Source organism: Oncorhynchus tshawytscha, linkage group LG05 (genome assembly GCF_018296145.1).
Source record: "Oncorhynchus tshawytscha isolate Ot180627B linkage group LG05, Otsh_v2.0, whole genome shotgun sequence".
NCBI lineage: Eukaryota > Metazoa > Chordata > Actinopteri > Salmoniformes > Salmonidae > Oncorhynchus > Oncorhynchus tshawytscha.
In genome coordinates this window covers 32,120,012-32,264,190 of record NC_056433.1, presented here as the reverse complement: position 1 = coordinate 32,264,190, position 144,179 = coordinate 32,120,012, and positions in this window count along the sequence as shown.

Sequence of the window (144,179 nt, the reverse complement as noted above, 5' to 3'; positions counted from 1 at the left end):
ACCACAGACCGCGTGTATGGCGTCATGTGGGCGAGTGCTGATGCTGATGTCAACGTTGTGAACAGAGTGCACCATGGTGGTAGTGGGTTTATTTTATGGGCAGGCATAAGCTACGGACAACGAACACATTTCCATTTTATCGATAGCAATTTGAATGCAGAGAGATACATCAAACAGGTACATAAAAAATTATAATAAAATGTTTTCTCATTGGGTAAATCCATTTGAATTGGACCTGAATGCCAAAACACTCATGAGACAAAAGTGTCAGAGTTGACCCATTTTGCATACCCCACCATACCATGAGACATCCATGTCTTTATCACTGAAGAAGAGAAACGGTTGAGATTGATATAATTTAGAAGCTTACATACAGGGTTGTCAGACCATTTTATACTCTCAAACCTTTAATGTAAATGATCTAAAAACATACGTTTTGTGTTGTGCTCGCTATCGGTTGAGACATAACATGCTCTTGAATGCAGGGTGGGTATCCTGTTTTGGCTAATAAAATGGTAATCAAATAGAAATGTCAACTTTCAAATGACATCACAAAGATGGTTGGTGGTCCACACATCAATGTTGATTTGAATGGGAATATCTATTGTTTTTAAATTATACTGTCAATCCTCCATAGGACACATATTAAAATCATATAAATAAATAGATAATAGAATAGACATGACCATTTAAGTTGACATTCGAAGGTGGGTGGACCGGCGGTCTTTGTGGTAGTAATTAGAAGTTAACACTTCAATGGTGTACCAGCTAAACTGCAGTGGTCTGAAGGGATAGGTCCAATCTATTGTCGTGTCTTTACTATCATTGAATTGAAGACTTATAGATTTTATCAAAGATTCTCTGTAATTAGTATTACGCGATCAACTGATTAATCATGTAACTGTAATGCTTGTCTTTGGAAGAGTATCAATGTCGGCGTGATAGGCATACAGTACATATACAGTACATAAAACAGGGCTGAAAAGTGACTGGTAGCAGGAATAAATAAATACTTACTGTAATATATAGTAATCAATAGATATAAATGTAAACAGGAGTAATAGTGACCACTAGCAGGATAAATATACTGAACAAAAATATAAACGCAAGATGAAACAATTTCAAAGATTTTTCTAAGTTACAGTTCATATAAGGAAATCAGTCAATTTAAATGAATTCATTAGGTCCTAATCGATGGATTCCACATGACTGGGAATACAGATATGCATCTGTTGGTCAAAGATACCTTTAACAATATGGGCCTCACAATTGGTCTCAGGATCTCGTCACTGTATCTTTCTGCATTCAAATGGCTTGACAACAGCTCTGTTGGACATTGCAGTCACTATGCGAATTGCATGCTTCCTCGAAACTTGAGACATCTGTGGGATTGTGTTGTGTTACAAAACTGCACATTTTAGAGTGCCATTTTATTGCACCTGTGTAATGTTAATGCTGTTTAATCAGCTTCTTGATTTGTCACACCTGTCAGGTTGATTAATTTTTTTGTCAAGTAGCAAAGCTCACTAACAGAGATGTAAACATTTGAAAATTTGAGGTACATATAATGGTAGTAGTAAGTGGTAGTAATTGGTAGTCATTTTGGCAGGATGCCTTACAGTTTTTGTGAATGGGAATGATGGTAGTCAGCTTGAAATGTGGGAAATATAGACTGGGACAAGGACAGGATGAAAATGTCAGTGAAGACAGCTGCCAGCTTCCAGCTGGTCTGCACATGCCCTGCGGACACACCCTGGAATACTGACTGACCCTGACGCCTTGTGTGTTGTCCCATTTAAAAACAGTCCTCACGTCAGCCTCGGGGAGAAAGATCAACCAGTCCTCCAGATTAGAAGAGGCCCACATGCAGGTATATGTGTTGTTTTTGTAGAAGGATGAATAAAAGGCATTGAGATCATCTGGTAGAGAGGCATCGTTGGGCAGATCACCGCTAGGGCTTCCTTTGTTGTCCATAATGGACTTGCTTAGTCCCCTCCTGTACTCTCTGTTCACCCACAACAGCATTGCCAAGCACGACTCCAACACCACCATTAAGTTTGATGACCAACAACGATGAGAAAGCCTATAGGGAGGAGGTCAGAGACCTGGCATTGTGGTGCCAGAACAACCACTTCTCCCTCAATGTGAGCAAGACAAAGGATTTGATCATGGACTACAGGAAAAGGAGGACCAAATAGGTCCCTATTCACATCTACAGGGGTGTAGTGGAGTGTTTCAAGTTCCTTGGTGTCCACATCACCAACAAACTATCATGTTCCAAACACACCAAGACAGTCATGAAGAGGCCACGCCAGGCTCGCCTGCCTCAGCCAGGCTCGCCAAGCTTTCAATCCTCAGCCGGATTGCCAGACTCCTCTGCCTCAGCTGGCTCGTCAGGCTCTCATGCCTCAGTCGGATCGCCAGGCTCACCTGCCTCAGCCAGGCTCGTCAAGCTTTCAATCCTCAGCCGGATTGCCAGGCTCCCCTGCCTCAGCCGGCTCGTCAGGCGTTCATGCCTCAGCCAGATTGCTAGGTTCCCCTGCCTCAACCGATCTGTCAGGTTCCTGCACCCCAGCTGACTCGACAGCTTCCCGTGCCTCAGCTGGCGTGACAGGTTCTCGCGCATCAGCAGGGGTGTCCGGTCCACTCCTGATCCCCGAGTTCGTCCCCTTTGACGCCGTCCTGCGGCTGGAGCTGCGTGTCGGGTATTGTCACATATACTCCCTCTCTGGCCTCTAGGTCATCAGGCTGCTGATTATCCTGCACACCTGTCACCAGCGTCTCGCGCACCTGCGCCTCATGACACTCACCTGGACTCCATCACCTCCTTGATTATCTTCCCCATATCCGTCACTCCCCTTGGTCCTTTCCTTAGGTGTTACTCTGTTTTCGTCGGTGCGTTGTTTGTATTTCATGTTCATTGTTTCTTTTATTTATTAAAACACTCCCTCCCTGAACTCGGTTCTTGTCTCTCAGCGCACTCGTTACAAGCAAAAGAGTATATTTGGGATTTTCACCCTCCAGACATTATTTCCTAAAGGTCTTAATGATGAAATGCCTATGTATGTTGTAAATGTGAACATGAAGGGATAGGGGGCAGTTTTCGGAAGTTTGGATGAATGAGGTACCCAAAGTAAACTGCCTGTTACTCAGGCCCAGAAGCTAGGATATGCATATACATAACATAACTGATATGGCAGGCGAAAACTTGAGGACAATCCATCCAGAATTTTATTTTTCAGCTCACCTCTGATTACTATCGCTGTCAATGGGAATATAAAATGGATACCTCCAAGATTGCAGTTCCTAGGGCTTCCACTAGATGTCAACAGTCTTTAGAAAGAGTTCGAGGCTTGTTTTTTTTAAATGAGCTAGAATTTGTAGTTTTTGTAAGTGTTTGTAGCGCATTCCGGAGAGTGCGCTTACTTCGTTATTTATCTCCGGTAATGACAATACTATTCTTGGTCTTAAATTGTATAGTTTATTTACATATTAGGGTACCTGAGGTTTGATTAGAAACGTTGTTTGACTTGTTTGGAGAAGTTTATTGGTAACTTACGGGATTAATTTGTATGCATTTTGAACAAGGGAAACCGGTGGATTACTGAGTCAAGCGTGCCAATGAAACATACTTTTTAGGGATATGAAAGAAGGACTTTATTGAACAAAAGGACCATTGGTTATGTAGCTGGGGCCCTTGTTATTACAACCAGATGAAGATCTTCAAAAGGTAAGTGATTTCTTTTATCGCTATTTCTGACTTTCGTGACGCCTCTACTTGGTTGGAAATGTATGTAATGCTTTTGTGTGCGGGGCGCTGTCCTCAGATAATCGCATGGTGTGCTTTCGCCGTAAAGCCTTTTTGAAATCTGACAAAGCGACTGGATTAACAAGAAGTCAAACTTTTAACTGATGTATGACACTTGCATTTTCATGAATGTTTAATGTTACGATTTCTGTCATTTGAATTTCACGCTCTGCAATTTCACCGGATGTTGTCAAATCGATCCCGGTAACAGGATCCGGGCCGTAAGATGTTTTTAATACCCCTATTTCAGATAACTCTGACGTTTTTCATGCGCTGTACTTGATGGGTCAATATCCTCATGCATTCTCATTTCGACCCGTGGCCAAAGAGCTCTATTTTCCTTTCATCTGAATCAAGTTCCAATCCAAGTGCCAATGCTGTTTCGCCAACTGCAGGTATTTGCATTTTTTGGATGACATAACAATAGAGCTCTTTGGCCACAAATACCAGTGGTGGGTTTGACATCGAAATGAGAATGCAAGAGCAGAATATATCTCCATACCTACTGTACAATATGGGGGTGGATCTTTGATGTTATGTGGCTGTTTTGCTTCCACTGGTCCTGGGGACCTTGTTAAGGTCAACGGCATTATGAATTTTATCCAGTACCAAAAAAAGCCTGTTGTTCCCGAATGATAAGATATAATACAAGGCAACAAAACCCCTTCGCTCATTACTTCTTTTAAAAATGTATATAAATCAATGATACTTTGATGCCAATGTAATGCTAGTCTAATGACTGCATCCGTGTTGAGAATACATTTAAATATGATACTTAATATTGCAAAGGTATTAATTTATGGTTCAAATGATGAGTGCACAGATAGTTGATGAGGTTTTACTGCAATGAGACATGAAAATTTTTGCATCTGTGCAATAAACACTATATACATGTTTATATACTGAAATAACCATTTTGATTTAAGGTTTAAAAAAAATGTCAGAAATGTCAGTCCGAAAATAGAAATCTGACACACTGTGGACTCAAAAGCCAACCATTTGTGGCCATAGAATATACAATTTAGCTCAACCCATCGAATAAAAATGCACATCTGCAACTCAATGACACAATAAAAAACTGAATTTATATCAAATATCACAGTCAAACGAAATGTTATGCAAACTTCATTGCCGACTTCCTTCACATCCCTCTTCCAACTGTTAGGAGACAGGGATGACAGTTGGGTTCATAGCATTGACACATTGCTGGTGAAGGAATCATTCAAACTACTTACTTGTCTTTTTACTGTTCATAAGAGCTGCCAGCTGCCATCACTGTATGATGAATGATGGCAGTTTAATTGACAGGGCAACCGCTACTCTTCTAAGTTAAACTTGACAGATGTGAGTGAAGCCCACTTATGTCTATGCGACCAAGTTTTCACCCTCTGTGTGGCACTTTTGTTTCAAAGGAGATGATCAAAATGATCAATTTATTCATCAAAATATTTTATATCAATCATTTGGATAAGTAGCAGGTGCTGAAAAGCTCTTGGTTTTTGTACCAATATTATATTGCACAATGCGAAGGAATAACCTTATTAAATAAAACTCTGATAACTAAGATTCATTGTCTTACAATGCTAGCGCTGCATTAGCTTCTGATGACTGAATAAGTGAGTGACAAGAACAGTGGATTATATTACATAATTGCAATCTTCCAGATTTTTGGCACTCTGCAATGTTATCTTGTATCGTCCTCACGTATGACTGCGCAAACACTCATAGAGTGAGTAACGAGGTACAGAGCCGAAAAGAACAGCCAAATGGAACAATTACTAAACAATTACAATTAACTCAAATGTTAAAAGCTGGCTCCTTATCATGTGCTAATGAGATGATGAATAGAATTCCGTGCAGCGGAGTGCTGGGCACCTCTCGGGCTACTGTACCGCGAAACGCCAGACGCCCCTCCTCCCGAGGCTGAACTTTTCAACCTTCCACAGGCTAATCTCCCTTGCAGGTCGAGGGAGGTTAGAATAATCCTACAAAACACACTGGCCCCAGGTGCAGGATTATCTTCAGCACTTTGCTTTAATCCCACCCAAACAGACTTCAGAAAGAACTGGGGTTTTCACACTGGTGGTTACCTGTGTCAAAACGGGCGCGATTGTGTGGGCATGCACACGCCGACTAGCACAATCAAGCAGTTGCAAGCACTAACACACACGCACATACACACACGCTGTGTAGAGAGGCCAAATTTTGCCTCCTTTGAGAGGACTTTCTCACATTGGACTAGATTTGAGATATCGATTTTTACAGTAGAGCACCTAGACTGATTGGCGCTGGCTGAAACTCAAAAGAAAACTGCAATGTCTTGTTACTGTTCTCATAAAATGAGAACCTGTCCTCTCCAAATTCTTGTGGATGACTGACCGTAATAATTTTGTTTGTTTGACTGTTTGCATTGTCTAACAGTGTATCACCATAACGCTTTCATCAAACAGAACGCTGCTTTACATACTCACAGAAGAGTCGCTCTGTGCTACAACTAATGGTACAGTACAGACATATGCTGCTGTGGGGATTATGAGTCATGCTAGCTGACTCCAGACCTGTCAGAGCTCTGGGCTCTCTTTCACCCATTGTGGGGGCACACTGCAAATATACTAAACACCGGCTCCGCACAATATACTATACACTCATGTTTGGTTTGGAAATCGAGGCCATGACGTATTATAAAGGCCTACTTGCAAAAATACTACTACTACTTGCAATCTAATGTTCAGTGCAACATAAAGGGAGTGCTCCAGTGGTGAATGTTCACATCTCTGTTAATACCTCTGCCAAATATTACATCATATAACTGCAAGGAATTCAGTTTTGGCTGTCGTTAAGTCCATTATCGCAATGAAAAATATTGGGCCTACTTTTCATCCACAAACACAAGGTATGTATAATTAGTTAATTACTTGATCATAGCTTTCCCATCACTGTCAGGGAGAGGTCGATTTTTACACAATAGTTAACCGGACGAAAATGGGGGAGATGCTTTTTCAATTTCAGTCAGGGCGAGGGTGTAGTATTTTTTAAATGTATTCCAGGGGAGGGTCATGTAATGTGTAATCAATGAAATGTCATATTGCTCAGGGTTTGATAATGAGTTGCTTTTTAGAGTATGTCATGTGTGCCCAATGATGCCCCTCATCCCTGATTCTCTGCTGGGCCAGCAATATGAAGTGCGCCTTGTGTGGTCTAAATATAATTATCCATAGCCTATACCAGCCTTTCTCAAACCCCAGTGTGAAGCCTATTTGTCTTGAATAAATACTTGCCATAGGCCTACTTGTGCAATGCACTGAACTATGCATGACGCAGTAAACAAATTGTTTTTCCATGACTAAGTATAGCTACACTAAACACACACACACACACACACACACACAAGCTAGCCCTGCTGTGCAGCCTGCTCGCTCTCTCTCGCTGCCTAGATTTGTTTCAAATAACAGCTGCCCACCAAAACCTGTCCGTGTGATATGTCAGACTTGCCTCAGCATCGATGCCATGAAGCCGTTGAAAATGTGCAGACATTTAGAAACAAGGCGTACACATCTCAAGGATAAATCAGAATATATTGTTTTACAAAAAAAGAGATGACCAACCAAACAAAAATGCTGCACAATAATTTCACAGACAACAAGAATTTACTGAAGGCTTCATGTTTACTCTCTCATAACATTTACAAGTGCCAGGCTACTTTCACTGCAGTTTAAAAGCTGGTAATGCACCCAGTCGTGGATTCTTGCCTAAAGGTTTTAGGCCCAAGTGCTGCTACCAAGATCAGTAAAATCCTACTTTCCAATGACACTCTCACACACAGAATCCTGAATATAGCAGACGATATTGAATCACATGAAGGTTTTAGACCGAGCCCGCACATCAAATTGGTTTGCAATCCAATTAGACGAGATGACTGACATTTTAAAATTGCTCTACTTCTTGTACATATTCGCTACATTTATGAAGAATGTCTGATGCAAAGAGTTTCCTCAGAATATAATGGCAGGTGAATATTCTGTGTTCTGAACGAGTGCATACTGCAATGGGACATGGATTAGGATGTAGGCCTACTAACAAGGATGCTTGCTCAACATATCCATGCAGGGATGTCCAAGTGACATTTTCAAAGCAAAAAAATTAAATTGCGGATTTCAAGAAAAAGCTGGACATCTGGAGAGACCGAGTGGATAGAGGCATTTTCGATATGTTCCCCCTATTCTCAACTGTGGCTGACGTGGGTGACGTAGGCATGGACCACGTGAATACATTGATGGGGTCACTTTTGAGCCAAACTCTGCTCAAATTAGAGGAATACTTCCCCTCGCAATCTGATCCATACCAGGGAAAGCAGTGGAGGCATAATCCGTTCACCACCACCGAAGAGACTCACAAATTGTCACCGGTTCTTGATGATAAACTATTAGTGCTGTCCTGTGACCAAGGCCTGCGCGCTCGTTTCAACAATGACGTTTTAATGAGATACGCCTGTCCACATTCTGGCTGTTCAGCAGTGGAGAATACCCGCAACTCTGCGAAATGGCAGTGAAGACTTTAATCCCCTTTCATTCAACCAATTAATGTGACACCATCTCCTCCTCTCTTGCTGCAACAAAATCAAACTATCGCACGACTGGCTGCTGAAAACACCTTGGGGTGTCCCGGGCCCAAAAAGGTTTGAGAAAGGCTGGACTATACTATAGGCTATAGACCTAGACTATACGAAGAGCATGCTCGGAGAAGCACAGGGAAAGGTTATATTTCTAAGAAAATGTACTTCCTTCCTGAGTTTTTGCACTTCTGGGATGGTGGATATAAAACTAGGCTACACTGCATTACACACTGCAATGAATAGGCGTTCCCAATCATGAGCCCCGGCCTGCCTTGCTCTTGCTGATGCAAACCCTTTTGTGCTGCCTAACCAATGACTGTGCTGTGTACGTTGGCACTTCAGGAGGCGAGTCAATTTGTTTGAAAATACGCAATATCTGTGCTCGCGGACTAGGCCTACTGATGTCCTGTTCAGCTTGAGAGGGAGAGCGAGAAGGTAAGCTTGCTATTGCTATAATTGATTTGAATAAAAACGAAATGTTCTGTTGCCCATAATGAAGTTATTTATCAGAGTTATTGACCTTACAATAAGCCATATTCAAGTAATTTACATTACTGTGAAGCGGCAGCTGCAGAGATGGACAGCGCAAGGGTGCTGAAAGTAGGATCATTCGAAAAGACCTAATTCAGTTTAACACTCTTCATTTTAATTTGACTTTAGGAAACTAACAACAAGAGGTTTTTGTGTTGGAGCATATTTCTTCCTATTCAATAAACAAGAGGTAGGTCTACCTGATGTGACGCCGATGCATATGGGAAATATTGGGTTTGTCTCAATGATATTCAGAGGCTGCGATATAACCTTTTATAGCCAAGGACAAGTTTACTTTGCTTGGGAAGTAATGATTCTGTCTCTATCAATTGACGTTCGAACACCTCAACAGGTTATTAAACAACATTCAGTAGTAACTCGAAATCAGTCAGGAGCAGGCCAAGTAGCCTATCAATTATTTAGGCTATATTACTTTTATTATCATTTAAGAAATCAATTGTGAAGCATTTGTGATACGCTACATGCTGGCAGGATCATTCAGTATTTCAACAACAGCACTTCACCAGCACGCGCATACTTTTAGCATTTAGACTGTACAGTATAAAAGGAGAAATAAATACTTAGAATTAAGTAATAATTCAACAACAAATGCCTTTTTAGGCTGTACAGTGCCTTTGAATTCACTTTTAGAAACATGAGTTTGGCCAGTGTTTGGTTTTAAGGATCATGTGGTGAGCTAATAATGCCTACAGTAGTTTGTTAATTTAGCCTAGCAGATGCTTTTATATTCCCATTCCCTAATCACAGTCAACACATCTATTTTGTAACAACAATATCATAGAATTAAATACAAAATTAGAGATTCCAAATGAAGAAAAAAGGTTAGGAGTGCACACCTGATGATATGTGGCTGCTGTGTTAAACAATTCATGTATTTTTCTCTAAATCGTTGCTGATCAGACACTTCAGTTGTACCTGGTTTTGTTGAGCTATTTTTTACTGTTGATAGACAACTTTAGCACTGCTCCTAACTTAGAATATCCTATTTTTTAACAATGGGCCTGTACTGAAATTCATTGTCATGCTCTGTTGTGGTATAAAAAAAAAGATTCTGCTTGTCTCCAGTCAAGTAAAATGAAGTGGAATGGCATGAAAAAGCGTTTCTAAAAGGCTTTTTTTTTTTCTCAGACTGTAAATAAGATGATAGATTCATGCAGTGCTTTTCTTGTAATGGATATCTTTCCACCCTTGTCTGTGAATCCACAACCTTCTGGCTACTTTGCCATGAAATGCTCACAAAATGAAGAACGGATTCTAAAACATCATATCTAAGGCTCTCCTAGGAGTGAGGGTAAATGGTAGACATGTTCTCTGCTATAAACGTTATGTTTTAATCATTATTTTGCCTATAGGGGAGAATCATTTGTTTTTGTTCAAGCGTTCAGGGAGGGTCGGGTAAAAATGTATTTTACTGAAGGGAGGGCCATCCATTTTCATTTCAGAGAGATCTGAATTTCTTCAAGGTATCCCTCGTTATATATAATGTACAGTCAATAACGTGATCGTGGTAACACATTTGTAACACATTGGAATAGAAGAACACTCAGCACCAATTCCCCATCCCCCATTCTCCTCCCCAAACAGAGAGTTTGTTACCATGTCTGTGTCTATCTGTGCAGTGCCGACTCAGGGTGTCGTTGTGTCTGTGATGTTCGCCAGGAGAATGTGTTCTGACAGATAGTGGTCTACATCACTGCCTGTGGAGAATAGACTCTCAATATGTTTTATTCTGTCTGCACTGGATCTGACAACTTGTTTGTGAATAAAAAATATAAATAAATGAACAAATGCGAAGAAACTTTGTCAATATTCCGAATGCTGAAATAAAGATATTTAGAGAAACAAATTATCTCAATACCTCTGGAGTCTCCATATTTTATAGAAGAGCCACAGATGGTTAGGGCTTAAGTGTGTGTGTGTGTGTGTGTGTGTGTGTGTGTGTGTGTGTGTGTGTGTGTGTGTGTGTGTGTGTGTGTGTGCTTAAATATCTCAAAAAACAACACTTCCTCAGTCTGTTACTCATAGTCTGCCTTTATTGAAGAAACAATGAACTGAGGGGAGAATCAGAACTTGGCTCCAGCTATACTTCCAGCCCCTCGAAGAGAGCATTCAACAAGGCACTGTAAAAGCAGACATAATAAAAGGTAAATAAAAAGGTCATGGCCAACAGTTTGATAGTATAAGCATTTCTCTACTCCAGCAATAACATCTGCGAAACGTGTATGTGACCAAAAAAGTATATTTATATTTAAGTATAAATCAACAACACTCATACCCCGAGGTCAGAACTGTCAGAACTCAACAATATTGTTCAAAAGGAACAGTTTTCTCCACATCCACAACAACCCTCTTCCTCTCTTCCAATAATCTTAGTTAACTATTATTATGAAAAGAAAGTACAGTAGCCTTGAGTGTTTCCATCTCATCTCTTCAAAAGCCATGTTAAAACAAAGGAGGCCCATCATCATCATCATTGGAGTGCTCTTACTTACAGTAGGATTAGGATAGTCATCTAATCTTAAGCATCTGCTGTAATATCACTCAACAAGTAGAGTATATTTCTCCATAATCATTTAGATCAGGTATTACAATTTGTGGAGACTGTATATTACTGTATTATTATCATTGAACCCCAACAGGTTGTCTAATGTAATGAACTCTAGTACAATGCCTACTGTATTTGGATAATGGGAAAACTGTGTTTGCATAATGGGGGCACTTACAAGTGAAAATGTCTTGTAGCTGAATCAGGAGTTCAAGAAGGCAAAGCTAAAAATATGGCACTGAGTTAGGATTCAAGATATCCACGGCCCTCTTTTCACTCTCCTGCTCCCCCACAGAGCAAAATAATTCAGCATCAGTGGATGAAAGAGGGCAGAATCCTGCAGGTTTAAAATTCTCTCTCAACCAGACCTAGAGCACAGAGCCAAATCAGGCAAAGAAAGACAGACAATATTTGAATGGAGTGAATCATAAGAGAGCTACATAGCTCTATAATTGAACACATGTATATCTCTCTCCTCCTCTCTTACCCTCTCTGCAGGGATGCTGGGCTGTGACGCAACATGTCTACCAAATACAATCCCTTGCCCTCCCCTCCCTTCCCTAATGCCCATTTTTGGATTTTGTCTAGAACAGACTGTGTGCTAATCCTTGCTCCCACGGAATCAACCTTTTAATGATCTCATTGCATTAGTGTCCCATAATGCAGTGCAGATGGCCCGTTCTGGTCTGGTGCCCAGTGTGTCGCCAATCAAAACAGTCAACCCTCACCTTAATCAGCTGTCCGGTGTTAGTTTGCAAACATCCCAAGGTCTGTGGGTATTTTGCAAAGGCGACACTAGGTGCAATGCCTCCAACAAAAGGTTTTTGCACCTCATTATCGACGACAAGTTCATTCGCCCACCCTGTTCAGTGATGCTCACTCCCAGGGTCCCAAGCACTGAATGAATGGAGCATTGAAAAATAAGGCAATTATTGCAAAACATTTTCACAGGTCTAAGACATTCCACAGGCTTATCTTTTTGATCCACTTGAAAAAAGAACAAGGTCCATCCGTACACAATGTTTTTCTCCGGGATAAAATGCTATCACATGAAGAAAGGGGCATTAGAAGGGAATATTCATCTTATTTTCAGTATGCCTCAGATCCAATAGGCTATTTCATTTGGATTATATTTAGGAGGAATGTTATTAAGATACCTGATTCACTTACAGTACTCATAGTCTCCACAACATCTACAACTGTACAAAGTGAAGATGACATTTAAAGGTTAGCGAGGCTCTTATCAAGGTCTATTAAAGCGAATGGAGTCACGAGTTTCCTCACATCCTTACATTCTGTATTGAAAGTTACTCTAATGTCTGGATCTTGTTAAAAACCTCTATGGGATTGGTGGGCCCCCCACTGGACGGTTGAGCTAACGTAGGCTAATGCGATTAGCATGAGATTGAAAGTAACAGGAACATTTCCCAGGACATAGACATATCTGATATTGGCAGAAGGATTAACAAGAATTTAAGCAAACTGCACTGTCCAATTTACAGCAGCTATTACAGTGAAATAATACCAATGCTATTGTTTGAGGAGAGTGCACAGTTATGAACTTGAAAATCTATTAATTAACCAATTAGGCACATTTGGGCAGTCTTGATACAATATTTTGAACAGAAATGCAATTGTTCATTGGATCAGTCTAAAACTTTGCGCATACACTGCTGCCATCTAGTAGCCAAAATCTAAATTGCGCCAAGGTTGGAATAATGCATTATGGCCTTTCTCTTGCATTTCAAAGATGATGGTACAAAAAAATACAAAGAAACACATTGTTTTTTTCTTTGTATTATCTTTTACCAGATCCAATGTGTTATATTCTCATACATTATTTTCACATTTCCACAAACTTCAAAGTGTTCCCTTTCAAATCTTATCAAGAATATGCATATCCTTGCTTCAGGTCCTGAGCTACAGGCAGTTAGATTTGGCTATGACATTTTAGGCGAAAATTGAAAAAAATGGGTGGATCCTTAAGAGGTTTATTTGATGCTCTTATCTACCATTGAGAGCATGGGGCATATCAGTCACTTTGGATGATTCTGTACGATCCATATCTTTGGGGGGAAATTCAATCAGATTTGTGGGAAAGTATAGCTGGATTATGACATGGTTCCTACATATTATACAGATTGGTTTCAAGTTATGCAAATGTGTCATGTTAGTTTATATAAAAAAGTGAAATGCTGATTGATGATTTGTTACTTATCTGAATATTGGGCCATTTGCGTCTCCCTACTATTTAAAATATATTCCATTTCATCGAGTGCAGAGATTCAGTTATTAACAACATTTGGTCCATATCTGGTGTTTATTAATATCAAGGGACTATTATTGTGGAACCACACCAGTAGAACCTTCCCTGATTATAGATATCATTACATGTTCCTGTGATGACAAAGCCACCAACACAATAGCCACAATAGCCATCAACGCTTGCAGATCATCTGTCAAATACTGGCAAGACAACAACAGCAGCCACTTTTGACTATCTATCTCAATCGCCATCTCATCTACGGTCCCATTGTGGGGTTTGTTTGACAGGTCTTTTTTGTTTTCCGTTCCATTGGTTGCTCTCTATCATCTCTGGTAAGACTCAGTCATTGTTGCCTGTCATGTCTGGAATGTATAGGGACAATATTGATTTGCTTCCAATAGAAAATGTGAAAAGAGATGTTTTGAAGGACGATTTAGAGACTGACTGTAGGCTACTGCCTGCAGTAAACCACTCCAGGCTGCTGGAGTCTCTGTATTGATTGTATGCTATAAGTATTCCCTTGCATCCTTTCATCATTCTGCATTATTTAAATAAAGTATGTCAGTTTTCTCAGGCAGTCATTTCACATCATTCATAGTCAAATCTTGGAACGTAGATATAATTCTTGGAAAATGAAATTGCAGGTATTTATCAATTGACTATGCCTATTTCCTTTTGATTTCACTCCATTTTTGTTCGGTCAGTGCAGAGGCAAAATGAATTCAAATTGAGGTTGGTTCTTTTCTTGTGTGTGGAGGCCTGGAACGCCCTGGGATGATTGCCAAACTCCAACTGCCACCAGAGTAGCTGTAACATTTAACAAAATCTGACATCAAAACAGTCCCTGAACACTGTCCACCTTGGATCAACTGGACACTGCGGTTTGCATCAATGGGCCTTGAAATGTGATTAGAAGCACACCACTGCCATCTGATAGAATACCGCAGTCTGTGGTCTGCGGCTTTACACCCAGTCAGTCCACTAGCCTTATCTCGCTCCCTCACTGCCCCACTGCTATACCTGGACATAGTAGGTAGTCTTAGCGTGGACACACGATCAGCACCAGGATATGTTCTTAGCTCACAGGAAACAAGTTCAAAAAGGTATCACGAAGTCAGTGAACCAAGTCGTCATGGAAAATCAGAGGTCAAAACGGGAGATTTACTTCCCTGTTAATCTCAGTGTTTCTAAACTCCTTCACCTATGATCCTTTAATTTGTAATGAGCTTCAGCCAAAGGACGGACAATAGGCAAATGGATCATCCGGTGATGAACCTCACAAGAAACATGTTTTTCATTTTAGGCGTGTGTCTCTGTAACAGTGCTCCCTGATGTCCCGACAACACTTCATTCATTATTCATTCTCAGAGGCGTCACTCGTCTCTTCTCTCCAACGATGCCGCCACTACGACAATGCTGGTGGCACGCTCACACAAGAATATTCAAACTTTAATTACTTTTCACCATTCGTATTTCACTTCGTAGAAAAAAAACACAATATGTTACATTAGCTGTCATGCACTGGCTATGGGTTTTGTGTCTTCCTCTTAATAAGGCGTCTCGCTAATGGAGAGCCGCAATGACTAATGATGTACCACTCTAGGGTGTATTAACTAGCATTTCACGCTTCGTTTGCAGAAAATGCAAGTGCAAACATTTATTGTGTCTCTCTTCAATTAAAACACAAACTGCATAGCCGTCAATAGATTGCGGAGCCATATATGGGAGGGCACACAAACCAATAAAACGTAGGGTAAGCGCAAAAGCACAATGTTCTTGTTGTCTTGACCTGAGTTGCTATATTTGCCTGCGGCATTATAATCACTTCAGATCTTCCAGACTGGTACCCCATATTGACGCTGAATCTAGAAGGCTGAATACAAATGTGATTGCTCTACTGATTTCCACTGCTTCGGGTTGTGACCCTAACCCCCCTCGCTCTGTGACATGATAAATTACTTTCAGCTGCAGCCACGGTGACGCAAACCACGACGATGGCATTTGAGGAAGCACAAGTCTGTCTTGGGATAGCCGAGGACGGAATAATAACAGCACAGAGTTTTGACGCAAATCAAGAGATAGCTTGTAATGTGTTGACATCAATAAGAGCATCTCCAGTTACAGATGAATCAGTGCCATCAGTGGGGAAGAGCAACAGAAAGGCTGAAAGGAAATGAATACCAACACAAGGTCCAGGTCGAGAATCTACTGATCCACCTAATAGCTGCTCTCAATGTTCTAAAACAGACTGATGAGGAGAGACTGCTGATTTAGAGTTGGCATGACAACACTCCAAGCCATCCTTAGTCTGCTGTCTGAGGAGAACAACAGCAGGTAACAGGAGCAAAGGCTTTCAGACAAAACGATCAGGGGAAGAGATGAATGTGAATATTACAGTAGGTTAGGTAACTCTCTAAAGCGCATTTGGTATCTCTTACCCAAGACAATTCCGTTTGCCAGGAGTATGTAGGAAGGAAACAATAATAAATGTGATATACAGTCCATTCTGAAGGTATTCAGACCCCTTGACTTTTACAACATTTTGTTGTTAGTCATACTATAAAATGGATTTTTACAAAATTGACCTCATTATTCTATACACAATACCCCACAATGACAAAGCAAAAAAACGTTTAAAAAAAAACTTATGTTTGCAAATGTACAAAAAAGCATGATGCTGCCACCACCATGCTTCCCCGTAGGGATGGTGCCAATTTTCTTCCAGATGTAACGCTTCACATTCAGGCCAAATAGTTAAATCTTGGTTTCATCAGTCCTTTAGGTGCTCGTTGGCAAACACCAAGCGGGCTGTCATGTGCCTTTTACTGAGGAGTGGATTCAGTCTGGCCACTCTGCCATAAAGGCCTGATTGGTGGAGTGCTCCAGAGATGGTTGTCCTTCTGGAAGTTTCTCCCATCTCCACAGAGGAACTCTGGAGCTCTGTCAGGGTGACCATCAGATTCTTGGTCACCTCCCTGACCAAGGACATTTTCCCCCGATTGCTGGTTGGCTGGTGGGGCAGCTCTAGTAACAGTCTTAGTGGTTCCAAACGTCTCAATTTACGAATGATGGATGCCACTGTGTTCCTGGAGACCTTTAATGCTGCAGAAATGCTTTGGTACCATTCCCCAGATCTGTGCCTCAACACCATCCTGTCTCGGAGCTCTAATGACAATTCCTTCAACCTCATGGCTTGTTTTTTTGCTCTGACATGCACTGTGGGACCCTACATAGACAGGTGTGTGCTATTCCAAATAAATAATGTCCAATCAATTGAATTTACCACAGGTGGACTCCAATGAAGTTGTAGAAACATCTCAAGGATGATCGATGGAAACAGGATGCACCTGAGCTGAATTTCGAGTCTCATATCAAAGGGTCTGAATAGTTATGTAAGTAAGGTATTTCTGTTTTTTATTTTTAATACATTCGCAAACATTCTATAAACCTGTTTTCTCTTTGTCATTATGGGTTATTGTGTGCAGATTGAGGAGGATTTGTAAAAAATATATTACATTTTAGAATAAGCCTGTGACATTACAAAATGTGGAAAAAGGGAAGTGGTCTGAATACTTTCTTGAATGTACTATTGTATGCATAGGTTTGTGCCTGATTTAATAATGAATGGGAAACATATGCCTTTTTTTAACATTATATGAGAACACAATGAATAATGTAAGTCATATAGCTATAGACACACAGGCTCATCATGCAGACAACTGTTCCTGCTGGCTTTCCTGAGAACTAAACCTTATGGTTAGGGGCGGCAGGGTAGCCTAGTGTTTAGAGCGTTAGACTAGTAACCGAAAGGTTGCAAGTTCATATCCCCCAGCTGACAAGGTACAAATCTGTCGTTCTGTCCCTGAACAGGCAGTTAACCCACTGTTCCTAGGCTGTCATTGAAAATAAGAATTTGTTCTTAACTGACTTGCCTAGTTAATTAAAGGTAAAATAAAATTAAAAAAATGGTAGATTTCTAGATAAAGAGATGGAAAAGGGGTCTCAGAAAATATCTACTAGAAAAAGTCTTAAAATGTATCAGAAATAAATCAAAACTGTCACACCGTGATCTGTTTCACCTGTCTTTGTGATTGTCTCCACCCGCCTCCATACCTGTGTTCTCTGTTTGTCTGTTCCCAGTTCATTTTGTTCGTCAAGCCTACCAGCATTTCTTCTCTTGCTCCTGTCTTTGCAATAGTTCCGGTTTTCTTGTGTCCCGGTTTTGACCATTCCTGCCTGACCTGACCCTGAGCCTGCCTGCCGTCCTGTAGCTTTGCCCCACCTATCTGGATTACTGACCTCTGTCTGACCCTTGACCTGTCCTTTTGCCTGCCCCTGTTCGAATAATAAACGTTTGTTATTTCGACACTGTCTGCACCTGGGTCTTACCTCAAATGTGATAAAAACACAATAATGTGGACGTAAAGGCCCCTGCCAACTAATATCAACATTTACATTTAGACTTGGTTAAATTGTTTACCTACTGTAAATAAAAATATATTGCCTTGCGCCTTATAATTCCGTTACTAAAAATGTTCTTTAAGATATTTTCAAATTTCTCCCCGTCATATGGAGAGAAGGAACATGAAAGTTCACAGAATAAGTATTAAGTAATGGTAGACTGACCAATTCGTTATAGCAATTTTACTGATATAAATGTTGTTTATGATTTATTAAGTGATTTAAAAATTGTACTTCCGACAACTAATTTGTAATGGATTTTACTGCAACTGAATTGGCTACAATGGGAAATCATAATAGTCACAAACCATAGTTGGGTCACCTGCTTACTGTTCCCCTTCCACTGCCATTGCATACTATTATGTTCAACTCATACATGTTTTCTTTGTCTTTCTGTTGTCTGATGGTCAAACCAAGAGTGTTAAAACAGTCTGAATTTGGACAATCCCTGCCTCTCTCCCTCTCTATTTCTCTCTTTGCCTTTCTCTCTCACTCTCGTTATTGTCACCTCTCCCAGCACTTACTGACACCTACCCATAAGCCCCCTCTCTTTCCATGTACTGTAACCAGCATCCTCACCCACTGAGCACTGACTGACACCAGATGTCCATTGACGTTGAAAAGCAGTTGATATTTGGTGAGTCCACCCTGGCCTTGATGTTAACGTCCACAGACGGACCGGTCTGAACCAAATGTGAACTGATCATAGATGTAGGTTTCACAAGTTTGGAGTACAGTACAGTACTGTACAGTGTGTAGAGCACAGTAGAGTACAATACAGTACCGTACAGTACTGAGTGCAGTATAGTACAGTACAGTGAGTTTAAGCACATTATAAACTGGGTGGTTCAAGCCGAGGATTATGAGCTGGAATCTTTTCAATAATTAAAATCAATGAAACGCACAAGGAGAGCATGTGTTATGCTGTATTATAAACTGGGTGGTTGGAGCCCTGAATGCCCTTTGGCTGAAAGCACTGGTATATCAGACCATATACCACGGGTATGACAAAATATATATTTTAACTCTTCTAATTACATTGGTAACCAGTTTATAATAGCAGTTAGGCACCTTGGGGGTTTGGGGTATGTGGCCAAAATTCCTCGGTAAGGGCAGTATCCCGGCACTTCCATGTTGCTTCATTAATAAGAACAGCCCTTAGCCGTGGTATATTGGCCATATACCACAAACCTTATTGCTATTATAAACTGGTGACCAAGGTAATTAGAGGAGTAAAAATACATATACCACACCCCCTTGTTTAAGTATAGTGCTTATTGCTTAAGTATAGTACAGTCCAATACAATTGTACAGAACAATACAGTACGGTACAGTAAAAAAAAGTAGAGTAGATGAATTTACAGTAGAGTACATTATATTGTACTGTACTGAACTATACTCTACTTTACTGTACTGTATTCTACAGCACTGTACTGAACTCTACTCAACCCTACTCGGCTCTACTCTGTTCTCATCTGTTGTGCTGTGTTGTACTGTAGTATACTCTACTGTGCTCTGCTATGTTGCACTATGATGTCTGAACTTGTGAAATATGAGAATGACCTTCATGTCCATAATTATGCATTTCTGTGTTGTACAGATCAGAGACACATTCTGCTACTATAATTCTGTTGCCGTGTGTAAATCCATTTCTCTTAACAATACAAAAATATGTGTATTCTTTTTTTATTGTTGTTGAAATTTACCCCTTTTTCTCCCCAATTACGTGGTATCCAATATATTTTTTTTAGTAGCTACTATCTTGTCTCATCGCTACAACTCCTGTACGGGCTCGGGAGAGACGAAGGTTGAAAGTCATGCGTCCTCCGATACACAACCCAACCAAGCCGCACTGCTTCTTGACACAGTGAGCATCCAACCCGGAAGCCAGCGACACCGATGTGTCGGAGGAAAAACCGAGCACCTAGCAACCATGGTTAGCGCCCACTGCGCCCGGCCCGCCACAGGAGTTGCTGGTGCGTGATGAGACAAGGACATCCCTACCGGCCAAGCCCTCCCTAACCCGGACAACACCGGGAGGCCCCAAAAATATGTGTATTCAAACTCAACATGCCATGTCATAGCTGACACCCCATTCTTTCTGCAAACATCTTTGAATGTTGATTCGGAATAGATATTGAACAGAGTTTTGGGAAAACGTGGTCGCATAAAAACCTGAGGGAGATTTTAACATAATTCCATTATCAAAGTTGGCATCTGCACAGTTCTTCCACTAAATTCGTTTTTTGAAAATTATTCAGTGGAAAAGTAGTCCTTGTGCATAGAGTTTGTTTGTTAAACGTTGAAATCGGTGGTTTTTGTTTGGCATACACATGTACATTTTAAAGTGAGTCAAAGCGTTATTCCGTTACCGTGGACTTGCCCCCAAACAACAGGTTTTAAATTAATTCAAACAACTCCTATAACTTGTGAAATCACAGTGATTCACAAAAAAAAAACAGACATCTGCAATGTATATTCAATTGAAACCCACTTCAATTTGACAGTTTTCTGTCAGCTACACACTGTGAGTGGGCATGTGTTTGTATCCCATACAGCCAAGAATAACAGTCATTTTACATTAATTAAATCACTTCTTTGTGTTGGTGTTACCCATCCAGCTCGAGGTAATAGAAAACTTTCAGATACAACACAAGGCATAATAATTGTCTTTGATATGAACAGTTTATTTTTCCCGACGAGAGCTCTATGACCTTCATTATTTGTGTACGCTCAAATTCCTTTGTTTTCCTCCTCCGCTGTTTCTGCGCAGTATTACACTAATGGATTTAATTGTGTTTCATTCCAGCTCTTTGAAAGTAGGATATTGAACAGTGGTCCCTTGAAATGTGAAACACTGATTAAAGAATCTCTAAGAATAATCAAACATTCCCAGACAAATCCATAGACACTGGGGGTCTCACTGAGGCGACAATCAAGGAAGTTCTGAGTAGGAATATAAATGTATTTTTGCAGTGAAGCAATGAAAAGATATGAAGATTAATACATAGTTACCATATCCATAGTTCAACGTCTAGTTTTTATTTACATTTGGTTGAGTTATCAACTGATGTGAATTCAACGTGAAATCAACAAAACATTTCACCTTGTCATTGGATTTAGGTGAAAAAAGACTAACTCACTTTTTTCAAATCCAACCAGCTTTCCACGTTAATTCAACGTTATCACATTAACTTTTTTTTGTTCAAATGGTTGGAAACAACGTTGATTCAACCAGTTTTTTCCAAGTGGGATGTTATTTACTAAATGGACGAAATGCAGCCTAAAGCAGCCATCATGAACTAACCAGTGCATCTAGCCAGTGTAAAACGCAGACATAGTCACCAAAATGGGTGAAATATTGATGTCCCCCCAGGGTCCAGATTGGCACAGCTGTGTAGCTGGGGCCCCAGGAGAGTGGAGGCTGAGCCCACCACACTAGGCTCACCGTTGGTTACTACGGATAAGGAAACCAGGGCCTTTAGTACTTTACTCTACTGTACACTACTGTGTCTGACTGGAAGGGACCACACTCAATCTTTGCACCCACATCAGCAATGACAAAAATACAAACAATTGCAGATTAACTGTAACACAAAGATGCTTTCGTTGATAATGTATCACCATGGCATACTGTACTATATGAAACATCTGGACCCCCAATGCCAAAACACTCAGTGACTAGAATCACAGGGACCTCATATATGTATACAGCCTATAGACGTCCTGTCTCTTCAGCTTATCAGCTTTGTAGGAGATTAAAAACAAGGTTGAAGTAAAGACAGGGGCATTTCAATACAGAGGGGTCAGTGGGATGGATTGTACAGCAGATGCCGAGAGAGAGAGAGAGAGAGAGAGAGAGAGAGAGAGAGAGAGAGAGAGAGAGAGAGAGAGAGAGAGAGAGAGAGAGAGAGAGAGAGAGAGAGAGAGAGAGAGAGATTCCCATCACTGTATAAACTCCATTTGGGCTTAAAGGACAGATGCTGAACAAAGAACATTGTCAAGACAAATTTTTCCACTGACTGATTGGGGTTAATTGGGTTTCAGTCCGGCTTCTTCCGTTTGGGGCCCTAATGAACACAACCCTGACTTGCTGGATGGCTGCTGTTTGCAAGCATGACTTGCTTGTGTTCAATGGTCTGAAGTCAGCCATGGATTCACTGGCTGTAACTCAGTCTTGTGTTATTGATGTTGAATGAGAGTTATTTTCTGTACCACAGGCCAAGCACAACTGTTACACTTTGCAGGGGCGCAACTTCCATGGGGACGGGGGAAGGGGACGGGGGGAAAGTCATATCCCGTGTGCTTTAGAACCATGCAGGCACCTCGGAACAGGCGGACAGGGCGTTTAATTCTGCATCCAGTGATTTCAAAAGCAAGTGCAGCATGCTTTCATCTTAAGAATTTGACTCCCCTCTAAGTCGCACATACAGTTGATTTAGAACGATTTTGCGGGAGATTTGTGGGACAGTGTAACCTAAATGAAGAACTTTTGGGGGCAGCAATTGAATTACTGTTTCCTGAGTAAATTAGAGCCGGTGGTGTTAAACTACTGTATATAGCCTTCCTGTATTTTGTGTGGAAGGACCACCAGGCTGCAGGCTGGTCCCACGGATAGTAGCCCAGCCCAGCATGTGAGTCAAGGTGATCAGAGGCAATTAAGCCGGGTGTGGTTCTCAATCAGAGGCAGCTGTCTATCGTTGTCTCTGATTGGGAACCATACTTAGGTAGCCTTTGCCCACCTGGATTTTGTGGGTAGTTATTTTCTGTTTAGTGTTGGTTGCACCTTGCAGAACTGGTCCGACTATTCTTTTGTTATTTTGTATTCAGTGTTCAGTCAGTTAAGCTAATAAAGATGCACACGTACCCCACTGCATTTTGGTCCAAGGACTACTCTTCTTCCGACGAAAGCCGGAAGACTCATTCGAGTCGGGAGCAGGTTTTCTTACTTTCCACTTTAGAGCAAACTAAAAATACTTGGTCCCTTCACATTTGTTTCAATCAATCAAAGCACATTCAGCATGGTAGGATTATTCAGATAACCATCCTATAATCTCATTAAAAAAATGTGGTTGTGTTTTTGGTCTAACAGTAAAGCTGTACTATGCTATTATATTTGGTTCTGTTATGTAGAATGCTAATTAATCATTATGTGATTTTCCTGGAATTCTTTTGAGATTTTATCTAACTTTACAGAAACGAGAGACCACGTGGGGCTGATTTATGAAAACCTGGGAATATATGGCTAATGAAAAAATTCTGGTTGGTCTCAGGGAATGTAAAACAGTTAGGAAGGGAGACTTAAAACAGAATTGAGTGAAGTTGCAGTAAATATATTGAATGAGCAACTAATGAGCATGGAGACTGGAGAGCCTCACAAGTTTGACAAAATTACCTCATATCTTTCAGTCTGAACATGGCCCATGAATTTAGCCCGAAAGGATTTGAAAGATGTGATTGGTTGACCATAGCCCTATGACATTGGCCTACCTATGGTCTTGCGCGGCAGAATATCAGATCTCAAAAACGATTTCAGGTGTTTAATATCACGAGTACCACATTCTTATGATATATATTTTTTTTATAAGTGCAACGTGACTGCAAGAGATAGGTTGAAATGTTTGACTGAAATACTGTACAAATCAATCATTTTTTCTACATTTGTTGTTTTTGTATTTGTTGATAAAATGCGGGACATGATTCTTTTGGTTGTGGGACGTGGGATAAAGGGACAAAATGCGTGACTGTCCCACACAATACGGGACATGTGGTCACCCTAGTTGCACAAGACTCGTTAGAAGGGTCTGTGACAAAAAATTACAGAATGACTGCCGGAAATTCATTGAATGCAATTGTAATCTTCTTTCTATGAATTTGGCTCTAGCGTTTGAACGGTTTGGGCTATTGGCAATTATGACTCCATCCCTGAAAGCGAAGACTTTTTAATCCGTTTTTTATTTGTAAGAAATTAGTTAAAAAAATAAAAATACAAGTTTTCTTTGTCATGATGGGGTATTGTGTGTAGATTGATGTGAGAAAACCTCCCCGATTTAATCAATTTTAGTATAAGGCTGTAACATTAAAAAAATGGAAAAAGTCTTATGTTTCCCTCTACAACACTCACCGGTTGCACATGACTCATTAGAAGGGACTATGACAAAAGAGCACAGAATCACTGGGAGAAAGAAATCGATCTTCTGTTCAAAGAAATATCATTTTCATCTTTACTAAACTTTCCAATACTTGCCTGATGCATTTCAGTCACTTCAAATCGTACTTGATTTGACATATATTTGTGTTATTTAAGAGGCTAGAGCCTGTTAAGGAGGCTGCGAATTTTCGCAGCTTTTTGTTAAAAATCGCGCAACATTTCAGCGTCCTGCTACTCATGCCAGGAATATAGTATATGCATATGATAAGTGTGTGTGTATAGAAAACACTCTGAAGTCTCTAATACTGGTTAAATCGTGTCTGTGGCTATAACAGAACGTGTTTAGGAGTCAAAATCCTTCGAAAAACTGTTCACCAAAAATACAAAAATAATATTCATCCGCCAGTCAATGTATTGTCTAAGGCTGAGGAAAATACATGGAGATCCCCTGTAAACGCCTACAGCTTCCACACGATGTCGCCAATGCTGTCATTTTGGGGCTGCTTTATCCTTGGTTTGGTGACGTGTAAGCACTTCCTTTCATCAAGTACACCACAGGATGTTATGAAAGTGAAAACATGGAGTATGATTTCAAGACTTGCTGCTATCGAATACAGATCGCCCCGTGATCAATTTGATAGATTATTAACGTTTATTAATACCTAAAGTTGGTTTAGATAAGTAGTTTGAAGTGATTTGTAAAAGTTTATAGGCAACTTTTGTAATTTTAAAAAGTGACCTTGCGTCTTGTAAAGGGGCATTTTTCTGGATCAGACCGGTCTTCAGCAAATCACATTTTAGGTATACAATGACGGATTTAATCGGGAAAAAGACCCAATTGTGATGTTTATGTGACATATAGGAGTGCCAAGAAAGAAGCTCGTCAAAGGTAATGAATGTTTTATATTTTATTTCTGCGTTTTGGGTAGCGCCGGCTACCGCGAAATCTGTTGTTTTGTTGACGGTCTGGTATTCTGGGGGGTGCATGCTATCAGATAATAGCTTCTCATGCTTTCGCCAAAAAGCATTTTACAAATCTGACTTGCTGGCCAGATTCACAACGAGTGTAGCTTTAATTCAGTACCTTGTATGTGTGTTTTAATGAAAGTTTGAGTTTTATCGAAAACTATTAGGTGGCACTCTAACATTTCCGCTGATTTGATCCCACCACAGGGACCTAGTCCATAACAAGCTCTAGATTCAAATGTTTCTTGAAATAATCTGTACACCTTTTATTCCGGATACCCCAGGTGTCCTAATATAGAGAATAATATGTTATCACTGTCTTAAAACAAATATATGTTAGGGCAGTAATATAATGCAGAAAATGCTTAGTTTAGAGGAATGCACTGCACTTCAGCATTGTAAAGGTCTGCCACATCTGTCTCTGTCTTTCACCATCCCTAAATAGTGGTTTTCAATCAGAGCCCTAATAAAAGGTGCTTGTCAAACCTGATTGAGCTTTTCACATGTACCAACACACGGGTGTGATCATTCTACAGTGGTCCCTGTAGCGTACGATCAAACCGGTGTGATTAGAAAACGTATTTAGAACGTCCGGTTTCGGTATGATGCAACAATCAGCATTTGAGCTGGCCACACTGTTTTTTTCAGAAACACTTTGCACAAACACAGTCCTTACAAAGTTATGTCCAGAATGTGAGCAGTTTATTTTTGGATGCAATGTTCAGACATTCACAGAAATAGCTACTGTCACGTTCTGACCTTAGTTCCTTTGTTTTGTCTTTGTTTTAGTATGGTTGGGTGGGTTGTCTATGTTAGTTTTTCTATGATTTTCTATTTCTGTGTTTGGCCTGGTATGGTTCTCAATCAGAGGCAGCTGTCAATCGTTGTCCCTGATTGAGAACCATATTTAGGTAGCCTGTTTTCAATTGTGTTTGTGGGTGGTTATTTTCAGTCTTTGTGTGTCTGCACCAGACAGAACTGTTTCGGTTGTTTGTTTGTTATTCAGTGTTGAGTTTTTTCCTTAAATAAGATGAACCCTTACAACGCTGAGCTTTGGTCCTCACCTTCTTCCTCTGAATTCCGTTACAGCTACAGCATAACACATTCCAACAAACTGGAAAAATGTAGACTACATTTGTCCTAGCGCTGAGGAAAGATCGACATAACACAAGCGTTCATATTTTTATAACTCTCAGATGACAGACACTACAATGAAATAGCTAACAGCAATTACTATTTATAATTAATCACATCACGGGTGAGCTCACCATTGATCAAAATATTTGAATAAAACACTTTCTAGAAATCGAAAGTAATCCGACGATGGGTAGATTCTGCACGCCTCTATGCTTGTTTTTTCACAGAAACCAAAGGTAATAACAGGAGACGATGAACTTGGTCTGTTTTTAGTATGCATGTTGAAGGGGGTGTGTCGTCTACCATTGTTCACATCCCACCATTCACTTCCGGAAGTTCTCAAAAGAATTAGTGAGGCCTTACGGACCTCATTTTGTTATAACATCTTGGGTACGACAGACGATTACGTGAAACCCAGAATAGATTGTATGTCAAGAAACATGGCTCCACACATAGCTGGAATTTGCTTAGCGCACCATAATCAGTACAAACTTCAAAAAAGTATCTTACACACATAATTTATGTGTCCATTACAATCTATGCAAGAATCAGAATGCATGTTTTGTCACACGTACTTGAAAACATTGTCACGCCCTGATCTGTTTCACCTGTCCTTGTGCTTGTCTCCACCCCCTCCAGGTGTCGCCCATCTTCCCCATTATCCCCCGTGTTTTCTGTTTGTCTATTGCCTGTTTATCAAGCTTACCAGCGTTTGTCCTGTCAGCTCCGGGTTTTTCCCCGCCTCTCTTTTTTGTGCCCTCCTGGTTTTTGACCCTTGCCTGTCCTGACCCTGTACTCGCCTGCACACTCTGTCTACCTGTATCTGGATTTCCGACCTCACCAGACCTGACTCTGAGCCTGCTTGCCGCCCTGTACCTTTGCCTCTGTTGCAGTAATAAACATTGTTACTTCTTCACAGTCTGCATCTCTGGCTTACCTTATGGTGCTAAATATGTGAATAAAACAGTAAATATATAAATTATCACCACACAAAACATTTTCTGATTGTGATTTATTGATACAAGTGGTGCATGCCGGCAGTCAATCATGTAACCTCTCACTCCCACTCTGAGCCATTCAGTGTTGTTCTTTATGTATGTAGCTAGTGAGCTAAGCTGTAGCATTAGATATGTCTTTCAAAAAGAGACAACTCACAAATGCGGAAATTCTGGATATTTTTTTAAATTTGGACAATGAGCCTGAGTATGAAAGTCAGGAATCGGATTCTGACAGTGAAAGTAAGGAGCTGCCCCCCAACCTTGTAGCCAATGAGAACCCTGAATCTGAGGACCCCTTGTCCACTGATGAAGTCCCAGGTCCCTTTGAAGATGCTGGTGGTGATGGAGGCAGACCGACAGTGGATGAAGTACTGGAGTTCTGTGGTAGCTGGAAGGCCGCCAGCCATTTCACCCCTCCTGGCCCTGCTGTTTGCTTTGATTAATCCCAGTCTGGAGTGCAGAGCCCCTTGCCATTTCCATCTGAGGCTTCAACTTGAGTGCTTCAAGTTTTTCCAGAAAGAGGAGCTGGTGGGAGACATAGTAGAGAAGACCAATCGCTATGCCTTGCAGCTACAGGAGAAGAGAGAGCCAGGAGTGAGGGGGAAACTTAATGGGTGAGAACCACAATTAGTGAAATGTATACAGATCCTATGTTTGCAACTCCCTTCTTCTCCACCCTCTTTTCCCAAGACAGCTTCCTAGTTCTGCTGCGATGCCTGCATTTCGTCAACAATTCTACTGCCAACATAAATCACCCGTTATACAAAATAAGAAATGTTCTTACCAACCTGACATCAGCTTTTGGTCGGGTCTTGTGCCATACAAGGACCTACGCATTGATGAGTCCCTGATGTTATGGAAAGGTAGGCTGGTGTTCCCTCAATACATTCCCTCCAAAAGGCTTGGGGTGTCCGGTTCCATGGTGATGACCATGCTAGCTCCCCATTTCAGTAAGGGACACACTTATGTGGTCAATTGGTACAGCAGTCCCACACTCTTGCAGCATCTGCTCTCCAACAGCACAGGGGCCTGTGGCACAGTCAGGTCAAACCGGAAGGGGATGCCGGCATTCGGATGCAGGAAGATGTAGAGAGGGGAGGTGGTGTTCAAGGGGAACGGTCAACAGCTGGGAGTAAAGTGGCATGACAAACGAGACGTCCATGTCCTCTCCACTGTCCATACAGCAACCATGTCGGCCACAGGGAGGATGGACCACCTGACGGGAGAGAGAAAGATCAAACCAGACTGTGTGATTGACTATAACCTCAAAATGGGGACAGTGGATAAGGCGGACATGATAAACAGCTTTTTGCAATGCACTCGGAAAACGATCAAATGGTATAAGAAGATATTTTTCCATCTGATCGACACTGCTGCCCTCAATGGCCACATAGTTCACCGCACACTAACAGGTGAGATGATCCCTGAACAATATATTTTTTGTGATTGGACATACAGTTCACATGCAAATCACATACAGCTCCATTATGCAATTATAGTGAGAATATCTCACCCACCTACCCACTGCCTAATCATCCTCATCATCCTCTCCCTTCCCTCATCCTTGCCACTCCCTCATGGGTAAAGTAATTACCTACCAAAAGTACAGAGGAAACCTCACGAGAGAGCTGCTGGAGGAGCATGACACCCCTCGGCGCCCATCCACTGGGGGTCGTCCTGCTGCAGACAATCCCCTATGCCTCACTGCACGGCATTTTCCCTGCAAAGTCCCTCAAACTGCTGCTCAAGGTAGTCGCACACGGAGGCACTGAAAAGTCTGCCTGTCTGGCACCAGGAGAAGGAAGCAGAGGAAGTTGACAAAATAGATGTGTTTAGCTTGTGACACCATGCTTTGGGGAGTATCATATGCTCAAGCACTATTATTATTTACAATGACTGCCTACACCGGTCAAACCCGGACGACGCTAAGGCAATTGTGCGCGGACCCTATGGGACTCCCAATGACGGCTGTATGTGATTAAGTCAGGATTCGAACCAGGGTGTCTGTAGTGATGCCTTTAGCACTGAGATGCAGTGCCTTAGACAGCTGCACCACTTGGGGATCATAAGGCCAGGGTAGCTTCAAAATACAACACAAGCTAATACTTCTCTGACGCAAATAGCATTGTTTTACAGAGCTAATAGAAGAATGTAGCTAGCTACATAAGCACGATTGAATATAACACCATAAATGTTACCTCGCATGTCCGTGGTTATAAGGAATATACAAAAATATATTATGCTCCATAGTGAGCTATAGTAGGAACGACGTAACACGACATACAGAAACTATTAGAACGTGATAAGGGACTTACTTTGATGGAAACGCACACATTTCCAAAGTAATTATTAGGAATGAAAATAACAATGACTGTGATGCGGGCACCAGACGGAAAATGTGAACACGTGTGTGCAGATCCTGTTCTGAAGGGAGATGCGCAAATGTCTGCAGACTTGAACTGCCCAAACAATTGGGAAGTGCTTAGGGAATTTTGTCCAGGTCAGAAATTTAAAAAATAATAATAATTGTCCGCAAAAGTAAAAAGGCCCACTTTTATGTGAATTAATGAGGAGGTGGAACACACCTCAATTCAAACTGTTCTTAGAAAATAAAAACTTGTTAGAAAATCATTTGAAATTGACAAGTTGAAACAGCAAAAACAAGCAGCGTGCCTTGGTTTGAGGGCAGTGCGGTTTAAATATCCTGTTGCGTAACAATCACATTTTGGAATGATGAGGGCATTCTAACATCACGTGCAGACAAACCGTTAGAGATATTTGGAACTCGCGTATGAAAAGGTTAACCAATGTCATCGCAAAATGCTGCATAAATCACATGAATCAGCCAAGAAATCCTCTTTCAGAAAAAGGCCTATGTAACTGCTCTCATGAGCACATCATTTGATCATATCCTGAGGGTGTGAAACTATATGTTGTTCATCTTGAGCTAATTTAACCAAAAAACAATGGATAGGGGAACGCTCACCATGTTCAGAATTGCATAACCAATTCAACTCACAGACTTGGTTTGAAGCTACCTAGAGGTGATTCAAAAATCATGAGCTTGCACTTATCACTCCCATTGTCTTTTTGTTATTTTGGATTGTTCGCTCAAGTTGGCTGTTGCTTATGAAACAAATCTGAACCATGGATGACTGTTTCTCCTGGCCCCATTTACTATATATTCATAGACACTTGAAATATTGTCTGACTAAGATTGATGATGTTTTATTAAGGGAATTCTTCATTAAAAAAAACATAAAGTCTTTGTATTTTGCTTTTTCTTAAGAGTTCAAGGTGCAGCACAATATTGATTATTGAATTACCTTTTCTCTAGTTCAGTCTTATCAATCAATTAAACACATTTAATAATGACCTCTTACCTAGATTGATGACTGTGGCCCCTTTTGCTTAGTTTTGCTGTTCTAAAAATAACTGGTTAGAAGGACCATGGGTCATGTTAAATTGTGTAGAAATGCAGGAACTTAGCTTTAGGTGGATACAAAAAAAATCTGGGGGAGGACCCCCAGATCACCTGCAAGGTTCTGTCCCCCACCCCACATCTAAAACCAAAGTTGAGCCCTTGATAGTATGAGATGAGCGAAATCTGCAAATAGACAGAGGGAGAACGAGCAAGCATCATTGAGGTGACTTGAGAGAGAAAGAGATATATGCAGAGATGGAATTAAGCTAGCCCGCTAGCCCGAGGCAACTGCTTTTCAGACAGGGCTAATAGAAAATGTACTTGCTTGTTTAGTAGAGAGGGGGGAAATGGAGAGAAAGAACAGAAGAGAAGGAGAGAGAGATAGAGAGGGAGAGCTAGACAAGGGAATAGAGGATATAGCTGGAGAGCAGAGGAAAGAACAGATGCGGGCCAGCCAAGTGTCCATTTACAGTATGTAGTAGTGTTATTAATTCATGAGTCCATCAGAGACATAATTGTAATAGACATGATGTGTCTCTCATGGTGGAAGGGATGTGCAGCAGCGTGGCTGGCTGGCTGTGTGCATGCTACTCTGCTCCTATGGACTCGAAACACTAATGACTAGAGTTGGGCTAAAGAGGTCCATTCCCCAGGCTCACTGACTGGCCATTGGGCTCATTAAGAAGCCTTTGTCAATCAAGCATTGAGTGATTAGGCCGAAGCAAATACACTGGCAGCGCTCCTGCAGAGTATGAAGCAGCTATTGACTACTGTACATCTTAATTCATTACACAATCAGCCACTTGGAGCAGAAAAGCCAAGATGGGTGTCTCTCAAATTGACGGCACTTGACCTTGTGGTTATTATTATCAGCTGCAACATTTGGATCAGGCATTTATGGGGGTTTTCTCCCTCATGTAAGGACACATTTGTCTGTTTGTCTCTATTTGGTTTGGGCATTCTATGTTTTTATTTTCTATGATTTTGTATTTCTATGTTTTGGCCGGGTATGGTTCTCAGTCAGGGACAGCTGTCTATCGTTGTCTCTGATTGGGAACAATACTTAGGTGGCCCTTTCCCTCCTTTCAGTGTGGGAAGCTGACTTTGTTTGTGGCACATAGCCTTTAGCGTCACGGTTTGTTTTGTAGTGTTTATTGTTTTGTTCGGCGTCTTTTCTATTAAAAAGAATATGTATGCTCACCACGCTGCACCTTGGTCCAGTTCTTTCAACGGCCGTGACACTGTTCTGCATAGTTTTTACTAATGTGACCAATAAAGGGAATTTTGCATGCATTAGTAGAAGAGTTTACAGAGAATGGAATTGCACTCGTATTTTATTCACATTATTTCTGATAAAGATTAGTTCAATCTACGTCTTTGGGATTCTGAATGTTAGTGGGAGGGCTTTTCACAAACTCATTTTCAATTTAGTAACAGTTTAGATGACACAGTTGCTGCTAAATTTGACACAATGCAATTACACATTCTCACTACAGTTGAACAGTGAATTGGGAGTGGAAAACAATGCTCAGAATCAAATATCTCTCTCTGTGAGAGACTCTCAGTGTAAATGCAGTCACTCTGATTTCTAGTCCCCATGCATTGCTCCCTAGAAGGTACTGCAAGGAGGAACTTTGGGAGTGCCTCTTCCATGCTAATGCTCATCAGTCTCATCCATTCTCTCTCTCCCCTCCCTAAACAACACTACCTCCCCACGGAGGCAGAATCCTTTAGTCAAAATTACCTATTCACATTACAGCTTTTGAGTTTGCACACTGGGAAGAAGGCACCACTGTTGTGTTACAAAGTTAGGAAACCGTGTCTTTCCAGCCGTATTGAGGCTACATAGAAGGTAGATACCACACTTCATTGACATCCCACTCTGTGTGGCACTCCACATACTATGATGACAGTATGGCTGCTGACAGAGGAGAGTGGTCACTAGAAACCAGCTCACAGCAGTAGACATTTGTCGGACTTAACCCGATTTACATCAGTTATAATCCCCTCCCATTTGGATCCATGCACTCAATAAGCTTCATCGGAACAAAAGCATTATCTGTCTGGTTCAGTTGTACTGTTAATGTACACTACCATTCAAAAGTTTGGGATCACTTAGAAATGTCCTTGTTTTTGAAAGAAAAGTACATTTTTTTGTCCATTAAAATAACATCAAATTGATCAGAAATACAGTGTAGACATTTTTAATGTTGTAAATGACTATTGTAGCTGGAAACAGCTGATTTTTATGGAATATCTACATAGGCGTACAGAGGCCTTTATCAGCAACCATCACTCCTGTTGTCACACCCTGACCTTAGTGTTCTTTGTTTTCCTTGTTATTTTGGTTAGGTCAGGGTGTGACGTGGGTGATGATTGTGTTTCCTTGTCTAGGGGTTTTGTATGTTTATGGGGCTGTTTTCTTTCTAGGTGTTTATGTAAGTCTATGGTTGCCTAGATTGGCTCTCAATTAGAGGCAGGTGCTTATTGTTGTCTCTGATTGGGAACCATATTTAGGTAGCCATGTTCTTTGGGTATTTTGTGGGTGATTGTTTCCTGTGTCTGTGCCACATGGGACTGGTTCGTTGCCAGTTCACTTTGTTAGTTTGTATTTGTGTTCATGTTCAGTTTTCCCTATTAAAACATGGACACCTACCACGCTGCGTATTGGTCCGATCCTTGCTACACCACTTCAGAGGAAGAGGAAATCTGCTGTGAAACCTGTGTTCCAATGGCACGTTGAGTTAGCAAAATTCTTCTGAAACTCATCAGTCTATTCTTGTTCTCAGAAATGAGTGTCTAGTTTGAGAAACAGACGCCTCACAAGTCCTCAACTGACAGCTTCATTAAATAGTACCCGCAACAGTGAAAAGGTGACACCTGAGATGCTGGCCTTCTAGGTAGTTGCAAAGAAAAAGCCATATCTCAGACAGGCTAATAAAAATCCCGACTAGCAATCCCGGATCCGGGAGCGTAATCATAGCCTCAAACGAATTAGCATAACGCAGCGGACATAAATACCCCTAGAAACTTTTCCTATTCATGAAAATCGCAAATGAAATATATTGAAACACAAGCTTAGCCTTTTGTTAATCACACTGTCATCTCAGATTTTCAAAATATGCGTTACAGCCAACGCTAGACAAAGTTTAAAAAAAGTTTATCATGGCATAATGCTATGCTAGGCTCTGCTGGCAGCAGGCAACGTTTTCACGAAAATAAGAAAAGCAATCAAATTAAATCATTTACCTTTGAAGAACTTCGGAAGTTTTCACTCAGGAGACTCCCAGTTAGATAGCAAATGTTCCTTTTTTCCAAAAAGATTATTTTTGTAGGCGAAATAGCTCCCGTTTGTTCATCATGCTTGGCTGAGAAATCGACCGGAAAATGCTATCACTACAACGCCAAACTTTTTTCCAAATTAGCTCCATAATATCGACAGAAACACGGCAAACATTGTTTAGGATCAATCCTCAAGGTGTTTTTAACATATATATTCGATAATATATCCGTCGAGGCAATTGGTTTCTCATAAGAAGTGATTGGAAAAATGGCTACCTCAGTATTTTACGCAAGATTTTCTGCGGGAGACACCATGTGACCACTTGCTAAATATGGTCCCTTGCGGCTATTCTTCAACTGAAATGCATAAAGAGACGTCACAATATTGTAGACACCTTGGGGATTACGTAGAAAACGTAAGCTCATTCGTAGCTCATTCACATCCATATAAGGAGTCATTGGCATGAGGCGGTTTCAAAAAATGTGGCACTTCCTGATTGGATTTTTATCTGGGTTTCGCCTGTAACATGAGTTCTGTTGCACTCACAGACAATATCTTTGCAGTTTTGGAAACGTCAGAGTGTTTGCTATCCAAAGCTGTCAATTATATGCATAGTCGAGCATCTTTTGGTGACAAAATATCTTGTTTAAAACGGGAACATTTTTCATCCAAAAATTAAAATATCGCCCCCTAGTCGCAAGAAGTTGATGGGCAAAAGAACACAGACAACGGACAGAGGAACTCTGCCTAGATGGCCAGCATCCCAGAGTCTACTCTTCACTGTTGAAATTGAGACTGGTGTTTTGCATGTACTATTTAATGAAGCTGCCAGTTGAGGACTTGTGAGGTGTCTGTTTCTCGAACTAGACACTATAATGTACTTGTCCTCTTGCTCAGTTGTGCACCGGGGCCTCTCACTCCTCTTTCTATTCTGGTTAGAGACAGTTTGCACTGTTCTTTGAAGAGAGTGGTACACGGCGTTGTACGACATCTTCAGTTTCTGAGAACAAGAATAGACTGATGATTTTCAGAAGAAAGCTCTTTGTTTCTGGCCATTTTGAGCCTGTAATTGAACCCACGAATGCTAATGCTCCAGATACTCAACTAGTATAAAGAATGCCACTTTTATTGATTCTTTAATTAGCACAACAGTTTTCAGCTCTGCCAACATAATTGCAAAAAGGTTTTCTAATGATCGATTAGCCTTTTAAAATGATAAACTTGGATTAGCTAACACAACGAGCCATTGGAACACAGGAGTGATGGTTGCTGATAATGGGCCTCTGTACACCTATGTAGATGTTCCATACAAAATCAGCCGTTTCCAGCTACAATAGTCATTTACAACATTAATAATGTCTACTGTATTTCTGATCAATTGGATGTTATTTTAATGGACAAAAAAATGTGCTTTTCTTTCAAAAACAAGGACATTTATAAGTGACCCCAAACTTTTGAACGGTAGTTGATATATTTACCTTTATTTAACTAGGAGGGTCCATTGAGAACAAATTCTTATTTACAATGATGGACTAGCAAAAGGCAAAGGGTCTCTTGTGGGGACGGGGGATAAAAAAAAATGTCGGACAATACTCAAATCATGACAAAAGAGACACCATAGCACCACACAAATGAGAACAAATGAGTGGAAAAGTCACCGTCAACCCTTAGGGGTTCAAGCAAGGGAGAGTCAGACAGCCTCCTTTTGCTTATTAATAATAATTTGTATATTCCCCGAAGGTTTGTGCTGAGTTCAAACAACATACAGGAAGAAACCACATGGGGACACACTATGGGAAAATTGGTAGCCTCAGAAAGCAATTCTGTTATAAACACATTTAATGATAATTTGTCTTTACTGATATTGCAGTAATACTTGCTATCCTTAATGCCCTTTGCTGAACTACATTGGTTTTAGACAAATACACTCCATTTAGTCAGAGATAGGTGCTTTTGATTGAAGGAATTCTGCATGCTTTCCACAAATAAAATTGAATTAATTGCAGCGATCCATATTAATCATACAAATACAGGTTAAAGATATCAATGCAACTTTTTCAGGCAGCCAAATATCTAATCTAATGAATATATATTATGCTTATTAATGCATTTATGTGCAAGGTTTTATAGGATAATTAAGTCAGCTAGGCAGTCGGGTACAACTGTCATGCAAAGCCCCTACTTCACATTTTACCACCAATGTTGGCCCACGTCCTTTCAGTGAAATCAAGTTGAACACTAATTGGATGTGTAAACAAGCATGTGTGCTAATACACAAATGTTAGTGGATGATAATTATAATTAACATTTTATTAAGTACAACGGATACATGAGTCATTTTTTTGTTATTCTATCCTGCCAGCTTTTCACTCCAAACACTTTACTTTTGCCAAGCTCGCATAATTCCAAAATATAAACGCAACATGCTAAGTGTTGATCCCATGTTTCATGAGCTGAAATAAAGGATCCTTGAAATGTTCCATGTGCACAAAAAGCTTATTTCTCTCAAATATTGTGCACAAATTTGTTTACATCCCTGTTAGTGAGCATTTCCATCCACCGGATAGGTGTGGCATATCAAGAAGCTGATTAAACAGCATGATCATTACACAGGTTCACCTTGTGCTGGGTACAATAAAAAGCCACTCTAAAATGTGCAGTTTTGTCACACAACCCAAAGCGACAGATCAGGTTTTGAGGGAGCATGTAATGGGCATGCTGACTGCAGGAATGTCCACCAGAGCTATTACCAGATAATCTAATGTTCATTTCTCTATTATAAGCCACCTCCAACGTCGTTTTAGAGAATTTGCCAGTACGTCCAACCGGCCTGACAACCACATACCACGCCAGCCACATCTGGCTTCTTCACCTGCGGGATTATCTGAGACCAGCCACCTAGACAGCTGATGAAACGGAGTATTTCTGTCTGTAATAAAAAGCTTTTGTGGGGAAAAACTCCCAAGTGGGTGGGCCTATACCCACCCATGGCTGCACCCCATTCCCATTCATGTGAAATCCATAGATTAGGGCCTAATGAATTTATTTCATTTGACTGATTTCCGTAAAGGAACTGTAACTCCATTTCAAAATCATTTAAATTGTTGCATGTTGTGTTCATATTTTTGTTCAGTACATAAATAAATGTTCTTAACATAGTACTGAAAGAAGTCACTTTCACTGTGTTACTTTCTGGTAGAGTCAGTGGACAAAAAAAATCTAGAAGTGTAATAACATAGTAATAAAACAAATCATCATGTTATATTATTGTAATTACATAATGGTTTGTATCATTGGTTTTTGTTTGAAAGGCGTAACAACCAACCAGAAAAAAAGTTCACAAAATGCTAAAGCTATAAATTCCTAACACCATCTCAATGAGCTCTGAGATTGATCCATTCTGCAATGACAGACCCAACTTTTGGCAGAAAACACATGAATGGCTAATTTAATGCATGAGGAATTTGAAGGGAACAAGAACACATCTTAAAAAGCAATTGCCTACCTTTATAGGATTATAAAGACCTTTTCAATTACTGAAAGCTCCATGGCAGCTGTTTCTGTACTCCTATTTCAAACACCTTAACGACCAACAAATATTCATCCTCGATCCCTCTTTATCAAACTGTGTTTGACTATTCAAAAAACTGCTCCAAAAAAGAGAATACTCATAATTTGTTAATTTTGTTTTTACTTTACCTCAACTATTTATGTCAAGGGTATGCTTTGTGTATGTGCCAGTGCTTCCTACTTTCTAAGGCTATATCATCAAACACCACCTGACCTTATATATGCCTATGCTTGGAATTCGAGTTGACTTGAGCTCGCCGTCTGATGATGCAAGGACACATTTACCGGCTGCCGAGTTCTAAACCGCCTTCTCACCTTGTTTCATCGCGGTTCTCTTTCAAAAAAATGAACTTTTAACAGGCCAATCCCAGAGTTCTGTCACCCCCTTCCTTGGCTGAAGATAAAGTGAAAATCACAGCAGGGGTGACAGTGGAGGGCTTCATAAAGCCAGAGAAATGAAGGGTGATAAAATGTAACCTTTCATATCCCTGCCTAAAAAGGGAACACCACAATCTTTTCTCTTTTATTGCTGAATCATCTGGAATTATACATTCTTCTCCCCAAGTGAGAGAGTGTTGCGGTGTTTTGTCTGTTCTTCAAAGCACAGGAGATGAATGGATGGTGGCGGCAGCAGAGCAAGTGTCAACCGACTGATGATCTAGGAGATAATCTCTTGGGATGACGTTGATGGGGCTTAAAGGTTGGAGCACATTTATATTTACAACGCCACTGTTCTCGTAGCTTCGTTGTTATAACTTACTTGCCATCCATCAATAAATGTAATCGGTGAGGGCAAACTAAAGTGTAGACGAGAGAATAATATACTCTGAGACTTTAACCGTTTTGTTGAATAGTTTATGCCTTTGTAACAGTTCTCTTCTTGCGTTGTGTTGTGAAAAATCACTGACAAAACTTTAGCATGTAGCACCAGTCACAGATTTTTTTATCTGATAGGATAACCAATATATACAGTGCCTTACGAAAGTATTCGGCCCCCTTGAACTTTGCGACCTTTTGACACATTTCAGGCTTCAAACATAAAGATATAAAACTGTATTTTTTTGTGAAGAATCAACAACAAGTGGGACACAATCATGAAGTGGAACGACATTTATTGGATATTTCAAACTTTTTTAACAAATCAAAAACTGAAAAATTGGGCGTGCAAAATTATTCAGACCCTTTACTTTCAGTGCAGCAAACTCTCTCCAGAAGTTCAGTGAGGATCTCCGAATGATCCAATGTTGACCTAAATGACTAATGATGATAAATACAATGCACCTGTGTGTAATCAAGTCTCCGTATAAATGCACCTGCACTGTGATAGTCTCAGAGGTCCGTTAAAAGCACAGAGAGCATCATGAAGAACATGGAACACACCAGGCAGGTCCGAGATACTGTTGTGAAGAAGTTTAAAGCCGGATTTGGATATAAAAAGATTTCCCAAGCTTTAAACATCCCAAGGAGTACTGTGCAAGCGATAATATTGAAATGGAAGGAGTATCAGACCACTGCAAATCTACCAAGACCTGGCCGTCCCTCTAAACTTTCAGCTCATACAAGGAGAAGACTGATCAGAGATGCAGCCAAGAGGCCCATGATCACTCTGGATGAACTGCAGAGATCTACAGCTGAGGTGGGAGACTCTGTCCATAGGACAATAATCAGTCGTATATTGCACAAATCTGGCCTTTATGGAAGAGTGGCAAGAAGAAAGCCATTTCTTAAAGATATCCATAAAAAGTGTTGTTTAAAGTTTGCCACAAGCCACCTGGGAGACACACCAAACATGTGGAAGAAGGTGCTCTGGTCAGATGAAACCAAAATTGAACTTTTTGGCAACAATGCAAAACGTTATGTTTGGCGTAAAAGCAACACAGCCCATCACCCTGAACACACCATCCCCACTGTCAAACATGGTGGTGGCAGCATCATGGTTTGGGCCTGCTTTTCTTCAGCAGGGACAGGGAAGATGGTTAAAATTGATGGGAAGATGGATGGAGCCAAATACAGGACCATTCTGGAAGAAAACCTGATGGAGTCTGCAAAAGACCTGAGACTGGGACGGAGATTTGTCTTCCAACAAGACAATGATCCAAAACATAAAGCAAAATCTACAATGGATGGTTCAAAAATAAACATATCCAGGTGTTAGAATGGCCAAGTCAAAGTCCAGACCTGAATCCAATCGAGAATCTGTGGAAAGAACTGAAAACTGCTGTTCACAAATGCTCTCCATCCAACCTCACTGAGCTCGAGCTGTTTTGCAAGGAGGAATGGGAAAAAATTTCAGTCTCTCGATGTGCAAAACTGATAGAGACATACCCCAAGCGACTTACAGCTGTAATCGCAGCAAAAGGTGGCGCTACAAAGTATTAACTTAAGGGGGCTGAATAATTTTGCACGCCCAATTTTTCAGTTTTTGATTTGTTAAAAAAGTTTGAAATATCCAATAAATGTCGTTCCACTTCATGATTGTGTCCCACTTGTTGTTGATTCTTCACAAAAAAATACCGTTTTATATCTTTATGTTTGAAGCCTGAAATGTGGCAAAAGGTCGCAAAGTTCAAGGGGGCCGAATACTTTCGCAAGGCACTGTACATGAAACCCGCAGACACAGTAAATAGTCAGCTAGCATTAGCTGAAATCATTTTAGACAAAATGCACCACAAATATCCACAAAGGAAACACCACATCTCAAGTACAATATTGCGGCAAATTGACATAACTTGTACATTCCGATTTGCACTTAGGAGTATAAAAATCATTTTGGATGTACAGTGCTTTGCAACCGTTAACTTATTGCTGGTTTGGTGCTTGTCTAGCTCAAACACCACCCAACATAAGCAAGCCACGCAAACTAACCAGTAAGTGTCCATGACAAAACAAAATACAAAAAACGCATTGGCATACAATAGAGTGGCAAGGGGAATCAGCAATAACAACTCAGTTACACATTTGCTATTCCAAGTACTATCCCCCTTTGCGATACCATTAAGATGTTTCCAAAACTGTCCCAAAACTGTCCCAAGGCATAAGAAACTGAAAATGTCAACAGTACATACCCTTTTAGAACATTTATCAAAAACAATGTGTCAATGCTGCCAAAAGGTTTCACACCTACATAAAGGAGAATGTGTGTCTGACAACAAAGATCATCACTAGCCATACATAACATGGATCTGAACCTGAGCCTGAAAATGCTCTCCATCTATTTCCTATTATTTGTCAGGTCAAGCTAAACACTGTCCATTGTTGAGACAGATGTTGTTTTCATTCTGGCTCTGTTGAAAACAAAATAAACCGAATGGGAAACAAAGAATGGCTTGTAACACATTCATTCAACAACATCATCCAATTAGCAGATTGGTTAGACATGGTTCCAACCACTCATATTAAAACAAATTAGCATTTTAATACCTAAACACACCTATTACATTTCTTGTCTCACGGAAATTGTATATACTATCTAAACGTACATAGCAGTGTCTTCCAATACAGAATAATATGCTTGGATTGTAATAAATATAACATTTTATAGTCTATAGGTTATCTCTTCTAAGCTAAGCTATAGCAAGCGAACCTGCCCCTCCATTTTCATTACATTCAGTCAAGGGTACATGGGTCTTCTCATCTAGACGGCTAGAGGGATCAATTGAGTGCTGTCGATTCTCTCTTTATGCTCCCACCTCCATTGGAGCGCAGATGGTGCACCAGCCAGCCTCGCTGCCTACCCCCGGCATCTCTGTTTATTGATTCAGATCTAGTATGTCAACTCTGAGCGAGCAGATAAGGCTTGGTCCAGCTAATAAACACTACTTGGCTGGTTCACCAGGTGAACAGATAAGGCCAAGGGCAGCAGTAACTAACCCAGGGTTTTTGTTCAGCCCCGCATGACTGCCCCACTTCATCTGAACCGATAAGGCTGCTGCAACTACAGTACACCGGCACTGAGCCATCTGATTGTTGGAGAAACATTGTTATGAGGTTATGACGGAATGCTGATTTCTCATGCCATCTTAAAAATAACCTCTAATAATTTGGGGATGTTATATATACTGTGTGTGTGTGTATATATATATATATATATATATATATATATATATATACAGTTGAAGTCGGAAGTTTACATACACCTTAGCCAAATACATTTAAACTAATTTCTTCACAATTCCTGACATTTAATCCTAGTAAAAATTCCCTGTCTTAGGTCAGTTAGAATGTGAAATGTCAGAATAATAGTAGAAAGAATTCTTTATTTCAGATGTTATTTATTTCATCACATTCCTATTGGGTCAGAAGTTTACATACACTCAATTAGTATTTTGTAGCATTGCCTTTAAATTGTTTAACATGGGTCAAATGTTTCGGGTAGCCTTCCACAAGCTTCCCACAATAAGTTGGGTGAATTTTGGCCCATTCCTCCTGACAGAGCTGGTGTAACTGATTCAGGTTTGTAGGCCTCCTTGCTCGCACACACTTTTTCAGTTCTGCCCACAACTTGTCTATAGGCTTGAGGTCAGGGCTTTGTGATCACCACTCCAATACCTTGACTTTGTTGTCCTTAAGCCATTTTGCCACAACTTTGGAAGTATGCTTGCGGTCATTGTCCATTTGGAAGACCCATTTTTGACAAAGCTTTAACTTCCTGACTGATGTCTTGAGCTGTTGCTTCAATATATCCACATAATTTTACTTCCTCATGATGCCATCTATTTTGTGAACTGCACCAGTCCCACCTGCAGCCAACGTGCTTCACCGTTGGGATGGTATTCTTCGGCTTGCAAGCCGCCCCTTCTTCCTCCAAACATAATGATGGTCATTATGGCCAAACAGTTCTATTTTTGTTTCATCAGACCAGAGGACATTTCTACAAAAAGTACGATCTTTGTCCTTATGTGCAGTTGCAAACCGTATTCTGGCTTTTCTATGGCGGTTTTTGAGCAGTGAATTCTTCCTTGCTGATCGGCCTTTCAGGTCATGTCTATATAGGACTCGTTTTACTGTGGATATAGATACTTTTGTACCTGTTTCCCCCAGCAGGTCATTTGCTGTTGTTCTGGGATTGATTTGCACTTTTCGCACCAAAGTACGTTCAACTCCTTCCTGAGCGGTATGACGGCTGAGTGTTGTTTATATTTGCATACTATTGTTTGTACAGATGAACGTGGTACCTTCAGGCGTTTGCAAATTGCTCCCAAGGATGAACCAGACTTGTGAGGTCTTGGCTGATTTCTTTAGATTTTCTCATGATGTTAAGTAAAGAGGCACTGAGTTTGAAGAAAGGCATTGAAATACATCCACAGGTAAACCTCCAATTGACTCAAATGATGTCAATTAGCCTATCAGAAGCTTTTAAAGTCATGACATCATTTTCTGGAATGTTCCTACCTGTTTAAAGGCACAGTCAAGTAAGTGTATATAAACTTCTGACAGTGAATTATAAGTGAAATAATCTGTCTGTAGACAATTGTTGGAAAAATGACTTGTGTCATGCACAAAGTAGATGTCCTAACAGACTTGCCAAAACTATAGTTAAGTAGTTAAGAAGTTAATAAGAAATTTGTGACTCCAACCTAAGTGTATGTAAACTTCTGACTTCAACTGTGTGTGTATATATATATATATATATATATATATATATATATATATATATATATATATATATATATACTGTACATAGGTGAATGGTATGAACATTGGCTTGCACAGAGTGTATGTTGACAGCAATACCAACTTTCAGTCCGTTTCTGTCCAAATTCAGATGAAGACAGTGACAGTATTTATTAAACGACAGCAATGTGTATTTCATCTAAATCACAAGCCTGGAGCTCTTCTGAACTCTGATCATTGGAACACTAATTATTTCATAGATTAAAATCCAGAGCTCCATGGACATTTACTGAGCCAGGTTTATAGCAGCCATTCACAACAGGTTCTTCATTATAACCTCACAAGGTCATTTCACCTCAAGAGAATGGAGGACGAATGAGAGTGCACGCACGCACACACACACACACGCGCACATATACACACGTTCACACCTTTGATTGCTTTCACCTCAAGAGAATTGTGGAAGAATGAAAGTGCAGGCACACACACACGCACACACACACACACGCACACGCACACACACACACACACACACGGACACTTTCACACCTTTGATTGCTTTGAATTATGAATTTAGCCGTTGAGTTCTAATCTTTCTAGTTGGATGAATAATTTTCTTTCAGATTGCTTATGCATTCTATTTTTCATAGAAATTATAGGTGAAGACCGGTGTTATTTGTGCCTAACCATATAAAGTCATGGGAGCTACAGAGTGAGAGGTTGTTTTGTCTCGCCATAACTTTTCTTTGCTACATCTGTCACAATATATGACCTTCAACCCATTCTGTTAGGGAAATAGCATGCCAATGTCACTCTTCAGCAATGCCAAAAGTGGCAGACATTTGGTTATTCTGTCGATTGATGCTCTCGGTCCACCAAACTCATACGCCAGATTACTAGATCTGAGAGAACATGCACGTCTCAAGGGGGACATTTTGATCTAACAAATCACCCTCGAAGACATTGAAATGTCCCCATGTTTTCGCACCCGTATTTGGATCACGTCGTGGTTTTGATCCAATGTCAATGATAATGAGATTTTTAAAGTCTCCTTTATCAAGATCTTGATTTTAAGATAAATTGCAATTATCTGATCATTTTATTTGTCAAAGTAAAGTGCATGAGGTAAAGAGTCCATGTTTTTAAGTTAAATAACCCTGGAAAAATAGAGCTATTAACTGCAATGTTAGAACTGATTTCATTTAACGAGAGGCCTTGATGGCGTTTGTAATAGTTTGTGGCCAGTTTTCTTTCAGAACAGGCCTTTTCTTTCCTCTTACCTTCCCTGTCTCTTGTGGTTTTACAACTTGAATATTTCATGGGCAAAATTTGATAGTAAACTCAAGTAAAATGTATATATCAAAAAAATCTTCCCCCGTTTCTGTCACTATACTGAATATAAAAACGATGCTCACTCAGGCCACGCTCAATCATGTGCCACTCAGGATCGGTGTTGGGGAAGTAATGGATTATGTAATCAGATTACTGTTATGACTAACAGAGTAAAATAATGCATTGCTTTTAAAATTGGGTAATATTATTACAGAAACTTTGTCAAACAATGTATGTGTTACTTTCAAATAATTTCTGTACCGGGCGCGTTTCCATGATCTGATCTTGACTTGTTTCCTCATTTAGCTCTCTAGCGAGAAGAGAAAGGCTGTTTGGCGAAATGTCATGACAGCTGCTGTCCATAGAAATGTATAGAGGGTGCACCTCTGATCTTTGCCATTGATCGCTTCTGTGATAGCAAAACCTATCGAGTGCTTTTCCGTCTAGTGGCAAGTGTGCCCTCTATTCATCACTTTGGGCCCGTCTATAACTAGAACTGGCAACTCGAGAGAAAGATTTTGATTGAAAGGATAGGAAATCTGTACAGATGTTTGGTTTACAGTATTTTGGTCTAATTAAGCATCCCATATATAGCCCAGCACTTGTAGACGAGCACAGGAAAGCAGTGTCTCAGATGAAAGGACAAACTAGAGATCAAACCTGAGTTAGTAAGTAGCTTGTCTTTGATAGAGCGCGCGGGGCTCGCCTTGCTCCCTTCCATAGTCAAACAAATGTTGAGATTTAGAGATTTTTTTTTTACATGGAAGTACTCATATGTAATATATTACTTTTTCAAGTACTTAATCCCAGCACTGCTTGTGACTCTTGATATGCATGTGCAGGAAATCCTTGTAGGAAGCCATGCACTTACCTTGAACCCACTGTGGCATCGATTGGATCGGACATGCGTACATTAAACATACTGTATGTTGTCTTCTCTCCTGCTATATGGATCCAGGTATTAGTCAATCACAGTTCCTTCTCAGCCAGTATGAATATGAGGACATTACTGGACATTTTATGTGTTGAATATCAATATGAAGCACTCAAGCTTGGCAGACTACAGTGGCTTGTGAAAGTAGTCATCCCCCTTGGCATTTTTCCTATTTTGTTGCCTTCCATCCTGAAATTAAAACATTTTGGGGGGGTTTGTATCATTTGATTTAAACAGCATGCCTACCTACCACTTTGAAGATGCACAATTATTTTTCTTGTGAAACAAGAAATAAGACAAGAAAACTGAAAACTTGAGCGTCCATAACTATTCAACCCCCCCAAAGTCAATACTTTGTAGTGCCACCTTTTGCAGCAATTACAGCTGCAAGCCTCTTGGGATATGTCTCTACAAGCTTGTAACATCTAGCCACTGGAATTTCTGCCCATTCTTCAAGGCAAAACTGCTCCAGCTGGATGGGTTCTGCTGGTGTACAGTAATCTTTAAGTCAAACGACAGATTCTCAATTGAATTGAGGTCTGGGCTTTGACTAGGCCATTCCGAGTAATTTTAACGTTTCCCCTTAAACCACTCGATTGTTGCTTTAGCAGTATGCTTAGGGTCATTGTCCTGCTGGAAGGTGAATCTTCGTCCCAGTCTCAAATCTCTGGAAGACTGGAACAGGTTTCCCTCAAGAATTTCCCTGTATTTATCCATCATTCCTTCAATTCTGACCAGTTTCCCAGTCCCTGCCAATGAAAACATCCCCCACAGCATGATGCTGACACCACCATGCTTCACTCTGGGGATGGTGTTCTCAAGGTGATGAGAGGTGTTGGTTTTGCGCCAGAGATAGTGTTTTCCTTAATGGCCAAAAAGCTCAATTTTAGTCTCATCTGACCACACACAGTACCTTCTTACATATGTTTGGGGAGTCTCCTACATGCCTTTTGGCGAACACCAAATGTGTTTGCTTATTTTTCCTTTTTGCAATGTCTTTTTTTCTGGCCACTCTTCCGTAAAGCCCAGCTTAAAGTCATTCTATGTACAGATACTCCAATCTCTGCTGTGGAGCTTTGCAGCTCCTTCAGGGTTATCTTTGGTCTCTTTGTTACCTTGGTGGGTGGCCCTCTCTTGGCAGGTTTGTTGTGGTGACATATTCTTTCAATTTTTTAAATAATGGATTTAATGGTTCTCCGTAGGATGTTTGAAGTTTCTGATATTTTTTTATTACCCAACCCTGATCTGTACTTCTCCAAAACTGTATCCCTGCCTTGGTCTTCATGGTGCACCTTGCTTGGTGGTGCCTCTTGCTTAGTGGTGTTGCAGACTCTGGGGCCTTTCAGAACAGGTGCATATATGCGACACTTAGATTGAGCACAGGTGGTGTCAAGTGTCAGTGTGCAGCGGTGAGGACAGAGTCAGGCGCAGGACACAGAACTGAGTAAAATAACATACTTCACTTGAAAAGAAACAACCATAAAATCCACGCAGGAAAAACACACCATGACACAGCAGTCTATAACACTCAACAAGGAACAAACACGCACAAAACATATTGGGAACCAGAGGGTTAAATTTTGGAAAATAATTATAATGTAATGGGAACCAGGTGTGTACAATCAAGACAAAACAAATAGAAAAAGAAATGTAGATTGGTGACAACGCCGAATGCCGCCCGAATAAGGAGAGGCACCAACTTCTGCGGAAATCGTGACAGGTGAACTTATTTAACTAATTAAGTGACTTCTGAAAGTAATTGGTTGCACCAGATCTTATTTAGGGGATTCATACCAAAGGGGGTGAATACATATGCATGCACCACTTTTGCGTTTTCTTTAGCATTTTTAAAAGAAGTAATTATTTTAATTTGACTTCACCAATATAGAGTATTTTGTGTATGTCCATTACATTAAATCCAAATAAAAATCTATTCAAATTACAGGTTGTAATGCAATAAAATTGAAAAAAAAAACACCAAGGGGGATTAATACTTTTGCAAGGCACTGTATTTGGTACATTATAGATATGGTGAAGTTACAAATTCCAAACTTGGACATTCAATGCAAATGACTGAACTTGAAAGTTAACGGGCCTAAAAGAAACCGATTCATTTTGTCACAGTGTCACAGTGTGTCTCTCTCAAGTAATAATGGCATACACATATACTGTATTTTATATTATTATTCAGTATGTTCAACATGGGAAAAGGTTGATGTCAAGATACTGATACTCAGTGAGTATTAAACGTGTGGGGAGTGGGTGGGAGATGTTGACACTGTTTGAGATGAACTTGACTGAGCTTTGTAGGAAAACAAAAAACAAACTGTCAAAAAACAACAGCACGTGAACCAGTAAAATCACAATTACCAGTCTGTATTCAGCCCCAGCTATTGAGGTGTGCTGGGCAGGTTAGCAGTGTGAGGGCTTCAACCAGACTTACAGCCCTAATGCCTGAAACATGGTTTGACATTCAATACAGCACCTCAGTGCCTGATCGCCATGATTGTTAGACGGCAATTCCATGGGAAAGAAATGATGCTGATATTCAGATATATCACTTTAAAATGTATACCAAACACACAAACAATTGATATCAAAGTTTAATAAACCATGTAACTCTGTGCACAAGGATTAACATGTTCCACAGAACATTTCACAAAAACAAATTTACAGGAAGAAATGTGCAAATACAAATTTTAGTAACAGAATATATTGCCCAGTTCCACTGATGTGAGTGGCCAGAGGAGCAGTGGACTCAATCAACATAAATCTCAGCTCAGTCTGAGATCTAACACAGCTGCCAGTCTGTCTAATTTTTGAAAATATGGTAATATACTTCAAATACGAGATGAATTTCAGTAGTATATCAGTATACTATAAATATAATATCATTACACTTCAATACACTTATTAAAAGTGTACTTTAAATTAATTTATTTGTATTTTGGTATATTATAAATATACTATCATCAACCTTCAATACATTTATTAAATTGTACTTTAAATTCATTGTCTTTAATTAAGTAAACTATATGTTCACCATCATTTAGGGCTAGGTCACTTTTTTCTAAGCTTCCGTTCCCAAAGTAAACTGCCTGTTGCTCAGGCCCTGAAGGAAGGATATGCATAGAATTGGTACCATTAGAAAGAAAACATTTTGAAGTTTGTAGAAATGTTACAATAATGTAGGAATATAACACAATAGATATAGTAGGAGAAAATCCAAACAGAATGATTTTATTTTGAGAGGCCATGCTCTTACAATGGAAAGTATATGAGTTCTAGCTCCCATGATGCAATTCCTATGGCTTCCACGTGGTGTCAGCAGTCTTTGTTCAAGGTCTAAGGCTTGTAACTTCCAAAACGTATAATAAATATCAGTTTTAGTACAGGGACACTGTCTTGGAAATTCGTGTTTGGGAGCGCCATGAAGACAAGACACACCTGCTAAAATTGGTTTCCTATTGAACATATTTCTTTCCATAAGAAATATTACATTTTAGGGTATCTGAGGAGAAAATAGAAACGTATTTTGACTTGTTGAAACAAAGTTTAGGGGTAGGTTTTCGGATTCCTTTCTCTGCATGTTGAATGTGTGGATTACTCATATCGATGGCGCCAACTAAACAGACTTCATTGGATAGAAAGAAAGATTTTATCTAACAAAACAACACTACATGTTATAGCTGGGACGCTTTGGATGACAAATCAGAGGAAGATTTTCAAAAAGTATGTGAATATTTAATTGCTATTTGTGAATTTATGAAACCTGTGCCGGTGAAAAAATATTTTAATGTGGGGCGCTGTCCTCAAACATTCGCATGGCATGCTTTCGCTGTAATAGCTACTGTAAATTGGACAATGCAGTTAGATTAACAAGAATTTAAGTTTTCAACCGATATAAGACACTTGTATGTACCTAAAATGTTTAGTATCCATAATTTTAAAGATTATTTACTTGAATTGCGCGCCCTCCCTCTTAGGGCTAGTGGGAAGCCCAGCCCTAAGTTAAACACACTCATTTAAACTGTACTTAAATTCCGAAAGCTTTAATTGTAATTCAGTATATTCAGCTGCCAGAGCCGCCCGTCAGCCAGGAGCTGCTAGAGCCACCTGTCACTCCGGCGCTGCCGGAGTCTCCCGTCTGTCCTGAGCTGCCAGAGCCGCTCGTCAGCCAGGAGCTGCCGGAGCCGCCCGTCAGCCAGGAGCTGCCGGAGCCGCCCATCAGCCAGAGTCTGATGCCAGAGTCTCCCGCCTGTCCGGTGCTGCCGGAATCTCCCATCTATTCGGGACCCGCTGCAAGGGTCCCCATTCCGAGGTGGTCGGCGAGGGTCAAATCAAATCAAATTTATTTATATAGCCCTTCGTACATCAGCTGATATCTCAAAGTGCTGTACAGAAACCCAGCCTAAAACCCCAAACAGCAAGCAATGCAGGTGTAGAAGCACGGTGGCTAGGAAAAACTCCCTAGAAAGGCCAAATCCTAGGAAGAAACCTAGAGAGGAACCAGGCTATGTGGGGTGGCCAGTCCTCTTCTGGCTGTGCCGGGTGGAGATTATAACAGAACATGGCCAAGATGTTCAAATGTTCATAAATGACCAGCATGGTCCAATAATAATAAGGCAGAACAGTTGAAACTGGAGCAGCAGCACGGCCAGGTGGACTGGGGACAGCAAGGAGACTTCATGTCAGGTAGTACTGGGTCATGGTCCTAGGGCTCAGGTCCTCCGAGAGAGAGAAAGAAAGAGAGGAGAGAATTAGAGAACGCACACTTAGATTCACACAGGACACCGAATAGGACAGGAGAAGTACTCCAGATATAACAAACTGACCCTAGCCCCCCGACACAAACTACTGCAGCATAAATACTGGAGGCTGAGACAGGAGGGGTCAGGAGACACTGTGGCCCCATCCGAGGACACCCCCGGACAGAGCCAAACAGGAAGGATATAACCCCACCCACTTTGCCAAAGCACAGCCCCCACACTACAAGAGGGACATCTTCAACCACCAACTTACCATCCTGAGACAAGGCTGAGTATAGCCCACAAAGATCTCCCCAAGGGGGGGGGCGCCAACCCAGACAGGATGACCACATCAGTGAATCAACCCACTCAGGTGACGCAGCCCTTCCAGGGACGGCATGAGAGAGCCCCAGTAAGCCAGTGACTCAGCCCCTTTAATAGGGTTAGAGGCAGAGAATCCCAGTGGAAAGAGGGGAACCGGCCAGGCATAGACAGCAAGGGCGGTTTGTTGCTCCAGAGCCTTTCCGTTCACCTTCCCACTCCTGGGCCAGACTACACTCAATCATATGACCCACTGAAGAGATGAGTCTTCAGTAAAGACTTAAAGGTTGAGACCGAGTTTGCGTCTCTGACATGGGTAGGCAGACCGTTCCATAAAAATGGAGCTCTATAGGAGAAAGCCCTGCCTCCAGCTGTTTGCTTAGAAATTCTAGGGACAATTAGGAGGCCTGCGTCTTGTGACCATAGCGTACGTGTAGGTATGTACGGCAGGACCAAATCAGAGAGATAGGTAGGAGCAAGCCCATGTAATGCTTTGTAGGTTAGCAGTAAAACCTTGAAATCAGCCCTTGCTTTGACAGGAAGCCAGTGTAGGGAGGCTAGCACTGGAGTAATATGATCAAATTTTGGGGTTCTAGTCAGGATTCTAGCGGCCTTATTTAGCACTAACTGAAGTTTATTTAGTGCTTTATCCGGGTAGCCGGAAAGTAGAGCATTGCAGTAGTCTAACCTAGAAGTGACAAAAGCATGGATACATTTTTCTGCATCATTTTTGGACAGAAAGTTTCTGATTTTTGCAATGTTACGTAGATGGAAAAATCTGTCCTTGAAATGGTCTTGATATGTACTTCAAAAGAGAGATCAGCGTCCAGAGTAACGCTGAGGTCCTTCACAGTTTTATTTGAGACGACTGTACAACCATTAAGATTAATTGTCAGATTCAACAGAAGATCTCTTTGTTTCTTGGGACCTAGAACAAGCATCTCTGTTTTGTCCGAGTTTAAAAGTAGAAAGTTTGCAGCCATCCACTTCCTTATGTCTGAAACACATGCTTCTAGCAAGGGCAATTTTGGGGCTTCACCATGTTTCATTGAAATGTACAGCTGTGTGTCATCTGCATAGCAGTGAAAGTTAACATTATGTTTTCAAATAACATCCCCAAGAGGTAAAATATATAGTGAAAACAATAGTGGTCCTAAAACGGAACCTTGAGGAACACAAGTTACAGTTGATTTGTCAGAGGACAAACCATTCACAGAGACAAACTGATATCTTTCCGACAGATAAGATCTAAACCAGGCCAGAACTTGTCCGTGTAGACCAATTTGGGTTTCCAATCTCTCCAAAAGAATGTGGTGATCGATGGTATCAAAAGCAGCACTAAGGTCTAGGAGCACGAGGACAAATGCAGAGCCTCGGTCCGATGCCATTAAAATGTAATTTACCACCTTCACAAGTGCCGTCTCAGTGCTATGATGGGGTCTAAAACCAGACTGAAGCATTTCGTATACATTGTTTGACTTCAGGAAGGCAGTGAGTTGCTGCGCAACAGCCTTTTCTAAACATTTTGAGAGGAATGGAAGATTCGATATAGGCCGATAGTTTTTTATATTTTCTGGGTCAAGGTTTGGCTTTTTCAAGAGAGGCTTTATTACTGCCACTTTTAGTGAGTTTGGTACACATCCGGTGGATAGAGAGCAGTTTATTATGTTCAACATAGGAGGGCCAAGCACAGGAAGCAGCTCTTTCAGTAGTTTAGTTGGAATAGGGTCCAGTATGCAGCTTGAAGGTTTAGAGGCCATGATTATTTTCATCATTGTGTCAAGAGATATAGTACTAAAACACTTGAGCGTCTCTCTTGATCCTAGGTCCTGGCAGAGTTGTGCAGACTCAGGTCAACTGAGCTTTGAAGGAATACGCAGATTTAAAGAGGAGTCCGTAATTTGCTTTCTAATAATCATAATATTTTCCTCAAAGAAGTTCATGAATTTATCACTGCTAAAGTGAAAGTCATCCTCTCTTGGGGAATGCTGCTTTTTAGTTAGCTTTGTGACAGTATCAAAAAGGAATTTCGGATTGTTCTTATTTTCCTCAATTAAGTTCGAAAAATAGGATGATCGAGCAGCAGTAAGGGCTCTTCAGTATTGCACGGTACTGTCTTTCCAAGCTAGTCGGAAGACTTCCAGTTTGGTGTGGCGCCATTTCCGTTCCAATTTTCTGGAAGCTTGCTTCAGAGCTCGGGTATTTTCTGTGTACCAGGGAGCTAGTTTCTTATGAGAATTGTTTTTAGTTTTTAGGGGTGCAACTGCATCTAGGGTATTGCACAAGGTTAAATTGAGTTCCTCAGTTAGGTGGTTAACTGATTTTTGTTCTCTGGCGTCCTTGGGTAGACAGAGGGAATCTGGAAGGACATCAAGGAATCTTGTGTTGTGTTGTGTTGTCTGTGAATTTATAGCACGACTTTTGATGTTCCTTGGTTGGGGTCTGAGCAGATTATTTGTTGCAATTGCAAACGTAATAAAATGGTGGTCTGATAGTCCAGGATTATGAGGAAAAACATTAAGATCCACAACATTTATTCCATGGGACAAAACTAGGTCCAGAGTATGACTGTGACAGTGAGTGGGTCCAGAGACATGTTGGACAAAACCCACTGAGTCGATGATGGCTCCGAAAGCCTTTTGGAGTGGGTCTGTGGACTTTTCCATGTGAATGTTAAAGTCACCAAAGATTAGAATATTATCTGCTATGACTACAAGGTCTGATAGGAATTCAGGGAACTCAGTGAGGAACACTGTATATGGCCCAGGAGGCCTGTAAACAGTAGCTATAAAAAGTGATTGAGTAGGCTACATAGATTTCATGACTAGAAGCTCAAAAGACGAAAATGTCATCGCCGCTCCAAATGCGCCACTTAAGCGGGCAAGGACTATGATGGAGTGGGGTCCACGTCCCGTGCCAGAGCTGCCACCACGGACAGACGCCAGACCCTCCCCTATAAGTTCAGGTTTTGCGGCCGGAGTCCGCACCTTTGGGGGAGGAGTACGTTGGAGTAGGTTGTCTATGTTCTTTTTTCTAGGTTATATTTTCTATGTGGCCTAGTTTGGTTCTCAATCAGAGGCAGGTGTTGTTCATTGTCTCTGATTGAGAATCATACTTAGGTAGCCTTTTCCCACCTGTGTTTTGTGGGTGATTGTTTTCTGTTTAGGTTGTTTTCCCTGACAGAACTGTGCACTTTCGTTTTCTCTTTGTCATTTTGTTTGAGTGTTTTTTTGTGAACATTAAATATGAGCAATTTCCATGCTGCGCTTTGGTCTCATTCCAACGACGATCATTACAAACCCAGAGCAAGATGCATCATCTGCAGATGAAGAATAAATCCCCCAAGCTGAAAGAGAGACATTTTTGTCAAAAGAACAGCAACATAGCATGGTCCTTGTCACCATATGACACCCAGGGCAGGATGGCAGCACAAATGTCATAAGGATGACCTCAGGGCCCACAAGACATGCAGTTGCCCATGCCCAAGACATCGACTCAAAATTCTACATGTTCATCACACCAGCCACCCTCCTGGCGATGACAAATTTAAAGTGTTTCTGTAAATATGGAGACAACTGGAAAAGGATGGATGAGATTGACATGTGTGCCTACATAGGGCTGATAATCTTAGCAGGTGTGTATAGGTCCCGAGGCGAGGCTACATGTAGTCTCTGGGATACAGAGAGTGGAAGGGCGATTTTCCGTGTCACGATGCCACTGAAAGTCTTTCAAACTTTCTCAAGAATGCTACGATTTGATAAACGTGAGTCAAACCTGCAAGACGTGTGAGAGACAAACTGGAGGCCAGAAGAGGTCTGGGAGAAGTGGGTGGAGCACCTGCCATACATCTACAACCCTGGGCCTGATGTAACAGTGGATGAGCAACTGGTTCCATTCAGAGGTAAAAAATTAAATTCATATCTTGTAATGTAAGTGATTTTCACTGTTAATTTGTAACCCGACACATTCCAAGAAGGGAGCACCCACCGCACAGCAGCCTCTGCAGCGCCGATGAAAGCTGTTCAGGGGACTGAATCTGGTCCTGATCCACCTGAGGCTGCAGCTGGGGCAGGCAAGAGGAGAAGATGCCAATTCTGCCTCCCAAAGGAGGACTGTAAAACAAATACTATGTGCTGCACATGTGAGAAATACATCTGAAAGTTCTTCCCTTGCATATTGTCCTACATGTGCTAATTAGAGTTGATTGATTTATGTTCTTCACCTTTTTGTTTTGTATCTATTTTATTCTTAGTTATTGTTGTTGTTTATACACCTTGTGAGTGGGGGCTATGGTTAAAAAAATGGGAGAAGACAAGTATTTTGTAGTTGATTTCCTCATTGTACAGTATATAAGAATATATCACTATGTTGCCAAAAAAGACTGTTGACACAATTTCAATAAAAATGCCTTCAAAACTACTTTCTGCACATTTCTGCTACTTTCTTAGGCTATACAAGTGATATATCTTGCTCAAAAGTATATGTTGACACCTATGCAGTACCTTTAGTAATACTAATGATACAAATAATAAACCTCTACTTTAGTAAAGAAAACAATTGCCACAGGTGTGATGTAATAAAAACAAGTGGTGTCCACTGATTAAATGCAATCTTTCTGCATTGTGTAGAGGGAAAACCCAGATGTTCACAAAGTGTGTGATGAATGACATGTTGTTTCTTCATGCAAAATAGATTTGGGGTTTAAAATTCAATTAAGCTGTTTTATTTTAGGGGTTTAGTGAAGGCGGGTCATTTTTTACCCTTAGAGGACAAGGAGAGTGTACCGAATGTTAAGACTACACAAGGGTTAACTGTAATTTGTTTTCAACAATGAACTCAAAATACTATGTATTGTAAAGGGGAAGAAAAAGCTAATAATAGTATTAATGCAAATTTGATACTCATAGAATAGGTATTCAGGCTCTTTGTTTAGGCAAGCCTAAATCAGCTCGAGACAAAATTGGCTTAACAAATCACAGAATATGTTACATGGACTGTGTGAAATAATAAGGGTTGACATTGTGTTTTTTAACCCTTCCTCTGTCCCATACATAACATCTGTAAGGTCCCTCAGTCAAGTATTGAATTTCAAGCACAAGACTCAACTACAAAGACCAAGGAGACTTTCAAAAGACCCATAGAAGGGCAGTGATAGGTAGATCGGTAACAGTATCAAATCAGACATCGAATATCTCTTTAAGCATGGTCAGGTTAATAATTACGCTGTGGAATATATACAGTGCATTTGAAAAGTATTCACACCCATTGACCTTTTCCACATTTTGTTACTTTACAGCCTTATTTCAAAATGTATACAATTATATTTTTTCCTCATCAATCGACACACAATGCCTCATAATGACAAAGCTAAAACAGGTTTAATACATTTTTGAAAAAGTATTTTTTATACAGAAATACCTTATTATATAGAGCCATTTCTATGAGACTCGAAAATAAGCTCAGGTGCATCCTGTTTCCGTTGATCATGCTTGAGATGTTTCTACAACTTGATTGGAGTCCACCTATGGTAAATTCAATTCATTGGACATGATTTGGAAAGGCACACACCGGTCTATATAAGGTCCCATAGTAGACAGTGCATGTCAGAGAAAAAAAACCAAGCCATGAGGTCGAAGGAATTATCCGCAGAGCTCCAAGATAGGATTGTGTCGAGGCAAAGATCTGAGGAAGTGTACCAAAAAATGTCTGTAGCATTGAATGTCCCCAAGAGCACAGTGGCCTCCATCATTCTGAAATGGAAAAAGTTTGGAACCACCAAGGCTCTTCCTATAGCTGGCCTCCTGGCCAAACTGAGCAATCGGGGGAGAAGGGCCGTGGTCAGGTAGGTGACCAAGAACCCGATTGTCACTTTGACAGAGCTCCAGAGGTTCTCTGTGGAGATAGAAGAACCTTCCAGAAGGACAACCATCTCTGCAGCACTCCACCAATCAGGCCTTGATGGTAGAGTTGCCAGACGTAAAAGGCACATGACAGCCCGCTTGGAGTTTGCCAAAAGGTACTTAAAGACTCTCAGACCATGAGAAACAAGATTCTCTGGTCTGATGAAACAAAGATTGAAATCTTTGGCCTGAATGCCAAGCGTCACATCTGGAGGAAATCTGGCACCATCCCTACAGATGGTGGTGGCAGCATCATGCTGTGGGGATGTGTTTCAGTGGCAGGGACTGGGAGACAAGTCAGGATCTAGGGAAGGATTAATGGCGCAAAATACAGAGAGATCCTTGATGAAAATATGCTCCAGAGTTCAGTTCACCTTCCAACAGGACAATGACCCTAAGCACACTGACAAGATAATGCAGGATTGGCTTTGGGACAAGTCTCTGAATGTCCTTGAATGGCTCAGCCAGAGCCCAAACTTGGACATGATTGAACATCTCTGGAGAGACCTGAAAATAGCTGTGCAGCGATACTCCCCATCCAACCTGACAAAGCTTGAGAGGATCTGCAGAGAAGAATGTGAGAAACTCCCCAAATACAGGTGTGCCAAGCTTGTAGCATCATACCCAAGCAGGCTCAAGGCTGTAATCTCTGCCAAAGGTGCTTCAACAATGTACTGAGTAAATGATCTGAATACTTATGTAAATGTGATATTTCAGTTTTTATATTTTTAATACATTTGCAGAAATGTCTAAAAACCTGTTTTTGCTTTATCATTATGTGGTAGGTATTGAGTATAGATTGTTGAGGGGAAACAAATGTTCATCCATTTTAGCAATGTGGAAAAAGTCAAGGGGTCTGAATACTTTCAGAATACACTGTATTAAACCACCCAGACACATCAAATATTGTGTCATCCTTCTGAACGGAGCTGCAGGATGTTACCTTTTGGCCATTGGGGATCGAAAAACAGTTACAGAGTTCAATGTCTTTGATGGGAGAAACATTGTAGTGACTCTAGAATAATGATTTAAATGACAGAGTGAAAATATGAATACATATATACAGAATTTCTTCCAAAACATACATCTTAGGCATCAAGGCACTAAAGTAACACTGCAAAGGCCTTATATTTGGAGCAAAGGCACTAAAGTAATACTGCAAAAGCCTTATATTTGGAGCAAATCCAACACAACACATCACTGAGTACCCTAATTTTCAAGCATGGTGTTGGATGCATGGTATGGATATACTTGACATTGGCAAATACTAGATGAAAACCTGCTTCAATCTGTTTTACAGCAGACACTGGGAGTGGAATTAACCTTGCAACAGGATAAATCAACACAAGCGATGCTAACCAAGAAGACAATGAATGTTCCTGAGTGGCCAGTTTTGACTTTGCTGTGTAGCTATGAGCACCAACATCTTGACAGAGCTTGAAGAATAAAGGGCTAATATTGCACAATTCAGGTGTGTAAAGCTCTTAGACACTTATCCAAGAAGACTCAACCTCTGTAATCGCTGCCAACATTGTTTCTAGCATGTATTGACTCAGGGAGCTGAATGCTTATGCAATTCCTATATTTTAGTTATTTAATTTCTATAAATCTAATATATAATATAAATCTTCCACTTTGACATTCAAGTATTTTGTGTAGATTGTTGCCTAAAAAATTACAATGAAAGAAATGTTAATCCCACTTTGTAACAACAAAATGTAAATAAATCCTAGGGGTATGGATACTTTTGCAAGGCACTGTAGTTTCAGTGCCAATAATGAGTTTTGAAGTGTTTTCTGAATTCCTGTTCAGAAGAGTGGAGAGAAAGTTGACAATGAAAATGACTGTTTACTGCACAGCTGAGGAACATGTTTCCTGACAGTATACTTTTCATGTCTCAGGAAAAAAATTGTCTTAAAAAAATATGTGTTCAACTTACATATCCACAAAATATATTTAAAGTATACTTTCAAAAACACATTATTTTCTGCAGCGGAAGTTTTTTATTTATAATATAATATTTTCCCCCATGTTTAGCTTATTCAAATGTTTTGATGTTCATTGATGTTCATTGATGTTCATTCAAACTGAATAATGTTGTAATTTTAATTACACATTACAATTTTTTTTAAACGTTAATTAATTACCATAATGTGAACAACTAAAGTGTGAAATGCCAACGGTGTGCATTTCTCAAAAGTGTTAGTTGTAAATTGCTGTTCCAGCCACAACTGCTTTGTAAATAGTTTAGCATGTTAACATTCCTTGGTCATCAAGGTAACCTTTACCTGACTGGTTAGAAGAGTATTTGTAGAAGTATGCTTGAAACACATTATAAATACTATTATTTGTAAAGAAAATACAGGAATTCTAATAATTCCATTTTAGCATATTTCACATTTATGAGAAATATACATGCATTTAAAGTATATTTGTTTTGCTCTTTTTATCTAATATACTAAGAAAATTCTTAAGTACAAAAAGTGTCCCAAATTCGATTGTTTTAAATGTTTTTAATATAATTAAATGCTAATAAAATACAAATATAATTGACATTAAAAGCACTTAATGTAATTCATTTTTCCTAATTAATATAATACCAAAAGACAGTTTTTTTGTTGTGGATTATCCTTTAAGCTTTATACGTTATAAAAGCCAAGCTAACTATTTAGGATATATTGCAAATTAGTGCCTGTTGTATGTGTTCCCCTGAATCAACACACACCCTAAATGCTAATTACCATTACAGGGTTCCAGACTAACATGTTCCCATGGTGTCAAGGGTGCCTCTAACTTTTACAGTTGCGGCACCAGCCCATGATTTGGGTATTCAAGAAATATGTTGTGTCATCTAACACATCCAAGCAAGAATGCATGATCCAAGATATTTTGATATAGAATACAACTTTATTAATCCCTGATGGGCAATTCGTTCAGGGCTGGAAGGGTGCTTCAAACTGGACATTAACACACAGACAGACAATATAGAAATAATAATAATGCATCAAATGGAAAAACACTTATTAAGGCACCTGTTAAAAGTGCATGGTGCAATGTAAGAAACTAAAATGCATGTCTTAGTTTAGCCCTGCCATTAATATCTCTAAAATAGTCCCTAGCGCTTCCTTAGTGGTCCTTTTCATATTTCTGAAATGAAAACCGGGGACATTTCCAGTTCGGCGGTCAATATATCATTAAAATATCCAATGTTATTATCTATGAAAAAAAAGAAAAAAAAAGGGAGGCAATTCCGGTTTCATGTATTTAGTCTAACAGGCACACCGTGATAGACAGAGAAAACAACTATACTACAGAAACACTACAGACAAGACAGAACTGTCCGATCTGAATAGCCATTCAGTGGTCCTGGTAGACTAAGAGCAGAAGAGAACATGAGCAAAATTGAAAAATCAGACAATAGTATATGTGAAATACTTAACAACGTGATGATGAAATTGGTAACTACATAATATACTTATACCAACCTAATCTGTATTTTTCTCAGAAGAATGTATCTTCTTGGCCAGCTTCTCTATGAACTACTGGCAATGGGAGGTTGAAGTTTGTCTTCACAATAAGCATGGCCTTGATGAAAGGAACAGTGAACCTATTTCTTGCTGGTGTCCTTATATCATTCTGTCACACCCTGACCTTAGTATTCTTTGTTTTCCTTGTTATTTTGGTTAGGTCAGGGTGTGACATGGGTGATGTATGTGTTTTTTTGTCTTGTCTAGGGTTTTTTGTATGTTTATGGGGCGAAGAGGAGGAAATCAGCCGTGACAGAATCACCCACCAAAACAGGACCAAGCAGCGTGGTGACAGGTAGTGGCAGGAGGAGCAGCGCAATCAGGACTTCTGGACTTGGGAGGAGATCCTAGACGGGAAAGTACCCTGTACGCAGCCAGGGGAATATCGCTGCCCCAAGACAGAGCTGGAGGCAGCCAAAGCGGAGAGGCGGCGGTTTGACGAGGCAGCACAGAAGCAGGGCTGGAAGCCCGAGAGTCAGCCCTAAAAATGTATTGGGGAGGCACACAGGAAGTGTGGCGAAGCCAGGTAGGAGACCTGTGCCAACTTCCTGTACTTACCAGGGGGCGAGAGAGACTGGGCAGGCACCGTGTCATGCTGTGGAGCGCACGGTGTCCCCAGTGTGGGTGTATAGCCCGGTGCGGTACATACCAGCTCCTCAGATCGGCCGGGCTAGAGTGGGCATCGAGCCAGGTGCCATGAAGCCGGCTCTACACACCTGATCTCCAGTGCGTCTCCTTGGGCCGGCGTACATGGCACCAGCCTTACGCATGGTGTCCCCGGTTCGCTTGCACAGCCCAGTGCAGGCTATTCCACCTCGCCCCCCTGGCAGGGCAACCGGGAGCATTCAAACAGGTAAGGTTGGGCAGGCTCGGTGCTCAAGAACTCCAGTGCGCCTGCACGGTCCGGTCTATCCAGTGCCACCTACACGCACTAGCCCTCCAGTGGCAGCCCCCTGCACCAGGCTTCCTGTGCGTGTCCAGAGCCCAGTACTCCCTGTTCCTCCTCCCCGCACTCGCCCTGAGGTGCGTGTCCTCGGCCCAGTACCACCAGCGCCGGCACCACGCACCAGGCCTACAGTGCGTCTCGCCTGTCCAGCGCTGCTAGTCTCCCGCCTGTCCAGAGCTGCTAGAGTCTCCCGCCTGTCCAGAGCTGCTAGAGTCTCCCGCCTGTCCAGAGCTGCTAGAGTCTCCCGCCTGTCCAGAGCTGCTAGAGTCTCCCGCCTGTCCAGAGCTGCTAGAGTCTCCCGCCTGTCCAGAGCTGCTAGTCTCCCGCCTGTCCAGAGCTGCTAGAGCCGCCAGAGCCGCCAGAGCCGCCAGTCTGCAAGGAGCCGCCAGAGCCGCCAGTCTGCAAGGAGCCGCCAGTCCGCCAGTATCCGCCAGTCCGCCAGGATCCGCCAGAGCCGCCAGTCAGCCAGGATCCGCCAGAGCCGCCAGTCAGCCAGGATCCGCCAGTCAGCCAGGATCCTCCAGAGCCGCCAGTCAGCCAGGATCCGCCAGAGCCGCCAGTCAGCCAGGATCCGCCAGAGCCGCCAGTACGGAGCTGCCCTTCAGTCCGGAGCTACCACTCAGTCCCGAGCTACCACTCAGTCCCGAGCTTCCCCTCAGTCCCGAGCTGCCCCTCAGTCCAGTGGGGCCATTTTGTAGGGTTGCCAATCCTAGGTTGACAGCGAGGATCGCCGTTCCTAGGAGGAGACTTAAGAGGACAAAGACTATGGTGTGGTGGGGTCCACGTCCAGCGCCAGAGCCGCCACCATGGACAGACGCCCACCCAAACCCTCCCCTATAGGTTTAGGTGTGCGGCCGGGAGTCCGCACCTGTGGGGGGGAGTACTGTCACACCCTGACCTTAGTATTCTTTGTTTTCCTTGTTATTTTGGTTAGGTCAGCGTGTGACATGGGTGATGTATGTGTTTTTAGACTTGTCTAGGGGTTTTTCTATGTTTATGGGGCTGTCTCCTTTCTAGGTATTTTGTATGTCTATGGTTGCCTAGATTAGTTCTCAATTAGAGGCAGCTGTCTATTGTTGTCTCTGATTGGGAACCATATTTAGGCAGCCATATTCTGTGGGTACTTTGTGGGTGATTGGTTCCTGTCTTTGTGTTCTCTGCACCAGATAGGACTATTTCGGTTTTGCCACGTTTGTTGTTTTTGTGTAGTGTTCACGTTATTCGTCTTTCATTAAATCATGTTGAGCACGAACTACGCTGCATTTTGGTCCGATCCCTGCTACACCTCCTCTTCAGACGAAGAAATCAGCCGTGACACATTCATTTGGGAGAACACTCTCTCGACTGGTGCATTACTTCCAGGTAAGCACATGACAACAGATGTTAATCTAGCCAGGTTAGTGTGTGGGATGTCATTCTCTTTGAAGTGGGTAACTACCGTGCTACATCTCTGACTAAGCAGTGTCTCAGATGTTTTCCATACTTCAAGTGATCCCCTCTTTATGGCTACTAGCAGTGTCAAGCAAAGAGGCTCAGAGTTTGAAGGTAGGCCTTGAAATACATCCACAGGTACACCTCCAATTGACTCAAATTATGTCAAGTAGCCTATCAGATGCTTCTAAAGCCATGACATCATTTTCTGTAATGAACCTGACTGGTTGCATCACTGCCTGGTACGGCAATTGCTCGGCCTCCGACCACAAGGCACGACAGAAGGTACTGAGTACGGCCCAGTACATCACTCGGGTTAAGCTGCCTGCCATCAGGACCTCTACACCAGGCGGTGACAGAGGGAGGCCCTAAAAATTGTCAAAGACCCCAGCCACCCCAGTCATAGACTGTTCTCTCTACTACCGCATGGCAAGTGGTACCGGAGTGCCAAGTCTAGGACAAAAGGCTTCTCAGGAGTTTTTACCCCCAAACCATAAGACTCCTGAACAGGTAATCAAATGGCTACCTGGACTATTTGCATTGTGTGCCCCACCCCACCCCTCTTTTACGCTTCTGCTACTCTCTGTTTATCATATATGCATAATCACTTTTAACTATACATACTACCTCAATTGGCCCGACCAACCAGTGCCCATGCACATTGGCTAACCGGGCTATCTGCACTGTGTCCCGCCACCCGCCAAGCCCTCTTTTACGCTACTGCTACTCTCTGTTTATCATACAGTGAGCACCATAATTCATTGGACAGTGACCATTATTTTGTTCTTTTGGTTCTGTACTCTAGCACTTTGAGTTTGAAAGGATACAATGACAATGAGGGTGAAGTGCAGACTGTCAGCTTTAATGTAAGGGTATTTCATACATATCGGATGAACCGTTTAGAAATGACAGCACCTTTTGTACATGGTCCCCCCATTTTAAGGTACTACAGGTACTGTATTTGTTGAATTGGCTTCACAAATGTGTGTTGTTAGGCTGTTGATGAATAGTATTGATTCTAGACTTTGCTATTGCCTTTGGAGGTTGTTGTTGGGGTGTGACAACATGAGGAAGACAGCAGTGTCGATGCAAATGATGCTGGTCTTCATAAGGCTCAATCAATCAGGAACATTGCAAAAACCCTGGGCATGGCCAAGTCAACAGTTTGGTTCATCATTAACAAGAAAAAAAACAACCGGTGAACTCAATTGTGTCAAAAGACCCGGTAGACTGAGGAAGACCACTGTAGTGGATGACCGGAGAATAATCTCTATGGTGAAGAAAACCCCCCTGACAATAGCCCAACAGATCAAAAACACTCTCCTGGATGCAGGTGTAGCTGTGTCAAAGTCTACCATACGTAAAAGACTACACCAGCAGGACTACAGAGGATACACTACAAAATGCAAACCACTGATAAGCCCGAAGAACAGAAAGGCCAGACTACAGTTTGCTAAAAATCACCTAAAAGAGCCCTAAGAGTTCTGGAAAAAAGTATTGTGGACAGATGAGACAGATTAACATGTACCAGAGTGATGGAAAGAGGAAAGTGTGGAGAGAAAAAAGACATGCCCATGATCCAAAGCATACCACCTCATCCGTGAAACATGGTGGAGGGGTGTTATGGCTTGGGCCTGTATGGCTGCCAGTGGAACAGGCTCACTTGTCTTCATCAAATGATGTGACTGCAGACAGAAGTAGAACAATGAATTCTGAAGTCTACAGAAATATTAACCAAATGCCTCCAAACTCGTTGGACGGTACTTCATCATGCAACAAGACAATGACCCAAAACATACTGCTAGAGCAACGAAGGGGGTTTTTAATGGCCAAAAAGTGGAAAATCCTTGCCTGGCCGAGTCAATCACCGGACCTGAATCCAATTGAACATGCATTTTACATGCTGAAGAGGAGACTGAAGGCAATAAGTCCCCGAAACAAGCAGGAACTGAAGATGACTGCAGTACAGGCCTGGAAGAGCATCACCAGGGAAGATACCCAGCATCTAGTGATGTCGATGCATGACTTCAAGCAGTCATTGCATGCAAAGGATACAAAATATTAACCAAATATGACCAAATATTAACAATGATTACTTTATTCTACATTGTGTTAAACCGTCCAATGTTTTTTGATGCCCAAAATGGGTGGGACTATGTACAAAAGCTTCTATAATTTCTAATTGGTTCATCAGATATGTATGAAAATACCCTCAAATTAAAGCTGACAGTCTGCACTTCACACTCATTGTCATTGTATCCTTTCAAACTCAAAGTGCTGGAGTACAGAACCAAAATAATAAAGAAATGGTCACTGTCCAATGAATTATGGTGCTCACTGTATATGCATAGATGCATAGTCACTTTAACCATATCTACATGTACATGCTACCTCAATCAGCCTGACTAACTGGTGTCTGTATATAGCCTCGCTACTGTATATAACCTCACTACTGTTATTTTTCACAGTCTTTTTTACTGTTCTTATTTCTTTACTTACCTATTGTTCACCTAATACCTTTTTTTGCACTATTGGTTAGAGTCTGTAAGTAAGCATTTCACTAAGGTCTACACCTGTTGTATTCAGCGCATGTGACAAATAAACTTAGATTTGATCGTGAAAATATCCAAATATCTTTGTGAGCAGGTACACAACATCAAGGGAAATCATATCCAAAGCTGTTCTGGCCGTGTTATGAATGATGTGGGCAGGACAACCTAAGCCAATCACCTACTGCTGCAGAGCATTTATAACTTTGGTATGGACATTGACCCTCCCCAGCCTATTCAGTCCTCCAAAGTTGGTATTTGTGTTGACGGCAGAGAATGCCACAACTTTGTTTTCCAGGTAAAAAATGTGGATGACCACCAGGACCTCAGCTGCAATTTCCTCTGCTGTTTCTCCTTTCAAGTCAACAAAATCATGCAGTTTTGTTTCCACAGATGTGCTGCAATTATATACAGTTGAAGTCGGAAATTTACATACACTTAGGTTGGAGCCATTAAAACTTGTTTTTCAACCACTCCACAAATGTCTTGTTAACAAACACAGGGTTTTGGCATTTCGGTTAGGACATCTACTTTGTGCATAACACAAGTAATATTTCCAACAATTGTTTACAGACAGATTATTTCACTTATAATTCACTGTATCACAATTCCAGTGGGTCAGAAGTTAACATACAATAAGTTGACTGTGCCTTTAGACAGCTTGGAAAATTCCAGAAAATGATGTCATGGCTTTAGAAGCATCTGATAGGCTAATTAACATCGTTTGAGTCAATTGGAGGTGTACCTGTGGATGTATTTCAAGGCCTACCTTCAAACTCAAGAGCCTCTTTGCTTGACAGTGCTAGTAGCCATATATTCAACCAACAGTAAATGTAATGTCCTAAAAAAAAACATTTAAGTTGTAGGCCCTCGCAATTGCAGGTGCGCATTTTGCTCTCACGCCACTCCACATGTTGTAAAAAAAGCAGCTATTGAGGTGAATATTGACAGTTGAGAAATAACAATTATACATACAGAAAGCTGAGACCCCACTCTCTTTGAGGGACCAAGCTTCAAAATCAGTGTTTTCCCCACAATTGCATTTTGAAATGTTATACAATCAAAATAACTTTTTCTCTCAAGCTCGCTAATCACAGCAGCACACTCCAGTGAAATAGGCATAGGGGCAGACACTCCCAGTACAGTAATTATGAGGATAATACACTTTACCGTTTGACTAAATCATGATTTTAATCACTTGCTGAATTGAGTGAGGTGACAATGTAGAATGTGCTCTTTTCTAAGTTTATCGGCACCAACTTTCCTTTTTTAATGACCCATAACATTGGCTATCTAACTGATGACAGAGTCGAACCAGGTATCTTTTCTGATGCCTCATTTGACTTTTAATGTGAGTCTGCATGACTACTGCTCAGCTGATCAGAAAACCGGGCTGGCCAATCTTGGTAGGGGGGACCGGCCATTGCCCACTGATCAGCCAAAGGCTTATTACAGATTAATATAACACAGGAATTATGCAAAAATCATAAAAAAGGCATTATTACATTTTTGGGATATATATTTTGGGGTCTGTCAATTTCAACCAGCCCACCCAACACCAAAAACATGTCCAGCCCATCTGCCACAATTGCCAGATGTCCAATCCGCCCCTGTACTCTGACCTACTTGGAGTATGCTACACAGTGAGAGTGTGCATAATTGTACATGCTGAATGGCTTTCAATATCTGTGAATAGATCTACATCGGGCAGCAGGTGAGTGAATGTCGGAGAATGTGGTGATGAGGCTTGTGGAACCTTAACTTGGCAAGGGGAGAAATGTCACCATGGCGAATTTCTTAACTTCGCAGTCTGGTGAAGTTTGAAACCAGAATGCATAACGTAGGGAATACTAATTGAGCTAACAACATATCACTTGGACCTTGATCACTGAAATGAAACTTTTCTTTTAATTTTGACCGACGAAATACAGTATATTTATATCAGCCACAAGTATTACCATTTTAGACCGTTTACATTGGTGGTCTACAGAACGAGTGTTACTAAAACAATGCTACTAACTAATTCCTAGTTAATCTCTCTTTCGCAACACCCACAAAATAATAATTTTCCATCCAGCAGACCTTTGTATTCTTTATAGAGTGGAGGTTAAATCCATTATAAATGACAGTGACATGGTTCACAGCCAAAGCCATTGCTCATCAAACTGATTGGAGTCCTGCGTGTGTGTGTGTGTGTGCGCGTGTGCGTGCCTGCGTGCATGTGCATTGCCTATGACCTTTACACTGGGAGAAGCTCAAAAGCATACTCCTAGCTCCTCTCTACTCCTTTGAGAAGGAGGTGAGGAGAGAGGAGGGGACGTGAGGACGATGCAATTGAGATTCTCCCAATATCTCTGAACTACTCCTCTCAACAGCCCAGAGACACACCCTGCTGCACCACAGATGTACCACTGAGTTCTAAAGGCTTCATTTCATAACTGTTCTAATGTGTAATTCAAGCATAATATTTGCAGTATGTTAATAATTTATCATGCAGGGTATTGATCAAGCCTGTTCAGCTGGTACAGTAACTCTATAGCCTACAGTTTCCCCAGTAGACATTAACGTGGGCATCAGATGACTTGACTTCAAGGAAATGCTTTCAGGTCATTTGAGAGTACTGGTACACTTTCTCTTTGAACATGAGAGAAGGTGTGAGACGCAGCGATGCGGTGAACTGAGTCACAGCACACTGCAAATTAATTAGCCTTCCAGAAGTATGTATTTATCTGCTTCCCTTGAATGGAGCACAATGGCTGCACACCTAATTGATCTCCCAGCGCATTCATATAAAAACAATCCTGTTCTCTTCTCTTTCAGTCAATGAAGCCAAATTACTGTTACAGGTGTTCCTCGGTCAGTCATATTTTCAGTCTTGAGACTTCGAATGTAATTTTATTTTATTGTTTAAATAAAATGGCTCAGGGATGAGTAACATGGCTAAATCTAGATGTTTTTTATCTGATGTGAAATCAGAAGTGGGCCTGCGGGCCGGGGTAAGAAAAGACGGAGTGCGGGTGAACGGGGAGCCACAGGGAGAGCCAGGCAGCATCATCACCACCTAACCGCCGTGACTCATCGCGACAGCCAAGAGGCCAGTGAGCATTTATCCTCTTTAGCGCTTGTCAGGTCCCATCTCCCCCCGGCCCTGCAATGGACAATGTCAAGATAGGAGCTAGGGTCTCTCCGGCTCCACACTAGACGCCAGCAAGAGGTCAGAGCAGGACGCTCCAGGCTAACACCACGCCGCACTGACCAACCCTGCCAGCAGCGTGGGCGGCCTTCTCCGAGCACGGTGCGAAACTCGCTTAATGGCTGCGGGTGACCTGTGGCCCGTGCTGACATCTCTTGCCAGATTTAAATTCACGCACCGTGGGTGGCTGGCAGTGTATCGACACGGATAGGGAGAGCTCCCTGCCTGATAGCTTTTTCACATCAAGAATAAAGAGGGTATTGTCGCAGTGTCCGTGGAGGTACTGCAGGGTTAGGTCAGACTTATTTTCTGCATGACTGGAGCCAGATATGTAACTACATCTTACTGTATCTGTTAATGTGTCTGAATTAGTTAGGTCATGAAACATTGGCTTGCATTTCTGAGCTGCCGGCAGCTCTAATGGAGCGGTGAAAAGTGGAATGCCAGATTGAGCGCCCTGTAATATATTGTATACTGTAACCTTAGAGAGCGTGAAGAATAGACTGCATTCTGCAGTATTCTTCTATCTACCTGAGTCTCGAAAAGTATGCATTTATGGATATACAGTCAATGTATGTACATATTTATATCCCAACCTGAGAAGAGGACATAAAATGGACGCTGGAGGAGAGGGTTCACGTTTAAAATATTCTGCTCCACGCCTCACCACTATTTGACTAAACCCAAGCATTGAATGCTGGGTAACGACGCTGCATGGCGCTGCATACATTCAATGCTAAACAAGCAGAGACACTTCATCCAGAGAGAGAGACATCACACTGACCTCTTATCCGAAGCCTCGTGGAAATTCAACATAAATAGACCACTTTGGTGCCTCTTTATTAACTCGCCCAGTCAGAGGAGTGTTATTTTCGCCCTGAATCATACACCACTCACCATTACTCCCTGAAACAAACACGGCCTGAGACAACTCACACGGAATACAGAATACATTTCACGTCCTGGTATTACAAGAGGTCCCTTTCCTGTTCATTGTTGTTGGTTGTTGTTGCTTTTCTGTTCATTGTTGTCGAAAGTGTGGTGGTGGTGCACTGGAAATGTGTAAAATTGCCCGTCCTTGAACCTGAGAGAGCTTTCAATGTGTAGTGAATAGACTGACCAAAGGTTAAATTAGAACACGGGACGCGTAAAACCACACCATTCACTTTCCATTCCATTCGTCCTTTTGTCCTCTCCATTGTTTGCAGTTCTATTTTATTATAGTCTACTATTTTCCTGTATATCCACTATTGTCAGTACAGTACATCTCTTCCTTTCACTCTTGATGTAGCTCTTCTTCCTGCCAACATTAAATGTGTAAATCAAATCAAATTTTATTCATCACATGCTTTGTGAAAAACAGGTTCAGACTAACAGTGAAATTCTAACTTATGGTCCCTTCACAACAAGGCAGAGAGAAAGGCAATAGAGAAATAATAGAAAAGTAAAACACGTCATAATAAAAGTGATAGTAAATACACAATGACTAATGAACTTGGCGGGTACCAGTACTGAATCGATGTGGAGGGCTAGGTAATTGAGGTAGATATGTACATATATGTACACGTAACTAGGAATAAAGCGATAAACAATAGCAGCAGCGTATGTGATGAGCGTATGTGATGAAAAAGCTTAGTACAAAAAGGGTCAGCGCAGACAGTCGGGGTAGCTACTGTACTTGGTTAACTACACTGGACAAAAATATAAATGCAACATGTAAAGTGTTGGTCCAATGTTTCATGAGCTGAAATAAAAGATCCCAGAAATGTTCCATACGCATACGCATTTTTTTCACACAACACAAAGCCACAGATCTCCCAAGTTTTGAGGGAGCGTGCAATTGGCATGCTGACTTCAAGAAGGTCCACCAGAGCTGTTGCGAGATAATTTTATGTTAATTTCTCTACCATAACCGCCTCCAATGTTATTTTAGAGAATTTGGCAGTACATCCATTGTGCGTCAAAACCACAGACCACGTGTATGGCATTGTGTGGGTGAGTGGTTTGCTGAACAGAGTGCTCAATGGTGGTGGTGGTGGGGTTATGGTATGGGCAGGCATAAGGTACGGACAACGAACAGAATTTAATTTTATCAATGGAAATTTGAATGAGATACCGTGACGAGATCCTGAGGCTCATTGCTGTGCAAATAATCCGCTGCCATCACCTCATGTTTCAGCATGATAACACATGGCCCCATGTCGCAAGGATCTGTACACAATTCTTCAAAGCTGATGTCCCAGTTCTTTCATGGCCTGCATACTCACCAGACATGTCACTCATTGAGCAGGTTTGGGATGCTCTGGTTTGACATGTACGACAGCATGTTCCAGTTCCTGCCAACATCCAGCAACTTCGCACAGCCATTGAAGAGGAGTGGGACAACATTCAACAGCCTGATCAACACTATGTGAATGAGATGCGTCATGCTGCGTGAGGCAAATGGTGGTCACACCAAATACTGACTGATTTTCAGGTCCACTCCCTTACTCTTTTTTTAAAGGTACTGTATCTGTATCCCAGTACGAGGGGATTTCTGTATCTATATATTTCCGGATATCTGGCATTTCATTAGATATAAAGAGTACACATGCTCCAGATACGCATGTCTTTAATTTCATATACAGAGCTAGGATATTCTCCGTAATGGGACAGTTTTTACATGAGATATGTTCTAGAGACACACTTGAGCCGCATACATCCACTTCCATATTTGTAGGATATTCTAACTCCGGAAAAGGTATGTGTCAATATTCCTTTTATATAACCTGGTTCAAGTGTTCATGACAGTACCCTGAGGAAGGCACAGTGATGCCGAAACGTTGGTAAATACCCATTAAATTGCTGGGAGATTATACATGGAGTGTGCGACTTTCTTTACTTTGACATATCTAAGCCTTTATACTTAGGCTGGAACGAATCCACATTTTCAGAAAATGATCATATTAGTGGTCATTACCTGATCATTTACAGTATGTATCCCTATTTATAGAAATAAATCATCATTTCAACAGATATGCTTACATGATAAGTAAGATAATAACACAAGGGTGCATGCTCAGCCCCTTCCTGTACTCCCTGTTCACCCATAACTGCGTGACCATGCACGCCTCCAACTCAATCATCAACTTTGCAGACAATACAACAGTAGTAGGCCTGATTGCCAACAATGACGAGACAGCCTACAGAGAGGAGGTGAGGGCCCTGGCAGAGTGCTGCCAGGAAAATAACTTGTCATTCAATGTCAACAAAACGAAGGAGCTGATCGTGGACTTCAGGAGACACCCGAGGGAGCATGCACCCATCCACATTGACGGGACTGCAGTAGAGAACGGGAAAAGATTCAAGTTCCTCGGCGTACACATCTCTGACAATGTGCAATGGTCCACCCACACAGACATTGCCTTGGGAGGCTGAAGAAATTCTACTTGGCCTCTAAGACCCTCATAATATTTTGCAGATGCACCATTGAGAGCATCCTGTCAAAATGTATCCCCGCCTGGTACGGCAACTCCACCACCTGCAACTGCAGGGCTCTCCAGAGGGTGGAGAGCACTGGGGGCACACTGCCTGCCCTCCAGGACATCTACAACACCAGATGTCACAGGACAGCAATAAAGATCATCAAGGACATCAACCACCCGAGCCACGGCCTGTTCACCTTGCTATCATCCAGAAGGCCAGGTCAGTACAGATGCATCAAAGCTGGGACCGAGAGACTAAAAAACAGCTTCTGTCTCAAGGCCATCAGACTTTTAAAAAGCCATCTCTAGCCGGCCTCCACTCAACACCCTGCCCTGAACTTGGTCACTGTCACTAGCCGGCTACCATTCGGTTACTCAGCCCTGCACCTTAGAGGCTGCTGCCCTATGTACAGTGCCTTCAGAAAGTATTCAGACCCCTTGACCTTTTCCTCATTTTGTTACGTCCATTCTAAATTGGGTTAAATGTTAAAAAAAAAAACTCCACAATCTACACACAATACCTCATAATATTAAAGTGAAAACGTTTATTTTTTTCATTTTTGCAAATGTATTAACATTTTAAAAAACAGTAAGTATACATTATTTGGAAAGGCACAAACCTGTCTACATAAGGTCCCACAGTTGACAGTGCAAGTCAGAGCAAAAACCAAGCCATGAAGTAAAATTAATTATCCGTGGAGCTCCGAGACAGGATTGTGTCGATGCACAGATCTGGGGTAGGGTACCAAAACATTTCTGCATCATTGAAGGTCTCCAAAATCACAGTGGCCTCCATCATTCTTAAATGGAAGAAGCTTGGAACCACCAAGACTCTTCCTAGAGCTGTCCTCCCGGCCAAACTGAGCAATCAGGGGAGAAGGGCCTTGGTCAGGGAGTTGACCAAGAACCCGATGGTCACTCTGACAGAGGTCTCTAGAGCTCCTCTGTGGAGATGGGAGAACCAGAAGGACAACCATCTCTGCAGCACTCCACCAATCATGCATTTATGGTAGAGTGGCCAGACGGAAGCCACTCCTCAGTAAAAGGCACATGACAGCAAGCTTGGAGTTTGCCAAAGGCACCTAAAGATTCTTAGACCAAAATGAAACTATTTGGCATAATGCCAAGAGTCCGGCCTGGAGGAAACCTGGCACCATCCCTACCCCATGCTCTGGGGATGTTTTTCAGTGGCAGGGACTTGGAGACTATTCAGGACCGAGGCAAAGATGAATGGACCAAAGTACTGAGAGATCCTTAATGAAAACCTGGTCCAGAGCGCTCAGAATCTCAGATTGGGGAGAAGGTTCACCTTCCAACAGAACAACGACCCTAAGCACACAGTCAAGACAATGCAGGAGTGACTTCGGGGAAAGTCTCTGAATGTCCATGAGTGGCCCAGCCAGAGCCCAGACTTGAACCCATCGAACTTCTCCGGAGAGACCTGAAAGTAACTGTGCAGTGACGCTCCCCATCCAACCTGACAGAGCTTGAGAAGATCTGCAGAGAAAAAAAAAGTAGAATAAGGGGTCAGTCTACTGTGCATAGACATGGAATCACTGGGCAGTTTATTAATGGAACACTGGTAACTAATACTGTATGTCCAAAAGTTGAAGAACGCACATCCAGGTACTTTCCGCAGGTGCTTTAGTTGTAGACAAACTCATGGAAAACAGAAAGGAAAACGCTGCACACTGCTGCTCATGCTCCCAGGTGTAATGTATTTATAACGTTTTGACCCTTAGGTCTTCATCAGGCATCCATATCCCAGGTGGGGGTGGAAGGTCCTATATACAGTATAAGAGCATTACCCAGTGACATCACTTCCTGAAAACAGGAGGTAAAAAAGTGTATAAGGTAGGTTCACAATATTAACATTCAATGTATCAAAATATATGATCATACAGAAGGATGTGATCAATATTTACAGTAATATACATACAATATTCAATTAGGATTTTGAAACTATTAAAACGGTTTCAAGTCAAACTCCTCGTTAAGGCCAAGAGGAAACAATGTGTAGAGCCTGTGGCTCCAGAAAGATTCCCTTTGTAGGAGTATTATCCTCTCAATGTCCCCTCCCGTATCTCAGAGAACTATTAGGATGTCCAGCTTGTACAACAGCAACCTGATTTGTTGTTTCACCTGTCTGTATATTGCTGCTGTGCTCACTGATCCCGTGTCTTAAGAATTCTACAGGGTTTCCATTTGTAAGACAGACCACAAGGACATTTTAACATGTAAATAACATTGGTGGACATGCAGGTAATCAGGCCTTTGATCTTAAATCTTTGTCCTGTGAGGGGCTGGGTAAATGAGTTGCATTTGTATGTGAAGCTGCACTGAGCACATTGGCCACCTTTGTAATTTCCCTCTGGAACCTTGTCCAAGAAAGTTTCCCTTTTCTCTGGTGTGTAATCAGATTTAACCCCAATGTCTCTCACGTTTGGTGGTCTTAGACCATATGTGGTAGATATTTAAAAATGGGTTTCAATTGTGGGTCAGTATCAAGAATGTACCAGTGCTTCCTGATAATGTCCTTAAATGCCCAATGGAGAGTTTTGGGTGAAGCATCAGGGGACATATTCTGCCTTTTCTTTAACTTTGGGTTGAAAGCTTTCCAAACTGTGTTAGTCCTTCAAAACGATCATTGGCATGTTTTACCCAATTGTCTTTGTACCACCTTTCCTTAAACCTTTGTGTGAGGTCCGTGTTCTGTCTCTGATAAGAAGCATCAGAGCTGCATATTCTTCTGATGCGACTGAATTGGCTTATAGGGAGACTTTTAATAAGTGGACGTGGATGAAAGCTGACACCTCTAAGGAGGGTATTCCTGTCCATAGGTTTACTATAGAGATGTGTAGAGATGAAGATTTTGTCCTTAGTAACCATCACATTAAGAACATGTTTTGTGATAGGTCATAGTTGTTGTAAATATATCACTAGCCACTTTAAACAATGCTACCTTATATAATGTTACTTACCCTACATTATTCATCTCATATGCATACGTAGATACTGTACTCTATATCATCGACTGCATCCTTATGTAATACATGTATCACTAGCCACTTTAACTATGCCACTTGGTTTACATACTCATCTCATATGTATATACTGTACTCGATATCATCTACTGTATCTTGCCTATGCTGCTCTGTACCATCACTCATTCATATATCCTTATGTACATATTCTTTATCCCCTTACACTGTGTATACGACAGTAGTTTTTTTTTGGAATTGTTAGTTAGATTACTTGTTCGTTATTACTGCATTGTCGGAACTAGAAGCACAAGCATTTCGCTACACTCGCATTAACATCTGCTAACCATGTGTATGTGACAAATAACATTTGATTTGATTTAGTTAATGGTGATAGGGAGAGATTGAATATGTCCATAAACACACCAGCCAGCTGGTCTGCGCATGCTCTGAGGACGCGGCTAGGGGTGCCGTCTGGGCCGGCAGCCTTGTTAGGGTTAACTCATTTAGATGTCTTACTCATGTCGGCCACGAAGAAGCAGAGCCCACAGTCCTTGGTAGCAGTGGCACTGTGTTATCCTGAAAGGGGGCAAAGAAGGTGTTTACCATCCTGTTCTTTTTGTAGTCCATGATTGTCTGTAGACCCTGCCACATACATCTCGTGTATAAGCCATTGAATTGCGATTCCACTTTGTCTCTATACTCACATTTCACTTGTTAGATTTCCTTTGCCGGGTGAATAACTCAACTCTTTGTGTTCGGCCATTTCCCCGTCACCTTCCCATGGTTAAATGCTGTGATTTGCACTTTTAGTTTTGTGCGAATGCCGCCATCTATCCACGGTTTCTGGTTCGGGTAGGTTTTAATAGTCACAGTGGGTACATCATCTCCTATGCACTTCCTTATAAACTCACTCACCGGATCAGCGTATAAATCGATATTATACTCTGAGGCTACCCGGAACATGTCCTAGTCCACGTGGTCAAAACAATCTTGAAGCGTGGATTCCGATTGGTCAGACCAGCATTGAATATTCCTTATCACGGTTACATCCTGTTTCAGATTCTGTTTATAGGAAGGGAGGAACAACATGGAGTCGTGGTTAGATTTGCCAAGAGGATGGCCTCGTATGCAATGCAGAAGTGTTTTGCCAGTGCGAGTGCTACTAGATTTTAGGTAGCCTTGTTCTCAAATTTGCTTTGTTAAAATCCCCAGCTACAATAAATGCAGCCACAGGATATATGGTTTCCAGTTTGTATAGTGAAGTTCCTTGAGGGCCGTCGTGGTATCAGCTTGAGGGAGATATACACAGCTTTGACATTAACCGACGTGAATTCTCTTGGGAGATAATACGGTTGGCATTTGATTGTGAGGAATTCTAGGTCAGGTGAACAAAAGGACTTGGCCATATGTTACAATTACACCATGAGTCGTTAATCATGAAACATACACCCCCCATATAATGTGTTAACTTAAATGTCAAACATTTCTACAGAGAAGATTAGGGGTTGGTCATATGTTGATGAGAAGAGGGAATAAAAGAACTGAACCAAGGCTTATTATAGCATGAGGGTCTGCTTGGGGGAGCCGAGCAGATGTGCACTTTTCCAAACTTTGAGCCTGTGAGAGTGAATAAGTGAGTCTAGGTGAGTAGCTGACTTCTTAAGGACAAAACCAAATGTACATCAACTAGTAAATCAGGAGTCACTCCCCTCAGAGGCTTATGAGTGTCTCTGGGAAGTTTGGACGAAAGGGGCAACAGACTCTTCGTATCATTAAGGTGGGCCACTACCGCTCCACCGATCTGAAGCCTTGATTAAATTGTTAGATTACCAGTGTATAGGCTGCCTTTAGGAGCTCCTCAATGTCTGCATTTACTCTCTGAATGAACAAATAATGGTAGATTGATACCCCTGGGGTGATAGACTTCATTTTACATTTAATGACATACATATTCAAGATTATTGACAGAGGACGTAAAATGCCTGTGTCGGGTCTTACTCAGTAATGATCTATACGGTCCCACTTACTCTAAGCACTTGATAAAAAAATGGCTTTGATATGGCTGATCTCATATCCATTAAGACCTGATCCCAGTCCAAATTTATGGATGTGAATAGCTTGTATCACTGAAATGTGCTGTACAATTTTAATCTTATGGATAATACAACACTGTTAAAACAGATTTTTCAATATACACTGAACAAAAATATAAACGCAATATGTAAAGTTTTATGTAAATGTTTTATGAGCTGAAATAAAAGATCCCAGAAATGTTACATATGCATAAAAAGCTTATTTCCCTCAAATTCTGTGCACAAATGTGTTTACATTCCTGCTAGTGAGCATTTCTCCTTTGCCAGGATAATTAATCCACCTGACAGGTGTGGCAAATCAAGAAACTGATTAAACAGCATGGTCATCACAGAGGTGCACCTGGGACAATAAAAGTCCACACTAAAGTGTAACCCCACCGCCCCATGGTGGCGGTGGGGTTATGGTGTGGACAGGCCTAAGCTACGGACAACGAACACAATTGCATTTTATTTGAATGCACAGAGATACCGTGACGAGATCCTGATGCCCACTGTCGTACCGTTTATCCACTGCCATCGTCTTATGTTTCAGCATGATAATGCACAGCCCAATGTCGCAAGGATCTGTACACAATTCCCAGTTCTTCCATGGGCTGCATACTCACCAGACATGTCACCCATTGAGCATGTATGGGATGCTCTGGATCGACGTGTATGATAGCATGTCCCAGTTCCTGACAATATCCAGCAACTTTGCACAGCCATGGAAGAGTGCTTGGGCAACATTCCACAGGCCACGATCAACAGCCTGTCCAACGTTATGCGAAGGAGATGTGTCACACTGCATGAGGCAAATGGTGGTCACAACAAATACTGACTTTTTTTCTGATCCATGCCCCTACCTTATTTTCAAGGTGTCTATGACCAACAGATGCACATCTGTAGTACCAGTCATATTACATCCATCAATTAGGGCCGAATTAATTCATTTCAATTGACTGATTTCTTTATATGAACTGTAACTCAGTAAAATCTTTGAAATTGTTGCATGTTGCGTTTATATTTTTGTTCAGTATATTATGGAAAAATGATATTACCTTGTTATCTAGGTAAGGGAGATTTGGGATTGCTGTTATGCTGAAATACCTGGAGTCGATGAATTGCTGATGATCTCTCTCAACAAGGAGATTATTGCCGTCGCTCGATTAAGCATTTATTTATTAGCTTCATTGATGTGCTTCAAAACTGAAGACGAGCTCCCCAACATTTCCATATCAGAGGAGAATTGCAATCAAGGGGTTTTCCTATCAAACCATAGTGCTGAATCTTCCCTAAAGAACATTGCTAATGGAATTTTAAAAGTCCAATGCTGACATTTTATCTCAATATTAAAACACTTCTGGGTAACAGTTAAGAACCTTACTGTGATTGTTTTCAATTAAAATTGTCAAAAATCAACAAAAAATATATTCTTAGCAAAGATACATTTCTCAAGCATGAATTTTGCTAGGACAGTCTGGGAATGGTCTGAGCTGGAAGGGGTAAACTAGCTGTTATTGGAAGAGATGTTTGGAACTGTCTTTCTTAGTGGTCTATTGACAAATGTACCTCCTGGTGATGTCATCAGGCAGGCCAAAACGCCATCCCACCAAAACAGGCTGAAGTTTCAAGCTCTCACACTAAAATTGCATTATCATAATTTTCACAATACTATTCCAACCTCATATTTTCAGCAAACTTAAAATGTGTAAATATTTGTATATTCAACAAGATTCAACAACTGAGACATAAACTGAACAAGTTCCACAGACATGTGACTAACAGAAATTGAATGACGTGTCCCTGAACCAAGGGGGGGTCAAAATCAAAAGTAACAGTCAGTATCTGGTGTGGCCACCAGCTGCATTAAGTACTGCACCAGATGTGCCAGATCTTGCTGTGAGATGTTACCCACTCTTCCCCCAAGGCACCTGCAAGTTCCTGGACATTTCTGGAGGGAATGGCCCTAGCCCTTACCCTCTAATCCAACAGGTCGAGGACGTCCTCAATGGGATTGAGATCCGGGCTCTTCGCTGGCCATGGCAGAACACTGACATTCCTGTCTTGCAGGAAGTCACGCACAGAACGAGCTGTATGGCTGATGGCATTGTCATGCTAGAGGGTCATGTCAGGATGAGTCTGCAGGAAGGGTACCACATGAGGGAGGTGGATGTCTTCCCTGTAATGCACAGCGTTGAAATTGCCTGCAATGACAACGAGCTCAGTCCGACGATGCTGTGACACACCGCCCCAGATCATGACGGACCCTCCACCTCCAAATCGATCCCGCTCCAGAGTACAGGCCTCGGTGTAACGCTCATTCCTTTGATGATAAACGCGAATCGGACCATCACACCTGGTGAGACAAAACCGTGACTCGTCAGTGAGAGCACTTTTTGCCAGTCCTGTCTGGTCCAGTGACGGTGGGTTTGTGCCCATCGGCGACGTTGTTGCCAGTGATGTGTGGTGAGGAACTGCCGTACAACAGGCCTACAAGCCCTCAGTCCACCCTCTCTCAGGCTATTGTGGACAGTCTGAGCACTGATGGAGGGATTGTCCGTTCCTGGTGTAACTCGGGCCATTGTTGTTGCCATGGCCGTTGTTGATGTCCGTCCTGTCTCCCTGTAGCGCTGTCTTAGGCGTCTCACAGTATGGACATTGCAATTTATTGCCCTGGCCACATCTGCAGTCCTCATGCCTCCTTTCAGCATGCCTAAGGCACGTTCATGCAGATGAGCAGGGACCCTGGGCATTTTTTTTACAGAGTCAGTAGAAAGGCCTCTTTAGTGTCTTAAGTTTTCGTTTTCATAACTGTGACCTTAATTGCTTACCTTCTGTAAGCTGTTAGTGTCTTAACGACCGTTCCACAGGTGCATGTTCATTAATTGTTTATGGTTCATTGAACATGCATGGGAAAGTGTTTTAACCCTTTACAATGAAGATCTGTGAAGTTATTTGGATTTTTACAAATTATCTTTGAAAGACAGGGTCCTGAAAAAGGGACATTTATTTTTTTGTTAAGTTTATATGTGAAAGGGTGCGACTAAGATTTTCCTAACCAAATCACGCAAATATTATATACAGATTTGAGGATAAACTTGGGTTCATTAGGTGATGTCATCAAGGTAATACACTACATGACCAAAATGTGTGTACAACTGCTCGTCAAACATCTCATTCCAAAATCATGGACATTAATATGAAGTTGGTCCCCACCCTTGCTGTCCCCTCTTCTGGGAAGGCTTTCCACTAGATGTTGGGACATTGATGCAGGGACTTGCTTCAATTCAGCCACAAGAGCATTAATGAGGTCGGGCACTGATGTTGGGTGATTAGGCCTGGCTCGCAGTCGGCTTTCCAATTCATCCCAAAGGTGTTCGATGGTGTTGAAGTAAGGGCTCTGTGCAGGCCAGTCAAGTTCTTCCACCCCGGTCACGACAAACCATCTCTTTATAGACCTTGCTTTGTGCACAGGGACATTGTCATGCTGAAACAGTAAAGTGCCTTCCCCAAACTGTTGCCACAATGTTGGAAGCACAGAATCGTCTAGAATGTCATTGTATGCTGTAGCATTAAGATGTCCCTTCTCTGGAACTAAGGGGCTTAACCCGAACCATGAAAAACAGCCCCAGACCATTATTCCTCATCCACCAAATTTTACAATTGAATCTATGCATTGGGGCAGGTAGCATTGTCCTGGCATCCTCCAAACCCAGGCTTGTCTGTCAGATTGCCAGATGGTGAAGCGTGATTCCAGTGAACACGTTTCCACTCTTCCAATGGCGGAAACCTTTACACCACTCCAGCCGGCATTTGGCATTGCACATGGTGATCTTAGGCTTGTGTGTGGCTGCTCGGCCATGGAAACCCATTTCATGAAGCTCCCGACGAACAGTTGTTGTACTGACGTTGCTTTCAGAAGCAGTTTGGAACTCGGTAGTGAGTGTTGCAACCGAGGACAGATGATTTTTATACACTACGCACTTCAGCACTCGGCAGTCCCGTTCTGTGTGCTTGTGTGGCCTACCAATTTCCGCCTGAGCCGTTGTTGTTCCTTGATGTTTCCACTTCACAATAACAGCACTTACAGTAGACCGATGCAGCTCTAGCATGGCAGAAATTTGACGAACTGACTTGTTGGAAAGGTGGCATCCTATGATGGTGCAATGTTAAAAGTCACAAGCTCTTCAGTAAGGCCATTCTATTGCCAACGTTTGTCTATGGAGATTGCATGGCTGTGTGCTAGATTTTTTTACACCTGTCAGCATTGGGTGTGGCTGAAACAGCTGATCCCACTCATTTGAAGTGGTGTCCACATACTTTTGTATACATAGTGTATTTTAGAATGTTAAACAGCAAACTACTTTTGAGCTATCCCATTACCCTTTGCGAGATTCGAGACTAATCAGCGCAGGCGGAATCGACATGCTATCTGACTTAAGACAATGGAGGAGGGGAGGCATTGGAGTGTGAAGGCCTCTGACTCTAGTTAGTCAGTTAGCCATCGACACTCAGGACAGCAGCTCGCTAGCATGCACACCGACAGGCTGTATTCATCCAATGGCCTGTGACTTAACAAAAAAAATGTCAAGGTTCCCAAACAGATCTTTAAATTGATAAAGTGTATTAGATAAGCTTGATAGTTTGTCTTGAAAGCATATTACATTTCCATTAACCAATTCTGTAGTGGTATTAGAAACAGACAGTGGCTTAGTAAAGAACACACACACAGACATCCTCCCCTGTCTCTGCATTGAAAGGCTGGAACACACACACTATAATGCACAAACTCAATGCTGTGTAAAGCAGCATGCATGCCTGTAAATGAAGGAGCTTGATCAATTTCATGCTTGTAAAAGGATCCTGGCACTCATTTAATCTCTTTACTTTCCAGTGGGCCTACTCTATTGTTTGAGTGAAGTCTCAATTCTTCCCCCAGACAACCAAGAGTTTCTATCATTTAAAATGGCATGCGAAAAACAACCACATTCAAAAACACAAACCTAACCTAAATGTAGAAATACTCCATTTCACTTCTCTGAGGAACAAGATGACTAAATGCAGAAAATCACTATATTTTTGATTGAAGCAGTTAAAGAACAATAACCTGCATTGCTATCGACATTAGTTGATACGTGTACTGTACATGGCGAGAGAAATCCCTGTCCTTCTGCCAGTGAATGAGTGATATGTCTCCATGCAGAGCCAACAGAGGGACAGTGGTGATCAAGCCATTGTGATTACCATAAAACAGTTTTAATATTACATTGGTGTAGCGTAGCTCCCTTATACCCTGGAGGAAGTGGAATAGATTAACCCTGCTCGCTTGTCAAACTGTTTTCTGGTTAAACAGCGTACCACTGAGTCAAACTATTCTTCCACAGGGAACACCTGCTGGTTTTAGCTACCGCTTATGTGACTATCACTGGGACTTTCTCCTTAGCTGTTTAAAAAAAACTCAGTTGACAATGGAAGGAAGACAGGATCGCCTGGTTTGTGTCCCCCCTAGATGGAAAATCAAAGATATAGAAAATAATGACTTCATGATAATTAATAACAATTGTAATATTTTCAACTAGTTTATAGGAAGGGGAAGAGGCAGGTAAAATAAGGATTTCTTGAGACAATTGAGACATGGATTGTGTGTGTGCCATTTAGGAGGGTGAATGAGCAAGACAAAATATTTAAGTGCCTTGAACTGGCTATGGTAATCAGGCGCACCGGTTTGATTGTGTAAAGAACTGCAACACTGCTGGGTTTATAACGCTCAACAGTTTCTCGTGTGTATCAAGAATGGTCCACTACCCAAAGGACATCCAGCCAACTTGACACAACTGTGGGAAGCATTGGAGTCAACATAGACCAGCATCCCTGTGGAACGCTTTCGACACCTTGTAGAATCCATGCCCCAAAGAATTTAGGCTGTTCTGATGGCAAAAAGGGGAGGTTCTTTATGTTTTGTACACTCAGGGTATGATGATGACGAAGACAATATGGTTAGTGATAATACTACCACTACTGCTAATTATTATACATTTAGGTATCAACACTGCAATTATTAGTATTAGTAGAATTAGTAGTAGCCTATTATTCGTAGTAGTCGTAATAGTCATAGCAGTAGTAATTCTAGTGGTATCATTATCTTCATTGTCATCATTACCAACATTATATTCATTATTGCTAAGAAGTCTTTCTTTTCTGGGGCTTCCTTTTTTTTGTGTGAAAGACAATGCAAGTATGTCGAAGAGAGTCAACTCACTGGGCACACTACATCATTTAATGTAATAGCAGAACCAAATGACCTGGATTGCAGTTGAGATTATATTAGAAGTACATGGTGCAAGTGCCATTTGACCAGGGTTGGGTAGGTAACTGTATCCATGTAATCCGTTACAGTTACTAGTTACCTGTCCAAAATTGTAATCAGAAATGTAATTTTGGGATTAAAACGGAATCTGATTACATTCCATTACTTTTAGATTATTTCCCCCTTAACCCTCCTGCTGTGTTCCGGTCGAATTGGACCGATTTACAAGTTCTCTCTCTGAAAAATGTAGTTCATTTACTCTGATTGTCATGAGGTTACATGACCTTGTCCACACAGGGCATCTGAACACAAAATACATTTAGATGATTTTCATTACATTTTGGGTGTTTTATTTAACTTTTGTACACCTGTGGTGTTCCCGGTCAAAAATGACCGGTCATTAGAGATGAATGGGTGAGACTACAATTAGTGTATACAATTGAGTTCAGGCACATGCCCATTCATCAGATGGACATGCTTCCTCTCCCAAACCCCCACATGCATGTGTGTTTGAGCACACACACACACACACACACACACACACACACACACACACACACACCTCACTCCCCTTCTTGGCTTCCATAGCAACCCCCACGGGAACCTTTCCCCAATAGAATCTTTCCCCCACGGGAATCACACCTGTCGGCATTCTCACTCGCTCTGGTATATGAAGAATTTTGAAGCCTTGCTCACAATTCTTTCTGCAGCAGCACAATGACCAAATAATATACTGTATGTGAGGCTCTTGATCATATCTTTGACCACGACACAAAGTAGTCTGTGATAAATAGCACAATGTCTTTCATCTGAGTATATCTTATAGTCAAAATAATCCAAACATTGTTTTTTTTTAACAAAAAATGAGTTGTATGAGCTCAGAGCAATGAGTCCTACAGGCCATGAATTGTGACGGTGTTGTGTTCGGAGGTGAAGGAGTCAGGCGCAGGAGAGCAGACATGTCTGAGATGCGTACTTTTAATAGACAAGTCCACCACATTCCAAAAGTCAAATGCCCTCGACAACAGAGACACCCGTTACTCACGCAAGGAGGAACAAACAAAGCTCCTAAATAAAACACTCCTATTCAATGCGTGAAACAAAATTGGGCACAACCTCACCGAGCTATATCACAAAATAAAACAAATCCCGCACAAACCTAGGCAGGTGACAGGGTAAATATATTCACACATAAATTAAGGCAAATGAAACCAGGTGTGAAAGAACCAAAGACAAAACAAACAGAAAAGGGAAAAAAAGGATTGGGGATGGCTAGTAGGCCTGCGACCGCCGAGCGCCGCCCGAACAGGGAGAGGAACTACCTTCGGTGGAAGTCGTGACATGAATAGTAAATAGAAGTTCAAAACTTGTAATGTTCACAAGAACTTAAGTTGATAAAAAGACCTAACACAGCATTAGGTGATAATATGTGTATTATTGTGGATTTATAACCAGCTATAATGGGGCGGTCATTTTGGACCGGGAACACAGAATGAATTAACATGAAATGAACACAACAGGAGGGTTAAGAGACATTAGAAGAAGTCAAACATGTATGTTACTGTACCAATTGAACAACATCTACGGCTGGCCATTAATGGATGTTAAATTTGACTTCATGGGTTGGTTATGTGGCTTCTTCTAACCCATTGCTTTCTACTACATATAATAGGATACAATTATATATTGACATCAAAAACAAAGTCTTTTCAGTCATTCTAATTAATGTTATGCCCCTTAAGCTTCAATAGGACATGGAAATATGGAATTATAGATTAGCCAAATTGTTTTACCTGAGCATAACTCCAAAACTAAGGACTTATTAGCCAGCCCTACTCTGTTATGATTTTGTTGTCATGGAGGACTGATTGGGCTCATTTCTTAATTATTTTTATTTTTTAGCTTTATTTAACTAGGAAAGTCAGATAAGAACAAATTCTTATTTACATTGACGGCCTACCCTAGCCAAACCCCGACAACGCTGGGCCAATTCTGCGCTGCCCTATGGGACTCCCAACCACGGAATCATTGATTCCCAATCACAAATCATTGATTCGAGTTGAAAAATAAATGCTGCGCTCATGGAATGGCATGCCTTGAGCACTACTGAAAAGTGCTATTTACATGTGAAAATGAATTCCATATGCTGCATCTATTGTTTACCTTATTGTTGGTGACTCTTTGATATCTTGATAATATGCAGCTGTTTAAAGGGCAAGTCCACAGATGAAACCATAACAAAATGGACTCCCTGCCTCTGTTTTGGTAAAAAGCTGAGGGATGGGCCTGGAGAAATGTAACCACTCTCAGACTAACAGACAGAGCTATGGATGCAAGGACTGGCCATCCGTGATATCATAATTATTGTTTTAACCATGTTATGAGGCTATACAGTGTTTGTTTACGTTTACAAACATTGGAGAAAAACAAGTTTATATTTTGGGTTCTCATGGAGTGTAACAGTTGAACTAAGCTCATGAGGCATTTATCCGAAGTGTGCGAGTCTAAGTATGTGTCCATTGGGCCTATGAATTATTTTTATTTTTATCAGCATGAATTCAATTGAGCAATAAAAGCCTCAGTTTTCTTCCATAGGCTTGGATCTGCAATATGCAGCTGTTGCAAGAGCCCATTTTTCACTGGCTGTCCACTGGTTTCAAAAACAATGATTGATAGGCAGCTTAAACTTCTTGAATTCAACCATTATTGGGTTCAAATACACATTTAGATTTGTGAACAGCCATCCACAACAACCACAATCCGTAAGCCGCAAACAGCTAAATGAGAGAGCAGCAGTGTGATTCACATCAATGCGCTAAGTAGATATCAATAATAAGTGATATCCGTATCGTTGTAGACTATATCACTGCTGTCATCCTTACCTCTAAGCGTTTATTCAAGTTGGATAATCGTTGGATGCCGACAGCAGTCGCACCATGGGAAGACATAGCTTGGACTGTAGCCCACAAAAGCCTATTCCTGCTTTTTTCCTACAATCCATAAATCACATTTGGTGTGTCATCATAGTGGTCTCTGAATGATGGTCAGACTCTCTCATGTTGAAAGAATTTAAACTTGCACCTTTTTTAATGATGAAGTGTCAAAGATTATTTTTCGCAAACATCCTTTCTAAATTTTAAAGTAATCCTTGAAGTATTCACCTAGTTTTTCTGTGATCTGATTACAATATTTTAGCTGGTAACGTAAAAGTTAGTTTTTTTTGTAATCCGTTACTCCCCAACCCTGCATTTGACATTCTACGCAGATTCTTACAGCAATTGTGAAGCTCTCCACATACCTGCAATGACCTACAGTATGCATGCTATCTTAAACAGGCACGCTTTGTGTGATTACATAAGAAGAAATGTATAGTTACAGTAACCTCCAAATGTGGCCATGGATATTACTCATTTTAAGGTTGAATGTTAAATGAGTTTGTAAGATAGGCTATTTACTGTATTAGCACTCAAATCCATGAAAATGAACAACACAAGGAGACCGAGAAGCAAAAATAATATACTTAATTTAATCCGTGCTCAAAAACATAAAGTGTGCAAGGTGCTATAAAAAAAATAAAAACATTAAAAAGGAGCATATGTTTCATCCTTATGCCGCCATCAGTGCTGTACAAACAGGTTTTAAAGAGAAACATATGCTGTGCGTAACAGGCACAAGTGCAAGCAGATACAGTAGTTGATTAGATACTGGCGAATAGGGAGTCAATGCATGTTATCAAGGAATATGTAGAATAATAAAAAAAATGGACAATTCAAATGTCATGCCTATTGTCATGCCTACAGCCTATTGTTACTTTTTTTCAGATAGTGGATATAATGTTGGTACGAATTCAACATATTGTTTTCCTCCACTCTATTCACTGCCACTTAAAATTCCAATAAAAAACATTGTTTGTAATCCCAGAGCCTGAAAATTACACTGTTTTAAAACTACTCAATTACTAATAGCTATATTTTTGTACAGGCTTTTTAGTTTCATCAATCCCACTTTTTCACAGCTCCCTGACAAATTTACAGTTTACAAATTTTGATATTATGCTAAAAGGACTTTCCATTTCTAATATGCTTTGTTGATTCATCGAGGGGGGATGGAGAAATGGGGGGAACTTGAGGAATAGAAGGAAGAAAGGAAGGTCCTATTTTATCATCATGGCAATGGGTGTCACGGAGCGGATCTGGTGTTTTACTTCGCTTATAGGATTTAAACTTACCAGCAAGTCCCATTTAAATAATCATGATGCAATGTAGTAAAAACATGAAAGACGTTATAGGTTGGATAAGATATCTCTTGACGAATAAAAACTCGCAAACAGTGTACCGTAATCTTTATGTGCAGCCGGTGTTGTGGGATGTGGTTGGTAGTCTGGCTGGGTTTTCCTTTAACCATTTGTCACACCTTATTCTGTACATTTTGAATGCTATCATTGGCAACTCCTGATATAGGAGTGATACTATTTTCACATAAGTAAATATTTTTCTTTGTGAGCGGGAAGAATTGTGGTTAAATGGTGATGATAATTGTGTGTGGGAGAGGTAATAACAAGCTTCCTCTCTGCAGCTTGTGATGCCAACAAGATGACAGGCCCAAAGCAGTTTTAATCATTGTTATCCTTTTTGATTATACGCTGACTGAGGTCATATTACATTCATCATGCTGTGCTTTGATGGATTGCTGAATCCCCCTCCCATTCCATCTAAACTTATTCATTTTTTGATACGTCATATTCAATTCCCAAAGGAAATGTGATAAGAATTAACACTGGCAAGCACCGAGTAGAGGCCGAAAAAAGGATGACCTCTAAAATTAAATTAAACACTGTCAAAATGTTTTGCCTAATTCATAATGAAAAAAAAGCACATTTGCCCTTGGCTGATTAGCAGGATCGGATTGAATATCTGCTCCCCCTTCTGAGGTTTCATGAGGGTCAGTGTTAACAAAAGGTTGCGCCATTGAACGTCTGCGTGTCATCACCAGGATTACAGCCTATTACATGGGCTGATCAGCTGAGGTCAGGGAGGCTACCGTCAAACGTGCTTTAATTAAGAAGAAGTGATGATATCCCTAACTCCTGCTCGCTTACTTGCTCTCTCTGCCTGTCTCTCTTCCTTTCTTTCTCCCTCTCCTTCTCTCCCTCTTTCTTCCTCCCACCCGTTGCCTTCCTTTACTGCTAAAGGAACATTGAATTACAGTAGGTTCCATCTGTGGAATCTCAGGCTTTCAGCAAGGTCAAGGTTTTTTTGTAGGGAATGTTTCAAATGGAGTGCGACATCTCTGCAGTGTTCAGGATACTGATGAAAGTCAGTATGTTGCAAAAGAGGTTCTTCTCAGAGTATAACTTAACATGGTTTTACAAAATTCTGAGCAGAGAATGGAGGTGAGTGTGACCTCATTAGAGCACTGGGTAGAGCAAGGCCTTGGAGAGATTGGCCAGGTAAACAAACTTCCTGTAATTACACTGTCTGAAGCACTGAAATTTGCTGCTATGTAAATTGGCTGCAGTGTTTCAACACAGAAGGCCAATTGACTACCTAGTTATTCCCATTCATCCTTGTAATCTCAACAGTTCTTGACATTGACATTTGTGTATTACAAAACACTTATTGCAATCACGAAGATATGCGTTTTAATTTGTGGCTGTCATGATCTTGGAAATGAGCGGACCAAGGCGCAGCGTGAGTAAAGTTCCACATATTTATTTAAGTGACACAAACACAACAAAACAAAACTTACAAAGACTGTGAGGACATAGTGCCCAAACACACCAACAAACAATCAATATCCCACAAATCACAGGTGGGGGAAATATGACCCCAATCAGAGGCAATGATAAACAGCTGCCTCTAATCGGGAACCACATTAGCACCAACATAGAAATAGATATACTAGATCACTCCCTAGTCACGCCCTGACCCTATGGTTAGGGCGTGACAGTGGCCTAATTTTTGAAGACAGTGACAGTGGACAAGACAGTGGAGAAGACTAACATAGAATAGAAGCATCACAGGTAGTGAACAACCGTATACAGAATTATAGATGGGCATTTCCACATTAAAGACCCATGAGCATTAACATATGAAGGCTATAGGAGCATGTCAAATTAAAGCTAAGAGTCTTCTTAAATATTTTATTAAGGAATACATATACATTTTCCAAACAATTTTAAATCCTAAAAATATGGAACTAGCAAAGGCATTGATTTCAGGTCAAACAGATGGAAAAGGGGTCTTAGACAACACCTACCAGAAAAAGTCTTAAAAGCTAGCGCAAATACATCAAAACACATTCATGTTGAAGTAAAGACCAACTAGTATCAACACATATTTCGTTTTGAAAAAAGTATTTGCCTTATGTAAATTTAAGAAACATTGCCTTGTGATTTTGAACTCCGTTACTAAAAACCAACGTATCTTTGAGATATTTAATAATTTCCCTCCTTCATGAGGAAGAAAGATAATGAAAGTTCACAGGAGAAACAAATAAACGTAGACCTACCAATTAGTTATTAAAGTGTTTTTACTGATATCATTCATTATTACGCTTATGAATTATTAAGTGATTCGAACGTGCAACGCTGTTACCAAATCGGTAACGGAATGACAGAAAAATCAGTAACAGAATTACTGCAGTTGAATTGGCTACAATAGGACATCATATTAGTCACAAACCACAGTTGGGTCACCCACTACTGTCCCTCCCTTCCACTGGCATAATGTTATGCCCAGCTCATAATAGTTTTTTCTCTTTCTGTGGTCTGGAGTTCAAAGCAAGACTGTGAAAATATCCTGGTCAACCTCTCTTTCTCCTCTCTCTCTCTCTCTTTGTTCTCTCTGCCGCACTCTCTCTGTTCTCTCTTGCTCTTTCCAGTTAATGTAAACTCTCCTGGCTCTTACTTACACCTACCCTCTTTCCATTTACTGTAACAAGCATCCTCACCTACTGAGCACCGACCAACATTGGACGTCAATTGTAGTACACTATTAAAACAGTAAAGAAAAGTACAGTACTGTACAGTAGAGTACAATACACTAGAGGAGAGTACAGTATGGTGTACTGTATTGCAGTGTACTCCATTGTACTGTACAGAACATATCTACCTTGCTGTACTCTACTGTACTGTACTGAACTCTACTCTACTGTGCTGTGCTGTGCTGTATTGTGATGTTCAAACTTGTGAAATGTAGACATTTATGATTGGTTCAGATCTGGTCCGTACCAAACAAATGTGGTCTTGTTTGGGGGAGGAGCTCATTACAATAATAGCCAGTGTGGAGAATAATACCCACATTTGCTAAAGAATGATGCTGCTTATTTTTACCTTTGTGTGCCTATTCCGGATACATCACCATGCTGTTAATATCCATAATTATGCATTTCTGTATAGTACAGATCGGGGATGTAGTTCCATTACTATAATCATGTTACTGAATGTAAATCCACTTCACATACTGTAGTTCAATAACCAAAATAAAGGTTTTCAACCTCAAGGTGTCAAGTCATAGCTGACAGCCCCTTCTTTTTGCAGAAATCTTGGAATCTTAATTCGGAACTGAGTATATGGAAAACGTGGTCGCATTAAAAACTGAGGGAGATTTTACGGTAATTCTGTCATCTGGACATTTATTCCAGTAAATGTGTTTTTGACAAATTTTTGTAAATTGATCAAAGTAGCCCTTGTGGATGGAGTTGCATGGTTTGTTAAACTTTGAAATCAATGTTTTTTGTTCGAAATGCATTTTAACGTGTCAAATCTGAGTCAAAGCAAAATTCCATTATCGTGGAATTGCCCAGATCTGATTGTGACTCCCTCTGTCGTAGCGTACTCACACCCTATCCCTCACCATTATCACCTCTAAAAGTAGTGGCACAGGAGGCGAACAGAGAACAAATAACAGAGTGAAGCTGCAGATGTTGTAGATATGATGGAGGGAAAGTATAGAAGCGGCCCGGTAGGTCAAGGCTGAACACCTATTCCTGTGCAAATTAAGCAGCCGTATGAACAATCATCCAGGCCTCTTGAAGACCGCATCCATCACATGAGTAATACCATTATCATTCACTGTTCACTGCGACTGAAAGCCGTATAATCGTCCTTATTCCCTTGCATCAGTCACTGGATATTGAACCTCTAAACACATACACCCATGGACACACACACACACATCCTGTATACGTTCTAACAGTGTAGTGTAATATAGGTTATTAGAATGGCACATGATCACTAATTACCTGTACTTATAGGACACAAGATAAAGTTATCTTTGACCGTTTATGTTTTATTTCTAAATTAGGCCAGGTACATTAATCTTCATGGTGACCTGATTATAAGCGTCTCACAGACAGACCCTCTGCTTCTGTGTCTCTGTGTCCAGGTCGACCTTGTTTTGCAGGGTATCTATCATAATCCCAGAAGTTACTAAACTCTCAAGGGTCAAATTGCCATGAGAGATGATCTCTCCCCTACTGTTCATCTCTTCTACAGTCAGAGGGGCTGTCAATCATGGACTATGAGTTACATGTTTTGTTGGTAGACATTTCAGAAATTGTATATCGACTTCCAGGTGTTGTGCTCTACATTAGCTCATTTTTGCAGAGATCATTATCGCTGTGATAGTTCTCTCTGTTACAGAACCACCTAGCCAGTATACAACTATAGCTATTCTCGATATGTCCGTCAGCCTTAGGCTTGGCTAAATGATATTTTACCTGTCCTCAAATTAATCTTCCTAACATCTCTGATGCTGTCACTCATCGCATTGTGTAACGTATCGATAAGGGCCAGAAAATAGAGATCGGTACCCAAACCACTGACTGGGCTGGCCAAATCAATCCAATGTCTCAACAGAGCCAAGAACAAATGCCTCTGCTTAAAGTCTATTCAAATTCCTGCCTAAGTCCGTGAAGCAAATATAAACAATGCTAATGCATTATATTTCCATTTCTCTAGTTCCAAATCTCCGACAGAGCCAAGCCACTTAATTACCAGGTTCAATCATTACTGAGCCTTGTCTTATTTTCTGTCTAGGGACGTTTTTGCATCGGTCTGCTGCATTGATTCTAGTCAGACTTAATGAATAATTACAATTTCTGCCGGCGCGCGGGGGCATGCAGCATCAACATCAGTGGCTCCCCATACTGACCTCTTTTGGTTCTGGCATCATTGCATTACGAAAGTTGGTGATTGTGTGAATTGAAGATATTTTTCAGTGACTGCCTTGGTGAGAGCAGCTCTCTGATTGCAAGATCAGTTTCTTGTTCTCTATTCTTATGATGTTTGTTTCAAAACACACCATCGACCCCCAACAGGGACTCTTACAGATAATTGGCCATTGTTTCTGTCCCTCTGGAGATCACACAAATCGCAAGTGTTTACGTTTTTATCATGGCGACTTGAGTACAGTCATCTCAGTGTGAGGTGCAATACAGCATATTATAGCTGGCCAAATATGGATTTTTCAATGCGTTTCAGATGTTTTCGGAAGATGGGCAGGGACTCCACTGTCCTGACTTTAGGGAGAAGCTTGTTCTATCATTGGGGTGCCAGGACAGAGAAGAGCTTTGTATGGGCTGAGCGGGAGCTGCCCTCCCATAAGGGTGGGAGGACCAAGAGAGCAGAGGTGTCAGACCGGAGTGCTCTGGTTGGGTTGTAAGGTTTGAGCATAGCCTGAAGGTAGGCAGGGCAGTTCACCTTGCTGCTCCATAGGCAATCGTCAGGGTCTAGAAGATGATGCAAACTTTGAACTCTGAATGTCAGTGGAGTGTGAGGAGGAGCGGAGTTGCAAGGCAAGGTTGAACACCAGGCAGGCTGTGGCATTCTGGATAAGTTGCAGGGGTTTGATGGCACAAGCGGGGAGCCCAGCCAACAGAGATTTGCAGTAGTCTAGACGGGAGATAACAAGTGCCTCGATTAGGACCTGTGCCACTTCCTGTGTGAGGAAAGGTCACACTCTAAGGATGTTGCAGAGCATAATCCAGCAGGAGCGAGTCACTGCTTTGATGTTTGCAGAGAATGACAGAGTGTTGTCAAGGGTCACACCAAGCTTCTTTGCATCTTCTGTTTTGTTGAGTTTGAGATGGTGGGCCGACATCCAAGTTGAAATGTATGCCAGGCACACAAGATGCGTGTCGCCACATGGGTGGGAGTAAGAAGGGGAAAACAAGAAGAGTACTTGAGTGTCATCCGCAAAGCAATGAGAGGAAAGACCATGTCTTCGCACAGCTATTGAAGAGGAGTGGGACAACATTCCAGCGGCCACAATCAACAGCCTGATCAACTTTATGCGAAGGAGATGTGTCACGATGCATGAGGCAAATGGTGGTCAGACCAGATACGGACTGTTTTTCTGATCCACGCCCTTTTTTTTAAGGTATCTGTGACTAACAGATGCATATCTGTTTTCCCAGTCATGTGAAATCCATTGATTGTGAATTGATTTAAATTGACTGATTTCCTCATGTAAACCTGTCAGTGAATTCATTGAAATTGTTGCGTTTATATTTTTGTTCAGTGTATAAATATGCATATAAAAACCCATGGTTTCTCTTTTCTGTTTTTCTCTGTCTGTCTTCTCCATCATCCTCTTATTCTCATCCTACTCATCCATCTTGGTTTGTCTTACCTATTCGCAATTTACTTGTCGTGACTTCCGAAACTTTTCATGCCCCTCGACTTATTCCACAATTTTATAACCTGAATTCAAAATGGATCAACTGAACTTTTTTTTCTCACCCATCTACACACCCTAATGACAAAGACAAAATAAGTTTATTGAAAATGAAATACAGAAATATCTCATTTAGATCAGTATTCACACCCCTGAGTCACCCCTGAGCAGCTTAGGAAGAGATTACAGCCGTGAGTCTTTCTGGTTAAGTGTCTGGTGGAAAGCAGACTGAACCAGGTTTTCCTCTAGGATTTTGCCTGTGCTTAGCTCCATTCCATTTCCTTTACATCCTGAAAACCTCCCCAGTCCTTAACGATTACAAGCATACCCTTTACATGATGCAGCCACCACTATGCTTGAAAATATGGATAGTGGTACTCAGTACTGTGTTGGATTGGATTTGCCCCCAAAAATGTTGATTTGTATTCTGGACAAAAAGTTAATGGCTTTGCCACATGTTTTTGTTTTTTGGGGGGGATAGATTGTGGCTTCTATCAATGTAATTGTCTGCATCATTTCTAATCCCCCATATATTTTTTCGTGTCATTTTTTGTTGTTGCCTTGTTGCAAACAGGATGCATGTTTTGGAATATTGTTATTCTCTACAAGCTTCCTTCTTTTCTCTCTGTCAATTAGGTTAGTATTGTGGAGTAACTACAATGTTGATGAGCATCCTCAGTTTTCTCCTATCACAGCCATTATACTCTGTAACTGTTTTAAAGTCACCAATGGCCTCATGATGAAATCTCTGAGCGGTTTCCTTCCTCTCCGACAACTGAGTTAGGAAGGACGCCTGTATCTTTGTAGTGACTGGGTGTATTGATACACCATCCAAATTATAATTAATAACACCATGCTCAAAGGGATATTCAGCGTCGTCTTTTTTCTTTGACCCATCTACCAATAGATGCCTTTCTTTCCGAGGCATTGGAAAACCTCCCTGGTCTTTGTGGTTAAATCTGTGTTTGAAATTCACTGCTTGACTGAGGGACCATACAGATAATTGTATGTGTGGGGTACAATTCCACTTTGACATTTTGGATGTTGTGTGTTGGCCAGCGACTTTTTTATTTTATTTAATCAACTTTAATATCTGACTGTAACACAACATTTTTTGGAAAAAAGTCAAGGGGTGTGAATACTGTCTATATACTATACAGTATATACTCTTACTGTGGACTTTACAATCTCAGTTCCATGCTCTAAACCCTTTCCTCTGGTCAAACTAACTACGTCATGCTGACCTGATGCAACGTTCAGTACGCCGCCAGATTTACGGCACAGTTGCTGAGTTGGAAACAACATCCATATTTTCCATGACCACATTATACAACATGTGTGGGTGCACAAACTTGGCCCAATATAGAATTTGAATTTTAAGAACAACAAAAAGCAATACCGTTACGACCTGCTGAGGTCATCCCTTGTGGGATAAATAATGAGAATGATAATAATACATTTCATTTGTATAGCCCTTTTCATACAGAATTTCAAAGTTGCAAAAATATATATTTTCAAGGAGCTAGGAGTTGATGGGAGATGGTCTTCCACAGTTAGATGATGATGCAGTTCAGTAAAGGAGTAGCTTGTATGGAGGGGTTGTCGATGGTACAGCCATGGAGGGAGAAACATCAGTCAGACAGGCAGGCCCAGAATTTTTCATCAGACACCTCTGTCTCTGAAGTTTACAGCTCGTACTTCTCCTCTGTAGGAAGGCTGGGACATCCACCACCAAAAGTGTAGCACCCACTTAGGTGATGCTTCGGAAGCTATAAGCACCTGAGAGACCACCACACCTCAGAAGTAATCAGTAACAGTGTCCTACGAGGCGAGCCTCTGTAATCCCCTCACACAGTCCACATCCTTACCGAAACAGGTGGCAGCTGGAATAAAAAGCTGGTGCTGTGTTGATCAGTTGTTGATACATCATTCAAATTAGATTAGCCAGCTAGCTAGCTATAGCTAGCCATGTCAAGTAAACAGACTTCCCATTTTCAGTTGCAACTCCATGGGTCACTACCAGATATTTTAGCTCAACCCTCAACAGGTTATCAAACCACCCCCTCAAAAAGACTTAGCTAAAACGAACAAAAATAGCTACAATATTTACAGATCTTTCTCACGGCGCCATGGCAACCACGGAACATGATACTTAGGAGATGGCAGTGTCAGTGCAAGATTATTTTCAAAGTGGTTAAAGAGGACTCCTAATGAGAGAGAAACAATTATACATAACATTTTAGCCTAGAAGATTCAATCGAACTACATTTGCTTCCGGTACATCCCATTAATGATAATGAGATGAAAGAAACACAAAAACTCACACCCGTTGTCATTCCTAACACATGTTGATGATCATAACTTTCTTACATTTGAACTGTTATTAAGAGATGGAGTCTGGACAGGCTAATTGAGGAAACTTCCCAAATGGACTTAGAGTGAATTAGCGAACCACACACACAGTAAAAGTCTAGAGCATAAAAGGCTTCACTGTTCACTCCTGCTTGGCTGCCAAACGTATACGTTTCCCCATAGTCTTAATATATGAATTGAAGAAATGTGATCATAAATATTATTTAAGCGATCCACGTTAGACGTCCCTCCGAATGAAAAGCTCGGCAATCCTGTTGATGTAAGCTGCTGAACAGCGCACTTGCACTTGATATGCATTTATGGATGAGAAAGGGAATTTTCCTTTTCCAAAAAAGAGCTCCGTGGGGAATTGGAGAGTCCCTGTTTAGTGATCTGCTGCCGAAGTCAACAGCCAGGGTTTTATAAAATAGGCCTAGGTACAATACATTGTTTATTGCACTTTGGATTAAATAGACACATTTGGCAAAGTTCAAGTTCAACTTTAATTCATTGGCACAAAATGAGTTAGACAAAAAATGTAATTTGTCTCTGGCTTGCATAGCACAGGTGTTGGTTGCCTAATTTCACTATAATAGGCTAGGCTTAATATAGGTTAAAATACAAATGAATCCTCTCAATTCCTCTTTTACAGTACCAGTCAGAAGTTTGGACACACCGACTGATTCCAGGGTTTTTCTTTATTTTTTACTATTTTCTACATTGTAGAATAATAGTGAAGACATCAAAACTATGAAATAACACATTGAGTGTTAAACAAATCAAAATATATTTAATATTTGAGATTATTCAAAGTAGCCACCCTTTGCAGACTCTTGGCATTCTCTCAAGCAGCTTCATGAGGTAGGCACCTTGAATGCATTTCAATTAACATTCCTTCTTAATGCATTTGAGTCTTGTGTTGTGACAAGGTAGGTGTCACGCCCTGGTCAAAGTATTTTGTGTTTATCTTTATGTATTTGGTCAGGCCAGGGTGTGGCATGGGGTTTTTGTAATTGTGGTGTGTTTGTCTTGGGGTTTTGGTGGTGGTATTGGGATTGTAGCTTAGTGGGTTATCTAGCAAAGTCTATGTCTGTCTGGAATGGTTCTCAATCAGAGGCAGGTCCTTATCGTTGTCTCTGATTGGGAACCATATTTAGGCAGCCATATTCTTTGAGTTTGTCGTGGGTGATTGTCCTTAGTGTCCTCTCGGTTAGTTTGCACTAGATAGGCTGTTTCGGTTTCGATTACGTTTATTGTTTTGTGTAGTGTTCGTGTTTCTTTATTTTATTAAACATGAATCTCAATCGACACGCTGCAGTTTGGTCCGACTCTCCTTCATCACCACTAGAAAACCGTTACAGTAGGGGTAGTATACAGAAGATAGCCCTATCTGGTAAAAGACCAAGTCCATATAATGGCAAGAACAGCTCAAATAGGCAAAGAGAAAGAACAGTCCCATCAGTACTTTAAGACATGAATGTCAGTCAATGCAGAATATTTCAAGAAGTTTCTTCAAGTGCAGTTGCTAAAACCATCAAGTGCTATGATGAAACTAGCTCTCATGAGGACCGCCACAGGAAAGGAAGACCCAGAGTTACCTCTGCTGCAGAGGATAAGTTCATTAGAGTTAACTGCACTTCAGATTGTATCCCAGATAAATGCTTCACAGAGTTCAAGTAACAGACTCAACTCAACATCAACTGTTCAGAGGAGACTGCATGAATCAGGCCTTCATGGTTGAACGTCTGCAAAGAAACCACTGCTAAAGGACACCAATAATAAGAAGAGACTTACTTGGGCCAAGAAACACGAACAATAGACATTAGACCAGTGGAAATCTGTCCTTTGGTCTGATGAGTCCAAATGTCTTATTTTGGGTTCCAAATGTGGTGTCTTTGTGAAACGCAGAGTAGGTGATCGGATAATCTCTGCATGTGTGGTTCCCACCGTGAAGCATGGAAGAGGAGGTGTGATGGTGTGGGGGTGCTTTGCTGGGGACACTGTCTGTGATTTATTTAGAATTCAAGGCACACTTAACCAGCATGGCTACCACAGCATTCTGCAGAGATACGCCATCCCATCTGGTTTGCGCATAGTGGGACTATAATTTTTTTTTCAACAGGACAATGACCCAATACACCTCCAGGCTGTGTAAAGGCTATTTTACCCAGAAGGAGAGTGATTGGAATGCTGCATCAGATGACCTGGCCTCCGCAAACACCCAACCTCAACCCAATTGAGGTGGTTTGGGATGAGTTGGACTGCAAAGTGAAAGAAAAGCAGCCAACAAGTGCTCATCATATGTGGGAACGCCTTCAAGACTGTTGGAACAGCATTCCAGGTGAAGCTGGTTGAGAGAATGCCAAGAGTGTGCAAAGTTGTCATCAAGGCAAAGGGTGGCTGCTTTCAGTGGTATAAAGAACTTAAGTATTGTTTACTACATTCCTTAAGAAAATACACCTAAAGGTACTTATTACATTTTGAATGCTTAGCGGACAGGAAAATAGTCAAAATTCACTCACTTACCAACCGAACAACCCTGATCATCTCTAATGCCTCTGATCTGGCGGACTCACTAAACTTACATGCTTTGTTTGTAATTATGTCTGAGTGTTGGAGTGTGCCCCCGGCTTTCCGTAAATTATAACAAGAAAATGGTGCCACCTGGTTTACAAGGAATTTGAAAATATTTTTTTTAAATTTTTGATACTTAAGTATATTTTATCAATTGCATTTATTGTTGATACTAAAGTATATTTTACATCAAATAATTGTACTTTTACACCAGTATACTTTTATTGGGTGACTTACTTTTACTTGAATAATTTTCTCTTAAGGTATCTTTACTTTTACTTAAGTAGGACAGTTGGGTACTTTTTCCATCACTTGCTATTTTGAATTGTTTAACACGTTTTCAGTTACTACATGATTCCACGTGTTAGAAAATAGTAAAGATAAAGAAAAACCCTTGAATGAGTAGGTGTGTCCAAACTTTTGACTGGAACTGTATATTTTCAGGAAAGAAGCACCTTGCTCTTGCTCAGTGGATATAAAATAGGCTACAGCATTCACAATGAACTGGAGGGGAAGTTTAAATGGCGAGAGCGTCTCTGGTGTGATGTCATCACATTGGCTGGTGGTAAAAATGTAATAAATGGGAATTCTCTGATCTCCTAGAGCTCATTTATGATAGAATGTTCATATTTGAAGATTGCCAAAAGGCCAGTCTCTTTGGCAATGAAGAGGAGTGGTAAGGCCCTGTCTGGGGGTATCATCGGATGGGGCCACAGTGTCTCCTGACCCCTCCTGTCTCAGCCTCCAGTATTTATGCTGCAGTAGTTTATGTGTCGGGAGGCTAGGGTCAGTTTGTTATATCTGGAGTACTTCTCCTGTCTTATCCGGTGTCCTGTGTGAATTTAAGTATGCTCTCTCTAATTCTCTCTTTCTCTATCTCTCTCTCGGAGGACCTGAGCCCTAGGACCATGCCTCAGGACTACCTGGCATGATGACTCCTTGCTGTCCCCAGTCCACCTGGCCATGCTGCTGCTCCCGTTTCAACTGTTCTGCCTGCGGCTATGGAATCCTGACTTGTTCACCGGACGTGCAACCTGTCCCAGACCTATTATTTGACCATACTGGTAATTTACGAACATTTAAACATCTTGGCCATGTTCTGTTACAATCCTCACCTGGCCCAGCCAGAAGAGGACTGGCCTTATAGCCTGGTTCCTCTCTAGGTTTCTTCCTAGGTTTTGGCCTTTCTAGGGAGTTTTTCCTAGCCACCGTGCTTCTACACCTGCATTGCTTGCTGTTTGGGGTTTTAGGCTGGGTTTCTGTACAGCACTTTGAGATATCAGCTGATGTACAAAGGGCTATATAAATACATTTGATTTGATTTAAGGAGTGTAGTATTAACTAACGAGACTAGTACTCAGGCTAGGTAATACAGCGTTCTCCAGAACAGTGTCATGATACGTGTTGTAGGAGACAGTAAGATTGACCTATATTCATTATAACCCATTTACAATCATATTTTTGTCTTTATTTTCTTATGCATTATGATCTTTTCTGCTTCCCCGGTATTGTTTAGGTTAATTATGGTGGTGGGAGAATCTATAGGGAAGATTGACAGGGGGAGGACATCAATTCACACCTACTACCTGAATAAAGTGTATTGATGTATGTATTGTATACATCCTGTTCATGTTTGTGTTGACTGTTGATGTATGGTCTTGGGTTATCTTTACCTTGACCCTTGACGATGACATTTGAATAATGATCCTGATTGAATTTTACAATGGCTATTACATGATGTATACAATGCCTACGGCTAACTGAGTCTCAATATGTTTTCATATTGTTTAGTGTTGACTCATCCACCTTCAATTGACAATAGATCTAAGGGTATTGTTGAAGTGTTTACCCATGTGCTGTTACACAGACATCTGTGGTAAGTAGCAGACCTCGATTAAAATATTAGCCTACCAGAAATCTTTCAAATACGTTCAACGTTTACTTTAGCCTGTCTGGAGTGCCAGATGGTCGGGGTTTGGAGTTTTGTGGCAATTCAATTGGTTCCTTTCCAGACAAGCTCAATGAAGCCCAGCTGAAGTATTTAAACGGATTGCCAATAGTGTTTGATCCCGGGTCTGGTAAGCAGCAGTGTCCAGTGTCCATGATGAGATGTGCCGGCTAGGCTGAAATTGCTCCTCACCCACACACTATTATTTCGCCACCTAGGATGATGAAATGTACAGCTGATAAAGTTAGCAAGTGTGCGACACGGACATCAAAGGACTGCAAAATAAATATTTAATATTAATATAGAGCAGAAAATATACTCTGGCTAAATCACCATGTTTTAAAAATAGCATTGCGCCTCAAAATAGACTCAATGTTTTTGTGGCCTATATTTTATTTTGTGTGTGCTTACGGTCTCAGAAATAATAAAGCGACAGAACTAAAACCATCACGAGGCCAATTTAACTGAATTCTGAGAGGTATTTACAGCATTAAAAGTGTGAATGCTGTGAAAACAGTGAAAGCCAATTCCTCATTATAAGTCAACATAAAGGCTCGCTAACTGAAATGCCGCTTCCATCTAGTGGACTGGAAGAGAAAGTTTAATCTTTGTGACATTTAATTCACAACACCCGCTATTTTATAGGCAATGAACATATCATAGGCTATACGCTGACCATAAGCTAGTTTACACGCTTACCAAATGCAAAAGAATGGACGTCGAACAACAATAACCCACATTTTATCCCCTGAAAAGATTTGGCATGGGTTGCCAGATCCTCAAAAGAAGTTATAAGGCGGCACCATCGAGAGCATCCTGACCGGTTGCAACAGGGCCTGGTATGGCAACTACTCGACATCCGACCATAAGGCGCTACAGAGGGTAGTGCGTAAGGCCCACCAGGACGGATTACCAGGACGTGTACTCTGAGCATGTGCTAACCAACTGGCAAGTGTCTTCACTGACATTTTCAACCTCTCCCAGTCTGAGTCTGTAATACCAACATGTTTCAAGCAGACCACCCTGTGCCCAATAACACTAAGGTAACCTGCCTAAATGACTACAGACCCGTAGCACTCACGTCTGTAGCAATGAAGTGCTTTGAAAGGCTGGTCATGGCTCACATCAACACCATTATCCCAGAAACCCTAGACCCACTCCAATTTGCATACCGCCCCAACAGATCCACAGATGATGCAATCTCTATTGCACTCCACCCTGCCCTTAAACACCTGGACAAAAGGAACACCTATGACTGGTTGCATCACTGCCTGGTATGGCAACTGCTTGGCCTCCAACTGCAAGGCACTACAGAGGGTAATGCGTACGGCCCAGTACATCACTAGGGCCAAGCTTCCTGCCATCCAGGGCCTCTATACCAGGTGGTGTCAGGGGAAGGCCGAAAAATTGACAAAGAATACAGTCACCCAAGTCATAGACTATTCTCTCTGCTACCCCCCACCCACCCTTTGTTTTTACACTGCTGTTACTTGCTACAGTACATGAACAATTTACCTCGAATAACCTGTACCCCCGAACGTTGAATCGGTACCGGTACCCCCTGTATATAGACTATTTTTTGTTGTGTTACTTTTTATAAAAAATGTTACTTTAGTTTATTTAGTAAATCTTTTTCAAACTCTATTTATTGAACTGTATTGTTGGTTAAGGGCTTGTAAGCATTTCAGAGTAACCTCTACACCTAGTGTATTCGGCGCATGTGACAAATAAAATTTGATTTGAATGGGATTTTATTGCGTAAGGGACGCAGGAAGTCAATTTTGTGGAGGAGTGGATTGGTAATGGAAGTTGTGGTGGGCAAATGCAGACAGAGGTCCCGGGGCGTGATTGACACCCTTGCCCCCCTGTTCGGCTGAAGTGCTGAGTGGGTTGGCATGGCCGTCATATCCCATCAGGCCCTGCCTAACTCAGGCCCATCAGTATTCACAGGTAATTTGTCTCTGTGCCGCCTGTCTGCTTGCCAGCACGACAGAATATGCCAACTCGCCATCTCTTTCTGGTCCACCTGGGGTGGTGTCTTGGGTCCCCTGGAAAGGACAGAGACAGAGCTCTGGAGCACTGCAGGTCATCGGCCACAAAGAGAAAAATCCTCATCCTCAGAGAGTAAAGTCACCTTCCAGCGAGAGAAAAGTAATCATCCAAAGATAGACAAATCTGCATCCACTGAGAGAAAAAGGCTTATAGAAATGATTATATTTCCCACAATGAATCCTAGTGTCTTGTTAGAAGAAGCCTTTCAAAAAAGGTTTTCAGAGAGCCTCATCAGTTATCTCCTCCCCTGTCTTTAGAAGGTAATGGTAAAGTACATGTTGTGAAGAACTCACTGGTGCATGAGGACTAATGCTAATGGCTACGTCGAATTGTTGCTCCTCAGAAAAAATCTATTTAACAGGTGGGTGGGTGTGGGAAACAACAACTTCCTGTTAGCCTGAGGCTACTGTGGTACTATTTGCCCAGCACCAGAATAATGGCCTGTGGCCATGATTGCTTAGTCAATAATTCAATGCAAGAGTGCTAATCAACAGCTAGCCACAGCTAGTCAATTGTTATACAGCTAAAGTCTCACATGTTAACCTCAATGTATTTATTCTGAGGCAGCAACAGCAGAATGGGTAATATAGTGCAAGGTTTCTCTTAAGTGGTCAATTTCAAGTCTATTTCTCCCTACTTCTCTATATACAGTATGTCGCTTTTTCTCTCTCCCTCTCTCTCTTTCTCTCTTGTCAATGGAATACAGCACCTTTGAAAGTGAGAGAGTTTAAATCTGATTTGTAGAAGATTTGAAAGGCCTGAGGAATAGTACCATGGTGGTAGGAGAAAACATTGAAATGGAACTTCATTTCAACAACAAACCTAACCATCCTGACCTCCTCTCCAACTCCAAGTGAAAGGGTGTGCCATCATCAACAAAGAGAACATCACTCAATGCCAATCACTGGAGGAGCCTCGAGTAGCCAATTCCATTATTCTCCACATTAATCTGTAATGTAAAATGTCATGTAAAAATGTAAACGTAATCTTCCACCCCATCTGTCCTTATGGTTCCAAGAGAGGTTTATTAGAACAATATGATACTGTTAACTAATTAACCCCTTAGAGTTCATGTCCGCGCCCTAAAAAATATAATTAGCATAATAAAAAAATTCCCATAAAACCTGTCAGTTAAAGCTAGAGATATCTTTTTTTTTTGCATGGGAGGCATCTCAATTCACCACATCTGCCTATGTGACGGCGCTATAATGGTGTTTGTCAGACCATGAGATATCCCCAAAAATCGTTATTCTCACAAAATCGTCTGAAGCATCCCAATGGTTAGGCCTAAAAAACTATTACGACCACTCTATGGAAAGCGTATTAGGACTCGTATGAAGTTGGGTACAGCCGATCTGCAAACTTCTGTCTGTAGTGTCCAAACGATTTGGGCTACACACTAATAGTCTCATGAACACGTAGTTGTCGGTTGTTTTGCTCAGTTTGTCCGGGAGGCCAGCTCGAGGAAGAGTCTTGGTGGATCCAAACTTCTTCCCTTTAAGAATGATGTAGACAGCTGTGCTCTTGGGGACCGTAATGTTTTTTGGAACCCTTCCCCAGATCTGTGCCTTGACACAATCCTGTCTCGGCGCTCTACAGAAAGTTCCTTCGACATCGTGGCATAGGATTTTGCTCAGACATGCACTGTCAACTGCATCGGAGTTCAACTTCAAGTCTCATAGCAAAGGGTCTGACTAGTTATGCAAATAAGTTATTGCTGTTTTGTTTTAATATATTTGAAAACATTTTTTTTGCTTTGTCATTATGGGATATTGTGTGTAGATTGACAAGGATTTTTATTTATTTAATCAATTTTAGAATTGTAATGTCACAAAATGTGGAAAAGGTCAAGGGGTCTGAATACTTTCTGAATGCACTGTATATGGAAACGTTTTAGTGCCAAAACAAAAGGGGTTAAATACATGTAAGAAAAAATAACAAATCAAATCAAATTTTATTAGTCACATGCACATGGTTAGCAGATGTTAATGCGAGTGTAGCTTGTGCTTTTAGTTCGGACCATGCAGTAATATCTAACAAGTAATCTAACAATTTCACAACAACTACCTTATACACACAAGTGTAAAGGAATCAATAAGAATATGTACATATAAATATATGGATGAGCGATGGCCGAACGGCATAGGCAAGATGCAGTAGATGGTATAGAGTACAGTATATACATTTGAGATGAATAATGTAGGGTTTGTAAACATGATATAAAGTGCCATTGTTTAAAGTGACTAGTGATACATTTATTACATCCAATTTGTTATTATTAAAGTGGCTAGAGATTTGAGTCAGTATGTTGGCAGCAGCCACTCAATGTTAGTGATGGCTGTTTAACAGTCTGATGGCCTTGAGATATAAGCTGTTTTTCAGTCTCTCGGTCCCAGCTTTGATGCACCTGTATTGACCTCATTTCAGTTTGTCCGTGATGTGTCCATCGGAAGTTAAAACTTTCCACCTTCTCCACTACTGTCCCGTTGATGTGGATAGGAGGGTGCTCCCTCTGCTGTTTCCTGAAGTCCACGATCATCTCCTTTGTTTTGTTGACGTATTTTCCTGACACCACAATCCGAGGGCCCTCACCTCCTCCCTGTAGGCCGTCTCGTTGTTGTTGGTAATCAAGCCTACCACTGTAGTGTCGTCTGATGATTAAGTTGGAGGCGTGCATGGCCACGCATGGGTGAACAGGGAGTACAGGAGAGGGCTGAGAACACAGCCTTGTGGGGCCCCAGTGTTGAGGATCAGCGGGGTGGAGATGTTGTTTCCTACCCTCACCACCTGGGGGCAGACATTTTGAGCCTGTAATCGAACCCACAAATGTTGATGCTCCAGATACTCAACTAGTCTAAAGAAGGCCAGTTTTATTGCTTCTTTAATCAGCACGACAGTTTTCAACTGTGCTAACATAATTGCAAAAGGGTTCTCTAAGGATCAATTATCCTTTTAAAATGATAAACTTGGATTAGCTAACACAACATGCCACTGGAACACAGGAGTGATGGTTGCTGATAATGGGCCTCTGTATGCCTATGTAGATATTCAATAAAAAATCTGCCATTTCCAGCTACAATAGTCATTTACAACATTAACAATGTCTACACTGTATTTCTGATCAACTTGATGTTATTTTAATGGACAATTTCTTTTGATTTTCTTTCAAAAAGAAGGATATTTCAAATTGACCCCAAACTTTTGAACTGTAATTTATATATAAAAATGTATACCCCCCTCCCTCGGCTTAGTGAAAGTGGGTGAAAGTGCTGAAGCAAAGTCACACTCTTCTCTTCCATTTGCTACTCCTTTCTTTGTTTTTTCTCCTTCAAACAGAAGGTGCTTCATTGTGGAATGTCTATGAGTGCCTTGACCCTACCACTTGCACTTGGTCCTTCAATTGGCGACGGTAACTTATCCTTCTTCAAAACAAACACGACCACTCGGTGAACTGTAAATATACAGCAATTAGCATAATAACTGTGTGGAATGCCACATTGAGACAGTCTGAGAATATTAATAATTGTACATTTTATTTCACCGCTATTTGAAGATGGTACAGTGAACATGAAGTACTGTATTTGTAGGTGTTGATGGTGCACAATGTCGCAAACACAGGCAAGCACAGCATGCGCACACACACACTAAGGTCTCAAAGTATGATTGTATACACACATGCCAGCATCTTAAGGTCAAGATTCACTGAGTGAGTGCACAGTGTGTTTTGTCTGAATCATCAGACGGTCCCACAGATGGTCTGTTCTGTATGAATATTTATGGTTCATGGATTAAATGGTTTCAATTATTCATAGTTTATCCATAACTTCACAGTTACATCAAATGAGTGTGAGGTGTTTTTGAAAATGTCTCATGAAATCAGAACCCTAACCTCGATTAACCTCATGAAATAATTCTGTACTTCTTTAGACTAGAATTTTATCAAAACATTTGTCACATACACCAGATAGGTGCAGTGAAATGTGTTTTACGGGCAGCCATAGCAGTACTATATATAGTAGTTTTCTGTTATAGTTTTTTCGAAGTCTGAGCTTTTGTCTTTGATACATTGCAACGCTGTAAGTGGATTTTTAAATCAAATATGTAGGTATGTATTGTCACGCGTCTTTCATTGATTTTGCATTAGTTTACACACGTGAATCTCCCATAATTATTTATCTGACGATTCATTGCAGTAAGGGCGTTAGGTACCCTTGTGCCAGTAACCGAAAGGTCACTGGTTCGGATCCCCGAGCCGACTATTTGAAAAATCTGCCGATGTGCCCTTGAAGTAAGTAGCTCTGGGTAAGAGTTCTTGTGGTGACATTGCTTCGAGAGGCAGTTTGGAACTCGGTAGTAAGTGTTGCAACCGAGGACAGTTGATTTTTAGCACTTCGGTACTCGGCGGTCCTATTCTGTGCGCTTGTTTGGCCTACCACTTTGCGGCTGAGCCATTGTTGCTCCTAGATGTTAGAAATTGGACTAACTGCCATATTGAAAGTTACTGAACTCTTCAGTAGGGCCATTCTACTGCCAATGTTTGTGTGTGGCGATTACATGGCTGTTTGCTTGATTTTATGCACCTGTCAGCAACACTTGTGGCTGAAATAGGCAAATCCACTAATTTGAAGTGGTGTCCACACACTTTCGTACATTTGATTTACAAATATTCTAAAGCTGTATGTGGAGTTATAAGCCAGCTCAGACTTTGAAAACACTACAACAGAGAATATATCAGCCTCTTAAAAGAAGATCTCAATGTTTTGATGTAACGTGTATAGAGGAAAATGCAGATTGCTCCATGTTCGACCAGATCAAAGGATTTTTAGCTATTCGAGTGATGACTGACTGTCATGGCAGATAATGTGGATAGATGACTCAGCAGCAATTAGCTGAGGGATATGGGCCAGAACCACATGAATTGTAATGGGGCTGTTGTCACTTCATTGCAAGTCTGACTGCATCTCAAGGTTGTCTCCCAAATGGCACCATATTCCCTACACACTATGTAGGGAATAGGGTGCCATTTGAGACACAACCAGTCTTCTGTTCAAACCCAAGTACGTATTGCATCCTCATCGCCATGCATATCTCACCTCTACTCATCGCACATACTCACTGAACCCTGTCACTGAATCCGGTTTGCTTGATGTCTGAATTCATTGACACTCATTCACCCCAGTCATCTTGCAAGTGGATGTTTATTGGGGGAGATTTGGTCATATCATAGGTTGATACCACGCAAATGGCTTTGTATTAAACTATATAGCTGTAGGGAAATTCCACAGTAAGAGTGACACACACTCACTTTAAAATGTATACCAAGCAAAGGCCACTGATTGTGAAGTTTAACAAAGCATTAACCTATATTCGGAAGTCTACTTTTAACAATTGCCACTGAAAATGTTACTAAAACACATTTACTTGAGGAACAGTACAGATGCAAAGTTTGATAACAGAATGACAGTAAAATCTCTTATGTGATCACGTTTTCCAAAAACTGTTAAATATCTACTCCGAATTAAGATTCAAAGATGTCTGCAGAAAGAACGGGGTGTCAACTACAGTGGAGGCTCCTCAGAGCAGGAAGGGGAGGACCATCATCCTCAGTGAATTTCATAAAAATATATATTTTTAAACATTTAAAAAGTTAAAATCTTTAGATTAAACTATACTAAATATAATCACATTTCACTAAATATCTGATTAAAACACACTGTTTTGCATAGGTCTACAGTAGCCTTAACAGCACTCTGTGGGGTAGCACCACAGTGTAACCAGAGGACAGCAAGCTTCCGTCCTCCTTTGAGTACATTGACTTCATTATCAATCCCATAGACTTACACAGTAATTATGACAACTTTCGGAGGACATCCTCCAGCCTATCAGAGCTCTTGCAGCATGAACTGACATGTTGTCCACCCAATCAAAGGATCATATAATTAATCTGAAAGCATAAGCTACAGCTAGCTAGCACTGCAGTATATAAAATGTAGCTGACTCAAAGAGAGATAAAGACAATAGTTAAATAGTTTTGAACAAATTAATTTCTTCCAAAATTAAGGAGAAGCAAGAGAGAAATAGAGCGAGAGTGTCATTTTTTAAACTTTCAGTTTCACTTACTTAGCTAGCAAATGTAGCTATCTAGTTTAGCTTGGTGAATCACCCTGCTCAAACGGAGGGATGCTATGTTAACTAGTTGGCTATGACATTCCAACACAACACTGGAACTCTTCCAAGTCAAGGTACACTTTTGGGATTAGTCATTTATTGTCACCGAAGCCACGAGTGTAACTGTTTACTGACTGTACATTAATGTTACTGCATGATTGTAACGAGTTTACTAGCTTACTTTAAATGGAAGCAAACGGAACAAAATGAGCATAAACATAACAGAATTTGTCCAATAGAAACTCTTGTTTACAACTGTTGGACTAATGAGTTCACCCTATATCAGCTTGATGCAGGCAATAGTGTGCATGCCAGTATTGTTGGTCACTGTCTCAAATTTGTCTCTCAACCTGTGTGTTCCTACGTTGTAAACTTTCATTCATTAGCTAGGTTGTAGCAACCTCATAATGGGTATAGGGAAAATTTGAGTATAATGTAGAAGCCTAAAGCTATCGCTGTTACATTGAACTGGGTGAATGGAATACGAATAAGAGTCATCCAGTATGCTGTAATAGAAATAAGGACAAGCACATGAAAAAAAATATCCTCCCTCATCTTAAACGGCACTAACCGCCACTGGTAAGCTATGATATGACACCTTAGGCTCTATTTTAATTAACCTAATGTGATGGTAAATCTAAGCTCAGGCGGTAGAACTACAGGTTCAGCGGTTTGTCATAAATAGTTTTTCTGTTTTCCCTCTTACAATTATTGGCACACTTGCTGGCATTTGTACGAGAGGGCAGTGTTATGATGAGTGAACAAGTTGTGGGTGTGGCTTGACCTCTCACTGGCCAATCAGAGCGTGCTCCATGGTGAAATATGTGGTTGCTTCAAGTTGTGTATTTACAGTCTTCTATGTATGGCCTTGGAATCAACTCTAATTCCAATGTTAGTCCATTATAGTTTGTTAAATGGCTTACAGAAACAAAATGACAAAATGCTAAATACGTTAACTTGAACACATTTGCAGTACACATTGTTCTATGTAATTACATGACTTCAATAGCATTCCCACTGATATAGGGGCAAGGCCTACTGTAAATTTCATTATGGCTGAGCTTGGACATGCCAAACATTGTCAATAAGCAAGTTTGAGTTTATTTTTACAGGGACAATGCACATTAATCAATGTTTCAGTAAAAGGGACTGTTTTAGCCGGCCGGCTAATTTTCAACCGCAGTCCCTTGGCAGGTTATTAAAAATAATTACAATAACAAAGCAGACAAGCAATTAGCAGTGAGCACATGCAGAGCAACATAGGACAAGCAACACGTAGCAAGCAGACAGAGCAATAGTATAAAAAGCAACAAAACAAAATACATAAAGCAACAAAGTGCTTCCAAACCTCACAAGTTACAGGCAAGATGGAAAGCGGCAATACACAGCTAGGGATTATGTCCACAAGTCTGATTGGCCTTTAGCCATGTCTTTACGTTTTTTGTGAATGTGCGATAGGTGGTACAGTTGTTTGTGTCTGATGGCAGTGTGTTCCAGACATGGGAAGCTGTTTAATAAAAGTACTAAGTGGAGCCAGACCATTTAGGATCTTGACTACAAGACATGCGTCGGTGTATTGCTCAAGATTTTCCCAACTCAGGAGCTCATGCTTTCTGAGGATGTAACAGTGATGATGTCTATTGGGCTTTCTATCAAGCCCTTTGAGAGCCTGTTTGTCGTGTGGTGGTTATTTCTGTATTATCAAATGAGGGGAGACAAACTTATCACACAAGTCAAAGTTAATCTTAATCAAATATCTTTACTCACTTATTAATAAAGGAGTAAGGTCACTACATGCACACAGAGTGAATAGAGTGAGAGCTCTGCAATAACAAGGCTGGTCAACACAACACTCTTGACTGTTGGGTTGAGAGACCCGAAACAAATAACACCAAGATCTTTTATATGGAACAAGATACACCCCCTTAGTCTACATGACAAACAACAGATGTGTGGAATGGGTCTTAAAGTGAGACTTGATATATGACAAATGAGTATCCCCCAGCCAGATAGCATTTGCTATGATGACTGTTGTTATTATACAGAGTTTGGCCCCTAAGACAAGGCTCTGATCTCGTCCCTGGTGCTTCACAGTACAGAAACACCAACTCATTCTATGGCATAAATCAATTGTCAGCTCCAGATACCCCTATTTCAAGTAAAACCCATGTCTTGACCACATGCCTAGACTATCTGCAAGGAGCTAGAGTAGAACCCACCCCTTTGTAAAAACACAGCCTTAGTAGAACAGAATTTGTTTTACTATTTGTTAACCGTTAATATTAAACAAATCAGGTAAATACATGATTCTTCTCTCACAGAGATCACTAAGGGGAGTGAGCCTCTGGGTCATGCACTATCCCATGATAGGTGCAACATCAGAGATGGCATACAATGGTTCCTGACACTACCCCATACATCCTGCCTCAGACATGATCTCCCCCAAGGCCAAAGGAGGGAGTGACATACGCACAGACATTATGGAGACAAGTAATTGGTTCCCCATTAATCACGCCATCCCTTCACATGGTTTGCAATAGGTAAAGAAGCATATTCACATATGAAGACAATGGTCCCTCCTGTCCTCTTCTCTTTCTGAAATTCTGCGTAGCAACAGGGACATGTGATAGACAAGCCTGACTTCTTCCCTCTCTGATATGAGGGAGGAAGTGCAACTGCCAGAGTCCGAAGGGATACATTCTAATAACAATAGATCAACAGTTCAATCATATGACCATATTATGCAGATAAGACATCTTAATTATCTATGTTACGGAGCTAATTCTGATTCTTCCACCACAGTAGACAGACTGAATGGGTTTTAATATTGTACAGTAAGCTTGGGCCCAACTAGTCAAACAGTATGTTAAGTTGGGGAGTATCATAGCATTGAGGTACAGTTTTGCTACCTATGTAGTCAAACAATTTCGTATGAATCAGAAATTAGCTAGGTGGAAATTGCTTATTTGAGTTACCTTTTTCATCTGCTTTTTAAAAGAGAGGTTGGAATCAAGTATGATGCCAAATTACTTACATAGACATCTGGCTCAGTAGCATCAGTTGCCCTTTTTGTAAAGAACATGCAGACCATTTTTTTCACATTGAGCTGCAAACAAAATCAAATCAAATGTATTTATATAGCCCTTCGTACATCAGCTGATATCTCAAAGTGCTTTACAGAAACCCAGCCTAAAACCCCAAACAGCAAGCAATGCAGGTGTAGAAGCACGGTGGCTAGGAAAAACTCCCTAGAAAGGCCAAAACCTAGGAAGAAACCTAGAGAGGAACCAGGCTATGTGGGGTGGCCAGTCCTCTTCTGGCTGTGCCGGGTGGAGATTATAACAGAACATGGCCAATATGTGCAAATGTTCATAAATGACCAGCATGGTCCAATAATAATAAGGCAGAACAGTTGAAACTGGAGCAGCAGCACGGCCAGGTGGACTAGGGACAGCAAGGAGTCATCATGTCAGGTAGTCCTGGGGCATGGTCCTAGGGCTCAGGTCCTCCGAGAGAGAGAAAGAAAGAGAGAAGGAGAGAATTAGAGAACGCACACTTAGATTCACACAGGACACCGAATAGGACAGGAGAAGTACTCCAGATATAACAAACTGACCCTAGCCCCCCAACACATAAACTACTGCAGCATAAATACTGGAGGCTGAGACAGGAAGGGTCAGGAGACACTGTGGCCCCATCCGAGGACACCCCCAGACAGGGCCAAACAGGAAGGATATAACCCCACCCACTTTGCCAAAGCACAGCCCCCACACCACTAGAGGGACATCTTCAACCACCAACTTACCATCCTGAGACAAGGCTGAGTATAGCCCACAAAGATCTCCGCCATGGCACAACCCAAGGGGGGGCGCCAACCCAGACAGGATGACCGCATCAGTGAAGCAACCCACTCAGGTGATGCACCCCTTGTCACCCCAAAGTGATAAGAGTCACTGAGCCACATTGTAACATGGTCCATTACAGTAGTAAGTTCTTGTGCAGCTTGTTGTTGGCTCTTTGCATATGTCACTGTATCGTCTGCATACATTTGAACTTCAGACCCTTACAGACAGAAGGCAGATCATGAATGTACATGCTGAACAGGAAGGGCCCCAGTATTGACCCTTGGGGCACGCCCACATCCTAACTGAGAGTGTGCGAACACTCATTGCCCACTCTTCCATCTCAAGGTATAGGAGGAAAAGTTGAACTTGGACAGTTTTGTGATGAGAACATCTTGGTTAACAGTATCAAAAGCTTTCCTTAGGTCTAGAAATACAGTCCTAATTATGCCCCCTTTGTCCATCTTGGGCTTCACATTTTCCAGAATAAAGCAGTTAGTTGTTGGCCTAAAAAGAAAACAAATCATTCTAATCGAAATGAAACAACTTATTTAAGTTGGCTATGTCACACTTACAGGCACCATAATTTCTCCCTGTGGGATTATATAATTACAACAATGCAGACTATGGAAGGTTTTACGCACATCCAAACTTTTCACAGTAGCAGGACAAAGATCTGATATATGAATGTCCACTCATCATTATACTGCTCCCAAATAGGCCTATGTTTGATGAACATAATCAGAATAATTTTACAGATCAGATTGCATTCACACATCTCCAGAAGTTGCATTGCAAGTGCGCCAGACGTTGTCACCATAATACCTGGAAGGTGAATAGTTCTAATATGTTCGGTTGTAATAAAATTAAATGAAAAACAAGCAATCATGTGAAATGTAATGATATCATAAAATCAGCAGGATAAAAAAAACAGTCATTGCTGTTGAACCAGCCTTCGTTAGAGGGAGGGCTTGGGATTCGAGCGTGTGAAACGGAAAACAAGTCATTTTAAAGGTTACAGATAACTTCTAATTACAAGGTGAATACCGCACCGAGGTACTCATCTCTCATTTCATGATGGGCATAACGGTACTCGCATGGCTAAAATCACATGGGCCTGCCTATTATGCATAAATAAAAAGGGAATGTCATTTCACTATTTTAATCTTCTCAAACTTGATATTCTCATTAAGCTTTGCTGATTAAGATTTATTTCCAAGCATTCTCAGGAGCCAACCCCGTTATCAACAGTCTTGACTACTTCGCGATTACATTGGACAGACCAAAAAATTACTTTATTGGGAGGAGGGGGCAGCTATGCTTGGTTTTTAATCAAATTAAAACTAAGTATACAGGCACCGAAAGCACGTTGGCTACTCTTTTTCCATGCGCATTATGGGCAGTGTGCATCACGGGTGGATAGGCTGCGTTTGCTGTCAAAAGTCATGCCATAACCAACTGCGTTACTGCTAAAACCAACTTTTGGTTGGTCTTAAATATCCTCATCAGCGCTGCCTGAAATTAACACTTTGGATTATGTTTCCAAGGACACATTTTCCACCCGCCTGAGCACAAGCAAGCTGATATAAGACAAGTATATTGCCGAACCTGGCAAATTATGAATGTCATTCTCTTCATGGTGATGTATAGGTAAACAAAGATCGAAAAATGTAATATCCTCCTTTGCATGTTTGGGTATTGTTGTAAACACTGGATATTATTCTAATGAGCTCCGCCCCCCAAACAAGACCACATTTGTTTTGTCTAGACCGGACCAAATCAGTACCAATCATAGACGTCTATGTTTCACAAGTTTGGACATCACAGCAGAGCACACTACAGCACAGCACAGCACAGCACACTACAGCACAGCACAGCACAGCACAGCACAGCACAGCACAATACAGTACAAGTACAGTTGAGTAGGGTTCAGTACAGTACCGTAGTGTAAATATATCACTAGCCACTTTAAACAATGCTACCTTATATAATGTTACTTACCCTACATTATTCATCTCATATGCATACGTATATACTGTACTCTATATCATCAACTGCATCCTTATGTAATACATGTATCACTAGCCACTTTAACTATGCCACTTTGTTTACATACTCATCTCATATGTATATACTGTACTCGATACCATCTACTGTATCTTGCCTATGCTGCTCTGTACCATCACTCATTCATATATCCTTATGTACATATTCTTTATCCCCTTACACTGTGTATAAGACAGTAGTTTTGGAATTGTTAGTTAGATTACTTGTTGGTTATTACTGCATTGTCGGAACTAGAAGCACAAGCATTTCGCTACACTCGCATTAACATCTGCTAACCATGTGTATGTGACAAATAAAATTTGATTTGATTTGATTTAGAGCACAGCACGGTAGAGCGCAGCACAGTAAAGCAAAGTAGATTACAGTACATTAAATAAAAGAAGAGTAGTTCAGTACGAGTACAGTACAGTTGAGTAGAATAGAGTATAATAAATCTTACTGTACTCTACTCGTGTGCTCTACTGTACTGTATTCTACTCTACTGTGCTCTACCGTACTGTACTGTGTCTCTACTAGACTGTACAACTGTGGTTTGTGACTACTATGATTTCCAATTGTGGCCATTTCAATTGTAGTCATTCTGATACAGATTATGTGGTCTGTTACCGATTTGGTAACAGAGTGACGCGTTTTAATCACGTAATAATTAATAAACAAAATTGCTATCAGTAAAAACACTACCTTTACTTGTCACTTCTGTGAACTTTCATAATCATCCCTCCTCACGAGTGAGAGAAATTATAACATATCTTAAAGATACAGTGTGTGGGTTTTTGGTAACAGAATGCCAAGACAATCGGAAAATTTTCTTAAATTTACAGGGACATAATTTCTGCAAAACTTAATATAAATCTTGATATTAGTTGGCAGGGGGCTTTACTTTTAAATTATTGTGTTTTTATGTATTTGTGATACCTTTTTAAAGACTTTTCTATTTAAATTTGTGTGACCAGAAATCAGAGCATTTGCTTATTCCCAATATTTTGGATGGAAAATGTTTGAAAAACATATATATACAGTATGTCTTCATTTCCCAAACATTAGCTTTCATTTGGTATTCTACTCAGGGTTTTCTACAACTAGCTCCAGTTAGCTTCACATTCAAGCTCAGGCTTCATCCGTACTATGACAGTGGATATTGCTTGTCCGCCTGCCGCTAACTCTAACAGGCGTGTAACTGCGCATGTATGTAGCATGTAAAACAAAATATATATATACAAATGTTGTAGCACGTGGCTAGTTGAACGCCAAACTCTTTATTGAGACGATACTGAAACATCAGTCCATGGGCAAGTAAGTGACACATTTTCATTTGTACTGAAATCAAAATAAAGGAAAAGTTATCTTGCAAATTTAGCAGGCTATGGTGTGAAATAGGCTTTTAGAAGTGCCATCTTTATTTTATTACTTAGGGTTAATGCTATCTTTGGTGTGCTTATCATTGCATGAGCAGCTTTTTTCCCTCTCCTATCGATAAATTAATTGTATCATATGCAAGTTTTACTCTGTGTGAAGTTTAAAAGGCATTCTGTCATTACTAAATAATGTGACAGGTATTTTAACATTTTATGATTTTTTTTAACACAAAAAACTACTTTTGATTAATATAAATATTCCATTAGTCTTGTTCCTCAAATGAAGGGGAGGATGACACAGGGAGGGAATCTGATTTCATTGCTTCTCAACTCGCGGCTCAGACATTTCACTCAGGATGAATTGAGTCGGTCCTGAGTTAGCCTGCCCCGGAGCAGGTTGGTTCTGTATGATGCCATAGAAATGTACCTGACTAAAATGTGAGCCACATTCATGTGACTGGTCATCCCGAGATAAACTCAGAGTTGACCAAAGTTATCTTGCTAAATCCTCAAACCTGATTCATAGGATACCCCTGAAGCCTAATGATTTCAGAATTTCCGAACACACTCTATAGCTCATATATGGTTTTCTAAGAAAGTATCATCAAAATAAAAATGGAATTCTCTCTTCACGTTTATGTTACACAGTCATGTAATGACAGTATGGGAACATAAAGTCATTCCACCGTCTCTACGATCGCACCATACTGTCGAAACACTGTCTAGTGTTACGTGGTCCTTTACATATTAATGAGAACAACAATGTGTGTGTTTGCGTGTGCATGTGCGTGAGTGTGTATATCAGCCTTTTATCTAAGAGGAGCACTACTCTCAATCAGAGGCGGTCACCCATCTGCTTCTGACGCGCTCCACTGTGTTTTAATTAAAAACAAGATCAGGAAGTCAGTCTTGCCAGCAGCAGGGAAGATCCCCGCTTTGTACCTAAACCTGAGAGTTTACCACGTGTATCTGGTCATGGGCCCCATCTACAAACAAGTAATCTCAAAACCTAAAACCAAATCGGTTAAAGGGATAGTACACCGAAATTGCAAAATGACAAGACATGTCACAGGACAGTAATAAACAAGCTAAATGTGTAGCCTTGTGCTGTACAAACCTATGGTAAATAATCTGCATCAGCGTCCTCACAAAAAAAAATCCTCTCCCCTCTGTCATTGCGTTGATGGAGATTGGCGCCCTATGGGTTGTCCTTCCTAACAAAAGGGGATCATTAATTCCAGCATCCTGCTAAACATACGGATTTTCTCAAGCACCGATTAGATCAAGGGACTCAATGTTACGAATATGCTTGACAACATGTGTTGGAGTTTTAGGCTTGTTTACTGTTTCCCTCCATGTCCCAATGGGTGCCTGTGTGTTTATCAACAACACAGTGATTTGCCACCACCACCACGTTGATTTTCTGTTTATTTTCTAAAGTGCAAACACAGTCAATGGCAATGAATGCAAATTCCAATATGTCTTCTTCAAACACTGCTCTCCCTTTCACAGGCGTGTATTGTATGAATAACCAACGACACAGAGTGAATTGGTTCTAGCACTCAAAGCAAACCCTGGAGTATATGATGTTCTGCTTGGGAGAGGTCATTGCTAATAGGATAATAATGAGGCCTATAAAATGTCCTGCCTCTGAGCACATTGAGACAACGAAGCAGCAGAGTCTCGGTGACATAACGTTAAACTGTAGAGGGACCTGCACACTCTGAGAGGGCCCCAAAAGAACACTGCCCCCTCCAGATGTGTTCCCTCCTTGCCCTGCTCCCTGGCTCCTTGCCTTGCGTGACAGCCTGGGGGAAAACTGTCTGCTGCTGGAGTTTGTCACTGATTGACCTCGACTTGCTCTCGTCCCCATTCGCTCCCCTGAGACATTTTCCCAGGTCCTCCCACGCGACATCACCCACCACGACACACACATAACATGCGCACACACACACACATACACAAAGCTACATCACCCCCCACTCACCCACCGCTCCGGGTCCAGGCTTGATTTAAATATGTGCGCAGTCGAAGTGGCTGAATGGCAAATCCATACTGACTGTTCACAGTGGTAGCACAGCCAAATGAGAAGGCATCGATTCGTACGATTGAAGCTGATTATTACACTTGTTAAATTCCCCACTCCTTCTTTGTTACCCCCTAGTATAATGTTTTTAATCAGAACCTCTTTATGCCTGTCTGGGCTATTCTGTGTTTTTATTAGGCCTGGCTTTAAAAGAGATGACATTGCCTCTGAGAGGATAACTGCTACACACTTGCGCCATAGCACCTAAGTCTGGCTGCTCTGTCCCTGTCGCTACTCCTACTCCTTCTATTCACTTTCTGGTCATGTTGTTATATTCCCTGTCAAACTTTGTCCATATCTGAAAAGCATATGTCCTTTTGCATTCCTTCACGTCAATCAAGCTAGTCAACCGTGCATTCTTTGGATGATCAACAAAGCATGGGTCCACTATCTCCCAGCAAGCACGCAGGCTTGGCTTGTGTGCCCGCCAGTCGCCCTAGTTGATTGATGTACTACAGAGGAGGCTGGTGGGATGTGTTATAGGAGGATGGGCTCATTGAAATGAAATGGAGTCAAACATGTAGTTTCCATAAGTTTGATACCGTTCTTTCAATTCCTTTCCAGGCACTACAAAGAGCCTATAGCTCCTCCCACCAGCCTCCTCTGATGCTCTGTACAGTACCAGTCAAAAGTTTGGACATACCTACTCATTCCACGGTTTTTCTTTATTGTTACTATTTGCTACATTGTAGAATAATATTGAAGACATCAAAATTATGAAATAATACATATGAAATCATTTAGTAACCAAAAAAGTATTGAACAAAATATATTTTATAGTTGAGATTCTTCAAAGTAGACACCCTTTGCCTTGATGACAGCTTTGCACATTCTTGGCAGTCTTGAAGGAGTTCCCACATATGCTGAGCACTTTTTGGCAGCTTTTCTTACAGTCTGCGGTCCAACTCATCCCAAACCATCTCAATTGGGTTGAGGCCAGGTCATCTCATGCAGCTCCACATAATTCTCCTTCTTGGTCAAATAGCCCTTACAAAGCCTGAAGGTGTGTTGGGTCATTGTCCTGTTGTGAAACAAATTATTGTCCCACTAAGCGCAAACCAGGTGGGATGGCGTATCGCTGCTGAATGCTGTGGTAGACATGCTGGTTAAGTGTGCCTTGAATTCTAATGAAATCACTGACAGTCACCAGCAAAGTTCCCCCACACCATCAAATTAAAATCAAATCCAATTTTATTGATCACATACACATGGTTAGCAGATGTTATTGCAAGTGTAGCGAAAAGCTTTTGCGTCTAGATCCGACAGTGCAGCAGTATCTAACAGGTAATATCTAACAATTCCACAACAAAAACTAATATCAACCAAACCTTATACACACACACAATCTAGTAAAGGAATGGGATAAGAATATATAAGTATAACATATATGGATGAGCAGTGATAGTGCAGCTAAGATGCAATAGATAGTAAAGGATGTAGTATACATTATATACACATGAGATGAGTAAACATTATTAAAGTGGTATTATTAAAGTGACTAGTGTTCCATTTATTAAAGTGGCCAATGATATCAAGTCTGTAGGTAGGCAGCTGCCTCTCTGTGCTAGTTGTGGCTGTTTAACAATCTGATGGCCTTGAGATAGAAGCTGTTTTTCATTCTCTCTGTACCAGCTTTGATGCACCTGTACTGACCATGCCTTCTGGATGATAGCAGGGTGAACAGGCAGTGGCTAGGGTGGTTATTTTATTTGATTATCTTTTTTTGCCTTCCTATGACATGTGACAGGATGCTCTCAATTGTGCACCTGTAAAAGTTAGTGAGGGTTTTTGGTGACAAGCCACATTTTTTTCATTCTGCTGAGGTTGGAGAGGCGCTGTTGCGCCTTCTTCACCACACTGTCTGTGTGCATGTACCATTTTAGTTTGTTGGTGATGTCCACCGAGGAACTAAAAACTTTCCACCTCCTCCACTGCTATGTTTATTACAGCAACAGGGGCAGGCAAACGACAGGCAGGGGTCGATAATCCAGAGTGGTGGGGCATAGGTATAGGATGGCAGGCAGGCTCAGGTTCAGGGGCAGGCAGAGTGGTCAGGCAGGCGTGCTCAGAGTCCGCAAGGGTCAAAACCAGGAGGACAAGAAAAATAGAGGCTGGGGAAAAGAAGGAGTTGAGAAAATACTGGTTGACTTGGCAAACAAGATGAACTGGCACAGACAGACAGAAAACACAGGTATAAATACCCAGGGGATAAGCGGGGAAGATGGGCGACACCTGGAGGGGGGTGGGGGGGTGGGGTAGTAGAGACAAGCACAAAGACAGGGGAAACAGATCAGGGTGTGACACCCATGTGGCATTGATATTGGTCCAAAACATTTATTCTACTGTTAGAATTGACAACAAAGTGTAAATACAAAAAAATGTGTCATCCAAAATGGAGATTTGTGAGATTATTAGGAAAAAAGGATGTTACGAATTACATTATTCTGATGGTTGGGTATGGATCAGTTACATGCCCACCTATGTCAATGATGCCCAATTGCCCAGAGACAACAGTGTAGCCCGGCCCCAGCTGCAATGTGGAGATGGTGTCAAGTTGGCATTATTGGTCATTATGCTTGGCAAATATGAGTGAAAATGGACCTTCATAAAGTTGGTGTCCACTCTACCATAAAGACCGGTATGTGCCTTTCCAAATCGTGTCAAATCAATTGAATTTACCACAGGTCGACGCCAAATAAGTTGTAGAAACATCTCAAGCATGATCACTCGAAAAAGGATGCACCTTAGCTCAATTACGAGTCTCATAGCAAAGGGTCTGAATATTTATGTGAGGTAAACATGTAAAAATCTGTTTTCACGTTGACATTATGGGGTATCGTGTATAGATTGATGAGGAAAAAATATAATTTAATCAATTTTAGAATAAGGCTGTAACATAACAAAATGTGGAAAAAGTCAAAGGTTCTGAATACTTTCTGAATGCACTATAGATTGATCACACACTGGAAACTTGAAGACAGAACTTCACCCGAAGAGATGTGCATGTCAGAGTGTGGTTAGACAATCACATCCATAGATTTGGCCAAATAGACCAGAAAAATATAATGCCATTCTAGTTCTGGTTAGACAGCTGAAGTTGTACTCTCTACACAATATATTTTGATGTGCTGTGTAAAGTGTGTAAAGTGAAGGCATACTTTCTTCATAAGCACATGTGATATTTACAACAGAGATTGTTTTGTCTGTGTAAAACGAACACTCCCATCAATTTATCTTATACATTATCTACAGTCATGCTGGGTGATGTTTTTGCAATGTCCACATGTAGCCTACACCGGTAGGGATTTTAGCAGTTCTAGCATTTGTTGCCTTGGAAAGATCTAACTGTTGAAAAAAGGAGATATGAGACAAGAGAAAACTATCCAGTTATCTATAAAATAAGACAGCTGACTGAAGACCTGGCATTCAACTTACAGTTGATATCATTTTCACGGTAACATGATGTCTTTACATGAAGTGATGAAACTTTGAAACTAAATTGCAAGATACTTCTGCAGCAAGGTGTTGTAGAAAGAGTGTCTTATAAAACACATTCCAGACACTGACTCTTGCAATCTTGGCATAAATGTGATTTGACAGAGGAAAATCAGCTAGATTTTATTTTTTCACTGTGTGTGTGTGTACAACTTCCGGCGCCGACAGAGATGGCCGCCTTCCTTCGCGTTCCTAGGAAACTATGGAGTATTTTGTTTTTTGATGTGTTATTTCTTACATTGTTACCCCAGGAAATCTTAGGTTTTATTACATACAGTCGGGAGGAACTATTGGATATAAGAGCAACGTCAACTCACCAACATTATGACCAGGAATACAACTTTCCCGAAGCGGATCCTCTGTTTTGCCCACCACCCAGGACAATGGATCGGATCCCAGCCGCTCTTCTGGTCAGGCTCTGTAGACGGGCACAACGCGCAACGCTCCTGAGCATACTACTTGCCAATGTCCAGTCTCTTGACAACAAGGTAGACGAAATCCGTGCAAGGGTAGCCTTCCAGAGAGACATAAGAGACTGTAATGTTCTTTGTTCTACGGAAACATGGCTCACTCGAGACACGCTATCGGAGTCGGTACAGCCAGCTGGTTACTTCAAGCATCGCGCCGACAGAAACAAGCATCTTTCTGGAAAGAAGAAGGGTGGGGGTGTATGCCTTATGATTAACGAGTCGTGGTGTGATCATAACAATATACAGGAACTCAAGTCCTACTGTTCACCTGACTTAAAATTCCTCACAATCAAACGCCGACCGCATTATCTACCTAGAGAATTCTCTTCGATTATAATCGAAGACACATCGATGGCCCTGAATGAACTTAATTTGACTCTATGTAAACTGGAAACCACATATCCTGAGGCTGCATTTATTGTAGCTGGGGATTTTAACAAGGCTAATCTGAAAACAAGGCTCCCTAAATTCTATCAGCATATCGATTGCGCAACCAGGGCTGGCAAAACCCTAGATCATTGTTATTCTAACTTCCGCGACACATATAAGGCCCTCCCCCACCCTCTTTTTGGAAAAGCTGACCACGACAGAAACTAAAACAGGAAGCTCCCACACTCAGGTCTGTTCAACGCTGGTCCGACCAATTGGATTCCACTCTTCAAGATTGCTTCGATCATGTGGACTGGGATATGTTCCACATTGCGGCGAACAACAACATTGATGAATACGCTGATTTGGTGAGTGGGTTTATTAGCAAGTGCATCGGCGATGTTGTACCCACAGCGTCTATTAAAACATTCCCAAACCAGAAACCGTGGATTGATGGCAGCATTCGCGCAAAACTGAAAGTGCGAACCACTGCTTATAATCAGGACAAGGTGACCGGAAACATGACCGAATACATACATACCCTACATTAATCATCTCATATGTATATACTGTACTCTATACCGTCTACTGCATCTTGCCATCTTGATGTAATGTATTACTAGTCACTTTAAACAATGCCACTTTTATATGTTTACATACCCTACATTACTCATCTCATATGTATATACTGTACTCCATCTACTGAATCTTGCCTATGCTGTTCTATACCATCACTCATTCATATTTTTTTATGCACATATTCTTATTCAGTCCTTTACACTTGTGTGTATAAGGTAATTGTTGTGAAATTGTTAGGTTAGATTACTCGTTGGATATTACTGCATTGTCGGAAGTAGAAGCACACACATTTCACTACTCGCATTAGCATCTGCTAACCATGTGTACGTGACAAATAACATTTGATTTGATTTAGATATGCTAGCTAACCACACTGCACACTGCCCTAACCCATCTGGACAAGAGGAATACCTATGTGAGAATGCTGTTCATCGACTACTGCTCGGCATTTAACACCATAGTGCCCTCCAAGCTCGTCATCAAGCTTGAGACCCTGGGTCTCGACCCCGCCCTGTGCAACTGGGTACTGGACTTCCTGACGGGCTGCCCCCAGGTGGTGAGGGTAGGCAACAACATTTCCACCCCGCTGATTCTCAACACTGGGGCCCCACAAGGGTGCGTTCTGAGCCCTCTCCTGTACTCCCTGTTCACCCACGACTGCGTGGCTACGCACGCCTCCAACTCATTCATCAAGTTTGCGGACGACACAACAGTGGTAGGCTTGATTACCAACAACGACGAGACGGCCTACAGGGAGGAGGTGAGGGCCCTCGGAGTGTGGTGTCAGGAAAATAACCTCACACTCAACGTCAACAAAACTAAGGAGATGATTGTGGACTTCAGGAAACAGCAGAGGGAACACCCCCCTATCCACATCGATGGAACAGTAGTGGAGAGGGTAGCAAGTTTTAAGTTCCTCGGCATACACATCACAGACAAACTGAATTGGTCCACCCACACAGACAGCATTGTGAAGAAGGCGCAGCAGTGCCTCTTCAACCTCAGGAGGCTGAAGAAATTTGGCTTGTCACCAAAAGCACTCACAAACTTCTACAGATGCACAATCGAGAGCATCCTGTCGGGCTGTATCACCGCCTGGTACGGCAACTGCTCCGCCCACAACTGTAAGGCTCTCCAGAGGGTTGTGAGGTCTGCACAGCGCATCACCGGGGGCAAACTACCTGCCCTCCAGGACACCTACACCACCCGAGCCACTGCCTGTTCACCCCGCTATCATCCAGAAGGCGAGGTCAGTACAGGTGCATCAAAGCTGGGACCAAAAGACTGAAAAACAGCTTCTATCTCAAGGCCATCAGACTGTTAAACAGCCACCACTAACATTGAGTGGCTGCTGCCAACACACTGACTCAACTCCAGCCACTTTAATAATGGGAATTGACGGGAAATGTAAAATATATCACTAGCCACTTTAAACAATGCTACCTAATATAATGTTTACATACCCTACATTATTCATCTCATATGTATATGTATATACTGTACTCTATTTCATCTACTGCATCTTTATGTAATACATGTGTCACTAGCCACTTTAACTATGCCACTTTGTTTACATACTCATCTCATATGTATATACTGCACTCAATACCATCTACTGTATCTTGCCTATGCCGCTCTGTACCATCACTCACTCATATATCTTTATGTACATATTCTTTATCCCCTTACACTTGTGTCTATAAGGTAGTAGTTTTGGAATTGTTAGCTAGATTACTTGTTGGTTATTACTGCATTGTCGGAACTAGAAGCACAAGCATTTCGCTACACTCGCATTAATTAACATCTGCCTACCATGTGTATGTGACAAATAAAATTTGATTTGATTTCAGGTGCAGCTATCATCAAGCTATGCTAGCTAGCTACTGTTAGCTTGGCTAAACTCAAGGTCAGTGCAGGCTTTAGCCTACACATAGACATTAATTTGATTACCATCTTGAGATGGCAGGTCAGTCTGGACAGGAGAAGTCCTCAACTTTAAAATGTTGTTCTCTCCATAGCAAAACCAGCTTAGCATACCTTTATGTACTGATTACTGCCCTTTTTTGTTGTGATTGAATGGTAAAGACACACACCCAACACCCTCTCATTTGGCTTCAGTCATGGCAGCTAATCATTTCTTAATGAGCAAGCAAAAAAAACAAGGCCGAATCAGCCTATTTAAGGCTGTGCTAATTATGCAGAGAGAGAGAGAGAGAGACTGACTGACTGACTATGGGTTGCATTGGAGCTACGGCTGCCTCTATCAAATTGTATTTGTCACATGCATCTAATACACCGATGACATCATGTAACAACTTAATATTAAAATACCAGTAAGGTGATGACCTTCGTGGACAGGACAAGTGAATATCAACAGACACATTATGATGATCAGAGAAACTCACAGGCGTAATATCACACCTTCCAACCCTACTACAGTAGTGCTCAGATACATACAACCCGTCTAACCTTGCTGCACTGACACAACCTTCATTAACTTTTAGCCATGTGTAATGCCTAACTTTTGCATTCCTTACATGCTGACCAGACCGGACATGTCGCGTGCGCGAGCGTAGCAAAATAAATGTAGAAATCCATGTTATTCAATTATTGTACCCACACTGCTCGCGTGTGCCAACGAGCGTCTGCGATACCAAGGGCTAAAATAGAAGTCATTCCTATTTCTGACGCAGATCACACTGAAAGTCCTGCCTCTCCCATCTCCTCATTGGTTTATAGAAGCAGGTACCTACGTGCCATCTCCTCATTGGTTATACCCACGTGGGTGATTGAAATACGAAATGTTTTGCTGGTTGTCGTGGTAAAAGTGTAGATGCCAATCACCATATAAATTCAAATTTGAAAAAGACTGGAAGGAGGAGAGATGACGAGAAACGATTCGGTTGGCCATTTTATCTGTGGATTAATTGTCAAAGTAGAAGACCTTGTGCATTCCAGGTAAAATAACAACTCAATGTTTATATCCCAGGACAAATTAGCTAGCAACAGCAAGCTAGCTAAATAGGACAAATTAGCTAGCAAGTGCAAGCTAACTAGCTAAATTGCCATAGATGTTTAATGCTCTGACCTGTCGCACAAAATTAATGTCATTGGTTAAGAGTTTGTTTTGATATTTTAACCTGCATGTCGTGATCGCATTTGGTGTAGGGGGACAAACTACATTTATGCACAATAGCGCAAGCGCACAGCCGGTTTGGGTTCCGAGTTACTCTCCACTCATCAGAAAGCTCAAACTCAGTTAATAGACCAGTCAAGTGGCTGACCGCAGAGGAGGTTCTTCAGCAGTGCGGTCAACAGTAAAATCTACTGTACAATTCCATTCAACCCCCTATAACCATACACCCCTCTTGGTCACAGTGTCTTAAGGTTTCCTTTGTTTTATCAAATACAGCAATAGGCTCTGTACCCTCATTAGGAGCATTAAAAAAAACAAACATAACATCCACTTTGACCAATAAAACCTGTCCCTTGACAATCACCTGGGGAAAACAAAATTGCCACCCCAGCACTGAAATTCGTACCATGACTGAGTATATGCTGCCCCTTCCACCACATACCCCAGTCAACCTCATCACTATGTGTCTCCTGTAGAAAAACTACATTAAGCCTTTTCTGTTTATTTACTTCTAATACCCAAGCCCTCTTATTCCTGTCCCTTCCCCCATTAATACTGAGAGAACCTACCCTTATTACCTCCATATAGAAAAGAGAAAAGAAAAGCAGAAGAAATCAGAGAAGCCAAAGAGAAAAAAAACACCCTATGAGGCATGATCGTCCACATCGTTTTAATTTTCTCTTAACCTGACCATGTTTCCCACTACCTTTTGCTGCTGTGACAGCAGTAACACATTTCCTCAAGTGAAAATACTTCTTCTCACTCAGCTGGTCTAACCCAACAGTCTTCTGTAACATCACAGCTGACCTCACAAAGTTATCAACATCAAAAAAAGCAGACAATTTGACAGATTTCCCCAAAATCTGATTATAAATTGAATCATTACCAACTGCTTATCAATAGAGATATCCATATCCTTCTCCTGATCCTCCTCAACTGAGGCCACCTGACTCCCCTCTACCACATCCCTCTCAACACTCCCCACTTGCACCCCATCACTCGTACCAGGCATTTCCTCCCCTACCTGGGAGACTAGACTCACCTGAACCCCCTCTTGTACCCCATTACTCATAGTGGGCATCTCCTCCACTACCTGAGAGATTAGCTCCACATGAACCCTCTGCTAAACACCAGCACTCGTACTGGGCACCTCCTCACCAGTCTGAGGAAATGGCTCTTCAGATCCATCCTTACCTTATGCAACAATATTTTTCCGCTGCATAACATTTCCCTCTGGTACAAGTTGCAACTCCGTGCCCTTAACACGGACAACTTGTTCCTCAGCAACAGGTGCTGGTGGCTGCTCTACTGCTGTCGCCCCACCTCTACATACATCAGTGGGCCCAGGCGTTACCAGGACCACCTGCGCCCCTGCCTCTGCCTTCTCCCTTTTCGGGCAAGCATGTCGCTTATGGCCAACACCGTTGACTACCCGTACTAGCATAAGCCATATACAGTCTGTTGTCATACTTGACTTTAAACGATAACGCCAAAGTCTGCTCCGGTGAGTCCAAAACATAAAACACCTGTCGCCGAAACGAAATAACCTGTTTCAAAGCCAGGTGTTTCAAACCCAACGGGACAATCTTAATTGAACTTGCGAGCTTCCCAAACCGCAATAACTCGCGCTCCAATAGCTCATTGGGAATAAACGGCGGTACATTCTGAATCATTACCCTTGTTGGCGGAGAAAAAAGCGGCAGAACTTGAATAAACATACCTTTAAGAAGTACGCCATGCTCAACCATACGATCAACAAGGCGCTCTTCTTTAAGAAAAACCACCACCTCTTTATTCATCCGTGATGCATAAGCGTCATTCTCATATCCTACCTTCTCTCCTACGGCGACCAGAAACTCCTCCACAGTGACAGTAACACACCTAAAGCCGTGCCGAAGTGACAGGGACGGAGTCCCCATGTGGGTCGCCATCCCCACCAAAAGCAGGGTTATTTCCACACGAAAAACAATATACATAATTCTACCACAACAACTAAATAAAAAGAATGATAACCTTAATCATGCATAGGAAAAAGAAAAAAAAGATAGCACCAAGAAAAGGAAACGTAAAAGAAAAACCAAGATATCTAACACTCGCACTCATTCACACAATTTTCAGCATGCACCAAACACTCCCAGCATGCACCAAACACTCCCAGCATGCAGAGAGAGAGGGAGAGGGACTATTGGTGGCATTGGGGCTACGGCTGCCTCTATCAAATCAAATTGTATTTGTCACATGCACCCGAATACAACAGGTGAAGACCTTAAAGTGAAATGCTTACTTACAAGCCCTTAACCAACAACGCAGTTTTAAGAAAGAATACCTCAAAAATAAATGAAATAAAGGTAACAAATATTTAAAGAGCAGCAGCAAAATAACAATAGCGTGGCTATAAACAGGGGTACCGGTACAGAGTCAATGTGCGGGGGCACCGGTTAGTCGAGGTAATTGAGGTAATACATACATGTAGATAGAGTTATTAAAGTGACTATGGATAGATAAGAAACAGAGAGTACCAGCAGACTTGGCGCTCCAGTACTGTGTGCTATGCGGGAGCAGAGAGAACAGTCTATGACTAGGGTGACTGGAGTCTTTTAAAAATTTTAGGGCCTTCCTCTGACACCACCTGGTATAGAGGCCCTGGATGGCAGGAAGCTTGGCCCTAGTGATGTACTGGGCCGTACGCATTACCCTCTGTAGTGCTTTGCAGTTGGAGGCCAAGCAGTTGCCATACCAGGCAGTGATGCAACCAGTCATAGGTGTTCCTTTTGTCCAGGTGTTTAAGGGCAGGGTGGAGTGCAATAGAGATTGCATCATCTGTGGATCTGTTGGGGCGGTATGCAAATTGGAGTGGGTCTAGGGTTTCTGGGATAATGGTGTTGATGTGAGCCAAGACCAGCCTTTCAAAGCACTTTATTGCTACAGACGTGAGTGCTACGGGTCTGTAGTCATTTAGGCAGGTTACCTTAGTGTTATTGGGCACAGGGTGGTCTGCTTGAAACATGTTGGTATTACAGACTCCGACATGGTAGAGGTTGAAAATGTCAGTGAAGACACTTGCCAGTTGGTTAGAACATGCTCAGAGTACACGTCCTGGTAATCCGTCTGGTCCTGCGGCCTTGTGAATGTTGGCCTGTTTAAAGGTCTTACTCACATCGGTTGTGGAGAAATTGATCACACAGTCGTCCTCAACAGCTGATGCTCTCATGCATGCTTCAATGTTACTTGCCTCGAAGCGAGCATAGAAGTAATTTAGCTCATCTGGTAGGCTCTTTTATTATCGATTGATTGTACGTTGGCTAAAAGGACTGATGCCAAAGGTCGATTACCCTCTCGACAACAAATCCTAACAAGGCACCATGATCTTCATCCACAATACCTCCGTCTCATTCTCCTACGAATAATGGGGATGAGGGCCTTGTCGGGGTCTGAAGGAAATCCTTCACGTCCGACTCGTTGAAGAAAAAGTATTCCTCCAGTACAGGGTGAGTAATCGCTGTTGTCACGGCCGTCGTAAGAAGAAGTGGACCACGGTGCAGCGTGGTGGGCGTGCATTTTCTTTTATTTGTTAAATGTCGCCAACAAAACAAGAAATAACAAAAACGGCCGTGAAGCTTACAATGGCTGTAGTACCCCTAAAAAAGACAACTACCCACACTGAAAGGAGGGAAAAAGGGCTACCTAAGTATGATTCCCAATCAGAGACAACGATAGACAGCTGTCCCTGATTGAGAACCATACCTGGCCAAAACCTAGAAATAAAAAACCTAGAAAGCAAAACATAGAATGCCCACACCACATCACACCCTGACCTAACCAAATAGAAAAAACGACTATCTAAGGTTAGGGCGTGACAGCTGTCCTGATATCTAGAAGCTCTTTTTGGTCATAAGACACGGTGGCAGAAACATTATGTACAAAATAACTTGTAAATAACGCAAAAAAACACAATAGCACAATTGGTTACAGGATCGTAAAACGGCAGTCGTCTCCCTCAGCACCGTTGTCACAACTCTGTATTACCATTAGTGCTGAGCGATTTGTGCTTTTTGAGGTTGGTTCTTTTGACAGTAAATGCACTATTTATGATGTGGGGTGAATGCTGTAACAACACAGAATAAAATAATAAAAGTCCCATGATGGTAGTGACTGCCCATTACTGCTTATTACTTATTAACCATAATTTATATACATTACTTTACTTTACTAAAATATTTGATGACGTTATTATGTCATTCCAAGTCATCATCTCATCTCTCTAGAGCTGCTGACTATGCTCACTAGTTTTGTAGTTCTTCAAAGTAAATAAGGCATACTTTTATGACATGCTGGCTGCCAACTATCAATCACGTAGATCATGTATTGTTAGATAAAGATACCTATCAAAGCAAGTGCTTTCTATCCTTCTCGCATGTTCTCTCTTCTGTCCATCTCCGTCAATGAGGTCTCTTTGTCTGCTCCACACAGACTGGACAAGTAACAGAGTGTGCAATGGTTTATGGTCATTGTAGTTATGTAGAAGATGTAAAATATTGGCCTGTTGGAAACTACAACACCCTTACTACATCACAAAGTTCAGGCTTGAAATTATTTATCTACAGAATATGAGCATTGAGCTAACAAGAAAATAAAAATTGAAATAGTTGAACTGAAGTCGGTCAATAAGCTATTTAAATAAAACAAAATACCCTACATTTGGGTTAATCACTCAGCGCACACACACACACACACACACACACACACACACACACACACACACACACACACACACACACACACACACACACACACACACCCTCTGCAGCAACCTTTGGACAGACAATCATTTATTCAGTGGATGCACTTAAGGTGAATCACATGGCCCGAGGGCAGGACAGTGCTGTGTTCTGGCTGTATGTCAGTAAAGGTCAGCAGCCAAGCCGTACTTTGCCACTCTGCCAGACGTGTTCACGTGCAGTACCGGATCAAGTGCAGACATAATTCCCTGTGCCCCTCAGGTCTGTCGGGTGGTCAGTGTGCCAGGAACTGTGTGTGTGTGTGTGTATGTGACTTAGAGGACATCTGTTGGGTTTCGCATGTAAAAATATGAGTGCAGACCATTACAACCCTGCTAGCGCCTGTGCTACCTGACTAACTTTCTTTATTATTTTTCTTCATTCTTTGACTAGTTACAACAACATAATTGAATGATTAAAGGAATCCACATGGTTCCCAGCCGAAACCGCTCGGTAGAGTTATTGCATACAGTATGACAACACTTTGGAAGGGTTGTTCCGTTCGGCTGATCTGGCGCACACAATTTTTCTGGAGGAAAGCCAAAGTTCGGAGCCGAAGTCTACCCCCTTCATCGGTGATTGGTCAACAGTAAAGATTCTTCAATAAAGTCTTTGTTGTCATTCAACGAGAGATTACTTGTTTTCCTGAAAATACTGCACCAAACATCTTAGTTAGATGTAAAATTGTGCCATCAAAAACAGCCAAACTGAAGCATGCTGACGCCTTTACTGCTAGCTAGATCACAACATTAAGGGGAAATCAGTATATGCAGGGGTTGAATTGGGATTTTGTAGGTGGTGTAAACTTTTAGCCCCAAATTGGCTGCTTTGCCATGATCCTGCCATCCTGCCATGATCAATGCGTTCTATTCCCATTTCATTCCCCTCTATTACCCTGCCATATAACCCATGTGAGAGCATCACAACAGGTCTCGATGGAGGACGGGAGTCTTAAGCCAAAACAACTTATCCCACAATGACTGCCTTGCAGAGCTGTGTGTTTGGATGAGCCAGCCAGACAGGGGAATGGAGTGCTGGCAGATGTCATTAGCATCATCTACTGTTTCCACAGCGCTAATTGGTCTGGGCCCCATTGTTATGGTCCTGGAGTGAAACTGTGAGTGTCTTAACTAATAACACCCTTTCAAATGTGACAGAGGTTGTATTTTATCACGGATGTGTGATCAAAAACTGAATACATTTAAGAAGACCACACCTAGGTGATAATGTAAAAATGTGAAGGGAGCATTCTATTTCATGCATAGTCTATATTTTATGTTTTGAGACAAGGCATACTGTATCCTATGGTATGGCAGTCAGTTCGTATTTGCAACAGTATTGGTATGCTAAAGTTTAGGGACACAGCTGCAAGAGGGCGTTCCGGGTCTATTACCAGAGTGCATTCCAGGCCTATGAACAAGAGTCAATTTCAGTCCTGTGTACAAGAGTGCATTTCAGGACCCCGGAGAGCAACACAAAGGGCACATTAGGTTCACTGTCTAAATATAGAGTAGATACAAGATAAACTGCAAAAACCTTTCGGTGAGCAGCAGTCGTTAAGGGCATTTCTATCTAAAAGGACAATGAGTACCAATGTGACGTTCATAGGAGCATGTCAATTTGGGTGTGAAATGAAAGCTAAGAGTCTACATTTTTGAGAAATGAAGGCATAAATACATTTTTCAACTATTTTTTATCCAACAATGTAGGAATACGCAAAGGCTTTGATTTCTGGTCAAAACAGATGGAAAAGGGGTCATCGAAACATCTACCAGAAAAAGTCTTAAAAGGTATTATAAATACATCAAAATAATGTTGAAGTAAAGACCCCTCCCAAGTAATATGAACACATCTTTTAGTTTTGGGGAAATTGTTTCCCTTTAAGTTTAAGAAACATTTTATTTCATGCCCTGTGCCATGCAATTCCGTTACCAAAAACGCACATATTTTTAAGATATTTTCTAATTTCTCTCATGAAGAGGAAGGATAATGAAAGTACACAGAAGTAATAAGTAAAGGTAGACCTACCAATTAGTTATAGTGTTTTTACTGAGATTAAGTTTGTTAATGAATTAATAATAAGTCATTAAAACTCGTAATTATTTTTACCCAATCGGAATTGTTGCAATTTAATTGGCTACAATAGGAAATCACAGTAGACACAAACCACAGTTAGGTCACCTGCTACTGTCCTCCCTTCCACCGGCATACTGTTATGTTCTGCTCAAAACTGTTTTGCTTCTCTTTCTGTCACCTGGTGGTCAAAGCAAGCACTCTCCCTTCCTCTCTTTCTCTTTGCCAATCTCTTTCTCTCCCATCTCTCTCCAGTTAATGTCACCTCCTTACTGACACCTATCATTACACCTTACACATACCTGCTTTCCATTCACTGTCACAAGCATCCTCACCCACTGAGTACTGACCAACACCAGACACTCATGGACGTTGAAAAGTAGCTTAAATTTGGTCAGTCCGCCCTGGCAGGATCAAATCTGAACCAAAATCAAATCAAATCAAATCAAATGTATTTATATAGCCCTTCGTACATCAGCTGATATCTCAAAGTGCTGGACAGAAACCCAGCCTAAAACCCCAAACAGCAAGCAATGCAGGTGTAGAAGCACGGTGGCTAGGAAAAACTCCCTAGAAAGGACAAAACCTAGGAAGAAACCTAGAAAGGAACCAGGCTATGTGGGGTGGCCAGTCCTCTTCTGGCTGTGCCGGGTGGAGATTATAACAGAACATGGCCAAGATGTTCAAATGTTCATAAATGACCAGCATGGTCGTATAATAATAAGGCAGAACAGTTGAAACTGGAGCAGCAGCACGGTCAGGTGGACTGGGGACAGCAAGGAGTCATCATGTCAGGTAGTTCTGGGGCATGGTCCTAGGGCTCAGGTCCTCCGAGAGAGAGAAAGAAAGAGAGAATTAGAGAGAGCATATGTGGGGTGGCCAGTCCTCTTCTGGCTGTGCCAGGTGGAGATTATAACAGAACATGGCCAAGATGTTCAAATGTTCATAAATGACCAGCATGGTCGAATAATAATAAGGCAGAACAGTTGAAACTGGAGCAGCAGCACGGCCAGGTGGACTGGGGACAGCAAGGAGTCATCATGTCAGGTAGTCCTGGGGCATGGTCCTAGGGCTCAGGTCCTCCGAGAGAGAGAGAGAGAGAGAGAGAGAGAAAGAGAGAATTAGAGAACGCACACTTAGATTCACACAGGACACCGAATAGGACAGGAGAGGTACTCCAGATATAACAAACTGACCCTAGCCCCCGACACATTAACTACTGCAGCATAAATACTGGAGGCTGAGACAGGAGGGGTCAGGAGACACTGTGGCCCCATCCGAGGACACCCCAGACAGGACCAAACAGGAAGGATATAACCCCACCCACTTTGCCAAAGCACAGCCCCCACACCACTAGAGGGATATCTTCAACCACCAACTTACCATCCTGAGACAAGGCTGAGTATAGCCCACAAAGAACTCCGCCATGGCACAACCCAAGGGGGGGCGCCATCCCAGACAGGATGACCACATCAGTGAATCAACCCACTCAGGTGACGCACCCCTTCCAGGGACGGCAAGAGAGAGCCCCAGTAAGCCAGTGACTCAGCCCCTGTAATAGGGTTAGAGGCAGAGAATCCCAGTGGGAAGAGGGGAACCGGCTAGGCAGAGACAGCAAGACCAATCATAGACGTCAATGTTTCACAATTTTGGACAGTACAATACTGTACAGTTGAGTTCAGTAAAGTACAGTAGAGCACACTAGATGTACTGTATTGTATTGTTCTTTATTGTACTGTACGGAACTGTATGTCGCATTTCACTACTTCAAAGGGGAGGCATTTTAACGTCACTTAAAAAAAATCTAAATTAGTTTTTGGGCATGAATGCCTTCTCGAACATGTGCATGTGCCTTAATAAAAACCGTGTAATACATCTGTAAATATTAATACAATTGTTAAATTACAAGAATAGTTGGTTTAGCCATGGAAAAAGGCAGGAACTTTCCCACTAGCTTGGTTGGTTTGGTTGAGATAATGGATGGACTGGACATGACGGGAGATGAGTTTGGACTGGTCTGCCATGTAGCATGTTTCTATCTATTACGTGAGCTGCTCAGTATGTGTTGATAATCCTTTCTACCGCTGCTTTTTTGAACGTTAGCCTTTGAAAACTACAAACGTTTTGCTACTTTTCTCAACAACATTGATGCCCTGAATTGAGAAGGCGCTATTGACAGATCAGTTGGAAAAAGTTGTGATGGGCTACTTTCTGCACACGCCACGGTCAGTGTGAACCAGAACACTGGTCAAACAAGATGTAGCTACAAACAAAACAGATTTAAATGGTTCCAGTCTGCCGTTAAGCAAGATGTAGCTACAAACAAAACAGATTTAAATGGTTCCAGTCTGCCGTAAAGCATTCATCCAAGAGTCTAGCTATATTTTCAGATATTATATGTTTCTAATTTTGTCAGAAAGTCATTTTCATTGCAAATTAAAGCGTACTGTTTGCTAGCAAGCGAACGTTAGCTTGATGGCTCGATAGCTAATGTTGTGTATGATCTGTGTAGTAATATTATTCAAATCAGAAATACATTTGCATTGCTAGTTATAGCCTAATGTTAGCTGGCTAGCTAACATTGAACCTAGTTTGTTAGCTTTACCTACCTGCAGATTCATACTACAGGTATGACAATCAGTTTGTATTGGTACTAGTATGAGTTGGAATTATGCCAGTTCATTGTTTAGCTAGCTAACTGCATGTCTAAAAAAAAAAGTCTAAATCATCGCCAGATGATTACATGACCCATCAAGTTAACCAGGTGTGTCTGTGGGTGATTATGGCCATCTATTGTATTTCATGAACAAGTGTACATCCACTAAGCTAGATGTGGCTGAGGGGTGGTTATAGCATTTCTTTCACATGACCCATCGCTGTGGCACTCCACCAACGTCCTGTCAAAAAGAAAGATCTAACATAAATCATGTTGCAGAAATAGGGTATGGCAGAAAGAGTATGTGTCCTTTTCTGTAGCCTACAGGCTGGAGATAAAATGTATGACAATGTAATAAGATGGACACATTTTTACATCATATAGGTTTCTCTGATCCAATAGCCTAACCTAAATGGCCCCCAATCAAATAAGAAATGTGCTGTTGACAAACAACATATCCTAAAAACAGTACAGGTCGAAGTAAAATGGACAATGTGTATTGAACAATCACAAGTGTTGTCTAGGAGTTTCACCCCATTGTCATGATGAGTGGTTTCAAATTGTATCGATCGATTTTTGACAAGCTGATCAGAACAAAAGACAAAGTGTATGGATAAGCATCATCTAATAATTATAAAATATTGATAAAATATATTTATCTGGACATTATTTTGCTACTATGCAAATATGCAAGTAGCCATTTCACTGTACTGTTTACACCTTCTGTATCCTGTGCATGTGACAAATACATTTTCGATTTTATTTGATATAGTGTGTGTTTACTAGAGATGGTATTTTTACTGGAGTTTTTCCTTATTGTAGGCTACTACTTTTATCCCTTTTAATATTGAAATCTTTGGTTGTTTACTACTTTACTCACTCTGTGTTGCACATGACCTCACATGTGAATCCATAAAGAGATGGGTGGAGCTAAGTCTTAAGAGTGTGTGAACGATGCTGAATGGGTATAGACAAAAAAGTGCTCTCCAGTAGGTGTATGAAAACATACAAGGACAATTTTCTAAAAAGTGGGGTCACAAGTTTATCAACTTTCAAAGCAGAATTCCTTTCCCATTGTTCCTCAACTGCAGTGTATGATATACCATTGTCTAGCTCTTAGTCTCTACTTTATCTAATGTAAAAAATGTGCTACATAGGGCCGAATCCATAGGACCGAATCCAGGTGATGGGTCACATATATGTGGTGATGGGTCACATATATACCGAATCAATAGGACCGAATCCAGGTGATGGGTCACATATGTACTTTACTGTACTCTACTGTGATGTCCAAACTTGTGAAACATAGATGTCAATGATGGTTTCAGATTTGGTCTGGTCCAAGCCAACCAAATGTGGTCCTGTTTGTGGGCAGAGCTCATTACAATAACAGCCAGGTTGTAGAATAATACCAAAATATATGCAAATTAAGAATATTGCAAATTTCTATTCAGGATACATCACCATGAAGAGAATGATATTCATATCCACGGCCAGCCATCTCATTAGGCAGGATTAGGCAGCCGCCAATGGTGGCAGATTAACGAGGGCGGCATTTTCTGATCTAAACTGACCAAGACGCACCTCCAACAACAAGACATAAAATCCCTGCTATTGGAGAGACGCATCGCTTCGGCACTTCTGTAATAAAAATGATCTAACACAAATCATGTAGCAGAAATAGGGTATGGCAGGAAGAGTATGTGTCCTTTTCTGTAGCCTACAGGCTGGAGATAAAATGTACGACAATGTAATAAGATGGACACCTTTTACGTCATACAGGTTTCTTCGATCAAATAGCCTAACCAATCACAACTGTTGCAGAGGAGTTTCACCCCATTGTCATGATCAGTGGTTTTAAGTTTGTATCCATCCATTTTTGAACAAGCTGATCATGGCAAAAGAGAAAATACTTCCGCATTTCCCGCTGCATATGCACATACTAACTCCTGATAATGTTGGGTAGCTGATATTCAAAGCTAGCCAAATTGATTAGTCACAGGAATAAGGACTAATAAAGCCAATGCAGCGGCCTGTATTACAAATGGTGGGCCTACCACATGGATGGGCATTCATAAAATTCCATTGTGGGCTGACATGGCAGGCTACACCTCAGTAAGCACGAGCCCACGTCTTTTTTGTTGTTGGTATTTTACAAACGGTGGTCTTACCAAATAGATGGGCATTTAAACAATTTCATTTCAGGCAACACTGTATGCACCTGAGTAAACATGGACTGACGCTGATGCCTTTTGAGCATCTTTTTTTGGTGCGGTCCAGTTTTTTGTGAAAAACAAACGTTTCCAAGAGATTGCTGTGCGTTGGTCATTTGAAGTAAACAGTTTGTGAGCACACCCCATCTACCTAGCAGGGCGGTATCTGAATGCTGGACTTCGTGGTTCACAATGAACAGACGAATACACAGGATGTTGAAACTTCCCGATTCTACCAGTGAAAATGTGCTCCTCCGAGCTTGTGGTTTGGCTAATATAATGTTGTTCATATTGTAACGACTATATACCGTGGCAGAACCAGGGTGAAATACCCCTTCAACCTGTCATATCATAGCTGACTCACCATTTTTTTTCCAGACATCTTTGAATCCTAATTAGGAGCAGATATTTTAGAATTTTTTCGAAAATGTTGTTTCATAAAAAAACTGAGGGAGATATTATTGTAATGCTGTAACCAAAATTGTTCAAAGTAGTCCTTGTGCATAGATTGGAAGGTTTGTTAAATTTTGAAATCAATGGTTTTTGTTTGGCATACATTATATTTAGTGTGAAAAATCTGAGTCAAAGCATAATTCCGTTATCGTGGAATTGCCCTTATACAAATCTTCCTGACCTAAAATATGAGGTCTCAACCTCACTCAAGACATTCAAGAATTAATCCCTTACTTATTCTGTCCGTGCTGTTTGTGTTCTCTGTTGACAGCAGACTTTATATTCTCCTGTCAGAACTGCCTGAACCACAAACAGACTTCACCAGGCATCTTTTCTCTTATCCACTGACAAGACAACAACAACAAACTTTTTGATGTAAAAAAAAAAAAAAATCCTGTGGTCTTCTGAAGTGGAAATGGGTGTTGGAAGACGCTCTTTGGTTGACAAACAATTCTGTGGATTAGGACGTTTTTCTTAGGCTCTAACTGCCAAGGAGGCATAAACATCACAATGGAATAATTACCCAAAAAGAATCTTTCCACTGCAAAAGGACAAAAAAATCTCTGAGTAGTTGAAAACAAATTGAGGAAAAAAGGGACAGTTTCCCTGAGGGGTCTCTGCAGAGGAGTCTTTATATCAGCTCTCCATGGGTTGTATTATTTGTCACGTAGTGTTCCTGTTGGCTACAGAGCCAACATAAAACCTGATTTAAGATGGCTGCAGCAGCTACTTTGTTCCAGAGCTGTGTCTGTGATAGCAAACCGTATAGCAAAAGCATCCTCATTCTTCAAAGCAAACTAGATAGTGCCATATCATGTGGCGCAAGTGCAGTAATACAAGACAAATAATTATTTTAAAGGAAGTCACTTCATCACATCCTACCGTCCCATTAGACTGGGGAAACTGTTTGAGCTCCGGAATCGTGGCAGCACAGCAATTGAGCTTTGCCCGCCCGCCTACCACACGACAAACTTATAGTATGTTGATGGAACAAACAGCCCTGGTTGGCGTTTCCTGTTAAAACAAGTGTCTTTCCCTTTAATCAAAATAATAGGGGTAATATGCCTACAATAACACTGTAGGGATAACATACACTTCCCAAATCCTGTCCGGTGCATTGAGGTAGGTGGATGGAGATGGGGACAAGTGGGATGGGAACAGGGGGATTAGCACTGCTAATTATCCTTCTCCCTGTCAGTCAGCCCAGGAAAGCCAGAGCCAGGCAGTGATATATACTGAGGCGCATTAGGATTCACAGTCACGGCCCGGCCCCCCTGAGTTTCCTGCCTGCCCACACTGCCTGATTATCTGCAGCATTCTGTGTACAGGGACAGACAGGGGCTCAGCCACAGAACACTCTCTATTTAACAGCGAGCCTGACTGAAATGTACTCTTTCACTACTCAAAGACTGGTGTACTGCTGGTGGCCTGGCTGTCAGTGACTTGCTGTTACACAGTGTACTGTTGTTGGCAGTCTTTTTGTGTGCTGTAGGTAAACATTTTGAATGTACAGTATAGATATACTAGGGTTTGTAGTTAAAAGGTTGATGTAGCCGCAGTTTATGCAGTCAGATGTTGGCTAAGAGAAATCCTTTGGGATTGGACACTCAACTGCAGCTTCTACATTATTGGTCCAATTTCCGTGTTGTCGCTATGCTACAAATCACTATACTCTACATCGGGTATCAAACTCATGCCGTGGAGGGCGTAGTGTCTTCTGGTTTTTAGTTTCTCCTTTCAATTAAGACCTAGACAACCAGGTGAGGTGAGTTCCGTACTAATCAGTCACCTTAATTCATCAATCAAGTACAAGTGAGGAGCGAAAACCAGCAGGCACTCGGCATTCCGTGGAATGAGTTTGGCACGTGCTCTACGCTAATATTAATCGTGTAGAGAATTACTCATTAATACATGGTGGAAATATTATAAGACAACAGATATGCACATGCAGCCCTGACTGAGGCAAGGCAGTTACTGTATGTGTAAAAATGTGTTTAAAGTGCACTTTGTATGAGTACTACTGCCCAGCATAAGCCATATGGCAGCAGTTATTTTATCCTGGGAGACTCACTGGATACCAGACTGAACGTTGCAAAATCGTTGTCCTGCGCAAACAACCACGGTATAACACCTTGTTTTTTTGGTGATTAGTCGGGTCTCAAGTTACCCACAGTGACAAAATAAAGGACGTTTTTCAAGCAATGGATCATTGATTTTAATCTTAACAAAATTGCTTTTTAATGACTTTGAGAAGGATCCCCATTGGTTCCCGCTGATAGGGTAGACAACTGAAAAACTACGAACAGCAAAGAATGATAACGGAACATGTCTTTTTTTTTGCTAGCCAATGTTCCGAGCTTTGTTTCATTCAACGCCTACCAGTGTCTGAATGTACGCCCACCACGTCCTCTAATCGATGCACGCTGCAGATGGATTCCTAACGGGGAAACTAATGATGATTACCTAATGAGTTGTACCTGGCACTTCCATTATGACTTTCCAGTTCAACACACTGAACCAATGCAGTGAGGCGGCTGCCAGCGAGGACGAAACATATGGGCATACATATGAAAGCAAACTTCGAAGGCAATAAGCGTGAAAGCAAAGCTGTGTGAAAGGAAAATGAATATTGGGGAAACAACATGTGAATTCCCTACAAGTCTGCCCTTCATTTGACACAAACAACACCTTTTTCCCGAGCTGTGGCTGAACGCAAATGCTACAGGGGGAAAGGGGGAGGTGTCGGCCTTATCACAAGAACACACACTTGTCTATTGTCATGTTCCATAGAGGTGAAAGGCATATTTCCCCATCTTGTGGAAGTATGAATCTCACATGACAGTATGCTCTGGCTTGTTTTGATACAGTTTTTTCTCTGGCGTGCCCCTGTGGAAAAAAGCGAGTGAAGAAATGGTACTATGGAGGCCTAACCGGACCCCTTTATCAAAGCACCTGTGCCTCAGTCAGAACACAGCATGTAAATCAGAAACTGGGGCCTAGGCTGTTTAAGAAATGACGGGGATACTAATGCAGCAGTTAGGGCAGCAGGTAGCCTAGCGCTTAGAGTTTTGGTAACGGTAACCAAAAGGTCATTGGTTGGAATACCCAAGCTTAAATGGTGAAAAATGCAGCAAGGCACATAACCCTAATTTGTTCCAGGGGTGCCGTACTACTATGGTGTATGTGACAATACATTTGTATTGTTTTTTTCCCTGTAGCATTCTGGGCTCACAAGTTTTAATGCACTCCAATGAGAGTGTTGCGTTTGTACCAGTGAGTTTTGCCTACTTTCTCCATTACACATGCAGCAGTAGAGATGAATGGGGTGTCAAATGAGGGCTATCTGACAGAGATAGCTGACAGAACAGTACCACCGAGGTAGGCTGGAGGAGCTAGTCTGCTCACTTCTGCATAGCCCCAGGAAATGAGAAGAGAACTGCTGCATTTGTCTGGAATGAGGCATGAATCACCTTCTACCTCTGGTGTGGAATTAACAAGACAAGGGATGTCGGAACGGAAAAACGAAAGAGCTAAGAGACAAAATCCCTATGGTAAAGAGCTGTCTGCAGAGTCTCTCTGAAGTCCATCCCAAAAAATGCTATTGATCTTATGATATCATCTACACTGGGTAAAAATGTATGCTTTGACTTTTCCACACTCCCGTCAATGTGAGTTATGGGTATTGACTCAAGGTACTCTGCCATGACGGGAGCTGTGTGAAATCTTCAGGGAGGAGAGGGAGCGCTCGGAGAGTCCTCCCAATTAGTCCCCTAATTAAACTGATTTAGACATCAAGAGCTGAGTCAGACCTGAAACATATGACTGCGCAGTGTGTGGCCCAGAGCTGACGTTCATAAAACCCCCCTCAAGATTAAACCTAATGAGCCAAAAAATAAATGTCACTCACTGTCCAGTCACTGAGTCCTCCAGCCTTATGTAAGAACTAGCACTCACAAGCCCAGCTAATGCTCGAGCTGTGAGACTGTTAGACATGTTCAAGCGGATAGTGCCGAGTCGTGGAGACGAATATACATGTCTATTGGAGGGAAAAGAGACAGGGCAGCCCAGGAAAGAGCACAAACCTGTATTCCCTTTGATCTTTTTCCCGTTGCTTCAGCAGGCTGGTAAAACCTTTATCAAAGATTTATTTGATGTCTTTAATCTCTCTGCCTTACCCTTTGTGAGCGGTAAAAGTTCCATGGCGTTCAGGGCGGCTGGCCTGGCACTGAGCCGCTGTATGTCATTGTTTAGGCCCCTCAATGGTGTCTGCTGATCTCTCATTAAAGAGCCTGCGTTTTAAAAACCAGCCCTTCTCCCTGGGAACAAGGACTCATGAAGTCTGACTTTCTATCACCTTTGGGAACAAATCCATTAGCGAAGTCCTTATATGTAAAAAAGGACTTTCTCTAAGAAAAGCTTGCTACCACAATTAACTTAAGTATCGGTCTTAAAGAGCGACTACACTTCCTGATTTGGCCTCGTTTTTCATCAATGCTCATTAAGAAATGCTAGCAGCCATGACTGAAGGAAAACAAGAGTTGTCTTGGGGGTGTGGTTTGATGTGGGTGTTTCTTGAATCTGTATTTGCCTTTCAAATCACAACATTCCAATGGCAGTAGTGAGTACAACGAAGCAAGCTAAGCTAGCTTCGCTAAGGAAAAAACAACATTTTGACAACTTCTCCCCTCCTGACTGTCTCACCATCTCAATTCAGTTCTATGTGTAGGCTACAGCCTGGGCTGACCTTATGTGTGGCCAAGCTGACAACAGCTAGCTAGTATAGCTTGGTGACAGCTACTGCTGGCTATCCTATTGTATGTAACTGATACTAAATCAGTTATGGCAAGACAGGGAGTCGGTCTCTGGAATGTGTTTCATAAGTCACTCGCTCTACAACACCTTGCTACGAAAGTAGCTTGCAACTTAGATTCAATGTTTTATTACGTTATGTAAATGTGTGTTACTGTGGAAACAGTATCAAATGTGAATAATGCACAGCATTATATATATATATATATACACACACACACATACTGTATATATTTATATTCCGGACATTGCTTGTTCTGATATTTCTTAATTTATGTTTTTAACTTTTTGGTTTACAGTGCATTCGGAAAGTATTCAGACCCCTTGACTTTTTCCACATTTTGTTACGTTGCAGCCTTATTCTAAAATACATTTAATTCATTGCTTTCCTCATTAATCTACACACAATACCTCCTTAATGGCAATGTGCAAACAGGTATTTCAATTTTTTTTGCTAATTTATAAAAAATAAAAAACAAAGCGTAATTCAGTTGTTGCCAGCAGCACAGTTACCGTCACCAATGCTCTGGATAACATGAAAAAAGCCTAACCAGCTCTGCTTGGGCGAGTAAAATGGTCAGAGTGGGATGTTTTCTCATTATGTGTCTGGAATGTTAGCCAGTTAGCTTGGGTGCTTGACTGTAGTTGTGAGGTCAGAGCTTTCGGAACAACCCTATTTATTGGCCAGAGCGTCCAGTTTGCGCTCTGAACACGAAACCACAGAGCGATAGGGCGAGTAATGTTCAGTGAGCTGTTCTCACTCTCTTAGATGTCTGGAAGTAGCTGGCAAGTTAGTACAGAATGGTTGAATGAACCGTTAAAGAGATAGGTGGGGCTAAGGCTTAAGAGGGTCTGAACAATGCTGAATGGGTGTAGATAAAGAAGGGCTCTCCGAATAGTAGTACCAAAACATTGAAAAACATTTTTCTCA